We start from the raw sequence: 144,179 nt of genomic DNA, 5'->3' as shown, positions 1-144,179 counted from the left end.
CCAGGAGGATAGAATCACAAAGGTTTAACAAAAAGTCCATAGGATGGAGTTCTTCCACTAGAACCTGGTGAATCAGGTGATCGCCACCTTGAATACCTTGAACAAAAATATTAACAGCCTGGGTGTTTCACTGATTAGTGCTAGATTTGGTGGGGAAATTCTAGAGAAGTCCAACCTAGAAAATGGGCAGGCTAAGGATTACTCGAAAGAGACTAGGGACCAGGTGGATGCTCAGAACCAGGACCAAGTGGATGCTCAGAACCAAGGCCAGGAGGACACAGACAACAAGAAGACCATAGAATCTATAGAATCCCTATGGGTTCTTGAAAAATAGAATTGATAGTTAGGTTGTTGTTTTTCCTATTGTAGCTGGTTCTTTTTTGTTCTAGTTTTGCTGGTTTTTTATTCTTGGTTGTGGGCCGATCTTTATGGTTGGCTTTTGTTAAGCTATTTCGTTTATGCTGGACTTTACTAAATATTTCTATTTTTTATATGTTGTAATACTTTTAGGTTTCAAGATCCATGTAAAACCTATTTTACTTAATAAAAAACATCAGTAGTCTTCTTGCGAGGAATGAAATGTGCCGTCATTAAAAACCTGTCAACTACCACAAAAATAGAATCATGCCCACGCAATATCCTTGGTAATCTAAGAAAAAAATCCATGCTGAAATCCTCCCAAAAATTCTCTAGTATAGGTAATGGTTGATACAACCTTGTATTCTACTTCACTCCTTTTTCCATTTTACATTTTCTGCAACTTGTACAAACTTCTTCACATCTTGCTGCAACTGTGGCTAGTAATACTTCTTACCAACCAAAGATATGGTTTTATCTCTCCCAAAATGTCCAACCAATCCTCCACTATGCTTCTCCTTGATGAGATTCTCTCTCATTGAACTTCTGGGAATGCACAACTGACTTTCTTTGAACACCATACTATTTTGGATCATGAAATCCAACTAGTTTTTTGTGTCAAGTGTAACAGGTTCTGTAAAAGCCCTCCACACTTCACCAAAATTAGGATCATTTGGATACAATGTATTGAATTCCTTGAACCCAACCACCTCTATGTACATTTGTGTCAGCAAAAATTATCTTCTACTAAGAGCATTTGCAACTTTGTTAGACTCCCACTCATGCATTTCAAAACAAATGTATAACTCTGCAAAAACTCAACATACTTCAAATTCTTTTGGTTTAATTTTCTTTGACTATTTAAATATTGAAAAGCTTGATGATCAATATACAAAAAAAACTCTTTAGGAAGAAGATAGTGTCTCCACTTATTTAATGCTTGAACAATAACATAAAATTACCAATCATAAACAAAATATTTTCTTTTTGCACCATTCAATTTCTCATTGAAATAAACAACAGGTCTACCTTCTTGGCTCAAAAAACTCCTATTATATACCACTAGCATCACAATCTACTTGAAACACCTTGTTAAAATTTGGAAGTGTTAAAACATGATGCTCAGTAACTTTCTATTTCAATAGATTAAAACTCTTATTTTCTCTTATAGTCCACTTAAATTATTTCCTATCCCCTCTCATTGTTTCAGTCAAGGGTCCACAAATACTTCTAAAACCTCTTATGAACTTTCTATGAAAACTAGCTAGTCCATGAAAAGATCTTACCTTTGTCACACTTCTTGGAGTAGGCCATTGAAGGATAGACTTCACTTTCTCTGGGTTCATTTTCAGATCTTCTATTGAGACTATAAATCTCAGGTACACCAAGTCCTTCTCTACAAAACTACACTTCTTTAGGTTTATTAGAAACTTTTCTTCCCTCAACTTATCAAACACCTTGTGAATATGGATCAAATGCTCCTCCATTGTCTTACTAAAGATCAAAATATCATCTAGGTAAATAATGACAAACTTACCAAGAAACTCCTTCAGTACCTCATTCATGAGCCTCATGAAAGTGTTCGGTGCATTGGTTAGCCCAAAAGGCATGACTAACCACTCATACAGTCCTTTTTTCTTGAAAGTAGTCTTCCACACATCACCTTCTTTGATAAAAATTTGATGGTACCCACACATCATATCCATCTTTGTGAAATATTTAGCTCCACTTAAATAGTCCATAATATAATCCATCCTTGGCAATGAAAATCTATACTTGATTGTGATCTTGTTGATAGCATGAGAATCTATGCACATCCTCCATCCTCCATTCTTCTTTAGTGCTAATATGACTAGTACAAAACATAGAATTAGAATATCTCAAATCAACCCCATCTGCAACAACTCATGAACTTTTTTGTTAAACTCTTCACTTTCTATTGGTAGCATTCTATGTACTGCCTTGTTTGGAAAACTAGCTCTTGAAATCAAATCCATCTAGTGACTAATCTTCCTCATTGGGGGAAATCCATTAGGTATATTATTTGATAAAATATCAAAAAACTCTCCCAACATATCTACAACTTCTACAGGTACCTCCTCTAATTCTTCTTTACTATCTTTTGGAATTATAAAAAATCACATATTCTCATGCTTCATACCATTAAGAAACTCTTATCCATCAAAAAAACATATTCTAGTAGCACTACATACCTTTTCTTCTTTATCCTTCAATGACTTCAACTAATACTTCACTCCATCCTTGGTCAAAGTGTAGGTATTTGCTTGCCCATCATGCATAAAATGCCTGTCAAATTTCCATGGCCTACCTAACAACATATGACATATGTCCATAGGTATGATATCACATAACACCTCATCCTAGTAGCTTCCAGTCTTTAACTTCACTGAACACTACTCATTGACCATGACCTTGTGGTCATATTGTACCCAACCAATACGGTATGGACACATTTGTTTTTGTCTCCTTAGCTTCAACTTTGTGACCATCTTTTTTGACACTAGATTTTTACTACTTCCACCATCAATAATCACATCACAACACTTATCTTCATATCTACAACTTGTGTGAAACAAGCTCCTCCTTTGATCAGGTTCATTGTCTCCAATCAGCAGGACTCTCCTATTAACTAGGACTTCTCCTCTTTTAGCACCTTCAGAATGCGATGATCTGGCATCTTCATGAACATGTGCAACTTTGGCTTGACCTTCTATTCTTTGATTTTTTCTTCCTTGGTGTTGAGAACATTCAAATGCTCTATTCCCTTCTTCTCTATAGTGAAAACATTTCCCATGAAAGCCTCCTCTTCCAGATCCTTGTCCTCTGCCTCTTTCTCTCTAATCTCTATTGTTCTGATCATGGAAATGATTGGAATTATTTCCCCTTTGGTTTTGACCACTACTTCCAACCTCATCCTTGTTCTTCTGATTATCATTACAACCACCATAAGATCATCTGCTAGATCTTCCACTGTGACCTCTTCTACTATTCTTTTTGTCAAAATTCTTGCTTAGTTTCTCCTCAACTCTTAGGGAAAACTGGTATGCATCATCAAGACTTTTCATTCAAACTATAGTTAGCTCATCCTAAATTCTTGGCCTTAACCCATTAAGATAATAGGCCACTTTCTCCTTATTAGCTTCTACACAACTAGTTCTAATGAGAGCTCAATATAACTCTTTGGTATACTCTTGAACAAATTTTCTTGCTAGTTTCAAATCTTGCATTTTCTTTAATAGATCAAGATCATAATCTATGAGAATGAATTATTGGTTCAGTTTAGCTATCATCCGATCCCATTTAGTGATTTTGTCCTTTCCCTTTCTATTCTACTCCAACTGAACCTCTTGCTACTAGATCTTTGCATGTCCCTTTAGTTTCACCTTTACAAACTTGACCTTATCAGAATCCTCAATATCTTCATACTCAAAGTACTCTTCTAATTCATTGATCTAATCAATCATCTCCTCTGGGTTAAGATTTCCCAAAAATGTGGGAATCTCAAAGTTAGGTCTTTTTCCAATCTTGGAGATGGCCTTTAAAAGCCTCTCTTTGTCTTGGTTTAGAACTACGTTTGGTTCAACATTTTCTTCATCATCCCCATCGATGCTTTCATCTCTTATGACAAGATTTATTCCTTTTCACATTTGTTCTTCCAATGCTTGCATTTGTCTTTAGAGGGCTCTAAAACCCTCAGGTGTAGCACCTACAACTCTTCTGCTATGCTCTCTTTGTGGAGGCATTTTTGCAGTTTCACTAAAATCCTAGTGAAAACTACCTCACAATTGATGATTTGTCTACATGCTCATCCTAAACCATGGTCCTAGTGTGAACTACCTCATAGTAAATGATCTGTCCACACACTCAAGAACTCTAGCTCTGATATGACTTCATGAAGGGTTCTCTCCTTAATACCATACACTCATAACAGAAACAAAGAAACAACAACAAATATGAGAACAAAATATGGACTTCTTATTATCTTCTCAAATGCAAAATTACAAAATTCATAAGTACAATATTCTAACCCACATGGGTGCCTTCATTATAGTATTCTACAAGAATAAGCTACGAACTACTACTCGGAGCTGTCTTAGACAATGTTTGAGCTTTTCTTAAATAGGCAATTTTATGTCACCCGGGAAGGTTCTAGATGCTCAAACTTAATACCTAGGGCTGCAAGACCCTAAAAAAACATATAGAGTCAGCCAAATACATATTTGACATTTATTTTTGAAATTTTGAGTAGCCCAACTTCAAAATGCCATAACTCTTGAACCGTTGCTCCAATTGGCTATTATAACTACTTTTTAGAAATGCCAACTTCTGATCTAAAGGTTCAAAACTCATACTTGCCCTTGCATAGAACTCATCTATGCACTCTAAAGCCTCCAACAGTGACCCTAAAGATTTTTTTACAAACTTTTCCACCAAAAATTTGTGATAAATTCTCTGATACTTAAGTTGGAGCAATGAGATTTTTATGGTACGCTTATAATTCTGAAATGAACCTTTATGTAGAAAATGAGAACACTTTGAGCTTGTATGAAAAACTTACTTAAAATAGCAAGTTCCTAGAAATAGAAACCCCCTTGTTTACTAGTCCTTATTAAAATAGAAAAGGCTGAAAATAAAAATATTTTTGGGTGATGCAAGATTTCTCTTACACCTAGGATGCTCCTACATTAGTTTCATAGTGGTACATAATTTTCAATATGAGCAAGGGAGAATAGTTGATGGTGGTAACAAATAGTCACCTATCAATCTACAGAAAAAATATTAGTCATTAGTATAAACAATCTTAATGGTAAATATTTCACCTTTTATAGACTATAATGACATATATCACAAATGTTAGCATATGTGACATTGTTATGTTGGATAAACCATTCATAACCTTTAAATTCACCAACAGCAATACAATAGAGAGAAGAGTTGATTGGGATCCTTCATAAAGGGTAGTGTTTTCCTTCTCAAGTAGAGGTATATCATGGACAACCTCAATGTCATCCTCATCCTCATCATCATCATCTTAAATAAAAACAACACCAAAACCAAATTTTTCATGGATCAATGCATTCATACCATAATCTTCAAATGTGTTTTTTTAGCACATGGTTGTCATCTTCTATAGGATCATGATCTTCTCCTTCAATACTGACACATCCATGTTCCTTTAAGATGTGTTGGTCCATATCACGTACTATCCTAGGGAGATTGACCTATATAAAAATGATGATAGGTTCATATGTACATTAATTGTGAAAACAATATAACAAACAACTTACCAATGGATGATAATCAAACCTCCCTTCAGTGTGACCATCCCAACAATGTCTCTTAGCCATTTTGATTTTGATTCTTCTTGTCTTTAAGGTGTTACAATTCTTGCAAGGATAATAACATTTTTCATCACCTTCTTTTTGAAAGTTAGAAAACAATCGAGCAATTGTCTCCCTATTTTAATCAAAATCCCTTGTATTATCTGACATGATCCTTCTTCATGGGAATAACTTATTCATGTACCCTTATTGAGTTGGTTGTACTTAATGTTTATATCTGCACATATGGTTTTAAAAGAAACATTTGGTGTAATCAATGTGTTTGTCTGCAAAAATATTGGACATGTTGCACTTAATATTTATATATGCACATATGGTTTTGAAAGAAAAATTCACTATAATTAATGTTTATATCTAAAAAAATATTGGATATATTGTACTTAATTTTTATATCTACACATATGGTTTTGAAAGAAAAATTTGGTGCAATTAATCTATATATCTGGAAAAATATTGGACATGTACTTAATGTTTATATCTGCACATATAGTTTTGAAAGAAACATTTGGTGTAATTAATGTGTATAGCTACAAAAATATTGGACATGTTGTACTTAATGTTTATATCTGCACATATGGTTTTGAAAGAAAAATTTGGTGTATTTATGCCTCTTCATTTTGATTTTGTTCAAGGGAAGCCCATCAATGGTAATAGAAAATAATAATGCATTTTGTAAAGTTTACAATTGTTCAACAAAATGAATATTTTATAAGAAAATGCATCTAAAGAACTATTAGCTTAGAAGCAAGAACATGGTGTTGATATTAGATCTACCTTGCTAACTGGACTAATATTATTTGTCCCCATCACATTCACTTTGATAACCATGTTAGGGAGGTGATCTCACCTAGTTCATCCTCATGACTTTGACGTCCTTAATCATGGTCTTGGGTTTCATGTTGTGCATAATTACCATGCTGATGGAGACCTATCCTTGATCCTCCTCTTAAGAGCACAAGGCTTGGTTGTTTGTATTTCTTGAGTTATGAACTACTCTTTTTGTTCTTTGACCATATATACCATTGCAACGAACATTGATGTAATGTCAAAGGGAACTCTTTATTTGTCAAGAAAATTAATGAACTCCTTTCCTAGTTTTTGATAAACTACTTTAAGGACCAAAAAATATGTAGACAATGGCATTCCTTGATTGTGATTTCTACTATATGCTCATCAAATACTATTTCATACATAGGTCCATGAAGCTTAATGATAATTTCAATACTTGGACCTAATCTAAATTGATCCTATATTATACTGATATATCAATTGTATGTTATATAGATATCTAAATGTGAAACAAAACCCAAAGAATTGAAAGGTTAAAAGTGACTAAGGATTACTGTGTTTAAAGTATATAAGATAGTCCAAACTAACTTTTAAATAAAGTAAAATCATTTTCTATTAATATGGATGATTATCCAAGAATCTTAATACACACGACACCTTCATATCTAATGTAGGGCATAAAGATAAATAATCTCTATGAGAGAAGTATATTGAAGGACAAGAAGCATTCCCTTTCTAGTGTACACTGAGGGTTTTCACCCTCACGATAGACCAAAAAAGGGGAGGGTTTCTAGTCTAGGAAGAAAAAATCTCAATGTACTATCCAAATTGATCTAATATGAATGTTGATATTTTTATCATTTGGTCAATATGGTCCATGATGAAGAAAGGAAATTTCTTTAAAAATAGACTCTATATGATTAAAATAATAATAGAAAACTATCATCTAACTCTAAAAAAAATCAGACATCAAAGAGACTAAACTTAAAATCTATACTAAAAGATGAGCTAGAAATATAGAAAAAATGACTCTTAGTGAGAGAGAATACAATGAGATATAATGAGAAATATCCAAGGGCAATTATTTCTGGGGAGATAGTTATGTTTGGGAGTACTACTCTCAAATATACTACATCACTAAAAGCAATTACCCCTAACTATAATGGACAAGATTATGTTGTTTCTTCTAAATGAAGGAAAGATAATGCTTATCTTAGAAACCAAAGCCATGTGGTTTCAACCATATATAGTGAATATGATATAAATAGAAAATTAATCATATTACTATCCAAATCCTTTATCTTAGAAAATAATATTGTATATAGAAAAATCTATAGATGTAAGGAGAGGTATTCAATGAAAATCAAGAGTTTCTATAGGAACAAGTCATGAAGATAAGATTCCTAATATAATATGAAGTTTTCTCTGTCAATAATAGTATTAATCCTTTGAATTGAGAGTTTCAAATTAGAAATAATTATTTTCCAACTTGAATTAAAATAGAACCAACCCAAAATTAGATTATGTGTTAAAAATCCATAATACACATGATCTAAATTATGCCATTTATTGTTCATTTTATTGTACCTAATCCGATGATCAACAACTAGACCAATTTAATAGGCTTATGGCTTGTTTCTTTCTAAAAATATCTGCTATGATATGTTTTTGTAAAATTTCTTGTGAAGTCTATCCATTCTTCATGGTCTAAATTTTTTGTGTGCAAGATCTTAAGGTAAGTCACTTAGCACGGGTTGAGTGAGATTTATTGTTTTATTATTTAGATTTTGGAATATATATGTGACTAGATCATATATGTAATAAGAACCTTGAAAAAGATCTCTCTAAATATATACAGAGATACATGTTTAGAAGGAAAAATAAAGACATACATGTTTACAAGGAAAAGGAAAAAAATATTTACATACCTACCTATTCTCGCCCTTGAAGAAAATTGTAGAGCAAGGGCATGCAAATAACAAGGGCATGACACATAAATGAAATGATAGAGCACATGCATGACACAAAAATGAAATTGGAGAGAAAGGGCATGACATGACAATGAAATCATAGAGAAAGAGAATGACAATGAAATGAAAAGATTATGAGGGCACAAGAAACAAATGCATTGATCATAAAGGCCATGACAACATTCATAGCTCTCCACCCTTGTTCAGAGCTCTCCACCTCTTTCACGCACAACTTTCCAAAACAAAAACAAATGGAAAATAATTGTCGTATTTTCTATTTTTTGTTTTATGATCATGAGGGCATCACAATTATGATGTAAATGTTAGTATTGTGATGACATTGGGGAAATTGCGAAAAATAAAATAAAAATAACCATAAATTACACCACCATCACAAATTTTCATCACAATTTGACCCTAATTTTTGTAGTGAACTTATACCACCTTCAAAGAAAAGGCTTAAGAAGGCCACCGGTGGACTCACTACAATAAGAAAAATATTGTTAATCAATTATCCTGAGGAATTTGATGACGAAATTGAAGACAAGTTAGTTGAGCAAGCAATTGAAGAAGGAAGGACACCAACTGACAAGAAGGATTGGAAACCAAAGGTAGAAAACCTAAATATGTAGATTATTAATGATAACAATTTTGTATAATTGAATAATTATTATAGTTTTTATAACAATATGAATAGAAGATAGTTAGAGAATACTATTGTAGGGAACATGATTTTGAGGAATAAGAGATTTGATAGTATACAGAATAAGATTCTAGAAGATCTCTATAACAAATTACTTAATATAAAGAAAAGAGTGGTAGAAGAAGATACCAAACTAAGAGAAAGCATGATTAATATATTGTGTGAAGTGAACACAAAGGAAGATTTGGATAGAGTTTTGAAAGACATTGAATTCTTGCTAAGGAATAAAAAATGACCCATTCTTCTTATGGGAGGAAATTATGAAGAAGTTAGGAAAGAAACAGAGGAAGCCATAGTGAAATTTATGACTTCTATCCTTGAGGTCACCAAGGAGAGTGTGCAACCAAAATCACCAAGTCCAATGCATGTGGAGGCTAGTAATCTTACTGATGGTGAAGAAGAAGCTAAAGAGATACAACAAACATTGTCACCTCCTTGCATAGTTATTGGTGCCGAATCCATGCAAGTGGACAATACACACATAATTGTTGATGCCTAAGAGAATCCATTTACTAAATATGGAACAAAAATTATGGACAATATCATTGCCTACTCAAGCTTAGATGAAGAAGATAATGCACAAGTAGAGAAAATTCCAAAAAAAAAAAAGGTTAGAGGAAGAGAAAAGGAAGAAATAGGAAAATAGGGAAGAAGATGAGAAGAGAGAAGAAGAGGAAAGGAAGAAGAAGAAAAAAGAAGAGTTAAAGAAAGAGGAAGAAAAAAGAATGAGAAATGAGAAGGAAAAATAAAGATTAGAAGAGGAAAGAAAGAAATATGAGGAAGAAATCAAGAGAGAGGAAGAAAATGAGAAAAGGAAACAAGAGGAAGAAAAGAAGAGTACACAGATGAAAGAAGTTACACTTATTCTAGAAGAATTATTTGATGATGATGATGATTAAAATGAATTAATGAGCTCCTTGAGAAGAAAAAACTAGTTAAGTCTTTGGAAAGAACATTGACATAAGTTTTGGACAAAATGCAGAAGACAGTTCACAGAACTACTGCAAATCTAGATTTGTAGACTAAGGTGAAAGAATTGGTAAAATATTTTGATGAAGAATTCACAACCTTGTTTGAAATAAATTTAGTACAAGTGCAAGAAAAGAATGATGCATCACTATTTGATACAATATGTCAAAATGTGAGAAATAATCTAAAGACATTAGATATGTGCATCAAATAATTAAGGAAGAGAATTGATGAAGGTAAGAAGTTGTATGGACAATGCACACTGTCATAAAATTAACTATCATGTTTTGATAGTTAGATCAAAGGCCAAATGAGTGAGTTTCAAACACTCACTACTAGATTGGAGCAACTTGAGGTAAGCATTCAAAGTCTTGGAACTAAAATGGAGAAGATTCACAATGCTATCAGAGGCATTAAAACTGATAAGGAGAAGGTAATAAGAAGATTCTCTACTTTTAGAGAAGTGCTATCAACTAAAATCAATATTTTATAAAGGTAATTGGAGGAGTGTCTTGCAGCTAAGGCCTCCTATGAAAAGTTTTCCTATATTGACTTGAGTGCAGTAGAAGTGGCATCCTATGCACTTTGTGCACTCTTTAGTATATTTGACACAATCAAGGAAAACTGGAAGGACCTTGAGAGAATCCAACTAAGTTTTGTAGATTGTTTATCCAGAATGACAAGTTAATCATCAAGAGGAAATATAGTTTTGTATACAATTTTTGACACCTTTTCCATTCATGTCAAAGGGGGAGAATATAAGTAAGGAAAATTGTATATGTATGTAAACAAAAGTATGTATATGTAAGGGGGAATCTACCTATGTACCATCATATGGAGTGATAAGGAATGTAATGATCCATCAAAACATGAATAAACTATTTTATTTTTTGAAAGCAATTTTGTGTAGTTACCTTTTGTATTCATTTTTTTTATGGCATCATTTTGGGACTTAGCCAATTTTTCCACATGTTTCCATCAATGCTAAAGGGGGATGTTGTTTGCAATATGGCTAGTTAGATGTCTAAACTATTTTCATTTATGGCAACACATATTTAGTATTTCATTTATGTAATTATAGTTAAAATTTTTTTTGAGTGTTAGATAGATTGCAATAGTACATAGACATATACAACATGTACAAATGATTGAGTTTGAGTTAGGACATGCATAGTCAAGGATCTATAGATGAAAATGTGGTAATGACATATGTTAGTGCACATAATTGTATAGACAATATGACACAAATTATAGTCAAGATACTGGTTTAGGTATTTAACAAAATAGAACAAAGCATATCAGGGAATTAAATTATACAAATTAAGGAATTATTTTTGTGACAAAATAATTACTAAGTCATGATGGGCCGACATCCTAGATGTTTACCCAAGTCATTTTTATATTTGGTGAAGTGTGTGAAAGAATTAAGGATGAATACGTAAAGATTTATTAGTTTGAAAGATATAAGTAAAGATCATATCTTGCATAGATAAGATATGCTATAGGTGTAATGTAAATGATTGAGAAGAAATCTCAAATGATATGTGAGCCTTATGTGATGCAAAATATGATGTCTAACTAGAGCTACTATGAGATACAATAGTAAGGAAATACTGTATGTATACCTACTCTTGTGAAGAAAATAAATTATATAATTTCATGTTAGGGTAGTGAGCTCTTCTTGCATACATTTTATTTGTTCTACCAAATCCTAATAGGGTTGAAGAAACTCCTAATAGGGCTGAGGCTTTTAACAGGGCCTATTTCTCTAACAAGGATTCAAGACACTATATGTATTTTATAGGCTCCTAACAGGGTCAATATCCTTAACAAGGTTCTTTTATTTAGTGAAGCATCTTGTGGGTACCATCCCTACTAGGGTTTTCCCTTGGCCAAGGTTTTCCTAGTTAAAAAATAATGGTGTTATGAGTTCTATTTGTGTATGGTTGTATTTACTATTTAACATTGTTGATTTACTTTCATATGCAAGTTATAAAGTAATTAACAATATTTAGTTGTGGGAAAATTTTTGTAGTATCTATTTATAACATACCTTTGTACTTCCCTTTTCCTCTTACCATTCTCTTTGTGAAAAAAATCCTCTAGCTCTTCTTGTTCTGCCTCTTCAACATATAGGCTTTCCATCTCCTTCTTGTGTCTACATGTGCTTGGTCTCGTTTCTCCCACACTGTAGCAGATGAAGAAAATGAAGTTTTGAATGTTGTCTCAACCCTTTGTGGTTGGCTATTGTCAAAGTTGCTAAGTCCAAATGTAGTGAAATTTCCTATTAATGTATCCAATGATACATCCATCTTGTCTATTGTTCTTATCTCTTAAATGGATGATATTCTTGTGGAATATTTGAGCAACATGGTTCTTAATATCTAGCTTACACATACATCTTCTAATATTACCCCACCACGTGCTTTGATGACTACTATGACATATTTTACTCTTTTTCCATAGGATTCTATCTCTTCACCTTCCTACATTCTCATTTCATAAAAATTTCCTTGCAAACTTTTAGCTTTATCCCTCATGATATGCTTTTCTCCTCCATGGACAACCTTCAACTTCTCCCACATTTCGTAGGCTATTTCTAGTTCCTCCACATCTTTGTACTTATGAGTATGATAGGGTGCTTGCTATGACATCCATTGTGGCCATATGTATCTCTTTTTCTTTCAACTCTTTTGTAGTGAGGTGACCTTGTGGTTTGACATATTTTACCTCTACATGTGTCTAGTAAGCATCTTTAAGAGTCTTTACATGTATACCCATCTTTCTTTACCATGAAGTATAATTTTCCTTAGAAAACTTTGGTGCCTCTCTTTTGAGCATCTTGATATTTTTCCTCAAGTTGTTAAACTTTCTTCTCCTAAGGATCAAGTTGATGATACCAATTGTTGGTCCCAACCATAGGTTAGTATACTGGGGTGGGGGGCGGGGTGAATTAATAAACTTACCAATTATAGCCTTTTATTTTGAATCACTCTTTACTTCAACCAATAGGTTAGTGTAGGTTATATTTCAATTGCTTATTGGAAATAAAAAAACATACTACATGAAAACAACAACACATAACACAATATTTATCTCATGTAAAATTGACTATGGTAAAAATCATAGTGTGTGAGTTGATCCTCACAAATTTTGCACTCTTTTGAAGTGCAAACAATCAAGATCTTATCTCTTTTAGAAGATTACAATGTGTAGGACCAGAAAAATGGGTTAAAAATGCACAACACACTATGAGCAAATCAAAAACTCAATCAACATGTATTAGCACCCACTAGCCTACCATGAAAGCCAAACTAAACAAAAGAAAGCAAACATAATCAAAAACTCCCTTTTTCGTTTGTAGCTCCCATGTCCTTCTTTCTTCTCCAAATGATTGTAGCTCCAAAGTTGCCTATAGTGCACACAAGGTTGAAGCCAAAGCCTATGATGTGGATAATTCCATGAGAATACTTGAAGTGTGATTTTATGTGAGAGAGAGAATGTAACATGCAAAGAAGTAGAGACTCAAAGATTCAAAGATTTGGACTTTCAAAACTTAAGCATTCCGATCCAAGATGAGAGGAAGGGTGTCCATTTTATAATTTTCATGTAGGGTGAGAGCATTGGATTTGTCACCCACAAACATGTGATGTGGCAAGAAATTCCTATGACGCATATGAAAAAATATGCCAAAAGTAAGATTCTATGACGCATGCAAGTCAAATTTGGAAGAGAATCTATGACGCATCATAAGATTCCTCAACCCACTTAAAGCCAATAATCTATGATGAATAAGCCAAATAGGGACATGTGTAAGAGGTAATCATATTTGATTATGAAAAATCTCAGCGAAGTGTCAAAGGAGAATCCACGAGGTGTCACATCCAAGTGTCATGATGATGCAATATTTTATGGAATATTTGAATTAAAAATCCTCTTATTCCACAAAATAAGAATTAGTAGAAAATGGATTTAATGATGAAAAATGGAACTTAGGAAATTAAGAATTTCCATGGTTTGCAGATGATGAATCAATTAATTAATTAAAATTAATTAATTAAAATTAATAATTAGGAAGAATAATTAGAAAGAATAGGATTAAATTATGGGTTATTTAATCCTATAGAAAAAATTAGTAGATGATTGGCCAAATTGATTAAATGAATGCGACGGTATCCTTTGATGAAAATGTGACGATGATGGATATCGAATAAGATGATGAAAATGTAGACCAAAACCATGGTCAAATTAATTGATAGATCAAAATTGATAACATGCCAAGGACACATGACATGAATAAATTGATATGTAACATTTAACCGACATTGTAAATGCTACAGGATTGAAATTGATTGATAAGGTTTGATCATAATAACACCGACGAACATTGTAAATGTTATTAAAATGGTTGATGATGCCATGATCTGACATTGAAAGCCTCAACAACATCAAAGATTGAATGACATGAATGATATTTTGACCTAGCACTGAGAGCCATGACAGTACTAAGGTCAGATTGATAAGATTGATAAGTTGATAGGTTTCCAAGACACTGAAAGCCACAACAATGCCTAGGAGCAGATAAATGATGATTGATTTGGGATGTTTGATATGTTTTGGGTTGATTAGGACCGATTTTGAGTGATTTCGAGTTGATTTGGGGTGATTTTGAGTTGATTTGATATGATTCCGAGTTGATATGAAATTGATGTGCAAGGGGATACAAATGACAAAATATGGTCAATCTGGCCAAAAGATCGAAGTTAGTAGAATGAGAAAATGGGACAAATTAGTATGAAGAAGTGATGAGGTCATAGATGCGAACCATTTTTGAGCATCTACACAATGGAACTATAAGGTGCCACCCTGTTAGGGGATTTAGATAAGACCTATCAGGATCTTTCCATGTTAGGAATAGCCTAGTTAGAGGTATATAGAACACAAATTAATGTGTCACCTTGTTAGTGGATTTATAAAAACAACTTGCAAGGGTCCATGCTTTTCAAGATTTTATTGTTGCAAAGATAGTGAACAATATGAAAGTGATCTAACATTTTAGCTACTTAAACTAGCTTGGTGTAGATCTCTAATTGTTTCTCCTAATTAGTCTACAACTGTGCTCTACCTTCTCTTAGCTATGTAACCCTCAAAATTTGATCACTAGTGTGCTTGGCTCTTTTAGGAACTTACACATGACATCCTTGTGCTATTCTATCTTGGAGGCTTCTTCCAGGCTCCTTCTTATAACATCTCTTCAAACTTTTCTTCTTCTCCTCTTAGACATTCCTCTTAATTTAGCTCTCTCTAGCTCTATGGATAATCACTTTGAAAATATCTATCTCCTTTCATTTCAACTCCTTTTATATTCCTTTTTAACTTTATTTTGAAAACCTTAGATTATGAGTTTAGAATTTGAGTTCTCACCCTATTGCTAGATTTGCTTCCCGTTATAGTAGTGTGCTACTCTTGCTAGATGTGGTGTGTTTGTACATGTGTCACTAGTGTCATGTACCTTCAATGATTTTCTCTAGTTTTTTAAAATTAAAATTAAAATTCTTCTACTTGTTCCTCAAGTTCTAATCCCATCACCATTAAATACAACACATACTACACTCTTGGCTCTTCATGACTAGGAAGTCACAAGTCCCTTGCTTTATGCTTATCATGATGCCTAGGTTGGATCTACTTTCCTATCTATTCATTTTTTTATACCACTTGGAATCCTCTATATAAGTGGATCACCTTCGTCTTCACCTTTCTTGGGCTCCCATATCATCTCAAACTCAAACTACTTGAGTGAGTGAGAATTGTACATTATCATGACTTACCAGTTGTGCCTTACCACCAATCCAGTTTCCTTCATAAGTGTTGCTAATAATGGAAACACCTTGTTGACTATGTTTACCGATATAATTACTGACCAGTCTACAAAACTTAGGCCAACCAATAGGAAATCTTGAAAGAGATAGGGCCTAATACATTTTTAAACTTAAAAGCTCATTTCCAAAGTGAACAAAGTTCCTGTGCACTCCCTTTGGGTCTTTCCTTTTGTACCATAAAAACACCTCACCACCTTCCATAAATTTCTGAGGTCTCTCCATTTCATCAAAAATCCTTTTCACCCTTTCTTGGTTTTCTATAATTCTTTTCACATACTTCTCCCTCTCCTCCTATAATTTGGTTAAGTACATCACTTTCTTCTCCACCAAGTCTCTGAAGGATTGATCTTTAATAAAAATATATAATTTAGATGTGAATAACTGTAGACGAAGAGAAATTTTAGGTGCCACAACATAAACCAATTAAGAAAAATCCATCCCAATCAACTTCTTTGATATAATTCAATTTGGCCAAAGAGTGTTATCCAACTTGTTGTGCCAGTCTCTAACATTATCATATAGAAACTTAATACTCTTTACAATGCTACATCAAAAGGAAAATAAACTTTCTTTATACCATATACTGAAAATAATTCCTTGAGTCATCCTTGAGGCTTTCCTAATTAATTATAATAGGACTTCATTAAGATATTATAATAATTTTACAATTACACAACACTGTCGGCTCACAATCTATAGAATTTGTCACATGTGTGACCTCCAACCTTGCACACTCACTGACATCATCATCAAGCTATCTTCTATCACTATCTAACTATGGTAATCATGATTCTATCCCTCTTAAGAGATCACTTATTAGATACTCTATCTACACAATGTACTATGTAATTCTTGAATAAATCTCACATGTTTGAATCTTTGTATGTGTACTTGTCCACTTCATCAAGATATAATATAGAATATGTTCTCAAATGCACATGACCTAATCATTAGTATGCAACCCATACAACCTTGTTCTCTATCTTCTACTTTTCTAGTCTTCATATAAATAATACTCTATTGGTATCAATAACGTGCACAATCATGAATGCAACATTTCAATCATGCTAACAATCTCCCCAAGTGTCCTAGCAATTCTTAGGATACTCCTTCAAAGGAATACCATCAAAATTCATGCTAAAAATCTCCCTCTTTTGAATTTATGGAAATATAGATGAAAAAATATAGGTTCCAAAAATACCAAATCAAACTCTGTTGTTTCTCTCTTGTTTTTAAATCCTCTTCATTAATTAGATCTGAAACCCACATAAACACTAATCTATCTATGCTTCCTTACTCTTATGATTTACATCACTTGTTCACACTCTAACTCATAGGAACAAGTCTATATTCTTATCTATTATACATGGATGAAATATTAATTGTTCACAACTCCCCCCATTGATATAAACATCAATGCTTCTACCAATTGAAATCAATCACTTTCAATATTACTTCTCCCCCATACATACATGTTTCATGTACACAATATCTCCCCCATTATGTCAAAGAGTATTTTAACTCATTCTCCATATACAATACCTTTTCTCCATAAATAGGAGATATTTTTCATGCAATCTCTCTTGGAACTCTTATTGGGAAACAAGATACTAAAAGGTGGGGGGGAATCAGGATCTATAAAACTTTTTACTTCTTGAACAAAATAAAAGATTAACTGCATCCACTAATAACCCATCTTATATCTTATATTAGATATCATATACTAATAAAATGTAAAACTGAAATAAAACTATGTATAACATCCATCACCATGAAAATGTGAACTCATAACATAAATATTTTGGTATTGTAGAAACCCTACAAGGTGAAGGTAAAACTGGGGTAGGGATGACACCCAAAAATTTTTACTTCTACAACAATAAAGTATTCCTTTTAGGGCTACAACTAATCACTTCTAATGATCTACCTTGTGAGGGGTCTGGTTAGTTAAAAGCATTACAAGATTGCTAAGTCTACCTTGATTAAAGGATTTAAATTGATAATGAAGTAAGTACTCTATTAGGAGATTTAAAAGGTCTATTAAAACCACTCTGTTAAGAGATCTTCCCTGATACACTGGTTAGAATTTCTAAGTACCTGATCCTTCAATTTTCTCCATGAAGCTTATTATAGATCTCCTCTCTTCAATGTCTAAACTTGATCTCCTTATTTGATTTTCTCTATTTGATCTCTCTATCAAACTTAGCCTTCCTTGCTCTGTCCTTAGCCTCTTCACATTATTTCTTTCTCATAATGATTTAGGGTTAGATACTTTCTTAAATAGAATATTATAGAAGGTTATAGATCATAATCAATGATCTATAATACATTCTTTTTCTGTTTAACCCTTTTGATTTTTTGATTGGTTAATTTTCTTTTGTTGGGATTAATGTCTTCAAAAAAAAGTGTAATTTTCTCCCTAGCTATGTCTACAATCCATAAATGTTGTATAGAAGTCATCCAAAATGATTTACATAAGTGTTTGTGCCATTACAAACACATATACCAAAACTAGTTTACTCAGCAATTGAATATTTTGATGCTCTGTCATAACTAACATTCATGTTGTCTATCAACTTCTATAGGGTCGACATATACTAAATCACTCAAAAAAATTAACTTTACATTGCTTAGTCTCCATATGTTTTACTTGTCATATATAGTAGCTCAATCTCTACTGGGGTACTTGACAACCTTTGACTTGCTCAACATGTAGTGAAATATAAACAAGTCCATGTAGCTCGACCTTGTCTCGATGGCTTAGTCCTAGTGATGACTAACCAATGCTGCCTAAAGAATGACTAACTATTGGACACTAATAGGAAACAAGGATTAGAGATCAACAATCTCCTCCTTTGAAATTAGTGGCTAAAATACTTTGTCATGATTTAGCAATCCATTAGAATTTGAAAATATCAAAAAATAACACTCCCCTTGAGACTGTGATTCGATCTTCAAAAACTTGTGATGTAGGAGCATCTTGGGTATAAGAGAAATCTTGAATTACCCAAAGATATTTCCTTTTAGTTGTTTCAATAAGGGTTTTCTTAATGTAGAGTTGTTTTCTGTGGAGTTATATCAAATTGCTAGTGGAGTTTCATAGCCAGATTATATGTATTTGTGAAGTTATTGTAAATTTTTGGTGTGTAATTTTGGTATTAAAAATTTAGGCTTAGTTTTGAAGGCCTTAGAGGCCCTAAATGAGTGTCATGTCCCCTTTTCAAATAATTAAAAATAATAAACTTTGTTAAGGCAGGCAGGCTCCAAAAAGGTGAAGTTTCGACAAAAGGGGCTAATCTTTGGAAACCAATGGAATAATAAATAAAAATTATTATTAAATTATATTTTATTAACCCCTCTTGGACGTGAGCTAGGGTTATGCCCTCTTTTAAGGGGTTTGGAGGCATTTTGGGCTCATTCGAGAACTTGATTTTTGCTCATATCTTTGTTGTTCTTGAGAGGCTGCCAAACCTGTGGAGAAGGAGACCCAAGAATGGGAGTTTGTAGGTTTCTAGGAAGTCTAGGGATGGTATTTTGAAGCCATTCCATGTGCATTCTCATACAAAGTTTTCCTTTGTGCTGAACAGTGCAGATTTGTGGGTTTTTGAGTGTGTTTTTTTCTAAGAGTTTGGTGTTTTCAGTTGAGTATTTCATATCAGTTTAGGTTGCTTCTGTATTTCAAAATTTAAGATGTTAAAATAGATCTGAATATATCTATTGGGACTTGGTTCAACTTCTGAGATAGTTTATTAGTGTTTTTGTGGTGTTTTCGGGCATTTTTGTGTTATTTCGGGAGCTTGATGAGCATAGTTTTTGTCCTACATTTGTGAGCTGTTGTGTAGATGCTATAATGATCTGGAAATTTAATTTTGTAGGCCATTATGTTGCTGAAATTTCTTTAAAAATGTTCATTTTCAGATTGATTAATAATATGTGAAGCTGTGAAGTTTTTGGCACTATTTTCGGCATACCCAATTTGGGGTTTATTGAGAAATTGGTAGATCTTTGAAATATTGGTTGTTTGAACTTAAAGAACTGATTAGAGGTTTGAAATATCATACAAAATCAGTAAAGGGACATTTCAATGAGGCCCAAAAACTTGATAGATGGGTGCTTGCACCATTCTGGGCCTGTACATTAGGAGCTGAGGTTTCCAAAAAATGGTTATAATAGCCAATCAGAGCAATGATTCAAGAGTTATGGTCTTCCCTAGTTGGCCTACCAAAAACTTCTAAAATAAATGTCAAAAGTGTAGTTGGCTGACTTGTTATGTAATTTTAGGGTATGTTAGCTCTAGGTATTAAGTTTGAGTGTCTAGAACCTTCTCAGGTGGCATAAAATTTCCTATTTAAGAAAGGCCCAAACATTGTCTATGAAAACTCTTGGTGATTGTTCACAACTTTATCTTGCAGATTATTGTAATGAAGGCACCCGTGTGGGTTAGCATATTGTAATTTCACATTTGCGATGATAATAAGAAGCCAATATTTTTTTCTCACAATTAATTTTCTTTCTTTGTTTCTATTATGTGTTTATGTTATTAAGGGGAGTACCCTTCATCAAGTGGTATCAAAGTAGGAGTTCTTGAGTGTGTGGAAAGATCACTGATTATGAGATAGTTTGCACCAATACTGTGATTTGGGCTGAACGTGTAGATAGATCACTGATTGTGAGGCAATTTTCACTAGGATTTTAGTGGAAATGTGAAAAATGCCTCTATGAAGAGAGCATGGTGGAAGAGCTGAAGGTTTACACTTGAGGATTTTAGAACTCTCTAGAGGAAAATACAACCATTGCAAGAATAGATGCATAGAGGAATTAATCTTTCCCTAGGAGATGATGAAAGCAAGGATGGAAGAGAAGAAGAAGGAAATGTAGAGTAAGCCGTAGTAGATGAAGTTCTTAACCCAGAGGATGCAAAGCTTTTAAAGCTATTTATTGTATTGGAAAAAGACCTAAGTTTGATGTTCCTACATTTTCAGGAAATCTTAGTCTAGAGGAATTGATTGATTGGATCAATGAATTGCAAGAGTACTTTGAATATGAAGATATTGAAGATCTGGATAGGGTCAAGTTTGTGAAAGCCAATAAAGGGTCATGTAAAGATCTAGTGGTAGGAGATCTAGTTGGATCAAAATAAGAGAGGAAAGGATAAAAACACTATATAAGTGTCATGCCCAAAAACACCAACAAGTTACGTTTTAATATTTAAGAGTCATAATAGGATTAAATGTAATAAACAAGTATTCAAATAAATTCACTAAAATTCCTCACACACATGTATAATTATAAAATTTAAACACAACTCAAATGCAAATTTTCTTAACATATTTTAAACTTAAAATTGCATAGATTGATATATATCAATATGTTACCTAATTAACTTCAATCAAAAGAGTATAATTACCAAACATACAATTACTGTAAGAAGAGTGACACATCATCATTTTACCCATATAACTGAAAATTACGATCAAATCTCAAGAGAAGCAATAATACTCAACCATTATTTTATTGGTGTAATCACCTAAAAATGGTAATCTAGACTATTAGCCCCCTTCTCAGCATTTTGGCTAAATTAATTTAATCATTTACCTAGACCAAATTGCTAATAATCAATTTATTTGATTATAACCTATAGTTTGACTATGCTATCCTAAGTTCATTATTTGATTAAAAGAACATGTCCCCTTTTAATTAAATAAAAGACCCCATTCTTATAACCCACTTAAAGTGCACACATAAAGTCCTTTTTCTATTTTGCAATTAAAAGAAAAGGCTTCGTGACTTTTGTCTTATATGACAAGTCAACTTATATTCTATTGGTTGATTTGTGTGTGCACATGGATCACTCCTATTTTCGAATTCCACCGTTGATCATCCACCATCTTCATCTTGATCTCTACCGTCCATACATCTTTAAAAGGGAGAGAGCTTTCCCCCTCAATCCATATTTTGAATATTGTTATGCTGCAGGTTTTCTAACAGGTTTTTTTGGAGCTTTGTGGAGAACTTCTATTTCTTGTCTACATTCTCTCATACCATAGCATTTTAGCTTAGATTCATTTGCATGTTAGTTTAGCTTCTATTTTGCAATAATCTATCTCACATAGCTTAATATTTGGATTGTAACACTCTCATCCATGCTTAGAATAGCTGCATTTGACATTCTCATTCTAGCTTAATCTTCATTTGCATTGCATCCTTGAGGAACTCCTTGGGACATTTGCATTCTTGCATCTTGTCTTTGGAACCTCCCATTGCATGGTTTACTAGCAAGAAGAGTATCTCTAAGGCTCATCTGAGAGCCTTTTTATTCTTGAAATATACTCTCTTGCACTCCATGGATAGGGAGCTCTAAGCCGGCATCCAAGCATTCCAAACTCATGGAATCGTTTGGATAGAATGGTTTAGAGTGGGACACTTTCGAGTGTACATTTTTGGCGCCCACCGTGGGTTTGAAGACCAATTTTTGAAGGAGTTTGAATACAAAAGCTTTTTGTGGAGAACTTCTATTTTCTTGTCTCTTTCTCTCTTGCACCCATCATGGGCTTTTAGCTTAGATCTTGCATTTACAGATTAGATTTTGCTTTCATAGATTAGATCTTATTTTCATGCATATTTGAAGATCATGGAGACTAGCATTCTTGCTTTTCCTCTTTGAATCTCTCATCTCATGGTGTACTTGCATGGGCACAAAAATAGGTCAAACTGAGGGCCTCCATTGCAAACCCTTGCACTCTATGAGTAGAGAGCTATGGATCGATTTGTGAGGGCTCATTCTTGAGTTTTCTTACATGTAATGATTCATAGAAGTGTGACAACATTTTGGCACACATTTTGGCGCCCACCGTGGGGCTTGAATCAAATTTTCAGCTCCATTTGCTTTCATTTCTTATCTCTGGTTTTTTACAGCAGCATATTGGGTCTAATCAAATGCTTTTGTAGAATTTTCACTTTGGTTTTAAGGCCAAGCCATAAGTAAATTGGTTTGAAGGCCAAAAACTTAGTTGGTTTAAAGATTTGATCATATCTTTTAAACCGCTTAGAATTTGGTTCTGAAATTTTGTTTGCAGGTTTCGTATATGCTCAAAATGTCTCAGTCCAATTTTCAGAGCATTTTGACGTGATTTTCGAAAGTTATGATATTTTCTTTATTTTTCATAAAAAGCCGTTTTTGATCGCAAATCAGCGCATTTTTTGGAAAAACTTACATTTTCAGAAAGCTTTTTGAATTCTAATGGGGGTTCTTTCTTTGTGTTTTGAATTTTGAGATCGTATTAAGGATAAAAAATTTGATTTGATAAATTTGGCCTATTTTGACAAAATCAATCTCTAGGGAGCAAATGAAGAGATTTTTAAAAATTTCTTGCATTTTTGGAAAGCTCTCTGATTTTTAATAGGGGTCTCTTTTTTTCATTTTCATTTTTGGATACGAAATCATAGCAAAAAAGTCCAATCTTGTTGACTAGGTCAAAACCAAAGAGTAAAAATGAAAGCATTTGTGATTAACTTGCACTTTCTTTGCATGTACTTGGTTGGAGGATAAATTAGATTTTTGAAGCAACTCACCACTTTTTATTGCAGATTTTTATGTTATTTCACACTAACTTTTTTTGCTAACAAGTTGTGATTTTAGGTTGCCATCCTTGTGAAAAAAATTGAAACATTGCATAAAAAGAACGCATGTCAAAGCTTCAAATGCACAAGGGCTACTAACATTGTTTGCAGGGCTGCCCAAAGCATAAAAACCCAAATTTCTTACTTTTTTGTTTTCATGTGTGGCATTGAATAATTGTTCATTTTTCATAGGCACATAAAACTTGTGATTGGAGTCTTTTGGTAATAGGAGAGTATGCTCTTCACCCTTGTGGTGAATCAGAAATCTTGACTTGCCATTTGGTTTCAAAAGCAAGGGGTAACTAAATCTTCTTGGCGTGTTTGGGAGAAAATGATTGGAATAGGAGAGTATGCTCTTCACCCTTGTGGTGAACCAGAAATCTTGACTTCCAAAATTTGATCCACTTTGTGTAGTTAGAATCCTTTAGAGGGCCTGCTCTTGGACAACCTGAGAGGAACGACCCAAGTGGGGACAAGCAGATTACCTGGCTCTTCCAACCCACTATAAAATCAAGGCTACCAAAGACACAAAACTTTGGTAGACATAGTGTTTGTCTTCGCTTAGTGTGATCGCTTATGGGATTTCGACTATAAGGAGATCACTAGGCAAGAATGCTTAAGGTACTCTTGTGATCGCGAGATCGGTTACTCATCGCAAGGTGAGGTGTCCCGTAATTGGGAGCAAGAGGAACACTATGAACGGATGCCCTATCTAAACATCCTAAGTTAGTAACTACCCTTTTTAGCCGCTCAACTTCTTGGTGCAAGGATTGATCCTAGTGGATTACCCGGATCACCCCAAGATTTTACACTCACCATATGTGTTCCCTTGGTTATGCTTATGGCATTTCCATGACAAAGCCAATATCCCTTGTGGGAAACCACTTGGTGTGAGGCAAAGGAGCATCAAGCGTGGGCCAAGTTGTTGAGTAATGAACTATGTCCTTTAGGTAGATATTGCTTGATGTGTTCTTGAATGTGGTATACCTGTGGAAATCTTTGGAACATACACATGATGATAGTTATACGGCTTTCTTTTAAGACCTCACATATGCTTGTATCATGCAAGGTTGCTTTGTCCCTTGCTTGATTGTTTGAAGACTACTCCATGTGTCACTATCTTGCTTGGAAAGAAATTGTTTTTGAACATCAAATTTGCTATGCTATCAACTATTGTCAAACTTTATCAACCAAGTCAAAACATCAAATGCAAACATTTTCTTGTGTTGCTTGCTAAGAGGAGTCTCATCATTTGACTTTTCTTTTATATGTCTCTAGTGCTTGAACATGCTTAAAGTGAATCTTTGGTCTTAGTGCTCATGGTCTTCCTATCTTCATGGTCTATGTTTTCTTGCTAGTTATCCTTTTGCTAAAATGGTTACCTTGATTTCTTGACTACACTCTTGGGTTGGAGAGTTGTTCACTTGTCACCCCGCTTGCTCTATCTATTTGGCTATTTGGACATCTTTCCTAGCTATTGACTTGAGTCATTCATGTCGTAAGTTTCTTGGACATATTGTTTGACAAGTCACTTTAATCTCTCTCTAATATCTTGGCAAGTGAACACTCTACCTCCTATAGTTTCAACATCAAGTTATTTTCTAGACTATTTTATGCTTGGCTTTGCATCTAAAACTATGGGATCTAAAACTTGTGCTACCAAACTTAAACCAAATCTAGATGATCATGATATCCTCCATGTCACTAAAGAGTTTCAAGTTCTATATGCACAATACAAAGAACTAGAAGAGACAAATGATCTTTCTTACCTTCATCTTTCTAAGCGCATGATAGAAATGAAGTCTAAACTTGAGAAAAGGTTAGATGAGAAGATTGCATCATTACATGAATCTTCCTTAAGGTCTTTACATGCATGTGAGTCACCTTCTTTGAGGTCATCCTCTTCTTCTAGGTCTACATGCTCTACTTCAAGACATCAAATGTCTTCATCTTCTAGATCTAAAGACCTCCTTAGAGAGAAAAAAATTGATATGTCCTTTGAGCCTATGTTAAAATTTCATGATGGACCTATCTTTGACCAAGCTAATGATGAAGATATGCATGCATACCATTCACTTGAGAAACAACAAAAGGACTCTAGACATACTTCTAATAGAACTTTTTCTCCCTTGGAAGATTCTTATGATGACACATTGCAAAAACTTCTTGGCAATAAGATCATCATGTTACCTAAGTCTAGCTCATATGGAAATCCATTCTTGGATACCTATTGTGCCTATCATCAATCTAATGGCCATGCTACTTTTGATTGTATAGAGCTGAAACATAAAATCCAAGATCTCATTGATGATGAGATTGCTGATCTTGGAACCTCTAGTGACTCATGTGGTGAAGATACTTCTCTTGAGCAAGATTACATTGATGAACCTATGTCTAGTAGTGGCTCCATTACATCTTCCACTTCTTCCAACACTCATGCATCTCCCAAAACTTCAAAGCTTTCCAACATGCCTCTATCAAATAAAGAACCTAATGCTTTCCACATTGACTACGTGTATCCTCAAGGGCTACCTCTAAAAGAAACTCAAGCTAACCTTCACTTGGCTGCAAACCTTTTCTATGCTACTAATCCTAAACATCCTCAACCTTCATGCACTACTATACCTAATCCAAACACTACTCCATTCACTTTTCATTCTCCCTTGTCCTTAGAAGTGGCTCCATGTCAAGAGGACTCTCAAAACGAAAAAGCTATAAATGTCAAGAAAGATCAAGATCAAGCACCCTTTCATCTCTTTCAAGATTTTTCCCCTCCATATCCTATGTCTTATCCACTTCCTAAGTATGATGAAGATACCACTTCCGTTATGTCCCTTGAGCTTACTGAAAATTATGAGAAAAGTTCTCTTCATATGCTATCCAAGGCTACTTGTCAAGATCAAAGCATCCCCTCATGTTATACTTCTCCACATCCACTTCAAAATTGTGCTCAAGCTTCAAGTGCTCCTATTAAAAATGTTGCTTCTGTCAAAGCTACTCATGAGTCTATTGATGGCTTTGACCACGTTTCTCACTCTAAAGATGTTGATGTCCCTTTTCACTATCCATTTGCATCTCCTAAGTCTATCCTTGGTCCTTATCCATCAAAGCTAAAGCCTTCAAACCTTCCATCTATATTGGGACCTTATGTTCCGTCATCTCCTACATTTTCCACTCCTAGCTCATTCCCTAGCTCTCCTATAATACCTCAAGATCAACAAAGACACTCATCCTTGATGACTTTTCACCCATCTATACATCTAAACCAGTCATATCATCCTTATTCATCCACAAATCCCAAGTCCTTTGGAAGTGAGAATAAACATAAGAATCCATTGAAAAATAAAGATCACTATGTCCCATCTAATCGACATGTGAATGCTAAGAAGGAGAATGCACAAAAGAGACCGCAAAGGTCCACTATTAAAAAAGCTAAATCAAAGAAAATATGGGTTCCTAAACCCATTATTGAAGAAATGTGTTTTGAAGTATCTGAAGGAAAATCTAAAGCTATATGGATTCCCAAGTCTCTTTTAGAAGACTTGAATATTGAAAATACTTCAAAGTTGACATTCAAGCTTCCAAAGGCTTCCATTCCATCTTCTTCCAAAAATCTTCCTAAAATTATTCCAAAGCCTTCCACTCCACTTTTTTCCAAATCTCTTCTACCACCTCATAGATCTAAATCTCAAGCTATTTCATCCATGATTCCTCCATCATTCCAATACCCTTCAAGGTTTGTGTCAATGTTGATTTTGTACAATATTTCAACTACCCTCATGAAATCCTCTAAAGCTTACACTTACTTTCTATACATGAACTCTTATCCTCCATATATTCTTCCTACTACCATTTCTCTTTCATCACCCTATCAACCTCTTTGAGCATACCTTTCTATGGTTTTGGATTATCATGGCTTATCTTTCCTATAGGAGCACTATCTAAATTCAAAAAGCTTGAGCTCTTTCTAAAAATTTTTTTAAAAAAAAAAAATGAAAAAAAAAAATGAAAATGTGCCTTGGTGAAAACCACTTCTTGTGGCACCTTGGTAGCAAAAGTAAAGAGAAATAAATTTATCCTATGGTGAAAACTACTTCTTGTGGCACCTTGGATAAGTACCATGATGAAAACCTGCAAACAGGCATCAAGCATAATTCTTCCATCATCCATCTATCCCCTCTTCTCTCTTTGATCTTGACAATGTTGAGCTATCTTTGCATATTGGCTATCTTATCCACTAGATTTTCTATTGTGCTCTCCCATTCACTCATAGCCTCTATCTTAAGCTTTATTTTTATTGCTCTATCCCATCGCTATCCTATCTAGTTGACCCCTTGGTCTTGATCATAATAAATGAAACATGGTTCTCATAGGTCTCTTGACATGGCTACTCTTTTGGACTACACACTTCATGCTATCTCACTTGTTGGCTTCATTGCTTATCCTACATGCTATCTTTCTCATTGGCTTCCATTACTTATCCTACATGCTATCTTATTCATTGGCTTCCATCACTTATCTTATGTGCTATCACACTTGTTGGCTTCACCACTTATCCTATATGCTATCTTGCTCATTTCTTACATTGCTTATCCAAAACATGCTTCATATGACTATTTCACCTCGTTCCCTAGCTTGGGTACTCTTGAGGAGTCAGTTCTTGAGGATCACTTTCACTTGCTTCATATTCCTCTTATGCATCTTTGCTTATCCATCGGCTTGTTTATCCATCATGTCCTATACCTTGCTAGACATTGGGAGAAAATGATGTGATCTTGCTTGAGAACTAGTGATCTCTAAAACCTTCTAAAAAATCCAAAAAAATCATATATGATGCTGAAAAAATCCTTAAAATGAGAAAATGTCCTAAAAAAATGATCATCTTAGTGAAAACCTAGCAATAGACACTTTGATGTATCACCAAAAAAATCAAAAATACAAAAATACAAAAAAAAAAAAATCAGAAAAAGTCCTGAAAAAATTTGTCAAGTGGTGAAAACCTGGAAACAGGCACTACTTGAAACCCTCGCACCTATGTCTATCAGTCTCAATCATCCACTTCGCTACACATTTCCTGGCTTGGAATTGTTTCTTGTCCTCATCTTGGGGGCATAGCTACTTAGCCTATTGAGGTATTCTTATGCATTTGAGTTTCTTTGACAACTCACAAATTAGTGTTTCTCAACACTACCCCCACCCACTTTGACATCAAGTGTTTCTCAACACTTTTTAGATAGTTTACCTACGGTCTCCGATGTCGCGATATCTCACTATCAGAATCAAGTCTGGAAGAAATGGCCAAGTGACTTACACACACGCACTTTAACACTTAAACGACTGAGCTATGCTGACATTTATCTACTTTGTGTGTTGTCTATGATGATTTCTTTTCCATGTGTTCCCTCCCTAATAGTCTTTCAAGGATGTCATTGACTAGAAGACTGGGGGCATGGGACATATTTTCTTGATTTCTGCTTGTGGGTATACTTTTGTTTTTCTATAGTGTTGTAAGCATTTATGCTGGTCCTATTCAACACGTTGACTTACAAATGTATCATCCTTGATTGTTTTGCAAGATCGCACTCAGGGTTTATCCTGGCGCTTATGCCTTGATACAGGTGTAATCTTGCTAAATTAAACTTAGAGAATCTAATCGTGTAGTTATCTTGACTTACATGTCTCTGATGCTTAGATTGGATTTCCACATACCTATCTAATATCGATCATATTCATATCCTCATAGTTATACTAGTGATGGTTGTATGATCTCATGATGTCCCTAATAAATGCTCAATGATGAAATTAAGAGTCTAAATGTTATGCACTTCTTGCTGGTAAACCACTTTGCATGTTAGCTTGCATTTTAGGTTCATTTTCTAGCTTAGTCTTGCATTCTTGCATATGGGGAGAGCTCTCTCTTCATCTTTCTATGGACATATCGGCTAACTCCTTTCATATATTTCTTTAATTTCTTCTTGTTCATGTCTTTTCACCTTCTTAATCTTTTGCTTCATCTCTTTTCTATCTTGTCATCACATTATATAAATTTTTGACCTCTTAAATAATTTCAACGTCCTAGATTCATTTTCGGGATCGAAATCCAAATTCGAGTTCATCTTGATGGTCAAAATTGTCTTTTAAAATTCTACTTTCTTCTGAGCAGTTAGCTGACCTTTTGAGGTCTAATCTCTGAATCATCACTGGGGCATCTTCATTTATTCATGTCTTCATCATTTCCATACTTCATATCTACTTCTAGTCACCTTTTTCACATCTAAATCATCTCTCTACTAGATTTGACCTAATTTTTATGTTATATCCTTCAAGGTCAACTCTAGTCAAACTGGGGCATTTTATCAGTTTTTTTATAGTCATTCTTGGGGTTTAATCATCTATCTGTCATCTTGTACATTGCTATATTCTATTTTTCTCATTTCTAGCCAGTTTTTGCATCCCCTTACCTCATTTCAATTTCGATCCCGAGGGGGCAGAAATAATCTATCACTGCTTAGGAGCATTTGTTTGATCTTCTCACTTGTTCTCAATCTATCTACTTTGCTAAGTGTTAGCATTCTTCTTGAATTCTAACATCATCTTCCTAGTGTTTAGTACTACCGCTATCAGGCTGTACATTTAGGACTTGCTATCTTTTTCTACATTTCGTTCTTCAAAATCAGATATCTATATCTATCATCGCCTACTTGGCTTCGATTTTCTTTGACATAATGTGTTCCCAGATCGATCACGCATTAGTCAAAGAGGGGCAAATGTAATCACCTAAAAATGGTAATCTAGACTATTAGCCCCCTTCTCAGCATTTTGGCTAAATTAATTTAATCATTTACCTAGACCAAATTGCTAATAATCAATTTATTTGATTATAACCTATAGTTTGACTATGCTATCCTAAGTTCATTATTTGATTAAAAGAACATGTCCCCTTTTAATTAAATAAAAGACCCCATTCTTATAACCCACTTAAAGTGCACACATAAAGTCCTTTTTCTATTTTGCAATTAAAAGAAAAGGCTTCGTGACTTTTGTCTTATATGACAAGTCAACTTATATTCTATTGGTTGATTTGTGTGTGCACATGGATCACTCCTATTTTCGAATTCCACCGTTGATCATCCACCATCTTCATCTTGATCTCTACCGTCCATACATCTTTAAAAGGGAGAGAGCTTTCCCCCTCAATCCATATTTTGAATATTGTTATGCTGCAGGTTTTCTAACAGGTTTTTTTGGAGCTTTGTGGAGAACTTCTATTTCTTGTCTACATTCTCTCATACCATAGCATTTTAGCTTAGATTCATTTGCATGTTAGTTTAGCTTCTATTTTGCAATAATCTATCTCACATAGCTTAATATTTGGATTGTAACACTCTCATCCATGCTTAGAATAGCTGCATTTGACATTCTCATTCTAGCTTAATCTTCATTTGCATTGCATCCTTGAGGAACTCCTTGGGACATTTGCATTCTTGCATCTTGTCTTTGGAACCTCCCATTGCATGGTTTACTAGCAAGAAGAGTATCTCTAAGGCTCATCTGAGAGCCTTTTTATTCTTGAAATATACTCTCTTGCACTCCATGGATAGGGAGCTCTAAGCCGGCATCCAAGCATTCCAAACTCATGGAATCGTTTGGATAGAATGGTTTAGAGTGGGACACTTTCGAGTGTACAATTGGTAACCTGATTCAAAGGCTCAGCTGGGAAAGAACTAGGAAGAAAACCCGGCTTCGTTGCCATTACAACAAAGTTTTGAAATACAATTTACATAGGATATCAATCCCAAATTACATCAATTTAATTGAATTTTTTTCATGACCCTCATCAAGGGATTCATAACAATTTCTGCAACACATTTCTAGAACCATGGAGGGAACATAATTTTGATTAGGTGACAACAAGCATGACCAAGAACAATTCAACCATGCATATTCACACAAGGTTATCACTATATGATTCATAATGAATCAACACTAGGGAAAGGTGGATTCTTCCAACCAGGAGAAGTCAAGCACAACACCAAACAGATGCCCAATCGGGGCTATAAACCAAGAACTTCCGTTCTTCCATTTCAACATACCATAATCATACAAGGTTTGTGCTGACAGGTAGGGGCCCATAACACCCTACCCTTTCTCCCTCTTCTCATCCTGAGAAGAGACTCTACACTGATTGGAGTCTGACTAAACAGACCTTTCCCAAAATTGGTCACTTCTGCCCTCTCCAAGGGTGAGTAATACCAAAACACCCATGCAAGAAAAATCTCAAAATTGCAAACATAAACATGAAAGGAAAACATCCAAAATAACATGGTTTTCAAATCTTCCCAACATACCCACAAACATACAAACATAGAAACAACAACAAGGTAGCATAAGCATGAAACAAACATGAAAATTGAATAAGAGAGAAGAGAATTTCCTACCTTCACAAAGAGGTAATGGCAATGAACAAGTTTGAGTAGAGTTTCCACTTCCTTCCTTCAATCTTCAAAAGAAACTCCTCTCTAAATGTAGAGATTGGGTAACCCCCTCTACTACTCCAAGAAGGGCCTCTAAATAAGCCTCCAACTCAACCACCAAAAGGATCAATAACTTCTCCCCACCCACCTAAAAATCTAGAAGTTCCTAACTCAACCCATACCATGGTTAACCACTAAGTGGAGGTGAGGTGATGCAACTCATGGTAACCATAGTCAATTTTCGTACAAAGGAAAAAAGAGACTTTTTGAGTGACCTCAAAAGTCAAAAAAAGGGGCCTAGGGGTTGGAAAAGACCCCTAACCCATACCCATACCCCTTGGGTATAAATATTCCATGTTTTAAAGCCTTAGGAAAAGGTTGAGAGCCAAAGAAAAGCTAAGAATTAATTAGGACCAACTAACAACTCTAAAATGCAATTTAAGCACTAATCCGAATTAAGGGTGTCTAAACTCAATTAAGAACCAAATTAGCAAAAGACACCAACCTAATCCGACTTAGGTCCAAAAGTTATAGAGCTAACCCTAACTAGCACATTTGGAGAACATAAACAATTCACGAGTGTCAAGCGACACTAAAAGAACATAGTTACAAACATTAACATTTACTAAACATGAAAGATACTTACATACATCTCACAATTAATTTAATTACAAACAACAAGGTTTCCACAATTAACACATAGGGATCAGTTTTGTTCCTGCATCAGGTTTCTCGGCTAAAATATCCTGCACACTCATTGCACACATCAGTAGTCTTGTAAAATCACATGTACATATGTATATACATATCAAAAATTCACATAAATTCAAACATACATCAATTAGGGTTTCTTTCATCCTACTTATATCCTTAATCATAAAGATTCCAAAATCAAAGTATCAATCCTACGTTTACTAATTTCATCAACATACATATACATAACACATTAAATGATGAACATCAAATGTCTGGAAGTCACATCACACAGCATGAAATAATATAATATGTTCTAATTATCAGATAATGTCTTAACATCTCGAGTTGTGAGTATCAATAGCCCCAAAAATCACACATATATTCAAAGCTTATTTGGATCATTACATAAATCAAAATGTGAATCTCTCACATAATTAACTGTTTGATTGATTTCTACTCACATTTAATCATCAAAAATCAAATAATCAATAAAACATAACTTATTCATTTATTTAGATTAAAATGCTAGAAAATCATCGTTAGGCATGCATATACCTAACATCATAAGCATTTCCATTTAAGGAATACTGAACTATCTCGACATAAAACTTAATCGTCAGGATGTCAAAATACACACCCTTATCATTAGGTGAAAATGCCTCGTATCATCTTTACTAAAATTTTAATGTTTAAATAGTCAAGATAATGTAGTTTGTTCTTGCATTACTTAATTATTTAAAACATGAATGTATTAGGATCTCAATTCTTATTAGGACATCTAAACCATAAAACATTATTCCACTTCCATTCTAATCACCTACAACAAATTGAACAAGGAAGTTCATATTTAATAAGTACATGTGAGGAGGGGCCTTACAATAAGATCAAATGGTAGCTAAAATGAAGTGATAGTTCATTCCTATGGATTATGAGCTTGATTTTTTGAAGAAAATGCAAGGGGTTAAAAAACATGGGAAAATCTGTTCAAGAGTATGTTGAAGAGTTCTACCAAATTCTCATTAGAACCAATCATGTAGAAGTTGATAAGGAGAAAATGGCTCATTATCTTAATGGATTAAGACCAAGCATTCAAGAGGAGCTAATTCTTGTTTGAGTGACTAATATTGAGGAGGCATACTAGTTTTCTCTAAGAGTTGAGGAGAAGCTAAGAAATGTTTTTGATAACAAAATAGTGGTTGAGGTCACAGTGGAAGGTCAGGCAAATGGTCTTATGGAGGCCAAAATGATGATCAGAAGATCAAGGATGAGGCTGGAAGTAGTAGTCATAACTAGAGGGGAAATAATTCCACTCATTTCCATGGTCAAAATAATAGAGATCAAAGAGGAAGAGGCAGAGGACAAAGATCTGGAAGAGGAGGTTTCCATGGAAAATATTTTCATTGTGGAGAAGGGCATAGAGAATTTGAATGTTCTTGTTAGAAGTTGTAATCTTTCCTTGGTGTGTTTATAAACCAAGGTTAGACCTCCTTTATTTATTGTTATAATATATTCGGATATAAGCCAAGTTATCCTAATATATTTCTTTTTTGTCCTTTTTCCACTACATCTTATTTTGTCATCTAGTGGAATATGTGAGGACAAATATTTATTGTAATTTGTAATTTAGATTATTCCTCCTTAAGAGGAATCTCACACTTGGCCTCACACACTTATGAATGGTGGCATTCATAGACATGGGAGTTACATTCTAACTCCTCTCTCTCATCTCTATTTAAGAGATGACCCTCTTCTCTCATTTCTCAATGAGGTTTCTTCCTCTTCTCAATTATTGTATGAGCAATTGCTCTCTTGCTCTCTCTCTCTCTCTCTCTCTCTTTCTTCTTAGGCTTTTCATGCCTCATTCATAATGTCACAAGGGGTTTTCTTTGCTTTCCCCTTTCCAAATATCTTGTCTCATGGTGTTGGAGCTTGAAGCTTTCTCTCTCCTATTTTATGGTAATATCTTTTCATGCATTAACTCACTTAGATTCTTTCCTAGTTTTTGCTTATTTCCATATTTCTTTTTTCATTTCTAACATGGTATCAAAGCAGTTTAATCTTTTTTTTGAGTGTTTGCATGAAGGTACGATTCGAAGGAGACTCTTGAGAGAGATTTCACTAATTTTTTTAAAATCTTCTTAAGTTGGAAGAAATTGAAGTTTTTTTTGGATTTGGCTGGTTTACCGCCAAACCCGTTTAACTTCTGTTTGCTCTAATTTGTGCAGGTTACTTCTTATTTTCTATTAGTTTTCATCTAACCCTCTTTGGAAAGCTTGTTCTTTTTTTCTACAGTATCATTTTGTTACATTAATTTTTATTTGAAATGTTCAAATATATATGCTAGTTTTTGATGGGTTACAACCTTTCATAACTAAACAATGTTCAGATTTTTTTTACTAGAACAAGGATTTAGAATTTAGGGTACCATCTTGATAGGATATGAGTTTCAGAAATTAATCTTTTATAATATTGAGGAAAGTAATCCACGATGGTTCCCGCACTTCCAAAATCCTATGACCCACCAGAGGGTTTTCTTTGCATTTTGCTGCTGCCCATAACGTTCTCTGACATGGCATGCTTGGCAAGCTCGCCAGGTAGGGTTAATTTAATCGTAGTCTGCACCTCTCAAGATGAGAGAGTGTTCCTTTTGAAGTATTTGCCCAACTTTGAGGATTCTTCAACCAATTTCTCAAAAACATCGTTCATGAAGGAATTCATGATGGACATAGCCTTGCTAGAGATACCGATCTCAGGATGAACTTGCTTCAGCACCTTGGAATGTAGATCTTGTAGCTCTCCACACTCTTCTTCTTATCCCTTGCAGGCTTGGGGCCCCTTTTTCCACCCTTTGGAGGAGCCTTCTCCTTGGGCTTCTTCTCTGCAATAGCGGTGGGAGTCTTCTCCCCCACGATTTTCCTCTCGTCTGCCTTCTTCTCGATTTTCCTATTGGTAATTGCTTGAAATCGGGATTAGGAATTTGTTGTTACTGTAATTTTTGTTTGGGCTTGGCAAAGCACTGAGTGACCTTTCCGCTGCACCATGGTAGAGGAACTCGAGGTATTTACACTGGTATAACATATTATTTTTATCTGAACATTCTTACAATTTTTCCACTCAAGCCATCCAAACTGACGGACGCACATATGTTCATTTCACTCAACTCTTCCACGCTCATATTAGAGACTACCCATAAACAAGTGTTTTCATGCAATTAGATCAACAATTTTTTGCCCTACTCCAGAGCTTCTTGAACGATATTTTTTGGTCAGGTCACGCCTCGTGAAGTTTCCTCCTCAATCCTACCCACATTGCATTTTTTTTTTCAGATCGATTGAACCAGACCTAAATTGAACATTTAGCAAAATTTCTAATCATTGGACGTGTCGCTGCATTACAGAACATTATTTGTTAGTCTTAAGAAGATTAAAAAAGCTTTGTTGCTGACCCGAAATCTTTACTGGTGTCGGGCGGTTCCAATAATTAACCCCAACAACAATGGTCTTTCATTTTGCCATGGTCATCTGTACTTGGTTGAAGCCAGATGTATTTTCTCACGGCAACTCAATTGGATTGCTGTGTGCGCGAGGACCATGGAGTCTAGTCGAAACCGGCCCATCATCTGTACAATTTCTTCAAATTAATTTCGTCTGCATTGGTGATTCTGTCGTTTGAGGTTCTGAAGTTTTTTTTACTCTTTCCAGCCTCAATTCAAGGACAAGGAGACAAACATTGAGTATGTAAACGTTGCAAAATCCTTCTTCCCCTAGCTCGTTGTATTATACTTCTCGATGAAATGAGGAACACGTTTCAGATACCACTTCTGTGACTATGATAGAAGCTCTGTTATGGTTTTTATATAAAAAGCCCTCTTTCAAACCCAAAACAGGATGATATCTCCTAACAATTTTTTTGAGTTTTTTTAAAAATCATATAAGTTTTCCCCTCTCTCTATATTTAGATTCAGTTGTAACGTTTTCTTATCTTTTCATGCAAGATTCTTTTTCTTTTTTTTGAGCTCTTGACAGAGGCAACATTTGCTTTTATTATTGCCTTTTGTCAACCTATTTTTGGCATGTTCATTGCCTCTTGTCAACCTATTTTTGGCATGTAATCATTCATTGTCAGACAGCTCAAACACAAGTGCAATATTTTACTTTAAATCTCTCTTACTCCTTTATGTGGTTTTAAGTAAAAAAAGGAGAAGTTAAGGATAATTTTTTTAAAGAAGTTTTCTTAGTATTAAATATTAAAACTAATCAAAGTTTTATTATTTTTTTTTAATATAAAAATTTAAAGAGTTTTTTTAAATCAATATCCTCTTTTATAATTCTTTTTTTTTGCCATAATCTAGGAGGATTATTGTCTTTCATGGTGAGCCCATCCTTAATATCTTCTCACTTGTGTTCACCTTGCATGGAGATTTTAACTGATAACTTATGCTTATTGCTCTTTCAAATACTTCTTTTTATCTCAATTATTCAGGTTTATGAGTTATCTTACACTATTGCCTTCATTATTTAATGATTTGAGTTAATTGATCTATCTGCACATGGTTGCAGTTTTATGCTTTTATAGTATTGTTCTATGCCCATGTTGGCACTTTATGGTTTTATACCATTGATATACATGATTTATATATTTTTGTAAGTTGCATCGGGAGCCAATTTTTTATCAAGGTTAACTATGGTGGACCCGACAGTTTTAAACTGACTCGTAGTTACCTTTTCTGGCCCGTGGAGTATCCCTCCAACCTATAATTGGTGTGCACTTACTTCAATGGAGTTTCCCTCCATTTGTTCCACTTTTTTCCTCAATGCAAGGATGATATTTTATGGGGATTTCCCATTTCAATCTCTTTATCTCCTTGGTGTATGCTCCTAGTTTTGATTTAGTCATGGTATGACTTCCTACACTTTGCTCATTTTTGAGTGTATGGGTGACGAGGCTACCATATCTTGAAGCACTCCTATATTGGCGACTTTATTTGAGAAGTTGTTTTGACCCATGTTGATCTTTTTCCTCATGGCAATGATGTTGCTTGTCCATGATGGATTTCTTATTTGAAGGCAATATGTTGTTACTCCTCATAAACCCTTCCTTTGGTCCACATCGGCAATAATTCTTGGAAAAACTGTAACTTGAATTATTTGGTGCTTGAGGCACATGTTCTACTTATTTATTATTGTCTCTCTTATATTTCTTTGATAAATATACAATGTGATAATGTTCTGCATACTTTATTGCCTAGATCGTGAGTCATGTAGGTGATGGAGTCGCGACCCATTCACTTGTAGTGGGATGACTCATTAGTGGACTGTCTATATCCATGTGATTGACGCAATGTTGATGCAGGTTTCATTAGTTGGCCTTGTCTGTGGTCATTTGTGCATTAGTATGTTCCTTTCATGAGAGATTTATTGCATAAAGATTGGTCATTTTGACCCATATTATGATCATTTTGAGCTTATGACTTATTTTAGATATCATGTTAACTCCATTGCATGTTGGTGAACACATTCATTCATCCTCATTGATTAAATTATTATAACTTCATTTTTTTTACTAACTTGACCATTCAATGTAATTCTACTTGTGGATAGTTGCTTGTTTTTTGTTCTTTGTTTTTTTTTTCCAGGTGATCCATCAAAGAACCTTCTCGATTTTTCACATATGAAGATGTGTCTATGCTTCCACTTGATCACATTCAAAGGACTCTTGTAATTCTCTTGGATTTGCAAATTTACCATATGGCTTGAAGACAATCAAATCACTTCATATTGAAGATTAAGTTGTAGATTGTTGTAAATTATGGGTTTAATACCCCTTGATATAATTACCCCAAGTAAAGATTAAAGGGGGGTGTTAGAAATTGTAATCTTTCCTTGGTGTTTTTATAAACCAAGGTTAGACCTCCTTTATTTATTGTTATAGTATATTAGGCTATAAGCCAAGGTATCCTAATATATTTCTTTTTTGTCCTTTTTCCACTACATCTTATTTTGTCATCTAGTAGAATATGTGAGGACACATATTTATTGTAATTTGTAATTTAGATTATTCCTCCTTAAGAGGAATCTCACACTTGGCCTCACACACTTATGAATGGTGGCATTCATAGACATGGGAGTTACATTCTAACTCCTCTCTCTCATCTCTATTTAAGAGATGACCTTCTTCTCTCATTTCTCAATGAGGTTTCTTCCTCTTCTCAATTATTGTATGAGCAATTGCTCTTTTGCTCTCTCTCTCTCTCTCTCTCTCTTTCTTCTTAGGCTTTTCATGCCTCATTCATAATGTCACAAGGGGTTTTCTTTGCTTTCCCCTTTCCAAATATCTTGTCTCATGGTGTTGGAACTTGAAGCTTTCTCTCTCCTATTTTATGGTAATATCTTTTCATGCATTAACTCACTTAGATTCTTTCCTAGTTTTTGCTTATTTCCATATTTCTTTTTTCATTTGTAACAGTTCCCAACACCAAGGAAGGACAAATCAAAGAGTAGAAGGCTAGGCTAGAGTTTCACATGTTTTTGAAGATGTCAGATCATCAAATTCTAAAGATTCTAAAAGAGAAGAAGTCCTAGTTAATAAAAGAGTACTTATGAATGGTGAGAATGTACCTAATCAAAGAAGGAGCTTGTTTGATATAATGTGAAAATGTGAAGATAAGTATTATGATGTGATAATTAATGGTGGAAGTACTAACAATTTGGTATTAGAAATGATGGTAAAAAAGTTGAAGTTGAAGAGACAAAAACACTTGTGTCCATACTGTATTGCTTGGGTGCAAGATGACCATGATGCCCCACTTTTCATTCTCTAACCAATTGGAAAAAGTGGGTTCTTGTATTTTAATGAAAGGAGAGTAGTTTTAGTCTAGTTTGAGTCTAGGTCTAAGTCCCTTTAGGTTAGGTGAATCTCTATTAGACTTTTCCTTTTCTCCCTCTCCTCATTTCTAGCCAAGTGGTTTTTCATTTTTGTCAAGTGATCTTATAGGTAGGTTAGTGCCTAGTTTGATAGAGATTCATGTTACTCATTAAAAGATTAACTAAAAGATATATCCATTTACAACTTATCACTATTTGAAAAATTGATGCTAGCAAAATTTTTGAAATCATCTTCTCCTCAGCGAGTTTTCAACCCATGAAGTTGGTTTTTTGAAAAGGCAGTTTGGAATGAATAGGAATGTTAAGTGGTCCTTGAGAAGGTATTTTCATCTCATTTATAAATTTCCAACTTCAAGAGGGTTGTTCATCCAAAGTATGACTAAGAAAGGAAACATTAGCGAAGAAGTTGAAACCATCTTCTCCTCAACGGGTTATCAATCCATGAGGACAATTTCCCAAATTCCAAAGAAAATCAAGTTAATGATTAGATTAGATTCACAAGTTGTGTTCAGAATATCCCAGAATGATAATAGAAAAGACCTAACCATTGCAAAAAATAATAATCAGGATCTTACTTGGCGGACATTCTCCCACGGAGTACTCTAATGGTAACTTCTTGAAGATTAAAGGAAAATGGACAAGTAAGTTATGGAGATATAGAAAGTTATCATTGATCTCAATGAAATAGTGAAAAGAACTCTAGATATCCTTTAAACTCTTGCATTTACTATTCAAGGGGTATCTCCTTAAATTCATTCATGTGGCACAAATTCTGAAGATCAACAAATGAATTGAAGCTCCCATATATAGAAACATAAATAGTTGAATGAGCTACCACTCTTTCTTTGAACCATTATTTTGTCAATGTGCATAGTTTTTGAAAAGCCATTGATTGTTGGATTAGCCATTCTTTTCACTTTCTCAATTCAAATATTATTCTCAAAGTAATGGAAACTAAGTTTACGTGTTTTGATGAATTGATTGGAATCAAATCCCAATTATAGAATTTCACATATACTTCTCTTCACTTCTATGATATAGATGATTTTTAAAAGAGAGTAAAGTTTGAGAAAATTCACCCCATCACCGAGAATCTCTGAGGATGTAGGTTGGTTGAAGCTGCTATTTTTCTAGTTGTAGTTTAGGTCTCAAAACTAATCTACAAATTCATACAACATTACAAACCAGAGATAAGGAAAATTGTGTTACCCAATGATATAGTGTTGATTTCAATTGACAGGAAAACTATGGTTAATTGCCTTCATGTGCCATAATGGGAAGAATTCTCAGACTTGACCTTTAGGGGACCCATTTCTAAGTTCCACTACTACATTTGACCTTATTTTTCGCCCAAAATTTTTTACCATCAATTAAAAAGGTTTATGTTGGTCAGATTGGAGAAGGAAAAAATCCTCTTTTTAAAAATCTAAGCCCGTGTTGGTCAAAATTTTGACCAACACGGGCTTAATTTAAACATGAAAAAACATTTTTGATTTCATTGATGTTTGAGTGCATGAAGGAGTTGGAGTTGTGTAAGGGTTTTTTTCTACATTGTGGCAGGAAAAGATATGAAGTGGCGGTCCATCTTTTCAGATCTTGAATCCCATCCAATAGTTTAAGAAAGAGTTTCCCTTGCCTCTCATTCCTCCTTTCCTACTCAACAAACCATTTCAATCCCCAGCTGGTGCTTATTGTCGACAAGAAGATCGATCAGGGAAGGAGGGAGACAATGATATGATTGGCAGGTAATGCAATTTCTTGTCCCTAGCTTGACGCTGCTTGTGCATCTCCACCTGAATCTTGGAGGTGGCCATATTTTGGGAACCCAAGCATATGGATTACTTCACTCAAGATTGGTTCATTATTATTCTTGTTAAATTTTCTTTATGATTTTTTATAGTGCTTATTAATATCATTTTTCAAATATATTAAATTCCTTCATATTCGTACAATAGCCAGATCATGTATAGTATGTCAAATGAAATTTTGAATATGCCCTTGCATTTGCTTTCAGTCTACATCTTTCATTTTATTTATCTACCATGTGCAAAGCTCTTCGGATTAAGGAAAATGTAGACTTTACAGTATTTTTGTTTTTGAAGTAAACCCTCATTTTGGGTTTTATTCAAAATTCATGTATGAATCCAACCTCCAATATATATTGTGCTATGGAATGATTTTTTTTAATGCAGTTAGCATATCACCTAACGGTTCTGTCTTGTAACCAAAAAAATGATAATCCAAATTGATTTGGGAGCTATAGAGCATAAATTGTGTTATGGAATGACATTTACAATCATAGCAAGAGAATTACCTAATGGTTCAATTTTACACCCAAAAACATGGTACTCCAAACTATTTTGGTAGATTTTAGGCATAGATTTTATGTCATGGAATGGTATTTCCACTTATAGCTAGATTATCTAAGTTCCATCTTGCAACTAGAAACATGACAGTCCAAAATGTTTTGGGAGCTATCATTCGTATGTTTTGTGTTAGGGAATGACATTTCTAATTACAAAAATAGTATCACCTAAAGGCTAATAGCTCTACCTTACAACCAAAAACATGGTAGCCCAAACTGTTTTAGGAACTCACATGCATAAATTGTGCTATGGAACTCTTAACCAGTATGAAGTGGAGCACAATCTAGCTAATCAAGATTAGGCCATCAGTAGTTCACTTTTTAAAGAGCCATTGGCCTTTCTGGAAAGAAACTTAATTGCACACTTGATTCTATAATTAGCTACTAGTTTAAACCTTTATTTCATTGGATTTCATATAACAATTTGGTTGTACTTACAGTGTAAAATCCTCAAATTCACATTGTAAGAATTTGGCTTAGGCCAGAATTCACCCAAGAACTAAAGAACTCAACACAAGCACACAATAGACCAAAATAGATAGAGTATGATTAGAATGATGATATTCATTCAATAACTAGATGAGAGTACACTAGGAGTGCCTAAATATAAAGACCTCAGGAGAGCTTCTAGAATGCATAGAAGTTAGCATTATGATGTGTCATACAACTAGGCACATGTCCACCAGATATGGATTATCCTCCATTAAGCATAGGATTAAGTGTGATGATGTGAGGATAAGCCTACAATGGTGTAGCACACAAATCAGTGGTGTAGACAACATGTGCTAAATGAAGAGTGTGGATAACTGTGTTGTCATCATGACAACTCAGTGAATGATGCATACTCTTGTGTTGTAGACACCATGTGCATAATTAGAGTTGCATAACTCAATGAGAGCACACAAACTCCTAAGTGTCTCACCTAAAATAATAATAAAATAATGCAAAATAATTAAATAATGTATTAACCTAAGTAAAACTTAAGTGTAATAAGTAAATACTTATTTACACCAACACCCCCCCTTAAGTGCAACTTAGGGGAATGCCCTTAAGCTTACAAAATCTAGGATGAAATTCAGTATGGGTCTTGGCTACTAGGCCATGTTAGGTACCCACGTACATAATGATATGCAATCTACCATAAAGCGGGGAAAGAGGGAAAACCTCATGGGAAAAACCCTCCCCCAAAAAGAGAGATAAAGAAGGATGCATGGATGGATGGAGTAATCAAGACCCCCCCATTATGACATACATCTAGTATATACATAAGATAATGATGAGAAGAGGTAGAGAGATAGGATGGGCTCACCCCCCCCCCCCTAAAGAAGAATGCTGAATAGTGACTTCTCCGATGAAGAAGCTAATCCAAGATTGCAGAATGGTGTTCCTCCTTAGGAAGAAACAATGTCAAAGGTACAAATGAGACACTTTCATTGTGTGTAGAAAGAATCCCATGGATAAGTAATGTCTCTAAAACCTGCTCAACTAGCTAAAGAACCTGTCCCAAAGAACTGTCTATCTCTGCAACTGATGAAGAACCCTGCTGCAACTGCTGATCATAAGTATCCACAATCACTTCAGCCTGTGAGGATCAATCATGTAGAGAATGAGAAAGAGAGTCTGATGGAACCCTAATGACAATTGAAGAAGGAACTTCTACATCAAGAAGAGGAGGCAGATCATCAATACTGTCCCCCAAATCTGTCACTGAACCTGTATTTGGAAGACTAGAAGTACCTTGCTGTTCTGGATCTATCACTGTGGCAATGTATTCATGTAGACTAAACTGATGAAGCAAACTCTCACTATATCTATCAACATAACTCCATGTGTCTGAATCTGTTGAAGCACTATCACTGAAATCACTTTCAGTATCCACACTATATGATGTGTGAAGAGGAGTAGAGGAAAAGCTTGGTGAACTTTCCTCAAAATATACATCTTGCTCCACAAAAATCCAATGTGTCTCTGGATCTAGAAGTCTATATGCCTTCACATTGTTTTCATAACCAATGAAACTACAAGGTCAAGATGAATGTGCCTTGCATCCCCTAGAAGATCTCTTTGCCCATGCAGGACAACTAAAGACTTTGAAGTGTGTCACAATAGGTTTTCTGCTGCACCATGCCTCAAAAGGAGTTTTTCCATCAAAGGCTAGATGAGGAGAACAATTAAGAATGTGAGTGGCACTTGAGATTGCTTCGACTTCTAATGATGGATCTAGAGACTTGGCATGAATCATGCAACTTGCCATAGACTTAAGAGTGCGGATCCTCAAAGCTACAACATCTGTCTTATGTGGACTGAACGCTGGAAGAGTCTGAAGATCAATTCCCTCATGTCTACAAAAGTCCTTAAGTCTTCTATTCACATCCATGTTTCCATTGTCCATGTAGAGTACTTTGATGGCTTTCCTGGATTTTCATTCTACATGAGCCTTGAAGTCTAGAAACTTGTCCAACACTTCATTCTTACTATGTAGAAAGTAGACCCAAGTGAACCTTGAAAAGTCATCAACTAAGGTAAGTATGTAGTGACCCTGGCTGAATGTAAAAGGACCTACTAATACCATGTGAACTATTTGTAGAACACTAGTTGCTCTTGAAGACTTCCCTCTTTGTAACTTCCCCTCTGGATGCATATCCACTAAATCTGTTGAACATTCACCCTTAGAAAAGTTGATTTGAGGTAGATCTTTCACCATGTGGTATGTGCAAAGTTGCTGAAGATAGTGGAAGTCAAGATGACCATACTGCTCATGCCATAATTGCATGTTTGAATTGGATTGAGTTAATAAGGCTTTTGAAGAAGACCTGGGTACAAAATGAGAGAAAGAGTAAAACCTCTTGTGATCATTCACTTTCCCCACCGTAACCAAGGAATTATCTTTAAGACAGTGCACCTGAACTGAGTCTGGAAGGAACTCAACTCTATGTCCATCTCCAAGGTGAGTGATTTGGTAGATTGAGAGGAGATTTGAACTTAGGTTTGGAACATATAGAACCTCTTGAAACTCTCCATTTTCCATTTCCATGTTTTCTTTCCCTTCAATTTCCATTTTGCTATCATTCCCCATGAAGATGTGTGGTACCTTTGAGTGATTCAATGAAGAAAAATCCTCCTTTGAAGAACCCATATGATATGAGGCACCTGAGTCAAATATCCATTCCTTTGAAGAGTTTGCATTTTCCATGAATGCTTGCCCTTTTCCCTTAGAATTTGAAGAAGACCCTTTCTCCTTGTAAGCATTAGGCAATGGAACATTATTTTTCTTCATGATGTTGGTCAATTCATCAATGTTTTTGAGATAACACTCATGCTCTTCATGACCCGATTTCTTACAATAAGCACACTTATTCTTCTCCTTATTGTTGTTGTTGTCCCCTTTCTTGTTGTAACTAGAGGAATTGCCTTGTTGATTTGATTATGGTGTTGTATTTTCTACATCCTCAGATTTAGCTTTCTTCCACTTCTTCTTACCCTTTCCTTTGTTTGAAGATTGTACAGCTGAGTGTTGAGAACCCTCATTGTTGGCCACCAATGCTTTGGACTAAGGTGATTTGAGAATCCCCATTGATTTCAACTTCTTTTCTTCATCATCCAATAGGTTAGCATATTCATCAAAAGTGATTTTCTTTTAGGCAGACCCTAAGGTAGTCTTTGATGTGTTAAAAGAAGATACAAATGTGGAATACTTTGATGGTAGCTTGTTATGGATGAGATACATCAGTCTGTCATCTTTGATAGAACTCCCACAATCTATAACCTTTGTCCTTAATTCATTCACCTTGATGATGAAGTCCTATATTGAGTCATATTACTTAAGATCTAAGGAAACAAGCTCATCTTCAATTTTGAATACATCCTCTTTAGACACCTTACCACAAAGGCTTTCGAGGGTATCCCAAGCTTCCTTGGATGTAGTACATTTCTTGATTTGATAGATGATCTTATCATCTACCCCCAAACATATATCACCTATGGCTTTCCTATCCATTGCTACCCAATTTAAAATTTCACTTATTGATACATTATTACCTGCTGGTTTAGGAAGAGTACCATCTACATATTGTGAAACTCCATTATGCATTAAGTGATACAACATTTTGATTGACCATGAAGAATAGTTATGAGGAGTTAATTTAGGAAACTTAAAGTTTCCCATAATGCAAAAAATGAAAGAAAAGTGGAGAAAAGAGAGAACACAACACCAAGACCACCCCCCCTTTTCACTAAGTCAAGAAACCCCCCCAAAATAGATGCTTTAGGAACTTTATCAGTAGAAAGATTGCGATGGGCCACTTTCCAATTTTGGCCTTTGTGGACTTTTGATTTTTCTTGTTACAACTTCTTAATAGAGTACAAATTTGAAACTTTACAATGTGCTACAATTCTGAGGCATTACAAAGCAAAGAAAGGACCTATTTTTGAAAGTGACAATTTTGTCCACATAACACTAAAATCTGATGCTTGATTTGGAAAGTAGACAAAAAATAATGCACTTTCAAAAAAAATGGAACCTATTTTTGACTCCAGATGTGCCCGTATGGAGCATTTGAAGTTGCAAAATGCAGGATTATCTAGGTATAGTTGCCAAAAAATGCAAATTTTGAACAATCTGTGCACCAAAACCAGAAAATAACTACACCACTGAAAAATTTAGAAAGTTTTACCCAATTTCAAAAAAAAAATTGTACCTCATTTCGAGTTCAGATGTGCGAGTTATGGCCTCCTGAAGTTGGACTACAAAAATTGAAATGAATCTGGAGACAGGTTTCATTAGTGAATCAGGAGGTTAAATTTGACAATCATACGATTGTCCTAGAAGTTGTAATTTAGCTTGAAATGATGTCTAGATGGGCATCAAATTTAATCTCAGGATGATGATGATGTCAGCAACATTTTTGAGCCCACTAATGTGTTTGATCACCGTACTATACGGATCCATACGTATTGTACAAAAAAATCTGATGTGGCTAGCGACGTGGACTAGATCGTTGACTGCTCAGGCTATATAGTCAATGCTAACTAGGACAACAGTGCATGTGCTGACTGTATGTACATGTTACTATGCAAGTCCTGATGTGGTTGTAGAAGACTGTCAAATGATGATGTGGATTGTGTTTGTCCATGTGTGAGGCTCAGAAAAAATTGTGTGGCACAGGGGTGTTGTTTGCGTGGATTATTGGACTATTAGTTAAACTGCTACCGAATTTGATATTGCACTACCGGGAGTATGTTTTCCATCACTAAGGTCTACTTTATGACGTTGAAATTGGAAATGCAGTTGCGAGAGCAGTGGGCCACCGGATTGTGGTTTGTTGCCGGTGAGGACCGATGTCACCGAGATGTAAAAAACTTCTAGATTTGGTGGTTTTCTGTATTTGTAGGGGTATGGTCCTATGATTTATGATTTAGAGAATTGAATAGATCCACCGATTAAAATAATAAATACCCTGCAAATAAATAATAAAATTTGCCAAAAGATAGATAGTTCAGCCAGGGTGTCACTGTTATATCCCACATTCATGGGAGTAGCAGCTTATGTGCTACTTATTAACTGGAGGCCTGCAGAGATGTAAATGAAGTGTTCATAGTACTATGGTATAGCAGGGCCCAGATGGGTGTGCTATGGTTGTTGTTTCGGCAACCTTGTTGCCCAAAAATTTGTTGTGCCATGAAAATTGGTTGTCTCCTGAATTCATTGTTGTGGCCGGATGTGGCAGGGTGTGCAGTACGGCTCCAATTTGTAGCACTCGATTAATATAATAAAATATCTCACCCTCCAAATAAGTAAAATATATCTGCCAAATTTGTAGGCTGGGGGTTGATAGCCTAGTTCTACCAAAAAATTTCTCTAACCACGAATATACTTTCAAAAAATATTTGAATAATTTTTAAAAAAAACCCAAATAATGGCAAAGAAAAATAATAATAATTCAGATATGAAAATCAAACAATCAAATCAATGAAACGATCATACCCGAATTATAAATCAGGGCCTTCGGGTTCTGATTTGCAAATTTTTTTTGCCTCCCAATCAAATTTCACCTAATATAGGCAAATTTATAGTCGATCTTCACCAAATTGATGCTCTGGACACAATGGTGAGGTTAGATCTAGCTCTAGATGCTCCTAATTTTTGTAGATCCTTTGGATTTGTGTCGAGATGCTGAAGCATGAACGGTCTCGAATGGCTACGTGATGAGAATCTCCCTCAGCTCTGATACCATGTAAGAATTTGGCTTAGGCCAGAATTCACCCAAGAACTAAAGAACTCAACACAAGCACACAGTAGACCAAAATAGATAGAGTATGATTAGAATGATGATATTCATTCAATTACTAGATGAGAGTATACTAGCAGTGCCTGAATATAAAGGCCTCAGGAGAGCTTTTAGAATGCATAGAGGTTAGCATCATGATATCTCATACAACTAAGCACATGTCCACCAGATATGGATTATCCTCCATTGAGCATGGGATTAAGTGCGATGATGTGAGGATAAGTCGACAATGGTGTAGCACACAAATCAGTGGTGTAGACATGTGCTAAATGAGGAGTGTGGATAACTGTGTCGTCATCATGACAACTCAGTGAATGATGCATACTCCTGTGTTGTAGACACCATGTGCATAATTAGAGTTGTGTAACTCAATGAGAGTACACAAACTCCTAAGTGTCTCACCTAAAATAATAATAAAATAATGCAAAATAATTAAATAATGCATTAACCTAAGTAAAACTTAAGTAAGTGTAATAAGTAAATACTTATTTACACCAACACACATAATCAAGAATGTCAAAAACATATTTCAATTTTATTTACAAATATGTTGTCCACTAAAAATGTAGCATTATTGAAATTTCCAAATGTAGTTGTCCATACAATCTAAAATGTCAACCATAGCAGCCTTTTACTTTCATTTATATTTGGAGAAGTGATAAATATGAAAACCCTTTTCTCCAAATTTAAATTAGCATATACAGATTATAAATAAGGAATAATGTGATTATTTTCCTAGTTTAGTCCTTTGCCACAACTACTTTCCTCTGTCCCAAATTAAATTTCCCCTGCAGGCAGGACATTTGTGGTACTCAACCTAAACAACTGTAGGAGCATTACAACTTCTCAAGAATTTGGGTTATGGAAAAATTGTCATACAATAATCTTACTCTCTCAAATTCATTTTTGTTTAGAAGAAACACTTCTGAATTCTTTAGAAATGGTTCAACATTTTGTAATCTACAAAACTTTGGTAGCTTTGATAGTGCATCTCCTTGTTTTGAAATAAATTCCTATAGCATAACTCTCATCATTACTTCAAAAAGCCAAACTCATTGCACAACTACAAGTAACTAAGTGTTCTTACACACATCATGCATAGGCATTATTAATAGCAATCATAGGGTCTTTACTTACAACAACAATTTCATCATTCATTTTTCTGTTTCATTATTCCTATACAATTAGTATAAGCATTAGGCCTAGAGTCATTTCTTATCTACACACCACAACTTCCACAACTCTATCTTGTGGAGCTCTTGTTGCAACCAATTCAACATTTTTCCTTTTATTTCTTTCATTTCACTGATAATAATTAACATTCAATGTGAGAGATTCAAGATGACTTTTGTGATCATCCATATCATACATCCTTTGCTTTTAATTTTATCTTTTCTTCCAGGCGTTTCCAAACAATTTATAGAATTATTACTTTGAATTTGCAACATTACATTCTTCTAACCCTGAAAACTATCATCACTCATCCTAACATTTTACATCAAAATAGATTTAGGATATCATTGCTTCCTACTTCTTTATCCTTATGCTTGGACTCCCTACATGCAAGCCTAGGGCAAAGAATAGTAGGGGTAGAAAAGAACTGGGCCAACATAGTTGAATCTGCCCCCCACACCCTCGACTATTGAACTCAATTTGTAACTCACCGATCCCTCTGCAGTCATGCATTGAAACCTATGGAATAAGAGTTCCATTGAAATCTACAAGAGAATCTCTAGAGAGCAACCTCTAATTTGCAAAATAAGCTATTTAAAGGTATGCTTATTTTGATTCTTTCTAATTTGTTTTTCCAAAATATTCTTATGAGGGTTGATTGATCCTCATAATTCAAATATTCAAAATAGTTATTCCTCAAACTCTAACATTAAGCTCCATTACAATGCATTATAATATGTTATCCCAATGTGATCTTAGATCAATCGATATGTATCCTCATTTTATTCTTTTCTTTTTGTACATAGATGCATGTATCTGAAAGATGTAATACAAGGTTAGGGAGTTGGATCATTTGAAGAATTATTTCCCCCTTTAAATTGAAAAATTACTCTTATGAATCATTTGAAGAGGACCCTGAATTGCTTATGATCATCTAAGGTTTGAAATCGAGTCATCCAGATTATGTTTTTTGATTAAATCCTAGACTACATATTGTTATTAAATTGTCATAATGTCATGCATCCAGGTCTGAACCTTAGTGATTTTGATGATTAATCTATCAAATTATAATTTAACATTAAACTAAACCATAGCTACAATCCATGGTGATGGCTAATTTTTTTAAAAATCTCTTTACCCTTTGTAAAACACTAGTACATTTGCACTTGATTTTCTACCAAAATTTTTGACCAAAGCTATAATTCCTTCTTTTTTTTTCTTTTCATTCCTGTGTTGGTCAAAAATAAAAATTTTGTGGCCAATTTGGTCAAAATTTTGACCAACCTATGTATTCTTAAGTTGAATTTCAACCAACTCAATGTTATAACAAAAAAAAAAAGTTTCATTCATTCACGAGTTAAAAAGAAAAAATTTCATTCATTTACGGGTAATGCATTTCCTCATGCACCAATTTATGCCGATTGCTAGGATTCCTTGAGCTTTGCCACTGGCAAGGGCTTGCCATAGACCTGCTTACCACATGAGTGAGCACCTAGGTGAAGTGTAAGTTGGTTCATAGCTAGGCAGCAAGCCACGAGTCATTGCTTTCTATTTTGTTTGGCCGAGTCATGCACCGCAATGCCCTTTCTGATAATGCTTGCATTGTTGGCTACAAATGAAACCAGAAGAAGCCAATGATAGATTGGAGAAGAGGTCTAAATTTGCAACATTGCTCAGCTGGTGCCAAATTGGTATTTCTCCATTCTCCTTTTACTAGGGTTTCAACTTATGTGTAGTTGCCTACATTTTCAGACACTCTCCAAATGTAGTTGTTTTAGGAATTACCATATATTCTAATACAACTCATTTAAAAAATGCTTGTTTAAGCCATGAATATGGGATGAATTTATTGTATCCTAAGAATTTGATTTGTAATGGCTATGTGGCACCTCAAATTTTATTGCGGCTCATCAAAAAATACTATTCCAAGGAAACATTTTGGTAGAATAAGTGATAGGAAAAAGCTATGATTAAAAATGCACTTGCACATCTAATTTACTCTAACCAAAAACATTCTTAAGAAAAAATAAAGGATAAGGGATCAAGAACCTCTTCGTGAGCCAAAAAGGTTTCTATTCAAATCAATATGCATATTCGTGCTCATTTCTTTACTAGTCTGTAAATGATTTTTAATTTTTAATCTCCAAGATAACCATGAACTAAATGAAATCACCAACATCCAAATCCTTCAGGTTAATTTAAGTGTGTGGAATCCTTCATGCTCAATTAAAGCATGTGGTTTCCCTTATAGATCTATCTCTCTATATTAAAAAGAGAGAATGCTGTTTTTATTAGATATCCATATCACAAAACTACCATATTTTTCTCAATGTATATAGTCCCTCTTGGATAGTTCTACCTCATTTCAAGGAAACTATACTCAAATGTTAATTTGTTTCTTGGACCAATTTTGTGACAATTTTTAGCATGAATGTTTTGGATCATCCTATGTGATCTATCAACGTTACTCTCTCGTATCCTGATGATGGATCATGTAGTATGATCTGAAATGTTGATGCTAAAAACTGTCACACAATTTATCCCATAAACAAATCAACATTTAACATGGATTGTGAAGATCTGGTAGAGTTACCTATATTTAAGTCATGTCAATTATTCATGATACATTCTTGGACATTTATTATCGTGGAATTTGCTTCTACATAAACAAGATAGAAAAACACGGCTTCATGCCAAGAAGATCTTAATGCTAAATCTTATAGTTTAAATCTCATTGTGATGATAAAATAGAAAATGTTAGTGTACTTCAACCATGAACTTTACATTGGTTAGCATGGAGAATAAATAGAAAGCAAGCACAAATTAGTAATATATGCATACTTTTGATTTGTATATTTAGAAAATAAGAAAAGAACATAGATTAAATATGAGGGGTTCCAAGTAGGCTGGTTAATACCAGTCTCTTTCTAATTTATTCCTCTGATACAAAACTTTAGGAATACTCAAAAAATTGTTCCTTCTTGGTATCCAATTAAACATCTTCACATTAGCTCAAAAACCCTAGGTCTGAAACTGAATACATGCATGCTGAAGAAGTTATAAAAAAAATTAGATAGAACTCAACATATCTTAGGAAATTAAAATATACATCAGTTTGGTATATTTGAAATAGGATTGAAGCATTTCACAAACCTTTGTAACTACTCCTCTAAAACCTCACACTTGGTAATGGCATCTTTGCATTGCATGCACTCCTCCTGAAGCTCTAGCTTCAAAGCATCCACTTTTTCAGAAAACCCTTTCATCTCAGTTTCTATTGCCTTGAATTGAGATTTAATATCTGATTTATGTGAAATCATGGCTGCTAGTTCATTCTCTAATAACTACTTTGATTACTTAGTAGATTCAAGCTACATTTGCAAGTTTGCCAACATTTGTTCTGATTTAGTAAGTTGACTTTCTGTTTGTTCAAGTTTCTCTTTAGTTGCAGCTAGGACTACCTTTTAGATTAGCATTGTCACTCTTCAAATGTGTAAGTTATTCCTCCAACTCTGTAACTTGATGTTAGGTGTGATCAAGCTTCTCTTTTGTTACAGTGAAGACTCCTTCTAGATTAGCATCCTCACTCTTGAGACGTATGAGCTCTTCTTTTAACTCAATAATCTGATATAGTGTGTGTCCAAGATCCTCTTTGGTTGCAGCCAATACTATTTCTAGATTTGCATTCTCACTCTTGAAGCACATAAGCTCCTCTTCTAACTCTCCAATTCTGCTTACTTGGGCCTTCAACTCAGATTCCAAAGATTTTTTTTCTACTTGAATGATGTTAAGCTTCCTAATTATGTGTAAATTGCCACCAGCTAGTTGAAAGTGTAGGCTATTAGCCTTTTCTTCTCCTGAAAGATCTTAAGCACTTTCTTCTCTTCTAAAATTATCTATACTAATCGAATTATGAAGAAAACTAGACTGCATTAGGTTGGGGAATTGGTTGCCAAAATCTGTGGCTTCATTTTGGAAGATTTCATTGAAACCAAGAGTAAACATTTTTCTAAATTGAGATAACAAAGATATCAATTCAAAAATTAAATCTGTAATGTTTTCTTTGCACTACAAAAAGTAATCCACTAAGTGAGAAAAATCCTAAATTCTAAAAACTAGTTTATCAATATCTAATGATTTAAATTTTTGAGTCTTTTCAGGGTCTTGGGCTATAGATTGTAAGAAATTAACGACCCTGACAATAGCAGTTGCAAACTCTACATCAATAGAACTAATTCTAATCCTAGTATTAGAATGAGAAGTGAAGTTAGCTTTCATAGAAGACCAGATATGTTTATGAGAATCTCTAGTACTTTTAGCATCTATTGCCATGACATATTTGACCTCATCTAGTATTTTGTGCAAGTCTGCACCCTCAACATCAACAACAAGGATCATATCATTCTTTTCTTTGAGACTAACTAGGATAGATTCATTCCAATTGTTTCTAGCTTGTAGAACAATTAGATTTTCTTGTAAATGGTTCATTTTTTTTAACAACTCTGAGCAATCCTAATTGACAGTTTGAAGCTTTGATTCTTTTTGTGCAAGAGCTTCTTCTAAGAAAGCTCTATCTTCTTGATTAGATGAAATATAAAAACTTCTTGAAACATTCTTGTTAGTTATTTCATCTAAATTTCCTACTTCTGCCTGATCCAATCCAGTTGAATCCATGGAATCCAATCTCTCCATCTCAAGGAAATCATCCATCAAATCTACCTTGTACACATCATTGAGCTTCTTAGCTTTGCCAATGACCTTTTCTATTTTGATATGATCCAACTCTACAATCAGTGCTGAAGCCCATGACTTTGCACTAGGGTCACCATCATTCCTGTCCTTAGAAATGGAAGACAAGCTTGGTGGATACTTGTGCTTTCATTTCTTGATCCTTCCAAATGCAACTTAAGTGTAGGTTTTCCTTGCCTTTGCCTCAAAGATTCCAACTGTTGTTTAACAATGGAAAGTTTGGTAGCTGTTCTAGCACACATGACTCTAGAAGCCTTAAGCTCACTATTTTGCTTTGAGAGAGAATCTTTTAGCATCTTGTTCTCTTCTTCTATTGTCAACACTTTTCTTGTATGATATTTAGTTGCTTTCTGAGAATGTTCTTTGTGTCTATCATTTAATGTCTCTACTAAAGAACGTAGTGAACCGGTACCCTTACTAAGTGACTTCCTCAATTTGATATCCCCAGACTCCATTCTAGCAGTATCTACTTCAAGTTTCATTTGAGCCAGTGTAGTAGGGCCTGGTAATCATTTTTTAAGTAGACCTTTTAGTCTCTAACACTTAGCCTCTAACTTGGTAACTTTCTTAACTATTTCTATTTGCTGCTTGCTAGTAGCCTAGGCAGATTTCTTACTAATATCCCTTTCATCAATTATTATACCCAGTTCTTTGTTAAGCGCATGAAGTTTATATTTGAGGCCAACATTCTCACTTTCTAACATCTCAAGTTTATTTTGAAGAACTTTAGCCTCAGACTCAGTTTAGTTTCTGGCTTCTTGCAAATCAGATAATGCTTTTGAATTTTCCTGAAGAGATGTGGATGCTGCATTACTTCTTGCTTTTGCCTCATTTAGCAACTGCTCTAGTTCTACTATTCTAGAATCAAGCTCACATTTTGATTTTCCCCATTCTCTAGTCTTTTTCACCATATCCTCATGAAGCTTCTATTCTTGTTCCTCTCTTGAACTCCTAAGCTCTTGTGAAATTACCTGATTGAGTGTCTATATTTTTTTAAATCAAGTCATATTTGAGGGTTCATGATGAAGAAACTTTGAAATTAGTGCTCAATATTTTGATTCTATCACAACTTTTTGTTTAGCATGTTTACCAAGAGAAAATCCAAACATTATTGCATTAGGAGAGAAAGTATTTGATTTTGTAAAAGTTTGTTTACACTGTATTTATTAGTCAGAGAAAATATGGGAATTTCCTCTATACAGACTCATTAGTACTAATTCAGAGGATTTCACAACTAAAGTCTACCCCAAGCAATTCTCAAGTGCCACAATCAAGCTTTGAGACTATCAAGAGAGGTAACGGGCACCTAAACAAAAATCTTTCGGTTGTGGGAAGGATTAGTCCAGCATGGTGGATTGTTATGGAAAGGATAACCTCAAAGTGTTGAAGAAAAATTCATTGGGACCAAAGTTAAGGCATGAGCACAATTCTCCTGTAAGATCTTTCCTAAGTAAGAAAACCTGTTGATTTTTTCTTTGTCTCCAGCTCAAGAAAATCCAAACTCTAAAACCCATTAAACATAAGAGGCCTAGATTTACACTGAATGAGACTACCACTTTATGTTTTCTAGAGTCTCCAGATGGTACCATACCTATAAAAGAGTTATTTAGCCAAGGAAATCAAATAAAGATTGAAAAGATTGAAGAAGAAAAAATAACCTCACCTTCTCATGAATTCACTGTAAAATCCATGGGTGCTAGAGACTCCCCAAGACAATTCTGCATAGTACGTCCAAATAGTAGAGGATTTCCTTTGATACTGGAAAATTCCAAACACCCAAACCCCATAATCAACACTTCAATCTAAATATTAGTTATATTTTAATGCAAAAATGAATTCACATGTGAAACATAATTCCCACATAGCATAAGAGGGAAGATTGTTCGTACATGACAGTTCAAGCATGAGTCATGGGTACTGACTTAGTCAAATTGTTGTGGGACAAATCTCTAAAAATGGGGCATACGGGTTAAATACTAAAACAAAACCTAGCATAAGATGAACCCAAATGGAAAATAAAATATGGATAAAGAGTAGAGCCTTACAAAAATTCTTCAGGAAGTGGGCTTGATATTTCATTGTTCTGCAATAGCCTGCACATGTCACAAAAATTAGTGCATTTGTCTCATACTGTAATACTCATACCTTAATGCTCAGGAATTCATTTTAAAAAGTGATGTCTTGTTCTTTTCTTTAGAAATCAGTCAAAATGGATACAAAAATGTTCTTGTCACAAAATTCCCCAAAAAGACCTCAATAGAGACAAACAGATTGAAGTTTGAAGCCATTGCAACACACTTGCCTGTTGACACAAATGGATATTTTCAGGATATATTCACAATTGGCAATGCAATGAGTCCAATTATTTTAGATGAATGGCTTACAACCATGAAAATCAATTTCACTTGGGTTAAATTTCATTCTGCATATGTTGGTTTCAAGTATACATTTGATATATTTTCTAGAAATGGGTTTATTAAGTAATACGGTAACATAAATTGTCAATGTTTAGTTTCATCTGGATTACCATGGGCAGTAGGTAGATACGAACAAGATGGTTTCATAAACAAAACATTAGAAAGTACTATAATTTTTTCCTTAAGAATTGTTAGGGTTAGGTCAAGAATCATGGATACGATTGCAAAGAAGTTGCATATTCTTAGCGATTGCATATAAAAAATGGTCGTAGAATGCATGTGTAAAGCCAATTTACACACTCACTCAGCGTCTTTTTAATCGAGGAAATTTGAATGATTCACACTCATATATAAACTATTTCAAGAAAAGAAATAAACATTCTCTAAATGAGAAAATACAAACCAAAATGGTTGAGCACAGGCATTGTCATAGATTCCAAGATTTCTCCAACCCACTACTGTCTGCCTCTACTACTGTATACCTAGTTGTTGTAGGAAGCAATACAAAAGAATATCATAAGTGTATACCTAGTTGTTGTAGGTAGAAATACAAAACAATATCAAAAGGGTTATCGAGAAGCAAGAAGCATATTTAATCTGTAGCAATGCTGGAAATTTACCTAGCCTTGTTCTAATTTACAAGCTGCATACACAAACTCATGTGCTAATGGTCATCTTAGGCTTTTTCTTCATCCTTTTTTGAGAACCTAGGTTTGCTATGTTTTGGCGTGGGACTAACAATTTATTTGTTGTTTGAAGATGAGCTTCCCTCTTTCTGTGATGTTCTAACTGGATTTGAATTTTGCATTACTCTGAAGCTGCAATATTATTTTAAATAGTTTGATCATTTTATGTTGGCTCCTTGGTATTTCAATCAGCTTCTGAAAAAGATCCACCCTATTTTGTTTTGTCAAACGTCTTAAACTTTTTTGCATTATTCACTAGTTGACAGGATCATAACTCTGATACCACTGTGAATGCCTTCACTAATAACTTGCAAACTATCACTTAGAGGATAATGTTATGTCAATTTACATTGTAAAATGTTATGTACATATGTAGAGGATACTGTTTTTTAATTTAATAAGGCCATATTGTTGTTTGCATCAATCAATGGAATGCTCTAATTTCAAAGATACCCTTCCTTGTGTTTCTTTCAAAATTTAATTATATCTTTCTTGCTAGATGCACATGCCTTCAATGGAAAAATACACATAAACATTGTGTCAATTGTAAATTTGGATTGCAAATTGGATCTCAAGGCTATAGCTCTTCAACCTAGGAATACTGAGTACAATCCCAAGGTAAGTGGCTTGGATATTATTTCTATTTTATGTAAAAGTGTTATCATTTGTTCATGGTCACTTAGAATTAAATCTCTCTCCATAGAGCAACACACAAGCAAGAGTATGGAACTTGTCACTTGGGTGGTCTTCAAAGTATAGCCAAGATGCTATAATTAGTTCCTCCTCTCACTATTTTAGGTTCCTATTCTTCTTTATGAGCTTTAGGTCTTTTGTCTTAGCCTCATCATCATAGGCATCCTCAATATAATATGGATTTAATAATTGGGTTTCCATAACTCCTAGAAATTGAAGCACAATAGACTTACTTCTCAATTCAACAGTGAAATTCACATACCCTTTTATTATAGCATTAGATTCTACACTTATTTTTAAAATTAACATTGTATTGATTCAAATGAGGTGCTCCAGAAATGAATTTATTCCTTGGCTCTAAAGATTCCAGATTTAGGGACTTTTTGACTACATCTAAAATTACACAATTAAATCTTGATATTCATATGAACTGTAGATAAGTTGAAAAGTTGAGTCTTAAATTTATCAACTTAGTTTTAATCAATAGGTTTTTAATTGTGGCTATTTTAAAATCTAGATAGCTATATGTATCTTTAGAAGGAAGTAGAATGATTTTGATTAAGTGAAATTTGAATTCTTCTTTTGACCCTTAGGCTAACCCACTTAGGCCTATTTTTGAACAAATTTCAATCGCAATTATTTCATGGCTGAAATTGTAATGATCTTAGGCTCATGAGTTTTTGAGATTTACCCATATTTTGAGCTCACATGTTCTTGATTGAAGATTTCATTAATATGTTTCAATCTTTTAGGCATCTTCATTAGTTGATGCATTAATCAAATTAGTCATTGCTATCAGGATTAGTCACGGTATGCTGCTGTTAGCACCTAAGTAACTTTCAGCTTGTGACATCTCTTTGAGGCATTTTGCAAATAACTAAGATACATTGTCTATAAATCCACATTTTGCAAACATCTAGGCCTTCTAGAAATTATAGGATCATTTTAGTTACATTTGAAAATATTAATCAACAATTTCCATATTTGCAGATATAAACATTAACTACAACATATCCAATTTATTTTTAGGTATATTTTCTTGTGAAGAAAGACCACGCTTGACAATATGAACCCATAAAAAAATAATGAGACAATGGCTGCATTGTGGGCTTAGTTCCAAAGAAAACCTAATAAATGTTACTGTCCTTGCAAAAAGTGTAAGGGCTTAAAGAATCAAAGAATTCTGATCACAATAGCCCAGAGTCATTGTAGGCAATATGGTCATGTTGAAGGGGACCATGATTTTTGTCCATTGCTGAATGTGGATTTCCTACTGGAGGAACATGGAGGTGTGAATATCTAAGCTAAGGATAACACTCCCATGGAAGAAGATGATAATGTGCCAAAGGACATGATTAGAGAAGATGGTATTGGGGTAGGAGATGAAGAGGCTCACAATGATGGTACTAGAAAATTTGATAATAATGATGAAGATGGTCTTGATATACCTTTAATTGAGAAGGCACACGAACCCTTATACAAAGGCTCCCAAACAACTCTATTGTCAGCTATAGTGTTGTTGGTGAACTTAAAGGTTATGAATAGTATATCCAATATAGTAATGTCACGTATGCTAAGGTATGTCATTTTTTTCATCTTCAATGTTAGCATACAATTACTATTCATTATATTAACAATGTATATTTTTTGTTGTAGGTTAATTAGTGAGTTTTTGTTACCACCATCAAACATTTTACCTTGTTCATATCGAGAATTATCTAACATTATGGATCAGATTGGAATGAAGTATCAGACAATACATGCATGTCCCAATGATCACATTCTATATCCTAAACAACATGACTTTGCAACAAAATGCCCTAATTGTCATGTTTGTAGATATCAGTCAGGTCAAATAACAAAAAAAGTGCCTCACAAGGTTCTTCAGTACATTCCCATTATTCCATGTCTTGAATGGTAATTTAGGTGTGCTAGCATGGCACAATTTATGGACTACCATGTACGCAATAGAAGTCAGGATGACATTATGCAAATGCTTGCCGATGGTTTTGCATTTAAAGAGATAGAAGAAACATGGTCACACTTTAAAGAAGAACCTCATAATTTGAAACTTTCATTGGTGGCGGACAGTGTCAATCCATATGGAGATATGATATCTGTTTACTCAGTATGGCTTATTTTTTTTATTAAGAATAAAATTCCTCCTTGGATGTCCATAAAGAGGGAGCACATAATGTTGTCAATGATTGTGCTAGGTTTTTTTTAATTTTATAGTTATCTAAATTAATTTATAAATTGTTCATGAAAATGGTTATAATAATTATGTAATTTTTATGTTCATTCAATTGCTAGGTAAATACCAAGTTAAAGATATGAACGTGTATATTGAGCCCCTAATTGACAAGTTGTTGAAGTTATGGAATGGCATCACTATGTATGACATCTCTAGACTGATAGGACATCAAAAATTTCAATTCCATGCAATGCTTGTATGGACAATACATGATGCCCCTGGGCTAACTCATTTTTGTGGTATGTTATATTGTTAAGATCACATATTTTTGGTCTGTTATAGTGCTTACACATTACTATCGAATGCTTAAGTTGTGCATGATAATTGTACATGATCCAATTATACATGATCTTTTAGGTCTTTAGACAAAGGGAAAATTTGCATGTCCAGTTTGTGGTTTGAAGATGAAATGTCATCATTCGAGAAGTTTAAGAAAGTAGGTGTTTGATGAGTTTAGATGCTTTCTCCACAATAATCATAGGTATCAAATTGCCAAAAAACATCTTTTCAATGGGAAAGAAGAGACATCATCAAGGCCACAAAGAATGACACCTCATTTATGGAAGTTGGAATATGATCGACTAAATTGTCGAGGTAATGTCCAATTTGTCATCTGAAGTTTACAATTTGTATTTTGATATTGTCTTATATTTACTAATGCTATAATTGATGCTTGCAAAGGTCGTCAAGGCATTAATGACCAACTTCCTAGAGGAATGAAAAGTTATCCTACTCAATTTAGTAGGTTACCATACTACAAAGATCTCCCAATTGTGCATTTGTTTGATGCTATGCACATCAGAAAGAATGTAACAGAGACACTATGGAAAATGTTGGATGGAAGGCGTGATAGAGAATAAATTGCTAAAATTTGTACTGACATTCATGAATCCAATCATGCACTAAAAGTTTTCATTGAATCAAATAGGAATGGAGACCACATAAATACAAGTGCCCTTCCTTGGTTATTAATAGAGCAACAAAGTGATGCATTAAAAGAAGTCATAAAAAAACAAAATTTTCAATAGGATTTGTTGCAAATATAAGCACTCATATTTGCATCTTCTAACTAGATTTTCTTTAGCTTTGTGAATAAAGTGTCATATGGCAACCTCATTTGTTGCAGATATAAGTGCCCTCTTTAGTTGCTCTATAATTATCTTGATAGGTTCACTAGATAAACCATTCTTCAAGGGCAAAAATCATGTCTTGACCTCTGGAAGTTTTGATGATAATTGCACTAGCTATGTTTAGTTCTTTTTCATGGTACAAATATGAGGTGGATTATTGTAGCACTGTTGGCTCTTGATGGTGATCACACCACCTAATGTTACACACATTTGTTTCCATTTACAACCTATGGAGATATATGTTGACGATGAGGCAAAATTGACACTTCATGGTTTAGTTTAGGTATTGAATTTATTTGAGTTTAATAATGTTTGATAAAATAGTAAAAATTCTCTCTTTTATTGTGTTTGGTATTTATGTCTTGAGATTCTTCCAGCACTACATCAAACTAAACGAGCTGGAGAAGAACTGAAAGCTGAATGATCTACTTGATGCACTGGACTTCAATCAAGTTGTGATATTTGTCAAGAGTGTTAACAGAGTTGCAAAGCTGAACAAGCTTCCTGTGGAGTGCAACCTTCCATCAATCTGCATTCATTCTGGAATGCCATAAGAAGAAAGGTATGTTTGATTTTGTTTTTCTTTTTGAATCTACCATGGTACTTTATGTAACAATTCCCTTTTCTCAGCTGTTTTGCCTCTTGATGTTGCAAAAAATTTTATTTGAATAGCTCCAAATATTAATGCTAGCAAAAATCCTATACACACAATCAGGATGGTAGGACATAAAATTTCATTTTTACATGGACTCTACTCTAGAAAAAATGTTTTTATATTAATTTTTAATAAAGATTTTGATTAGGCTTTTACAAGGCTATTGGATTCTTATGACAACAATTAGGATATCTGTTAGGATTGACGGTTGGATTATTGAATTGGATTAAAAGATTAAAATTTAAATATTCAAATACCATGGGACTTAGCTTTTGCCTTTTCATCTAGGATCTATTCTACTAAGTAGTCTTAGATAACCAATAGATGAATTTAAAAGCAAGAAGTGCTCATATTAATGAACATGAAACAATTTCCCAATTCTATGTTTGACAGATTTATAGAGAACTTAGTTTTAGAGGATTATATGCTGGCTTGGGGCCTACATTGGTGAGAGCTTTCCCTACTAATGCTACAACTATCATCACTTGGGAACTTACAACAAATTTATTGGGGGTGAAACAATAGTAAGAGCATTACCTTCAGAGATGAATGGGTTTATACCTGTGTGAATTTGAAAAAAGTGGTCTTTTCTTTTTTTAGTAGATTGTCCTTTATCTGTAAGAAAATGATATACCTGGATAAGTAGGCATATTGATGTACCTAGGAACTGGCATTATGTCATGGGACTTAGCCAACAATATATTTGTACCAAGTATAGTGCACTGTAATGGTATTGTTCATACAATGTTGATATTTACTCAAGAGGACTATTTTTATTTAATTTTATTTGCCAAGTTTCCTTTTCAGTTTGATTTTGTGCTGGTGACGCTTTAGACTCAAATGCCTACAAATGCTTCATGCAGTGTCTAGTCTCAAGCCCTAATCACTAGGCAAGCTCCTAGCTCTTATTATAGTTTTCTTACTGCAATGTCATATCCAATTTGCATGTGATTCTACTAACCTAAAGGATCCTTAACCATAAACAACAGTAGTCTCCTCTGTCCAAGATAATACAACTTTTTTTGGATTTAAACAAGAAAATTGTAGCAACATTATTAGTGAGGATTTGTGTTTGCTCAAAAACTTCTTATCTAAGAAAGCCTTCCTGAGGGTTGTGAGCTTGTCTATTTCTCTTTTACATCAAAGGTTCAATGTGAGCATGTTGCTAAGAGCCTGCCCAAGGTTATAAATGCAAAGTGAACTAGTTTTTGATTACCTCTTTTATTAGAGTAGATTTACTTGTGGGGTGTAGAGCACATGGAGAGCTTGCCCGCTTATTTAGAGTTTTGTTTCTCATCCTTTTCTTGAATATCATATCAAAGAAAATAGAAAGAGCTCACACAAGGTTGTATGATTCTCTCTCTAATTTTGGCAGATAGAAAACTATTATGGCTTGAGACTATGTTCAACATAATTTACAACCTCAACAAGAGTTGGAATTCCAATTTTATACATATGTGGCATTGGTTGCAATAACAAGAATGTCACTACATCATCTAGATATATTCAAAAAATCAATATGCATATCCTGCAATATTGGCTTTCCATTAGACGACATTTCATGGAGGTAGTCAATAAAATAGTTCAAATGCCTTACCTATGATTCCACATTTTGTATGCATGTCTACCAGGGTAGTTGCAACTTAAATAAATATATTCTCTCAATATATCTATTTTGTGCATATCCAAAAACCATGGCTTTTCATGACCACATTACGTTCAGGCATCTTGTCAAATAGTTCACATGACTTATCTATGCTTCCATTTTGCAAGCATGTCTCCCAAGGCAAATGCTACTACTTCATCTACATCATCTAAGAAAATTATTTATGCTTTGATGGATGCCTATAGCTTATCACAAAGCTCTCATTCAATAGTTATGAGATGATCAATCAAGAGGAAACAATTGAGAGCTTAGAGTGACACAATTTTTAGATGATCATATGAAATGAAATGGGTGTGTGAGTAGAAAGAAACTAGAAAGACATTGTGTATAGATGAAGGCATGAAATGGATCATTTTGGAGCACTCAGAATAGACACTTAGCATTCAGTACATATCATCATTTGAGATCAAATGGGTGTGTGGGATTATATACATAGTGAATAATAAATGAGGGAATTGAACCCTCCCTGAGGCTCACACTTGTTGAGGTCCACTTTAGCAATGGCCTTTCCTATGAAATTGTTGTGTAAAACCTTTCTAATGAGATAATTTATTATGAGCTCTTCATCGGTGGGATGGAACGTGAATCTAGGAGGCAGTTGTGCATCACCCATATCATGACTGTAAGTAAAGTTAAGAGAATTCAATAATAGAGGCTCTTAACTTTAGTTACAGTCATGATATGGGTTATGCACAACTGCCTCCTGGATTCACGTTCCATCCCACTAATGAAGAGCTCATAACACATTATCTCATTAGAAAGGTTTTATAGAACAATTTCACAAAAAGGGCCATTGCTGAAGTGGACCTCAACAAGTGTGAGCCTCAAAATTTTTTTGACCTAGGGTAGTTTTCGACCAAGCATTGGTCAAAATTTCAACCAATGCTTGGTAGAACTTGTGCCAACATGTTTGAAAGTTTTCAACCAACGTATTGGTCAAAATTTCGACCAACCAGTAGGTTGGTCAAAATTTTGACCAAATTTTTTTTCACCAATGGGTTGGTTGAACTTGGTCGAGATTTGGTCAAAAATTGGGTCAAAATTGTGACCAATAATGGTCAAAAAATGACTTCAAATGTACTAGTGTTCTCCACAAAGAAGATGATTTGGAGGAAAGAAATCATGCAAACATGGTTCCAGAAAGTGTAGAGTGCTAAGAGTAAAGTTCCTAAAAATTTGTTTGGAACCAACCTCAAACTGAAGATTATTGATATTTTGGTTCTCCTACATAGGTTGAAAGGTGAGGTAGAAGCTTTGAATTTTGTTGAGCAATATTTCTTTTAGTGCAATTCATTTTCTCTGACACTTAATACATTGATTGGGCTCAAAAGGTAAGCAAAATTCTATCTAATTCTCTCTATGCAACAAAATACTATAATACATTCTATATGTCCTCTTTATTGATCTATATGTTGGACTCATTGCAACTATGGCCAGGCCTCCCAAGAGTAGATAAGTTTCTTGATGATGTGAAATCTTATGAGTTTTATCCATGCTTATAGTTGAGGAATAGTTATGTAGAGTATGTGAAAGTAAATGATGCATTCACTATGAGGATTTGTAGGGAGCTATAAGGATATCTAGAAAGGAGATTCAATCTTATAGCCATGGTTGCCATCAACCAGTTTGGGAGTTATTTCATTTAGTCCTCATCTTTCTCTTATTTGTGTCTTGTAGCTTTCGATGGATTTCCCTTGAAGCTACCAAAGTATCCTAGTGACATGCTTGTGCTAATCAAGATTTTGTGGAAAGCCATTCAAGTGAACATATTGAGTGAGAGGTTGAAGAATAAAGGATATAAATTCCCCATGAAGATGAGGGATTTTAGTTGGGACACTTGCTAAATATGTTGAAGATATTTGAGATGAAGTATAAGATGAACATGTACAAAGTCCTAAGGTGCATGTTAATTCTAAATGGGTATGCCAAGGATGTTTTGTAGATAGGAAGTGTAATAAAGTATATCAACACCATTGAGGATTACTAGGCTAACTACAAGGATGAGTTCAAGAGTCATGATCGAGCCTTCACTAGATTAAAAATTGATCAGTTGAAGATGTACCAAGTTAATATTGATGTAGAAGGGGTTGAAGATGATGGCCAAAATATGTATAGCAATACATATCTAACTACTCAAAGCCTTACAAAAACACTAGAGAAGAGCTAGATAAAATGATGGCTCTAATCTACAAGAGGACCAAAAAATGGGTTGAGTGGACCAAAACTAAGATAAATCAAAGCAAAAGCACATTTTCTTAGGCTTGCCCAAAAGTTGTACCAGCTTTCTCTTATGATGTGGATTCTAATCAAACTTAGAGGTTTATTTGATGTGGTTTTATCCCCATATTATTTCTAGTAGGATTTGGAGGTAGTGCCCCCAAGATGGTGTCAAGGGTAGCACCCCTGTAGGGTCCTCAGGCAACACCCCATTTGTGCTCCTTGTTGTAGTATAGGGTGGGGTCAAGTGGTAATGCCCCTATGGGGGATTTTTGGGGTAGTGCCCTTGAAGCCAAAAATGACCTTATATTGTAAAAGATGTTGACTACTATTTTTCCCATTGGTTGACATATTCTAGCCTTAATTTTGTAAGTGACAAATGCTTGTATAAAAAGGATTAGGGTTAGGGATTTCATAATGTAATGGTGATATTGTAGCTTCTTGTGATGGTATTGAGTTGTAAGGGATTGTGGATTGTAATCACTAGATAATAATAATATTAGACTTGCTATTGGTGGACTTAGCCCAGGGATTGGGTGAACCACATTAAATCTTTGTGTCTTGTGCTCTCTTTTGTGTGATCTATTATTTTTTGATATTGGTTATATTTGCATGTAATTGTTATTTCTATCTGAGGTTAATCCTAACAAGTGGTATCAGAGCTAGACTGACATATTTTTTTTTAAGCCAGATTGTCATCTTTTTTATTTATTTGTTTAGCGATCCTCTATAGGAAGGTCTCATGGTTAAGTGGGAGTCTCATGATTGAGTGGGAGCAATGGTAGATGAGGGTAAGCTAAAGGAAAAGAAGTTTAATGGGCAGAACTTTCAGTTATGGAAGATACAAATGGAAGACTATCTTTATTAGAAGGATTTATTGAAGCCATTGGAAAGAAAATCCAAGAAACAAGGAGCTATGTCAAATTAGGACTGGGAGATTTTAGATAGAAAGGCACTTGGAAGCATTCGATTATGCTTGGTATCATTAGTGATATTTAATATTACAAAAGAAAAGACAACGAAAGAGTTGATGCAAACCCTTACAAAATTGTATGGAAAGAACTCTGCCATCTATTATAGATCATTTAAATAAGTTTAATACTATTACTAGTCAGTTATCTTCTATGGGAATTAATTTTGATGAAGAAATTTGGGCTCTCTTGATTTTGTGTTCTTTTCCTAAAAGTTGGAATGACTTGGTAATGACTATGAGCAATTCTATTTTTGGATGTAGTACCCTAAAATATGATGATGTGATCGGTGTTATTTTGAGAGAGGAAAATTGTAGTAAAATGTCAGGTGGATCTACATCAGGATGTTATTTGAACACATAGAGCAAAGGCAGAATTATTGAGTGAGGAAATAAATCTTGAAATCATGGGAAATCAAGAGGAAAGTCTAAGGGGAAGTGGTCTCAATCTAGATGACCATGAGATTGTTGGTACTATGATAAACTGGAGCATAAGAAGAAAGATTGTTTTTCTTGAAAGAAAAATGAAGGAGATAAACCAAAAGGGAAAAAGGATGAAAATGTGGTAAGTAATAAATCTAAAGAGGATGCTTTACTTCTATCTTTAGAAAGTGTTGATGATTCATGGGTCTTAGATTTTGGTGCTTCATTTCATGCTACACCTCATAAAGGTTATTTCATTGATTATTTCCAAGGGGATTTTGGGCTTGTTTATTTGGGGGATAATGAACCCTGTCAGATTGTTGGAAAGGGAAAAGTTAAGATTAAGTTGTAGAATGGGAATCATTGGCTACTACATGAGGTAAGACATGTTCCAAGGCTAAGTAGGAATTTAATTTCAGTAGGGCAACTCGGTGATGAGGGTTGTGTAGTTACTTTTAATGATAAAAATTAGAAGGTTTCAAAATGTTCCCTTGTAGTAGCAAAAGGTGTGAAAGTAGGCATCTTATATCCTTGTATAGGTCATATTATTTTTTCTACTTTGATTGTTTTAGAGAAAAATGAATGTTTAGGAACAATTGTTGCAATTGAGCAGGGAGAACTAATGACTATTGCAGATTCTGATACAACACTATGAAACCACAGACTTGGGCACATAAGTGAGAAAGGTATGAAAGTACTTCATTCAAAGAAAGTTTTACTAGGTCTAAAATGTGTTAATATGGATTTCTATGAAAGTTGTGTGTATGGAAAACAAAAGAGATTGAGTTTTGTGAAGATTGGGAAGGAAAAGAAAAATGAGAGATTAGAGTTTGTGCATACATATGTATGGGGAAAAACTTAGGTATCTTCCATTGGTGGCTTTCATTATTATGTTATATTTATTTATGATGCAATTAAAAAAGTATTGGTTTATTTTCTTAGACAAAAATCTGATGTATTTCAAACTTTGAAGAAATGGAAATGATTGCTTGAAAATGAGAATGGTAAGAAATTAAAATATCTCAGATTTGATAATGGTGGTGAGTATTGTAGTCATGAATTTGAAGATTATTACTCCACTAATGGTATTCATAGACAAAAAATTGTTCCAAGAACTCCACAATAAAATGGAGTGGCTGAATGCATGAACATGACTATAATGGAGCATGCAAGGAGCATGAGGTTTCATGCTGGGTTTCCCTTAAACATGTGAGTAGAGACTATTAATACTACTATATATTTGATTAATAGAGGTCCCTCTACTCCTTTAGGTTGTGGTATTCTAGAGGAAGCATGGACTGGTAAGAAGGTAAGTTATTCTTTTGTCAAAACTTTTGGTTGTGAAGCATTTGCTCATATAGATTTTGAAAATAGAACCAAGCTGGAAGCTAAGTCAAAGAAATGTGTATTTCTTGGATATGGCATTAATGAATTTGGTTAAAGGATTTGGGATTTTGAAAATCATAAATTTGAAGAAGTGGGTTTATAGGTTGAAGGTATTTACAAAATAAGTGGGTTTACAGGTTGAATGAAGAGGATGGAGGTAAGAAAAGATGTATAGCTAGGTTAGTGGTAAAAGGATTTGCATAAAAAAAGGGCATTGATTTTGATGAGCATGGATATAGTAGGTGTCATTTAGATCATTGTGTTTACTTTAAGAGGTTGGATGATGACAATTATATTATTTTATGTTTATATGTTGTTGATATGCTTGTAGCTAGGTCTATCATGGATCACATTAAGGGGCTTAAAGGAATAGTTAGCACATGAATTTTCTTTGAAGGATTTGGGGGCAACAAATAAATCCTTGGTATGGAGAGTTGTAGAGATAGGAAGAACATAAAATTGACTTCACCTCAGGTTGATTATATTAAGAAGGTGTTGCAACATTTCTCTATGGATAATGCTAAAGCCATCAACACACATTTACCTAGTCATTTGAAGTTGACAAAGGAGATGTGTCCAAAGACACATGAAGAGGAGGATAAGATGTCCAAGGTACCCTATGCTTCAGTTGTAGGAAGCTTGATGTATGCTATGGTATGTACAAGGCCAGATATTGCACATGTAGTGGGAGTTAGCAAGTATATGAGTCATCCAAGAATCGAGCATTAGATTGTAGTTATATGGATTCTTAGATATTTGAATGGAACATCTAGTAAGAGTTTACACTTTGGGGGCTATAGTACTGATTTACAAGGATATGTTGACTCAGATTTGGCAGGTGATATTGATACTAGGTGAAGTACTACAAGTTATGTATTTACTATTGGTGGGACAACAGTAAGTTGGGTTTCTCATTTGTAGAAGGTTAATGATTTATCCACTACAGACGTAGAGTATGTTGCTACGACAAAGGTAGCCAAGGAGATGATATGGATTTAGTTCTTCTTGGAAGAATTGGGACACCCACAAAGGGATAATTATTTTTTATAGATAGTCAGAGTGTTATTCATCTTGCAAAGAATTGTGCTCTATATTCAAAGACAAAACACATACAGCTATGGTACCATTTTATTTGATCAATTTTGGATGATGGAAAATTAAAGATAGGGAAGATACATAAAAATGATAATCTAGCAGATATGTTTACCAAGGTAGTAACCAAGGAGAAGTTGAACTCCTCTTCAACTTTAGTTGGTCTTCTAGATTAAACAAATTAAAATAACAATAGAGTCTAGGGAGGTCTGATATTCTAGTGGGAGCTACATTTTTAGCAGTGCTATGACTAGTCTCCAAGTGGGAGGTTATTGTTGTAGAGCCTGATTAGTCTCCAAGTGAGAGATTTTTGTGATGTGGAGCCTAATTAGACTCAAAGGTTTATTCAACACCATTTTCTCCCCATATTATTTCTTGGGGGGTTTGGGGGTAGCACCCCTAAAATGGGGTCAAGGGGCAATGCCCTTGTAGGCTCTTGGGGTAGTGCCCCAAGTGCACTCCCTATCATAGTACAGAGTGGGGTTGAGGTGCAACACCCTCATGGGGATTTTTAGGGGTAGTCCCCCTGAAGCCAAAAATGACCTTATATTGTAAAAGGCATCGGCTACTATTTTTCCAATTGGATGACTTATTCTAGCACTAATTCTATAAGAGGAAAAAGCTTATATAAAAAGGCTTAAGGTTAGAGATTTCATAATGTAATGGTGATATTGTAGCTTCTTGCAGCATTATTGATCTATAAGGGATTGTGGATTGTAATCACTTGATAATAATAATATTGGACTTGCAGTTGGTGGATGTAGCCTAGGGATTGGGTGAACTACATTAAATCTTGGTGTCTTGTGTTCTCTTTTGTGTGATCTATAATGTTTTGATATTGGTTATATTTTTTTGGTAAATAGATTGTTCCTTTGATTTAACTCTTAGATGCCCAAATTGATGAACAATATCTGGTTACAACAGTTGGAAAGTTACTTCTAAAAAGGCTAACCTTCCTTTGAATTCTTAGGTACAACTTCCTATTGTAGTATGATTTGCAATGAATTATGTTTGTTTCTAAATTTAAAACATGGTGTGTTCTTAACCTAAGAACATGAGAGGTAAATTGAGCTAGGCCTAAATAGGAACTAACTCAGGCAAGAAATGATATATATATATATATATATATATATATATAAATAAAATTTAAGAGGGGTAAACACTTTGACCTAGAGCTATGAACTAGTGAAGCCACAAACAAGGGACCTCATCCCCATTAGATTTGAACCTTGATGGAAAGGATAAAAACTCAACAACTTAACCATCACAACATACCACTATTGGCCAAGAAATTATATTTAAAGATGAATTAATTTTATGAATTCTCATGTCTTAGGAACCCACAAGGCTTTATACATCAATAATGCATACTAACTAATACTAAACTGATTCCACAATAAAATAACTATAGAGAAAGAAAGATTAACTTGAAGGAAAACACAAAAGGGATTTCTCTTGATCCCATGATGATAATACTATCATCTTCAATTTTCTATCTCAAAATAGGGGAGTGAAGCTCTATTCATTCCTTGATTTAATTCAGATGAAAATATGAAAGGGGTAGAATATGAATCACTTCACCTTCTTTCCCTTTTCTATTTTTGTCTTATAGGCCTTAGTAGTCATTCCTATGTACATGTACATTAGTGTATCTCAAGAGCCATTTATAATTCTCTCTAGACAAGTCTTTGACAACACTCAACTAGTCTTATATTTCCTCCATGGCTATGTGTACACATCTACCAAGTTTTTGGAGCTTAGAAACTCTGTTTTGGTGACTAGAGGATATTCTCGTCAAACTATCTATGAAGTTGGAGAAGGTTTTCTGCATGATATTTATTCCAATGATTCCTTTCCCTTACATACTATTTTGTGAATCTATATGTAAACTTATTAGGAGTTCATAGTATCTATCCTAATCCTTCTTCACTTTAGCTTTTGTTTCCTTAAGACCTTGCTCTACCGCCATAATCATCTCAGACTTGAACTGTATGCTCAAAAGCCACTCAAATAAAGACTCATCTCCTTTAGGAAATATATTCACTTTGACATCCTCCTTAGCCTTCATTTGGATAATCATCTTCACTAAGGAGACACAATCTTCACTTTTAACCTTTTCTGCTACTAGGGTAGCTCTATTAGCTGAAATGTTGTCCTTTTCTATCTCTAGCCTCAGTATGGCATTTCCAATCTATTATATAATTATGAGTCCCTCCCACTTGAGTTTCTTGCTCCATTCTTTACCAATTTTCCCAAAGTGTTTATCTTCTTGGAGTTGGGAGTTGAGTGCTTGGACATCGACAACAGTAGGATCACTAGTGATAGGCATTCCAGAGATGCTTGCCAATGGGGTGACCAATTTCATGATGAAACCATTTAGTTCTTGGATCTCTACCTTCTTTATGACCTTCAATAATTTACAAATTTCAAGCTATCACTCTATTACTTCATTTGTTGACTTCCACAAGCCAACCTTAGTGTCATGCCTAGCCTCCATGAGATCCACAAAGTGTAGGGGAAAATCATCTGTAGACATATCTTCGATTCTTCCTTCTTTGGTATGCTTTGCAATCTCCATTATTAGATGCCCTATTTTAGGATCTTTTCTAGGGATGGACAAGGTCTTCTACTTTTTAATCTTAATGAGTGTTGATCCAGAGCAGATAGCAAGAGATAAAGTATCTTCATTGGGAGCTCCTTCATCTCTCCCCTTTTTCTTTTTGTCTAGGGTGTCTTCTATCCATCAATCTATTCCAATCACCTTAGAGGAAGTCCTAAGAGAGTCTATGCTAAACATCTTTCTCTTGACTAGAGTGATTTATTTCACAACTAAATAGAAAGGATTCTTTGGGGCTTGTGAAATAAGCTTTGAAGAATCTTGGCCTTTCTCCACTTATGAGGTCTTCTTTGTTTCCTCATTAGATTCAGTCAACTCACTCTCATTTCTCCCACCATCTTTGAGATCTATTACTTCCACTTGGGGACTACTCGAAAGGAGAATTGCAATGCTTACAGATGGGATTGGACTACGATGAGGTGACAAGGAAAGAGTAACTAAACCATCTTTTGGTTCCTCCACCTTCTTCTTTTCAACTTCTGATGGGGTTCCAATCTGGGCAAGTCTTAGCCAAAGGAACACTTCTATTAGGAGGTTTATCACTTGTACCTAATGGCTATGATTGTCCTTACATAATGGCCAACATTGCACTTGATGTGCCACCTTGAGAGGAGGAAGCCACTGCAGCTATTGGAGAAGCTTAAGTGATTGTACTTTTATTTTGAATCCTTTTGGCTATGGTCCATTTGAGCCATTTTCTAATCCTTTTGATAATCTAAACCATCATTATATCTATCTCTTCACCTATATCATCATAAGGTTTTAAGCTTATTGGAGTGCCTCTTAGCTTGGTTAGGTAATTATTACTGTACATGTTCTAATCATCATCTTCTATTCCTTATACATCAATATTGATTTTATACATTCTTACTTGATCAACTATCAATCTAGCAAAAGCATGATCATGGCTCTCAAAATTGTCCTTGCAATCAGCCTAGTAGTCTACAATGGTAGTGATGTGCTTGATAACACTTCCAATGTGCAAAACCTATCATGTATACCCATTAGGATTGAACATGGGCCTCAAGAATTCATACATCTCTAATTTATGCTTCATTTCAAACACCTTTAGCATACTCTTGGCATTCAAATGGGTTTCACAACTAAAATCTCCCACCTTCATGGGAAACTCATACCCTTTCTTCTTCAGATTCCCACTCAACACATTTACTTGAGTTCTTTGTTGCATGATCTCGATCAACATGATCATATCATTGGGATATCTCAACAACTTCAAGGGGAAACCATCAAAATTTTCAAGACACAACCAAGAAAAGGATGAGAATTGGATAAAATAACTCCCAAATTGGTTGATGGCTTCCCTAGATTCAAGACTAAATCTCCTTTTTGGACATCCTTGAATCTCCTTCTGAATTCTCATAGTAAATACATAATTACCTTTCACATACTTTGCATAAATGTTTTTCAATTGTAAGCACGGGTAAAAATCATGAGAGTTCACATCATTAGGAAAATTTTCCACTCTTGGGAGGCCTGGCCATAGTTGCAAAGAACCCAACATATAAATGAGGAAAGATGACATATAGAATGTATTGTAGAACTTTGCAGCACAGAGAGCATTGGATAGAATCTTGCTTACCTCATGAACCCAATCAATATATTGGGTGTTAAAGTAGATGACTTGCATTATAAAGAAATATTTCTCAAAAAAAATCAAAGCTTCTACCTCACCTTTCAATCTATATAAGAGGAACAAGATTTCAATTATCTCTGATTTGAGATTAGTCCCAAATAGAGTCTTAGGAACCTTACTCTTGGTGCTTTGTGGTTTCTAGAACCATGTACACATGATTTCCTTCCCCTAGGTCATCTTCTTTGTGGAGAACTAAAAAATGGCTCCTCTGAATGTCAAATCTAAGAATTCCTCCCATTTCATAACTCAAGTAAATTCACCACCATTTTCCTATCAATTGAAATCAGCACCGTGTCATCTAATAGTACAATTTTCCTTGTGTCTAGGTTGTAATGATTTATACATTCATAAATCAACTCTGAGGCTTGAACTGCTATTGGAAAATCAGCTACCTCTACCAATCTACATCCTCAAAGATTCTTAGTAATGGGATGAATCTACTTATACCTCACTCTCTTTTCAAAATCTTGCATGTTGTAGAAATAGAGAGAGGTATCCATGAAGTTCTGCGATTGAGACTTGATTCCATTCAACCTATCAAAACTTGCAAATCTAGTTGCCATTTTTTTGAAAATAAATTTTGAATTAAGAAAATGATAAAAATAGATAATGTAATAGATTTTTTTTTTCAAAAAGTTATGTACATTAATAGAATAACAATTCAAGAAAGAGTGGTAGTTTGTTCAACTGTTCATGTTTCCAGATATACGAGAGTCTCGGTTCATTTGTTGATCTTCAAAATTCGTGCCAAACAAATGAATTGAAGGAGGGATCCATTGAAATAGTAATCTCGAGGTCTTTTCACTATTCCATTGGTCCAATGGTAACTTTCTATCTCCCCATACTTACTTTCCCATTTTCCTTTAAGTTTTGGGAAGTTAACAATAGAGTACTCTGTGGGAAAATATCTATTGGGTTGAATTCTTCTCATTAAATCTTTCTTACAATGGTTAGATTCTTTTTATTATCATCTTGAGATGTTTTGTATACAAATTGTAGGTCCAATCTACTTACTAGCTTGATATTCTTTGAAATCTAGGAAATTGCCTTCATGGGTTAAAAAGTCACTGAGGAGAAGACAATTTGTATTTTCCTGCCAATGCTTCCCTTTTAATTGACCTTTAGACCATTATTCTTTTTGGGATTAGAAATGTCTAAGTTAGGTGTGAAAATTCTATAGTGGCACAATTATTATTTCTTTCCCTTCAAAATTGCTTTTTATGGACAAACAACTTCATGGGTTGAAAACCTATCGAGGAGAAGATGAATTCCAAGTTTCCACAAGTTTCTATTTCTGTGGAGAATTTGATAATCCAAAAGTGGATATAACTTGTAGATGATCACTGTATGGGCAAAAAATCTCCATTAGACTAGGAACTAACCTACCCATATGATCACTTTGACAAAATGGAGAATCACCTAGCTACAAGATGTGGAGAAAGGGAAAAGAGGAAATCTGATGGAGACCTGTTCCACCTAAGAAGGCTTAGACTTAGACTCAAACACAAATAGGAACTCACTATAGCAGAAGTTTTCATGTTTACTAATTTGATAAAGGATGAAAAGTAGGAAAACAACTGGCTCTATCTAAGGACTTAGATGATCCATGTCCAAGTGAGGAATCCAAAATCTCTAGTTTTGCAAAAATAAAAGGGGCTACACAACAAAAAAAAAGTAAGGAAAAACAAAGTAAACCTAACTAGGAAAACAAGAAAGGGGACTAAACATAACTATAGTATAGTATAGTGGTTACTTGTTTTCAATTTGAAATTTAATAGAGCTTCAAATCCTGACCATTGTATGTCAGGGGTAGCACCTCACCATCTAGATATGACAATTTAAATTATTTGTTCTTGAATGCATGATGAATAGTAAATGGGCCTTTCCATAGAGTGTCAAATTTATTGTGCATATCTTTTGGCACTCTTCACTTATCCCATAGTAGTACACTATCTCCTACCATGAACTTCCATGGTCTTTCCCTTTTATCAAATTAGTTCTTCACATGCATCTGGTGTCATGTGATATGATCCACAATTTCTTCTCTTTCCTCTTTGAGTTTGCTCAAGTATAAATTCTCTTCTCTAGTCCATCTCTATAGATGTCATCTTTAATTATTGTTCTTAGTTTCTTGTAGCCAATTCTAGGGGTAATGGGAGATTATATTTAGTCCCATAGACCAATTCAAAGGGAGAGATGCCGATTTCCCTCTTAGGGGTTACCCTATCTGCCCAAAGTGCCTTGTGAATCTTCTTGCAACAAGTTTTTTGATTGTCTAACACCAATTTCTTAAAAATATTCATTAAATTATTATTACTAATGTATGCTTTCATAATTGGTCAAGATAATCACACCACTATTCCTCTATCAAGGATACTATATCCATTTTAAGAACTATCTATTCCATTATGAAAATACATTTGAATTGTCAACCTAGGGATGTAGGAATTGAAATGGGTCAGCACAGTATGTGCACTAAGTTCCTTTAAGAGTCTTAACACCTATGTTGTAGGAAAGTAAAATGCATGAAAGGAATCTATACTATTGACACAGAATAGTGAACACACTTGGACTATCAATAAAGAACTACAAAAACTATAGAAAGGAAATTCTAAACTAGTTAACAATTCAAACATACACTATGATCATTTTCACAATTCCTGTAGGAACTTTCATAGTAACTATGCTGTAGGACTAATACAATAAATCTATCTTAAATAGGGAATTGCAAGAAATGAATCTAATCTACCTAAATCCATTCCTCCTCCCAAGTGGGCTCCCTTGGTTGGCTTCAACTAACTAAGAACTCAATAGGTAGTCCAAAATCACTCTCTCATTAGAATTCTTCTTTTGTTACATGACTAAATAATTTGTAGAGAATAGAAAAAAAAACTTTAGAATCCTTCCAACTAACTCTAACTTTTCCCTTTCCTTCCATATATATAGAGGATTGGAACTTATTACAAACATAACATAAAATGCATGAGAAAATATTGTCAGAAGAAAAAGGTGTAATGTCAACCATGACTTTAGAACATTGATTGAGTAATAGATTAATAGTTTGCAGATAATGTAATAAGTCGGGTCTCCTGGAATAACTACTCTCACAAACGTGGCTTATCACCTAGAAATGACTCGTGCTTCTCATGCTATGACTAGTCTTCATTACTCATTTAATATGGTGCTCAGCACTCTTTGTGCCACTTCTCCATTTCCAAAAAATTAGAAACATTCAAACACATATGCACACCATTTCTACTCTTATTCAAATATTAGAACATAGATTAAAATATTTATATGAAATACTATACTTTATAAATAATATTAAGCAAGGCATGTCATATCCACTATCCATAGGTTTAACAGGTTCTAGCTACATTCAACATAAATTCACAAGACATTTAAAATGAATATATTGAATATATTTTTCACAAGGCTCAAAGAGTAAGTTCAGACTATATAAAAACTATATCAAATTTGAGACATTAATATGCCTCATCATTTGCCCCCCACTATGCAAATTCTTGTCCTCTAGCATTGTACTTCTTTGCCATTGCTCTGAAATCTCCTACTATTGTCTTCCCCTATTTCCCACTTCTAAAGGTGTAGAAATATCCTCTGGTTTGTCTCCAATGCTCACCTAAGTTTTCTTAAACTAATGGGTCTAACCTAGTAGCATTGCTTTCATACAGGGGCCAGAGAAGGGTAGGAGGTTGGAAAGTTAGTGGCATCCATAAGTCTTTCCTAATTTGCCTTCCCAATTGCATACATTCAGCCACTCTATTCACTGCTACCTCAAAATTAATAGGGCTATGTGGTTCAACCTTCTTGAAAGATTCTGGCAGTCAACTCCATCTATTTTTAAACCCTATAATTGCTCTTTGTTGTGTGAAATTAGGAAGTTTCTGATACTCTCTGTAAAATTTTTCCCTTTCTTCAAACACTTTCTCTCTGATTTTTGGTTTTGGCCTTCCACAAGTTAATGTAAACCAATCTCTCAAGAAATCATAAGGCTTATGGGATTCAATCCAGAGTGGCAGTGGTTCAAACTTTTCAAGATCTCTATAGGTATCCAACTATCTATCATATTTTTTTTCATTGTGCATCCATGACATTAGAGCTCTTAATTGAACATCCCTTATGTAAAGTAGGGGATTCCACTCTATTTCTTGTGGAATTATAAAATTATGCAAATAGAGCTCACGCAACAAGTTCTTTTTCTATGAGGGTAAAGTTTGATACACATTATAAAAATCTTGAGTTTTCTTAAATTCACAATCAATATTTCTCATTGTCATCATCAATTGGAATAACTAAAACTATTCTTTCAAACACATAGCATACACCCTTAGGGGTGGTTTACAAGCCATAGCCTGATCAGCTAACTTCAAAGCTTTATTCATTTGTTGATTCTATTTTTCTAGTTGCTCCTTTAATGATTCAATTTCCTCATCTTTGTCAAATATTTCCTTTTGCATCTAGTCTCTCTCTTGCTTCCACAAGGCTTTCTGAAACATAAATTGATTATATAGTCTAAACAATATTGATTGAATTATTGATGATGAAAATTCTTGAGTTTTAGATTTCATTTTTTTCTCTTTGGCAACTTGTTGGAAATGCTGGGTGTACTAGGAAAATTTATAAGGTATAAGAGAAACATTGGAATATTCAGGGACTAATGGCATGGCAGGTTGATCATTGCTAGGTGCTTTTTCTAGAACAACAATAGAATTTGATTTGCACATTTTCTAATTCCCTTGTAGTATCTCCTTGATAGGCTCATTTTCATGTGTTTCTATGTTTTGGGCTCCAACTGCATAGGAGAATCATCTATGACATTTTCAACTACTAACTCTTTATGAGACTTTGAAATTGGGGCATATGGTTTTTTAATAGAAGTTTAAGATACTCAACCTTGCATATGAGGGCTTCTACACACAATAACCTCTTCAACTTCAACCACTTTGCGGGTCCATTTTGGTTTAGGCATGACTGGAGTAGATGCCGTAGGATCAATTGCTTCAAGAACATACCTGTTTCTTTTTGTTACCTTAACAAAGGGATTTTGTACTTCCTTTTCAAGGTTAGGGCTAACCTTATGCTTGACTTTACTGCTAGAAGAGCTCAACATATCATTCTCTAAATTAGGCTTAGAAAACTTTTTCGGAGAGGGTTCTTTTTCCATCTCAGCTAGATTTTGAATTGGTTCTGTGGTTTCTCCCTCATTTCCTAAGTTTTGAGGAATAGGGTTGGCTTGTGGCTACAAGGTCTTGGATTCAACAAATTCTACCCATGAAATAAGGGAGGAATCCCTAAGAGATCTTTCAACTAGAACCTTAATGAGGGCATGATGGGAAATATAATTTACCTTTCCTTTATGAGCTTTCACAACACTTACACACAACATATTATAGAGGAAGCTGGGGACATTAACTTGCATGTTATGCCTTATGAAACTAAGAAATTTAAAATGATGAGCATGCAATTTAAAAAACCTACCTTCATAGGTTAAATACCTAATAATGTGGGTTGCTAACTCTAGATATGGAGGTGGAAGAGAAAGTCTCTTACATCCTTGTTTTGTAATGTCCAATTGTGGGTCACCTTGCTGAGTGAAGTGTGCCCTTGAGGACCTGACATCATGTTCATTTGGATAATGTTCCCCAATTGCTAGTAATCTTGTGACTTTCTACTATCCTTTCCTCAGTAAAAACCACTCTTAATCCCAAAACTAAGGCTTCCCCTTCATCAAATGTCATCATGAACTCCATTGCCACTTCTTCATTGAATTATGTTAATTGTAAGAAGTAACTGAGCCATCCATAAGCATGAAATTGCCAAACTACTTCAATGTCTATGAGTAAACATTATGAACGACTGGATCATACCTCTTTAGCTATCCCTCCATCTTCAAAATGTCTGGCTTCCACACTTGCTACTGCAATAATTTTTTCCCCCTCTTACCTCTTCAAATTCCCTCTTTCTTTGAACTTCAAAACTAATCTTTATGAAAAATAAAAAATTTCGTATACCGTTACGATTACAATAAAAAGGTACGATAGATACAAAAAGATTTAAAAAATAAATGAAATGAAAAGTATCAGACTACTACCAAAGTACATCTTTTAATGTAGAAATGACTAGGATAACATGGAGATGACATTTGGAAATTACTACACTTTCCTGGCCCCCACTAAAATTTGACAAGTATCCTCAGTTTAAAAATTTTGGCATGGGAAGGAGAAACTAGCTTAAGTCTTATATGATATATATAATGCAATATTAGATATAAATATCAAAACCTATATGCTAAAAATGAATAAATAGTAAAAGAAATTGTTATACCTAAAAATATAAGAGTGTACATCCACATGCAAGTTGATGAGGTGGCAAAGTTTGATGACTGCAAAAAAGGTGATGATGGATTTGTTTATTGAAAGTAGGAAAAATAGAATGTGTGGGTGATGTGTAGTGTGGGTGGATGGTAGATAGAGAAATGACATGGGTTGATATGAAGAAAGAGAAAATGAATGAAAGAATGGACCTCATATTAAATGAGGTTTAATTATGAGGGCTCCTAAAATTCTATCATGGTATGGCTGCAGGAAAAAGGTTTTAACTTTCAGCTACAAGAACTATATTCATACAAGTTGGTGAACTGGTTGGTTGGAATTGCTATAGGAAATATTCTTTAGTCTATGGATTATAATAGAGACACAACCTATGACCATTTACAAGTAACTTAAACTGAATAGGATCAATGGTTGTTTTTTGCACTCCACCATTGTCAAATACATGCTAAATTTCAGAAGGCCCTAACCATGAAGTCTACAATTTCCCTAGATTCTCTTTCAAGTGAGAATCATAGAGGAGATCCTAGTCTCCTACATGGAATTGTTTATTCCTGATGTGTGCATCATGCCACTACTTTCACTATTGTTGAATACTTTCTATTCTTTCCAAATCTATCTTTTGTATTTCATCCAACAAATTCAAGTGGAGGAGTCTCTCTTGTTGTGCTTCAGGAAGATTGATGTTCAACTCTAAAGTAGTGCACATTGTTTTATGTTCAAATTCAATGGGAAATATTGCTGCTTTACCATAAACAAGCTCAAATGGAGTGAATCTAGTCATTGTCTTCCATGTGGTCTAGTATGCCCAAACCACTTCAGTTAATCTACTGGTCCAATATTTCTTGTGTACGTGCATTATTTTAGTCAGAATGGCTTCAAGTTCTCTATTAGTAACCTCTTCTTGTCCATTTTCTTAAGGGTGATAAGAACTAGATTTATGGTGCCTTATGCTGTACTCCTTCATAACCTTAGTGATCAAGTTTAATGTAAATTTATCTCTTTGATCTATGAGAAGTCCTCTAGGCACTCCATAACAGGTGAATATTTCTTCATATAGGAAATTAGCTACTTTCTCATCTCTTGCATTTTTCATTGCTCTAACTTCCACCCATTTAGTTACATAATTCATTCATACTAAGATGTAGAATTTTCCACTTGATGGTGGATCAATTGGACCTATGAAATCCATGCCCCACTTATCAAAAGGTGTAACTGCAATCTGTGGAGTGAGTGGCATCTCATCAATTTTGGTTGGTCGGCCCATCCTCTAGAATTTGTCATAATTAGTTGTATAAGTCACTACATCCTTATGTAAGATTGGCCAATAATATCTAGTTTTAACTATCTTCAATGCTATTCTTTTCCCTACAAAATGGGCTCTGCATGATTCATCATGACAAGCATGTAGTATATCAAATATCTTATCTTCCCTGACACATCTCCTCATGACTTGATCTGGTCCTACATACAAGAGATTATTATCTATCCAAGAATATTGAAATTTTTTTGTTGCTATCTTTCTCCTTTCTTTATGAGAGAAGTGTGGGGGTAGTCTATTTGCAACGAGATAATTTGCACTGTCTTCATACCATGGTGTATGAGTTGCTATATGGAACAAGTGCTCATCTGGAAAGGTGTCTTCAATTGGAGTTGGATCTTCATCAAAAAAGGTCAATCTAGACAAATAATTTGCAACTATGTTGGATTTTTCTGGCTTATCAATAATAGTAATATCTAGCTCTTGTAAAAACAAGAAGCATCTTTCCAGTCTACTTATGATAGTTGGTTTGTTCATTAAGTACCTTATAGTTGAGTGATCAGTGTGAACAAAAATAGGATATCCAGTCACATAATGTCTGAATTTTTTCAATACATAGACTACATCTAAAAGTTTTTTTTTAAATTACTGTGTAATTCAACATAGGTCCATGAAGGATTTTACTAATATAGTAGATGGCATTCTCAAGATTAGTGGGCTTTTGTCCTAATACAACTCCTATGACATAGTTTGATGCATTAGTATGAATATGAAATAGAATTGACCAATTTGGTCCCTTTAAAATTGGTGTCATGATGAGGAGTTTCTTAAGCTACAGGAAGGCTTCATTACATTCGAGTGTCCAAATAAATTCAGCTTCCTTAGTCAACAATGTGTACAAAGGACTAGCTATTTTGCTGGAGTCTTTTATGAAATGCCTATAATATCTAGCATGACCTAAAAAAGACCTTATATCATTTGTTTTTGTAGGTATGGGCAGTGTTAGAATTACCTCTATCTTAGTTGGATCCACTTGTATTCTTGTAGCTGATATGAAATGACCAAGTACCACTCCTTCCTACATGAGTATGAAACATTTTTCACTATTAAGTGCTAGATTATATTCTTTATAGTAGATAAGAACTTTTTCAAGATTCATCATGGCTCCTTCAAAGGTGACTCCAAATATTGTCAAATCATCCATGTATATTTCCATACAATCATATGATATATCAACAAAAATGCTGATCACAACTCATTGGAATGTTGTAGAGGCATTACACAGGTCAAATGGCAAAAAAAATATGAAAAAGTACCCCAAGGGCATGTAAATATAGTTTTATATTGATCTTTGGGAGCAATACTTATTTGATTATAACTACTATACCCATCTAGAAAAGAAAAATACTTCTTTCTAGCTAGAGTGTCTAGAACTTGATCAATGAATGGTAAAGAAAAGTGATCCTTTTTGGTTGCGTTATTCAATTCTCTATAATCTATAGAAATGTGCCATTTCCCTCCCTTTTTAGGCATTATGACTAGGGGTGACACCCATCTACTATTGGATATAGGATAGATAAAACCAACACCAAGTAATTTTTGCAATTTAGTTTTAACTATCTCTAAGGGTTGGATTAATCCTTCTCTGGGGTTGTTAGAGTGGTAGGCACCCTTCATTGATGTATATTATATGAGTACATAATGTGGGACTCAACCCTTTCATATCACCATAGTCCCATGCAAAAGCCTTTTCATGTTTTTGAAGAAGCTCTGTTAACTATTTCATTTGTGTGGAAGATAATTTGGGATTGATGTCGAGATTATGACCTTTTGATAACTCAACAGTAGTTGTAGACTCAATTATAGAAGCTTCAGAGATTGGACTTGTATCTAATTCACATGGTAAGAGTTAATGAATAATTTCTAGCTCCTTGAGTAGAATACAACTCTCATTACATTCCTCATATGTGGTTAATTCTAACATGGATCTATTAGATACATCTTTTTCTACCACACAAGTGTTAGTAAGAATACTCCAAATTACTAAATCCTCTTCTTGTAGCTTTAGAAAATATTGTCTATGTAACATCATAAGATGTGCTATAGAGTTTAACTCTTCTTCTCCATCCTCTAAATTTGGCCATATAGATGTGCTTAAATCTAGTTGTGGTTGTGTTGGAGGATATAAATCAAATTTATTTGTTGCTTAACCATTAGATATGGTCATATTCCATGACCTAAAACTTATATTTGCATCAATTGCAGCTAACCATGGTCATCCTAGAATGACAAGGTAACCAGATAAATTGAATTTGGGAGACATAATCATGAAATCTATAGGGTACTCTAAAGAGTCTAGGGTTACAACTATGTCTTCTATCATCCCATTAGGATTGACAATAGAACTATCTACAAGTTGAAAATTGTTGGGGTAGCCCTTAATCCTTCTATTTTCAACTTCTTCATAGTATCCTTAGTCAGGATATTTATAGTAGCACCAAGATCAATTAAAACATTTTTAATAGACTAAGCATTTATAATCACATTCACAACTAGACTTCCTAGATCAAAATATTTAGGAATGATCAATTTTCCTAAAATAATGTCAGCCAATTGTCCTACAACATAGACTATAGTTGGGTCTTTTTCTTCCTCCCAGGCTTTTTCAGATAGGCTTCTCTGATGGCTTTTCCATAGATAGGAACATATTTAGTAGCTTGGAATAGGGGTATTTGGACATGCATGCTCTTTAACTAATCAATAATATCAAAAGACTATTCCTCTATTTGCACTAGTTTATATTGTATGAGCTTCTTTGGAAAAGGAGGTTCATCTACTGGCTGGGCTTGAGCTGAGCTAGTAACATTAGTTAGGTCAACCTCTTTAGAAACTATGGGTCCTGATGCTGTAGGAGTATCTGGTATTTCAGTTATAAGAGGTAGTTTAGGTACTGGTAGGGTTGTACCAGATGTCAAATGTATATTTGCAACATTCAAAGTGTAAGCAGGATATTGCTAAGCATCACTGGAGAACATGGGTTGTTGTGACTGTTGGTTATTTGGATTTGGCTAAGGTTGTGTAGGTAACTAGGTCTACTTTTGAGGTCTAGGACTTGAAGGTGGTGGAATTAGTGTAGGTTTTTGGATTGGAGGTGGTAATTATGGTAATTGTGTATTACTAGTATTTTGCTTAGGCCATTGTTGAGGTCCTTTCCATTGATTTGTAGACTGCCAATTCCTTTAGGCAAGATCTTCACTTTGACAACCTCCTTAGCCTTCATTTGGATAATAATCTTTAGTAAAGAGACACAATCTTAACTTTTAACCTTTTCTACTGCTAGGGTTTCTCTATTAGCTAAATTTTTTTCCTTTTCTGTCTCTAGCCTTAGTTTGGCATTGCCAATCTATTATATAATTGCGAGACCCTTTGACTTGAGTTTACCGCTCTACTCTTTATTGATTTGCCAAAAGTGTTTATCTTCTTGGAGTTGGAAGATGAGTGCTTGGACATTGGTAGTAGTAGGATCACTAGTGATAGGCATTCCAGAGAGTCTTGCCAATGGGGTGACCAATTGCTTGATGAAGCCATTTAGCTCTTGGATCTCTACCTTCATTTTGACCTTTGATAATTTAATACTTTCAAGCTATCCCTCTATTACTTTGTTTTTTGACTTCCACAAGCCAACCTTAGTGTCATGTCTAGCCTCCTAGAGATCCATAGAGTGTAAGGAAAAATCATCTATAGACATATCTTTGATTCTTCCTTCTTTGGTAGGCTTTGCAATCTCCATTGTCAGATGCACTATTTCAGGATCTTGTCTGAGGATGGACAAGGTCTTCTACTATTTGACCTTGCTCAATGATGATTTGGAGAAAATAATAAGAGATAAAGTATCTTTGTTGGGAGCTCCTTCATCTCTCTTCTTTCTCTTTCTTTCTAGGGTGTCTTCTAGCCATGAATCTATGCTGATCACCTTAGAGGTAGTCCTGAGAGAGTCTATGCTAAACATCTTTCTCTTTATTAGAGTGATTAATTCTCCAACTAAAGAGAAAGGATTCTTTGGGGCCTAAAAAACAAGCTTTGAAGAATCTTGGCCTTTCTTCACCTTTGAGGCCTTCTTCATTGCCTCATCAAATTTAGTTGACTCACTCTCACCACTCCCACCATCTCTTAGATCTACTACTTGCACTTGGGGACTACTCAAAAGGAGAAGTGAAATGCTTAAAAATTGGATTGGACTACTATGAGGTGAGAAGGCAAGAGTAACTACACCATCTTTTAGTTCCTCCATCTTCTTCTTCTCAACTTCTGATGGGTTTCCAATCACCAGGAGGGAGCTGTCCTAGCAAGTCTTAGCTAAAGGAAAACTTTTGTCAGGAGGTTGATCACCTCCACCTAATGATTGTGATGGTCCTTATGTAATGGACAAGGTTGCACCTAATGTACCACCTTGAGAGGAGGAAGCCATTGCAACTATTGGAGAAGCTTGAGTAGTTGCACTTTTACGTTGACTCCTTTTAGTTGTGGCCCATTCGACCCATTTTTTAGACCTTTTGATAATTTGAGCCACCATTATCTAGCTCTTCACCTATATCCTCATAAAGTTTTGAGCTTATTAGAGTTCGTCTTAGCTTGCTTAGGTAAGTATTACTATACATGTTATGACCATTATCTTCTATTCCTTCTACATCAAAATTGTTTTTATATATTCTCACTTGATCAACTATCAATCTTGAAAAAGCATGATCACAACTCTCAAACTTGTCCTTGCAATTGGCCCAGTAGTCTTCAATGGTAGTGATGTTCTTGATAATACTTGCAATCTATAAAAGCTATCTTGCATACTCGTTCAAATCAAACATGGGCCTCAAGACTTCATACATCTCCAATTTATACTTCATTTCAAACACCTTCAACATATTCTTGGCATTCAAATGAGTTTCATAACTGAAGGCTCCCACCTTCATGGGAAACTTATACCCTTTCTTCTTTAGACTCATGCTCAATAGGTTCACTTTAGTTTCTTCTTGCACAATCTCGATCAACATGATCATATCATTGTGATATCTCAATAGCTTCAAGGGAAACCATCAAAAGCTGCAAGACACAAATAAGAAAAAGATGAGAATTGGATGAAATAACTTCCAAATTGGCTGATGGTTACAATGGCTTCAAGACTAAATCTCCTTTCTAGACATCCTTGAAGTTCCTTGAAAATTGTTATAGTGAATCCATCATTAACTTTTAAATATTTTGCATAACTATTCCAATTCTAAGCATGGGTAAAACTCATAAGACTTCACATCATCATGAAAATTTTCAACTCTTGGGAAGCCTAGCCATAGTTGCAAAGAACCCAACATATAAATGAGGAAAGATGATATATATAATGTATTGTAGAACTTTGGTACATAGAGAGCATTAGACAAAGTCTTGCTTACCTCATGAGCCCAATCAATTTATTGGGTGTTAGAGAAAATGACTTGCACTACACAAAAATATTGCTCAATGAAATTTAAAGATTCTACCTCACCTTTCAATGTGTGTAATAGGACCAAGATTTTGATAATCTTTGGTTTGAGATTAGTCCCAAATAGAGTCTTAGCAACCTTATTCTTGGTGCTCTGTGGTTTCAGGAACCATGGCTACATGATTTCCTTCCTCTAGATGATCTTCTTTGTGGAGAACTCAAAAATGGATCCATTGAATGTCAAATCTAATAATTCCTCCCATTTTGAAACTCACAAGCAATTTTCCATCATTTTCCTATCGATTGAAATCAGGCCTGTGTCATCTAGCAGTGCAATTTTCCTTTTGTTTGAGTTGTAATGATTTATACATTCATAAATCAACTATGGGGCCTGAATTGTAGCTAGAAAACTAGTTGCCTCTACCAATGTGTATCCTCAAAGCTTCTTAGTGATGGGATGAATCTATTCAAACCTCACTCTCTTTTGAAAATCTTGCATGTCGTAGAAATGGAGGGAGATATCTGTGAAGTTTTGCAATTGATATTTGATTCAATTCAACCCATCGAAACTCACAAATTTGGTTGCCATTCTTTTTTGCAAATGAATTTTGAATTAAAAAAATGAGAAAAATAGCTAATGAAATAGATACTGGCTTTTTGAAAAAGTTATGCACATTAATAGAATAATAGTTCAAGAAAGAGTAGTAGTTTGTTCAACTATTCTTGTTTCCATAAATATGGGAGTCTTAATTCATCTATTGATCTTTATAATTTGCACCACATGAAAGAATTGAAGGATAAATCCATTGAAATAGTAAATGCATAGTTTTAACAGATATGTTGGGGTCTTTTCACTATTCTGTTGGCCCAACAGTAACTTTCTATCTCCCCATACTTACTTTCCCATTTTCCTTTAAGTTTTAAGAAGTTAACAATAGAGTATTCCATGGTAAAATATCCACTAGGTTGAGTTCTACTCATTAAATCTTTCTCATAATGGTTAGATTCTTTTTATTATCATCTTGAGAGATTTTGTGTACAAATTGCGGGTCCAATTTGCTTGCTAGCTTGATATTATTTGAAATCTAGGAAATTGTCTTCATTGGTTCAAAGCCCACTAAGGAGAAGACAATTTGTATTTTTTTGCCAAAATTTCCCTTTTAATTTACCTTTAAACCATTGTCCTTTTTGGGTTTGGAATTTTTAAAGTAAGGTGCTAAAATTCTATAGGGGCCCACTTATTGTTTCTTTCCCTTTAGAATTGCCTTTTACGAAAACCAACTTTATGGGTTGAAAACTCACCAAGGAGAGGAAAAATTTTGAGTTTCCACAAGTTTCTATTTCTATGGAGAAAGTGATAAATATAAAGTGGATATAACTTGTAGATGATCACTGTATGAGAAAAAAATCTCTATTAAACTAGGCACTAACCTACTCATATGATCACTTTGACAAAATGGACAACCACCTGACTATGAGATGCTGAGAAAGGGAAAAGGGGAAATTTGATGGAGACTCGTTCCACCTAAGAAGGCTTAGACCTAGAATTAAACACAACTAGGAACTCAATATAGCATATTTTTTCACTTTTACTAATCTGTAAGAGGATAAAAATTGGGGCAACATATTTGCATGTAACTATTATTTTTGTTTGAGGTTAATCCTAACAATTCCTCTTCCTAGGGTGGTACATCAGGTGTGACCTTTTCTATTACTCAAGGGCCAACACAACCATTAGGTGGAGGTGATCAACCTCCTGATAAGAGAATTCCTCTTGCCAAAACTTGTTAGGAGGGTTCTCTACTAGTAATCAAAATTGTAACAGAAGCTACAAGAATTGAAAGATAGTGCAGTCATAGTAGCTCTCTCACCTTGTAGTAGTCCCATCCCATCTGTGAGTGTTGCACTACTCCTATGAAGTAGTCCTCAAGTACAAGTGGTGGATCTTGGAGATGGTGGAAGTAATGTAACTAATTCTACTAAGTCCAATGAAGTAGTAAAGAAGATTATAAAAGTAGAGAAAGTCCTGAATCTTCAAAGCTCATTTCACAAATACTGAAGAATCTTTTCTCCGTAGGGATGAAGGAATTAACCCTAGTCAAAAGAAAGATGTTTAGTATAGACACACTCAACACTCCATCCAAGGTGATTGACACAAAATCATGGTTAGAAGGTACCTTGAACAAGAAGAGAAAAAGGAAAGAAGGTGAAGCGATTCTTATCTTGCCCTTTCACGTTCTGATGTAATGATTGTAATTGACAATTGGGTTCTTGCCATTTATCAATTTTGAGGAGATGAATTGATTTAAATCCCATTTTGTAATGGTCATATCAAAATATTATATGTACTAAATTGAAAGATTAGAAAAAGGTCAACTAATTTTTGGTGTGAAATACCTGATGTTGTAGAGAAAATTTGGGGGTATTCTATGTCAATCATTTTTTGTTCCATTCATTTCTATATTAATTTTATATTTTCTCTTTTGGTCTAAATTGAGTCAAGGAAAAAATAGAGATTTATTCCCCTATTTCAAAATAGTGAGTTGAAGATAATAATATTGTTATTGGAAGTTCAAGGGAAATCCATTTCATGTTTTTCTTGCAAGTTAGTCTTTTCCATTTGTAGAGTTAGAATATTGTTGATATCAGTTTAGTTGTAGATAGCATTCATTGTAGAATTGTTTAACTCTGTGGGTTCATAAGATGTGTGAATCCCTAAACTTGACTAATTCTAAAATTCAAACCCTCACCTAAGTTAGTTCCTATTTAGGCCTAACTTGGTTCACCTTTCCTATTTTAGTTTAAGAACATACCCCATTTTAGAGTTAGGAATAAAACATAATTCATTGCAAATTACAAATACAAGAGGGAGTTGTACCTAAGAATTTAAAGGGAAGTTAGTCACTTAGCAAAAACTTTCCAACTATTGTGATTAGTTTTTTTTTACAAACATTGGGCATCCAAAGAGTAAAAGGAAAGAACAATCTATTTATAAATAGATTTTTGGCAACTTTGCTAGGGAGACAAACAATCACTAGATTATTGAACCTATGATATGAAGAAAAATGGTGTTACCTCATGAGAACATAGTCCCAATAGTCCAACATGATCTTGGATTTGAAGATGACCAGGAAGATATAATCTCATCTCTTAACATATTTGTTTGGATGAATCAAAAGAATGCAGAGCACTATAGAAATGCTAGCTAGGTGTTAAAAGAAGAGGAAGCTAGAGTAGAAGCATTAGAAAGAGCAGTTGAAAGGAGAGAAATATAAAGAGTATAAAGACAAGTAGAATGTGAAGCCCATAGGAAAAATTAATTCAAAATCCTAGACCAAGCAAGGTTTCTCAAAAGCAGCAAAGAGCAAGGTGGGCAAGACCCTATTTTTGAAAATCTTACAAAACTTGGTTTCCCCATCCTAAAAGTACCTCAATGAAAGGGTGATAAGAAAAGTCATAGTAGGCCACCTTCACCCCCTAGAAATCAAAGATCTTTACATACTACTTTCTAGGTATTGTCCTTACATAGGGTAGCTTCCCCTCTAGTTGTCAATTTTCCACCATACATTGCTAGGACAATCATGGTTGCTCCTTGGGCTACAACAATAGATCCATTAGCACTTACAACATATCACCCACTCCATTCGGTTTGAGAAAAAAATTCCCTAAGTTTTTAGATGATAGGAAAGTTACTATTGATGAATATATCAAAGCCTAAAATCTCATCCCATAGATTACCTAAAATCTCATCCCATAGATTACCTAAAATCTCATCCCACCGAGTTAAAAAGATTAGTGGATCACTATAAAAGAGATGACCTAAATTTAAATCATAAGGTTACCACTAAAGAAGAAGATGAAGCTCTAACATCTAATCTTTTTGATTAAGATGAACACATAGTCTTAGAGATCTTCCCTAGAAAAAAACCTGATCCATTCTACATATCACTATACATGAATTGGTGCAAATTAAGTAATTGTATAATCGATTTAGGTGCATTAGACAATGTGATGCCTTATCCCATAGCTAAAGCTCTAGGCCTCATTCTCACCAAAGTTCATGGCATATGTTATTCTATGGATGCCAAACAAGTCTCATTACTCAAACAAATTAAAGATGCCTAGGTAGTACTAGCCTCTCATTTGGAGAAGAAACTATTGTTAACTATCCTAGTTGTGGATATCCTTGCAAGCTATTACTTGATCTTAAGAGGAAGTTTTTGTAGGGATCTGGGAGGGGAAATAAAATTAGATTAGTCTCAAGAAATCATACCCATATGAAGCAAGAAGGTTAAGTTGGATCTTGAAGAGAAAGCTAATTTTACAGTTCTAAAGTAAGATGATCCCAAAGCCTAGATTCTCTATAAAGAATTGGAGTTTGGTAACTACATGTTGTTTACTGAAGATGTTTTAAATAATCAAGAAATCAAAGACCTAGGAAGTCAAATCCTTAGTGGAAAGGAAGAATCATCGTATATATGGACATTGGAGTTTGATGGAAGTTACTCCTCATTAGGGTCTAGTGCAGGTGTAGTGTTGATACCTCTTGAAGGAAAACCTAAACCCATGGCTTTCAAATTAGAATTTGGGAATACAAATAACATGATAGAATATGAAGTTCTGTTACTTGAGATAATATTTGTGAAAGAAAAGGGGATTAAGATCCTGAAAGCTCAGGGTGATGTAGAGCTCACTATGTGATAGATCAAAGGACAATATCAAAGGACAATACTCTATGAAGAACCATAAATTAAAAAAATATAGAAATAGGGCCTAGGATGAAATAGAGGGGTTAGATGCATTCACAATTAAGTTAGTGCCTAGAGAGATGAATTCTAACGAAGATTCACTGGCTATTTCTACCTCCTTGTTTCTCCCTCATCTTGAATTCAAGGACAAAACATACTTGGTAGAAATTGTGTACAAAATCCCTGATCTTGACAATATAGAATCCTGGTAAGTTTTCAAGGATGATAAAAGTCTATAGCTATTTTTAGAAAATGCCAAAACTACTCATGAGGATCAACCCAGTGAAAGAAATTGAGAAGACCTTCACTAGAAGAAAAAAGAAGATCAAACTGATGAAGTTCAATTGCAAGGTTACATCATCCCCCCATACTTTGTATCATTGAATTTTTTTTTAATGGGCATGCTACCTATATAAAGTGAAAGAGGATAGAAAAAGGGCCTACCACTAGTGAGCAAATATTGGAGACATAAAAAGTCCCAACATGATCAATATTGGAAAGTGTTGCTAACTTGAGGAGAAGGAAGCTGCCAAACAACTTTTCATACAATATCAAGATGTTTTTGCTTGGAGTTATGAAGATTTGAAAAGATATAGGGGAAAGAAAATGAAACCTCAGAATCCCTTGAAACCTAATGTAACTCCTTTCAAATAGAAGTAGAGAAATTGTAATCCAAAAGTAGTAGATGCTATATTTTGGGAAGTTGACAAGATGCTCAAGGCAAGAACTATTTATCCTATTAATCACTCTACTTGGGTAGTGAATATAGTACCAGTTAGAAAGAAAAATGGAGAAATAAGGATCTATGTAGATTTTAGAAATCTAAACTAGGCATCTTTGAAAGATAAATATGCTCTTCCTAACATGGATTATCTACTGTAAATAGTGGCTAAGCTAAAATGATGTCTATGCTTGACAGATTCTCAAGATACAATTAGGTAGAAGTGGAACAGAAAGATCAACACAAGACAACTTTCACTACACCATGGGGTATGTTTTCATATCATATGTTAGGATAAAACCATAGACATAAATAAAAAAAACTACATGCAAATATAACCAATAACAAAAAATAATAGATCACACAAAAATGAACACAAGGCACCAAGATTTAATGTGGTTCACCCAATCCCTAGGCTACGTCCACCAAACTGCAAGTCCAATATTATTACAATCTAGTGATTACAACCTGATTACAATCCGTAATCCCTTACAGCTCAATACCACCACGAGAAGAAATTTCACATCACAAAATAATGAAAATACCTAACCCTAAACCCTTTTATACAAGTATTCTATGCTATTTTAGGATTACAACATGTTGGCCATATGTTAGCTACAACGTTGGCCACGACCCAAATTTTTTTCCACTCCGATGGCCTGATCCCCAAAGAATTTATGAAGTATGTATAGTACTTTCCTAATCAATCACCACAATCTAACAATCTCCCACTTGGGGACTAATTAGGCTCTACACTAAACCACAATCTCCCACTTGGAGACTGATCCTGTAGCAATACCGCTACAACATGGGGCTCCCACTGGATCAAACCACCCTGAACTTTGCTATTCTTTTATTCATATGCAATATAGAAGACCAATAAAAGCTAAAGAGGAGTTAAACTTCTCTCTTGTTACTACCTTTGTCAACATATCTACTAGATTGTCATTTGCATGTATCTTCTCTAGCTTTAACTACCCATCCTCCAAAACTAACTGAATGAAATGGTACTGCAACTGTATGTGTTTGGTCTTAGAATGCAGAATTGAACTCTTTGCAAGATGAATAGCACTCTGACTATCTATGAAAAAATAATTATCCTTTTAAGGATGTCCCAATTCTTCCAAGAAGAAATAAAGCCATATCATCTCCTTGGCTACCTCTGTAGCAGCAACATACTCTGCCTCTATAGTGGATAGAGCATTAATATTTTGTAACCTAGAAACCTAGCTCACAACTACCCCACCAACAATAAAGACTTAACCTATAGTACTTTGCCTGGTATCAATATCCCTTGCCAAATCTGAGTCAACATAGCCCTATAAATTAGTAGTAGAGCCCCCAAACTATAAACACTTATTGGATGTTCCTCTCAAATATCTGAGAATCCATTTGACTACATTCCAATGCTCAATTCCTAGATGACTCATATAACTGCTAACAACTCCCACTACATGTGCAATATCTGGCCTAGTACATAATGTAGCATACATCAAGCTTCCTATAGCTGAAGCATAGGGTACCTTGGACATCTTATCCTCCTCTTCTTGTATCTTGGGACACATCTCCTTAGTTAACTTCAAATGACTAGGCAAAGGTGTGCTGACAACTTTAGCATTCTCCATAGAGAAACATTGCAACACCTTCTCAACATAATTAGCCTGAGATAGCATCAATGTTCTGTTCTTCCTATCTCTACAAATCTTCATACCAAGGATTTGTTTTGCTGCCCCCAAATCTTTCATAGCAAATGCATGTGCTAACTGGCATTTTAGCACCTTAATATGATCCATGTTAGTCCTAGCTACAAGCATATCATCAACATATCAGCATAAAATAATGTAGCTATCATCATCCAACCTCTTAAAATAATCACAATAATTTGAATGGCACCTATTATATCCATGCTCATGCATAAAACTGTCAAATTTTAGATACCATTGCCGAGGTATTTTCTTCAAGCCATATAAACTTTTCTTTAGTTTGCACACTAAGTTCTCCTTACCTTTGACCTCAAAACCTTCTAGCTAAGCCATATATATTTCTTCATCCAAATCACCATGAAGGAAAGCTATTTTAATGTCAAGCTGCTCTAAATGAAAATCTTCAGTAGCCACAAGACTTAAAACAATATGGATAGAAGTCATTTTAACAACATGAGAAAATATCTCATCAAAATCAATTCCCTTTTCCTGTGCAAATCCTTTTACAACTAATCTAGCTTTAAATCTTTTCTTACCTCCTTCCTCTTCTTTCAACCTATAAATCCACTTATTTTGTAAAGATTTTTTACCTACAGGCAACTTGCTAAAATCCCATGTCTTATTCTTCAGCAAAGAGTCCATTTCATCTTTCATTGTAGACTCCCACTAAATCTTAGTATCCACCTACACAGCTTCATCATAACTTTTAGGTTCACTAGCATCAGTAAGTAAAATAGAATACAAAAAGGGAGAAAATCTTTGTGGAGGTCTAACTTTCCTCGTTGACCATCTAACATTCATTGGTGTGTGTGGTATTTGTTGTTGTGGTTGTTACAGATCATGAGGAATGACTAGAACATTAGCTTTTGGAGTATCATTCAATACTACATAATCATCTTCTTTCTTCTCATGTTGCTGCAATAGATCTTTGTACAACACTTTCTCATTGAATATGACATCCCTGCTTCTTACAATTTTATGATTTTCAAGATCCCAAAGCCTATAACCAAACTCATTAACACCATACCCAAAAAATACACATTTCTTTGACTTAGCTTCTAGCTTGGTTCTATTTTTAGAATCTATGTGAGAAAATGCTTCACAACTGAAGGTTATGAGAAAAGAATAACTCACCTTCTTACCAGTCCATGCCTCCTCTGGAATACCATAGCCCAAAAGAGTAGACAGACCTTTATTAATCAAATATACATTAGTATTGATAGTCTCCACTCACATGTGTAAGGGAAACCTAGCATGCAACCTCATGCTCCTTGTGTTCTCCATTATAGTCCTAGTCATGCGTTCAACCACTCCATTTTCCTATGGAGTCCTTGGAATAGTTTTCTATCTACAAATACCATTAGTGGAACAATAATCTTCAAATTCATGACTGCAATACTTACCACCATTATCAAATCTGAGATATTTTAATTTCTTACCAGTCTCATTTTCAACCAAGCATTTCCATTTCTTAAAAATTTGAAATACATTAGATTTCTATCTAAGGAAATAAATCCATACTTTTCTAGTTGCGTCATCAATAAATGTAACATAATAATGAGAGCCACTAAGGGAAGATACCTGAGCTAGTCCCCATAAATCTATATGCACAAGCTCTAATTTCTCCTTTTTGTTTTCCTTCCCAGTCTTTACAAAACTCACTCTCTTTTGTTTTCTATACACACAACTTTCACACAAATCCATATTAACACATTTTAGACCTGGTAAAACATTCTTTGAATGAAGTACTTTCATACCTTTTTCACTCATGTGCCCAAGTCTATTGTGCCACATCACTATATTAGAATCTACAATAGCTATTTGTTCTCCCTGTTGAACTGTAGCAAGTGTTCCTGAACATTCATTTTTCTCTAAAACAATCAAAGTAGAAGGAACAATATGACCTATACAAAGATATAAGGTGCCTACTTTCACACTTTTTGCTACTACAAGGGAACCTTTTGAAACCTTCCAATTTTTATCATTAAAAGTAACTACACAACCCTCATCACTGAGTTTTCTTGCTGAAATTAAATTCCTACTCAGCCTTGGAACATGTCTTACCTCATGTAGCAGCCAATGATTCCCATTCTACAAATTAATCTTAATTTCTTCCTTTCCAACAATTTGATAGGGTTCATTATCCCTCAAATAAACAAGCCCAAAATCCCCTTGGACATAATCAATGAAATAACCTCTATGAGGTGTAGCATGAAATGAAGCACTAGAATCTAAAACCCATGAATCATCAACACTTTCTAAAGACAAAACCAAAACATCCTCTTTGGATTTTTTACTTACCACATTTTTCTCCTTGTCTCCATATGATTTATCTCCTTCATTTTTCTTTCGATTCCAGCAATCTTTCTTTTTATGACCTGATTTCCCACAGTATTAGCAGTTGTTCGATCCTCTCGATTGAGACCTCTTCCCCTTTGACTTTCCTCTTGATTTCCCATGATTTCTATAGTTACTTCCTCTCTTAGTCATTCTACCCCTTCTTTGTGCATTCAAAGCACTTCCTAATGTAGATCCACTTAAGGATTTCCTACGAGTTTCCTCACTCAAAGCAACATCAATCACATCATCATATTTTAGGGTACTAGATCCAGGAACATAATTACTCACAACCATTACCAAGCCATTCCAGCTTTTAGGCAAAGAACACAAAATCAAGAGAGCCCTAATTTCTTTTTCAAAATTGATACCCACAGAAGATAACTAACTAGTAATAGTATTAAACTCATTTAAATAATTTTCAATAGATTCACCTTCTACCATTTTCATATTAAATAAATGCTTCATGAGAAATACCTTGTTTGAAGTGGAGGGCTTTTCATATAGTGTCGCTAGGGTTTTCATCAACTCTTCTGTCATCTTTTCTTTTGTAATATTAAATGCCACTGGTGGTGCCAGGCATAACTGAATGCTTCCAAGTACCTTTCTATCCAAAAGATCCCATTCATCATTTGACATAGATCCCTAATTCTTGGCTTTGCCTTCCAACAACTTCCATAAATCCTTCTGATAAAGATAGTCTTCCATTTGTATCTTCCATAACTGGAAGTTTTGCCCATTAAACCTATAAACCCTTAGCTTACCCTCATCTGCCATTTCTCCCACTCAACTGTGAGGCTTCCACTTAACCGTGAGACTTTCCTATAGACGATAATTGAAAGACAACCTTGCTCTGATACCACTTGTTAGGATAAAACCACAAAAAAAAAAAACTACATCCAAATATAACCAATAACAAAAAATAATAGATCACATAGAAATGAACACAAGGCACCAAGATTTAACTTAGTTCACCCGATCCCTAGGCTATGTCCACCAAACTGCAAGTCCGATATTATTACAATCCAGTGATTACAACCTGATTACAATTCGTAATGCCTTACAGCTCAATATCACTGCAAGAAGCAATTTTGCATCACAACATAATGAAAATACCTAACCCTAAACCCTTTTATACAAGTATTTTATGCCATTTTAGGGTTACAACATGTCATCCATATGTTGGCCATATATCAGCTACAACGTCAGCCTTGACCCAAAACCCCAAAGAATTTATGAAGTATGTACAATACTTTCCTGATCAGTCACCACAATCTAACATCATAGAATTCCCTTTGGCCTCATCAATGTTGGTGCTACATTTTAGAAATTCAACAACAACCCAATTCTATTTCATCGATTTACTAGGCATTTCATTCAAGTGTCAAGTTACGTAGTTTGAAAAGTTTGTTTAAATAGTAAACCTTAGTTAGTTAGAAATGGCATCTGGTTCTAAGTTTGCAAAAGGAAAGGAAGATTTGGAGATTCAATTAGTTAGCAACAAAGTTAAACAACCTGAGTTCAAGCCAATCCCAGAGGTTGCCTACAAAAATGATCTCGCTGGTGGTGCCCTATTCGTGATTCTTGATAAAGTAGTAATGGTTTAGGATGTACGCAAATATTACAACTATAAAATTGGAGCCATAGGAGACTTGGAGATTTTAATTGCATTTGATAAACTTTGTGAAAATGGGAAACTTAAAGACAAATTCTCCATAGTTGAGAAGAAGGGTTTAACCAAAACCCTAGTTTTCCCTATTGTCTTTAAAATAGAATGGATACACATTGTGTTGAGCAGAATCCATGATGGAGCTTTTTGGTTAGAAATAGGGCCAGTAAAGTTCATAAAGAATACTGTACATATGATTACTCGTATTCCAACCCTAGATCAGCCCAAGACCCTAAGGAGTGATAAGAGGGAGGCAATTGAGAAAAACACTAGTGCCAAGTGGAACAACAAGGGTATGAAAATTGACACCATCAAAGACCTTGCACTATATTTTTTTGTAAAGATTATATATCACAAATTTTACCAATCCAACAGGTTAAACAGTGTACCCTACATAGCAGTGGATGTTACTTATAAGCTAGTGAAAAAGGATCATACTTATGATCTTGCAAAGTTGATGATGCAACAAATCAATGAAAACTTGGGAGCCATAAGGAAATCAAAAGGGGCTCAATGCAAGTTTGGCTCAGTTTTGATTTGCATGTTTTTCTACATTATGAAAGAATTCCCCTTAGTAGGGAAGGTGAAATGGGATTCAAATAAGACTATTGTTGACCAAATAAATGGATTCATTGATCAAATGGGGGAAAATTTTGATGCCCAAATGACCAGTTATTTTGAGTACTTCAAACAATCCATGAAATAGAGAATGAGAATTCTAGTTTCATTGGTGGAGCAACATGAAAAAGACATTTTTTTTCTAGTGGAAATTGATTATACTTACATACAAGTAGTCATCCCTAGAGTTAGATGGCTTAGACCACTAGGTTATGAGCTTGATGTGGATCAGGCTTCAATAGCTATTACAACATTGCTTGTAGAGGAAACTAATAAAACTACAAAGCACTTTGGGACATATGATGTTGTCAAATCAAGGGTGGTCACAGACCTCAAGATGACAACAATAGTCAAGAAGAAGGACAAGATTGTAAAGAAACTTAAGAATAAATTTGGGCTAGATATTGGAGAGGCAAGCATTGTAGAAGAAGTAGAGGAAATAAGTGATGATGAAGAAGATGATGACAATGAGAAAGATGAGGATGAGCTAGAGCAAGGGCCACTTCAGTTAACTCAAGGTCTAAGTGAAGATGAGGATGAGAGTGAAAAGGAAGAACAAGCCAAGGAAATATCCATCCAAACTAAGGTCAACAAAAGAAAGGCAAAAGCACCACTTGCTCCTCAACCCAAGTCAAAGAAAGTGGCAAAGCCTACACCTAAGAAGCATACTACTAGAGCTACTACACAAAAGGAAAAGGAAGAGACAAAAAAGAGGAAGGAATCTACTAAGAAGACTGAAGAAGAGCCCAAGAAAAGAAGAAAATTTGTGGCTCAACCTGATTCAGATGAAGAAAGGATAGAATCAGAAGACCATAGCCAGTTTAAAGTGGTAAGTCATCCACCTAAGTCTTCTATTGAAAAATTATGTGCTAAGATTAAGAATGGTGACATGAATGACTTGAAGAATGTAGATTTTAATAAGCTCACAAAGGATGAGTAGAATAAAATAGAAAAATCTATATATAATATGATGGCATAATATAAACATACACCTCTTGAATTGAATGGCTCATTGCCAAAGGAACTATATAATATTGTAGAGGATAAATGACATTTTTGTCTACAAACTAAGAAGGAAATAAGGGAGTCTACCTTAGCAAGGATGTTGCCTGATTTGACTAAAAGTCAAATAAAAAATGTAGTCAAAAGGTACAATAGTAGCTTTACTCCCAAATACAGGGCATTTAGAATTTTACAAAATAAAATTGAAGAGGTTGTGAGAAAAACCACAAAAGTATGGAAGATTACTTACAAGAAAATTGATGATGTATTTGATAAAGAATACAAGGTAGAAGAAAATGCCAAAACAAAGGAAATAAAAGAAGTAAGAAGAAATAAAGTGGAGGAGAAGAAGCTAGAAGAGAAGAAAGTGGAGGAAGAAGAGAAGAAGGATGAAATGAGTAAAGAAGAAGAAAAGGGGATAGATGAGCAACAAGAATAGAGTGTGCAGGACACACAATTGCCACCTCCTAGCCCTCCTCATTCTACCATTACACTTGCAGAAATAATCAAGATAAAGGATATTGTTGATACTTCTAGTCAAAACATATGATGTTTTCAAATCACTTTGGGACATATGATGTTGTCAAATCAAGGGTGGTCACAGACCTCAAGACAACAATAGTATTCAAGAAGAAGGACAAGATTGTAAAGAAACTTAAGAAGAAATTTGGGCTAGATATTGGAGAGGTAGGCATTGTAGAAGAAGTAGAGGAAATAAGTGATGATGAAGAAGAGGATGACAATGAGAAAGATGAGGATGAGCTAGAGAAAGTACCACTTCAGTTAACTCAAGGTCTAAGTGAAGATGAGGATGAGAGTGACAAGGAAGAACAAGCCAAGGAAATATCCATCCAAACTAAGGTCAACAAAAGAAAGGAAAAAGCACCACTTTCTCCTTAGCCCAAGCCAAAGAAAGTGGAAAAGCCTACACCTAAGAAGCCTACTACTAGAGCTACTACACAAAAGGCAAGGGAAGAGACAAAAAAGAGGAAGGAATCTACTAAGAAGACTGAAGAAGAGCCCAAGAAAAGAAGAAAATTTGTGGCTCAACCTGATTCAGATGAAGAAAGGATAGAATCAGAAGACCATAGTCAGTTTAAAGTGGTAAGTCATCCACCTAAGTCTTCTATTGACAAATTATGTGCTAAGATTAGGAATAATGACATGAATGAATTGAAGAATGTAGATTTTAATAAGCTCACAAAGGATGACCAGAATAAAATAGAAAAATCTGTATATAATATGATGGCAAAATATAAACATACACCTCTTGAATTGAATGGCTCATTGCCAAAGGAACTATATAAGATTGTAGAGGATAAATGACATTTTTGTCTACAAACTAAGAAGGAAATAATGGAGTCTACCTTAGCAAGGATGTTGCCTGATTTGACTAAAAGTCAAATAAAAAATGTAGTCAAAAGGCACAATAGTAGCTTTACTCCCAAATACAGGGCATTTAGCATTTTACAAAATAAAATTGAAGAGGTTGTGAGAAAAACCACAAAAGTATGGAAGATTATTTACAAGAAAACTGATGATGTATTTGATAAAGAATACAAGGTAGAAGAAAATGCCAAAACAAAGGAAATAAAAGAAGTAAGAAGAAATAAAGTGGAGGAGAAGAAGCTAGAAGAGAAGAAAGTGGAGGAAGAAAAGAAGGATGAAGAAGAGAAGGAGGATGAAATGAGTAAAGAAGAAGAAAAGAGGATAGATGAGAAACAAGAACAGAGTGTGCAGGACACATAACTACCACCTCCTAGCCCTCCTCATTCTACCATTACACCTGCAAAAATAATCAAGATAAAGGATGTTGTTGATACTTCTAGTCAAAACATCAATCCATTAACTATAGAGGATCTAGAAAAGATCCTTGACCAATTGACACAAGTAGCTAGACTATGCTCAAGCCCAATATTGGTTAGTGTTGATGAGTTGCAAAAGGTAATAGTGAAATTAAAGGAAGTCAAGGTGCAAACACAAGAACCACCTATGAACACACAATCTACTAGACTTCTACTCCTTCCACCTCCATCTCCACCAAAAGCAATCATTCAAGCACTTCAGGAGCTGAGTGCAGCAATAGGGGATGATAAATACAAATCAATAAAATCATCAGGTACACCCCTAGCCAGACTGACAAAAAAATAGAAACAAACTAAAGAGAAAGAAGAGACAAAAGATAAGGAGGAATATGCAATACAAACTTTGGTTGAACTACCCAAAATAGGTACTACAAAAACTGTTCAGCAGTCGAGCACTGGAATGCTATAATTGCAAATTAGAACACTAGGCTCGAGCTCAACTAGGGTAGCCAAGACACTTCATTATGGAATTCCTGAGCTTGATGAAGAAATAAAGATACCCTACTATGAATCCAACACTTTCACAAAAGAAAAGATGAATGATATACAATGTGCATTGGATAGAAGAAGGAGACAAGAGGCACTTAGAAAGGATTATAAATATAGGAAAGAATTAAATTAAATCAAGGACATATTTATGGATGCCGTTAGCCTATAGTCTCTAGATGAATCAAGACCAATTATAGAGCAACTATCAGATATAGTTGATCAGGTAACAAATGAGGACCATGACACTAACACTAAACTAATGGAATGGTTAGAGAAGAAATTCCAAGGTAAGGTCAATAAGAAGATATCAAATGATGTCATTTTGGGACAAGTTGATCTAGCTAAGAAATTAGATAGAGTCAAAATTGTACTTGGAAATATATTCTCCCTTTACAATAAATTGTGTGATTTTTCCAATTTCACACAAGAGATTAGCTAGAAGATATTGAGCTTGGAAAGAAATCTGAAGATTTCTAGCATGCAACTTCCTACCAATCTAGCTCAAAGTGAGAAGCATTTTGCTTAGATGCTTCACACTCAAAGGGAACTAGCTATATTAATAGCAGAGGAGGCTAATATAAAAGCCAAGTTAATGCAAATTCAATCCTCCATCACCCCTCACTTGAAAGCACTTCACAAGGAGCAGATGTATGCAGAGATAGTCCTAAAGAAAGATCCCAATCTTTCAACACATGAAGGACTTGTAGACCTAGCAGCAAAGCTTTCACTCCAACACAAGTCATTGGATATTGCATTAAACAACTAAGATGTAGCTCTAAAGATACTCCTGGAGGTTAATAGCTCTTTTTTGGCTAATCATGGTATTACTCCATAGGACCCTTTGACATCAGTGTCAAAAAGGGGGAGCCATATTATAGGGGGAGTAAGCAAAGGAGGAGATATGTAGATACTATGGGTAATTACCACATTTTGAAAACTTTTGATCATTTTGATTACATTATTTCACTCCACTCTTTCATTCATTTAGAGAATAAAGTGGAATGATTGTAATTAGCCAAAAAGAGGGAGACAAGGAATAAAGGAGTGAAGCAAAGATGTAAACTTTTGGTAATCACATGGAATACAGGGACATCACATAGATCAGATATAACATACATGCTCATAATGTAGAAATAGGTCAAAGGACAAGGAGGATCAGGCACATTGGTACATAATTTCAATTTCAAAGGCATAATCAACTCAAGGGGAGTCATAAAGTATATTGCTACTCACAATTTTTTTTTTTTGAAATTTTGCATGTAAGTTGAGTAAGTGAAGAATGTACTCAATAAGGATAGGATTACTAATTCTTAGTTAAGTGTTTTTGACACTCATGTCAAAGGGGGAGATTGTTGGTCAAATAAATAGTATTCACAAATGAGTGTCAACACACTTAACCATTTCTCACTATGTATGCCGAGTACACAATAGATGCCAAGACAAAATTTCAATAGGTGTCCAATCACAGTTAGTACCGAGTAGATCCAAATATAGTATGTGCCGAGTAAAAAAATCGTTCAGATGTTGAGCAATTTAGAACAGCATATGCTGAGCAATACAGGATATAACAGGTGTCAAGAAAACTAGAAAATATAGTTGATGCTCGAACAATCCAAAAATAGTATGTGTCAAGCATCAGTAATACTTCATGTGCTGGGCAATGCAAAATTAGCATATGAGTTTGTGCCCTCACAAACTCAAGTGTAAACCATTTTTGGAGCCGACATAAATAGATTTTGAAAATGAAAAAGGACAAGAATGAATCATTTACATTCCCTATGTGATCTGCATGCAGTCAATCAGAAAAATGGTGAAGGCATGCAACCAATAAGGAAAATGCAAAGTATGAGTAAGAATTTGAGATTCAATATGGATCCTAGATCCATACCTAACCCTAAATCTTCACACTTTTTATAAGGAGAATGAATGCACCATTGAAAAATGCATAAGGGGAGATTATAGCGAAATTTCAGTGTGAAGAGAAAAATACTTAGTGAAAAGGACAACATTTATACATCCAATTAATTAGAACAGAATAGGGGACATATGTAGAGATTAGATCAAGAAAGGATTAGAAGAGGAAGTGTAGATCTAGTGCCTAAATTAAGCAATTTGAGATTGCATTCAATCAGGTCAAATATTCTAATATTCTCTCACAATTGTATTAGAGGTTGAAATCCTATGATAGGTTAGCTTAACAGCTAGGAGGAGAGCCTTTGGAAGAGGTCAAGAAAATCATATGTATTAGGTGGGTTTAATAGCCTTGTGTAAATCCTTTAACAGGGTGATACTTCATGTAAAGTGTTGTAAATCCTTTCAATAGGTCACATTTAATAGCATGTTGTAGCCTTTAATAGGGCAGGCCTTTAACAGGGAAAACCATCAGAAGTGGTTGAACTCATTGCTATAGTGATTTTTGTGGGTGTCATCCCCACCCCAGTTTTACCTTCTTATTCCTGGAGGGTTTCTGGGTTACCAAATCCTTGTGTTATGTGTTGATGCATGTTTTCATTTCATGTTTGTTTATATATTTACATGCATGCAAATTGTTTTTCAATTATATGTTTTAGATTACGGTAAAAATAGGTTTTGAAGGGACCCCAAAACCCTTTTACAACCTCAAAAAAGGAAAAAACATGCTAACCAAAAGGAAAGAGTCCGAAAACCTACTAAAAAGTAGTATCAAAATCAAGTTTTACATGGACCTGAAACCACTAATAAAGTCTAGATAATAAACCCATATTTTACAAGGACCTAGAACCGACAGTATGTATAAAAAACTAAAATCTAGAAACCAGGAGCAAACACAGGAACTAGAAGAACCAGCTAGCAAATAGGACCTGCATAGGAACCCAACTAGAAAAGAAGACCCAAGAAACTATTGCAATTCTATAATCATCTTCACAACCTCCTTACCAATCTTAGCCATTTCCTGGATGGAGTTAGCAGTCGAAGAAGCACCATCAATCAAAGCTTTTTTCCTCAAAATCTTCGAAGATATGGTTCCTTCATTAACTCTTTTACCCAGAGTTGCCGCAACTGCACAGATGCTTGAAGTAACTTGCTCCATTTTTGTTCCACTTTCCCTAATGAGCAGTCTAAGATTTTGCTCGTATTCCTTTAGTTTTTTGGGATATCTCCCATTTGCACCTCCATGTGTTGAATAATAGCCCAGTCAACCTCTTGGTTATGATGCAATGTATCCACTTTCTTCTTCAGCCCCATTATTTCATTATATAACCAGCAGTCAACTTGAAGGAAAGAGTCAACTTTTTGTTTAGCAGAGTGGAGGAAGGAAAGACTGGTTTCCCTCTCTGTGGAGTCACCTGCATCATCAACAATGGTGTGTGGAATAGGGCCATCTTTATCAATATGAATCCCCCCATCCAACGGTTCCATCTCACTAGGCTCCTCTTGAGTATGGTGGCTCTGTCCCACCTTATCATGTCCCTCAGTCTTCTTCAGAGGAGTGGAAGCTTTCCCTGTGTTTTCCTCCTCACTCAAAATGGCTAAATCATTATTTTGTTTCTCTTTGTCACCTCCCCCAGACTCGAGATGAGTGTCCTCATTTTCAGACTTGCTTTGTTCCAAATTCACCTCCGTAGTATCTTCCTCTCTCACCTCCATTTTTCAATTATATGTCATTAAGGGTTTGAAAGGATAAAAATTGTGTACTTTTGATTCACCCCCCCTCTCAGAAGTACTCCTCCCATTGAACATTCCAACACTAAATACTTTTCGAAAGGAAATGGTCAAGCCAAATCTAGTAACAAGAATTTGATAAACATTGTTAAAAAATTGGTGTTAGACAATCAAAAAACTTGGCACAAAAGGATTCATGAAGTGCTTTGGGCAGATAGATTGACCCTAAAGAGGGCAATCAACATCTCTCCTTTTGAGCTAGTCTATGGAATAGAAGCCAATCTTCCTTTACCTTTGGAATTGGATAGAAGCAGACTAAGGACAATTATTGAAGATGACATCTATAAAGATGGATTAGAGAAGAGAATCCTATACCTAAGAAAAATTGAAGAAGAAAGAGAAGAAATTGTGGATCAGATGCATGTAAAGAACTTGTTAAAAAAATTCAAGGCCATGAAAGTTCATGGTAGGAGATAGTGTACTGCTATGGGAGAAGTGAAGGGTACCAAGAGACATGCACAAGAAATTTGATAATTTGTGTAAAGGTCCATTCAATATTCATCATGCCTTTGAAAACAACTCATTCAAATTAGCATATCCAAATGGTGAAGTACTACCCCTAACCTACAATGGTCAAGATTTGAAGCTTTATCAAATTTCAAATTGGAAATAGGTAACCCTTGTATTGTACTATAGTTACATTTAGTTCTCCTTTATGTTTTCCTAGTTAGGTTTCCCTCACTTTTCTTGCTTTAGTTTTATTGTGTAGCCACCTTTTAATTTTGTGAAACTAGAGATCTTGGATTCCTTGCTTGGATATAGATTGCCCAAGTCTCCAGATAGAGCCAATTGTTGCCCCACTTTTCATTCTCTAACTGATTGGCAAAAGTGAGTTCTTGTATTTTAATGAAAGGAGAGTAGTTCCAATTTGGTTTGAGTCTAGGTATAAGTTCCTTTAGGTTAGGCAAATCTCTATCAGACTTTTCCTACTCTCCCTCTCCTCATTCCTAGCCAGGTGGTTTTCCATTTTGTCAAGTGATCTTATGGGTAGGTTAGTGCACACTGGGTGAACCCACAATAATGGGTTACACTTTTTTGCCTAAACTAACACTGAACTGTGAATTTTCACGAAAATTTTTATTTTTAGATGCAAATTTCCATTTAACAGTTAGGAATTTGAAGATGAAGTAAATTAGAGTCTTTTAGGATTTTCTTTGTAGAATCTAAATATATTTTTTATTTTTAAATTGATTTGATTGAACTATTTTTTCTCCCATGAAAATTGGTATGTTATCAAAAACCTAATTTTAAAAAAGTGACATTGTTTTTGACACACATAACCTTTTTTCTACAATAGATATCAATGTGATTCTTTCAAATTTAGTTTGTTAACATCCATACCAAAAAGATGGAGGTTATATGATATCTTTATCCTTAATATTTTATATTTTATCAGAGTTTAGAGTTGACCTAACATGAAAGTGGACATACATGGCTTTTAACACATGTAACTTATTATATATTTACCTAATTTCAAGTTTTTTTTGATTGAAAGAGGACTCAAATATGAAGAACATAGTTATTTTTCAATTCTTTTTATCTCTTAGTTAATATTTTTCCATGAGCATCCAATATATAGGTTTATTTTTTATTACAAAACCTCTATTCATTTCATGTGCAAAAATGTATATCTAAAAAAATCAAAATGTAGCAAATTCATAGTAATTAGAAATTTCATTCAAAGTACTTCTATCATGCAAAAGGACATGCCTTTAATGCTCCATATAAACCTAGTAATGGAGCTTGGAAGCTATGAAAACATTGTAAATATTCTCCCACTTAGAAACTAGTAATTTTCTAGTTTTGATAGAATATAAGTTTATATAGAAACTAAAAACATTAGTTTCGATAGAAACTAATGTTTCTTGTTTCTATTGAAACTAGGAAACTAATCCATGTGGTCTAATGGGGCTGGTTCTAGTTTCAATCGAAACTAGAGTCAGTCCTTAGGACTTAAAAAAAAAGAAAATAAATTGTCATATAATTTTATTTTTTTCTTTCAATTCTAAGATTCAAATCCAATGAAATAATTCACACTTCAATTAGGAGGGAGGAAATATTTTGCACTTGTCTATTTTTGAATTTTGGAAAAATAATTTGTGACATGGGCAATAAAGGTAAAAGGGCAAGTAAATATTCATGAAGAAGAACTAATGAACAACAAGAAGAAAATTGTCAAAAAACTCTAGCAGGAGATTATAGGAGGCAAGGTATGTACATGTGCAATATATTTTTTCCAATGCATATTTAGTTCATATAGTATGCAATTGTATTGTAGATTTTTTTTCTGTATATAGTTTGGATTAGGGTTTATCCAATTAGGAATATGGTAAATATAAACTTAGGGTTACTATTAACTTAATATTAAGGGTTTATTGAATTATGAATATTTAGCATTAGGTTTTATTAAATTATGAATATTTAGTCCTATTAGGGTTTATTACATTATGGTTTTTAAATTACAAATATTTAGAATTAGGGCTTATTACATTATGGTTTTTAAATTATGAATATTTAGAATTAACGTTTATTACATTATGGTTTTTAAATTATGAATATATAGAATTAGGGTTTATTAAATTATGATTTTTAAATTATGAGTATTTAGAATTGGGGTTTATTACATTATGGTTTTTGAATTATGAATATTTAGAATTTGGGTACATTTTAATTATGGTGTTTTAAATTATGAATTTATTTAGGATGTAGTGAAATAGGACAACCTATTGGGGTTGGAGAAGGTTCATCCCAAGTTCAAAAATGTATGTATGCACACATCTCTCACAAGTATAATCTCTTTCTAGATTTCTATTGGTGTAGAGGAAAACTTTATATCTTTGATTTTTAATTTTAGAGAAAAATCCCCAAGTACAAAAATGCTTGATTTTATTTGTTATATCATGCATGTGAAATAGTAGATTATGAAAATTTTGGACATGAAATTGAAGATGAAGCAATAGATATTGAAGGACCATCTAAAGGTTAGATAAAATTGTATTTAATAGTTCATTTTTTATGTGTATACACATATGTGGACACTAAAGAAAAGTTGTATCTTAAGTTTTTATTTTAACTTTTCTTGCAACCTGAGATCAAACAACAAATGAGAATGTTAAACTAGCTCAAAGTTTGAAGAGAAAATAAATCATAGAAACATAGATCATTTAATTGAAATGGATGTAGAAAAATTGAGAGAATATGCTATTCAACCTACACATACTATGAAGAGGAAATTGAATAAAAGTCTAAAGAAATAATTGCACAATTTGACAATCTTGATATAGTGGAGAAAACTCAACTATTATCAATTTCACTTCTTAAAGATGAATTAAAAGAGCCATTGAAACTATTGGATATAGATATAAGTGTAAAAAATAAGAAGACTTCTAAACTACAAAAAGATATAGTTGAATGTGTTAAGGAAGGGTTACACTCCAATGGGAAAAAATCTAGATCTATAGATAAATCCATTGCAAGAAGAGTGATACTAACATCTATTTTAAATAAGAAATTATGGAAAAAAAGAAAAATCTCTTTACTGTCATCTCATATTGGATATATTCGAAAGACTATATTACATTATCTAAAAAGGAGAAACAATTTGGATGATACTATGTTAGAAGGAAATTGGGAAATAATGTGCAGAGTTCCTTGATATGATAGGATTTTGGAAACAATTAAGAATTTAGTCATTCAATTTTGGATTGATAATATTCATCCTTCACCAAATAGAAGATATATCATCAAGTAAAGGATTCGGCCTAAGGAGTATCTTTGACACACAAAACATTGGTTGGATGTCACACAACATGAATTGTATCTCTCTTTTTGTAATTTAAATCCTGACACAAAGATTAGATAGATAGTGTTTGAAAGATTGAAACCCTATTTTGTGAAGATAAATAGATCTTTTGAAACATGTTGATGTTGATATCATGTTGAATTTTTTTTTGTACTATCAAGGGTTTAGAAAGATGATAGAAGAGAGTGGTGGTTCTCAATTTTTTTTTCATAAATGACTGAGCCAATTCATAACATCAATCTTATGTGACAAACCAAATGATTGTGCAATAGGTGAAATAGATTGCATAAGAGGAATTTGTGAAACATGTGGTAACCTAACCAAATTTCCTTTGAAAGATGAAGATACTAATATGATGAGGATAGTAAAATGTAAGAGATATAAGTACATAAAGTTAGAAACAAAAGTTGGAAAAGAATCAACAAGGTTGGAATATGTAGAGGATGACATACCTACTGGAGAATTTATGTCAAATTTTTGTAAATTGATTCAACCATATATACATCATGCTTTTTTTTTAAAGTGGCAAGTAGAACAATTTCAAACACTAAGAGAAACTTTCCCACTTGAGACAATTTTATCTATTGTACTTTACAGACAATTACTCATTCATTTTTCAAAAACAACTTCAAGCAGAATACTACTATATAGAGTAGGTTACTATTATGGTTCAAGTGTCTTATCAACATGCACAAATTGATTTGGATGGTATGGAAAGTACAGATCAAGCACAAGTCATTAAAAAAGAGTATTACTTTTAAATTAGTGATGACAAAGAACATGACACACATTTTGTGAAACATTTTTTAAAGATATTTTTTGATTATTTGAAAAATAAAGGCATAAAAATGGAAAAAAAATTGTATGGTCAGATGGATGTGTAGCACAATTTAAATTAGCTAGACCATTTTATGCATTGTTTAGATATCATCAATACCTTAATATACCACACATTTGGAGATTTTTCAAGAGTGGACATGGAAAGGGTGAGCATGATGGTGCAGGAGATTGTATCAAATATTCTTTAAGAAAGTATCAAATGGACTATAACAGATATCACATTAATAATGTTCATGATGTGGTTGAGTGGTACAAAACAAATTTTATGGTGCCAACAAATATAGATAAAATGTTATCATAAGCGGAGCAAGTCATACCATTCAAAGTGTTTTGGGAGGTATCAGGTATAAATTAATTCTTAAATATTATAATTGAATCAATTGTATATTTAATATGTAATGTCATAACTAAATTATGATACACACATTTTTAAAACTCATTTTTTATATGTATGTATGGGCCTTACATTTAGGTGTCGATAGAATATCAATGCATGCATGCAAGAGGGTAGAGAAGACATGATCATTGCATTTAGTTATGAGTACAGATAGTAATGTGTGGTCATTGTACACAAGAGAATACTCATGTTTTTGTCTTGATTGCATTGATGAAAACTATTATGGTTGCATTAATCAAGGACGTGGATATGTGGGTGAATGGACTTTGGTGCCACTAGATGTTATCAATACGAATGAGTTTGAGGATGAAAACTATGATGATATTCCATTGATTTCTAGTGATTATGACCATATTTTAGGATTGATTAGAGTTGGTATGTATTTTATAATTTTCATTAATTTATTACACACACATAGACACACACACACACACACACACACACACACACACACACACACACACACACACACACACACACACACACACACACACACACACACACACACACACACACACACACACACACACACACACACACACACACGTAACTGACACATGGAATTTATATACATATACTTTGTGTAGGCAATGTTTTTGTAGTCATGGCAAAATTTGAAAATGTAGAAGGTGTTAGCTATTATTTATTGCGTTGCACCATACAAAGAGAGAAGCTAACAAAGAATAAAATAAGTGATGGAATTATGTTTCCCATAGCTCAGTATTTAGTTGAATCATGTATGTGTATGTACATCTATGGTTTTTCATGAATTCAAATTTATTGACTTATTTGATTGACTTGTATGCAGGTTCTATTGTTGTGAAAGAAACATATTTGAAGCAAAATAAAGTACTTAAGAATTGGATTCATTTCACTGATTATCAACCTAACAATAAGGTATATCAATATAGTAACCATGTTATTACCACTAGTCTAACTCTTCATCCAGTCAAAGTACCTAAAATACATAAGTGGAGGCTTGATATTGATGATCATGGGGAAATATTAAATGTTATCTAGAAACAAGATGACCCACTTGATACGAGATAGAAACAACTTGTTGAACTATTTGAAATCTGAAATTTGGTTGAACTATTTGAAATCTGAAATTTGGCTAAAGTATTTGAAATCTGAACTTTGGTTCAAAAATTTGAAATTTGGCTGAAATTAGGACTTGTGTCTTAAGGGGATGAAATTAGGACTTGTAACTAATTATATATTACTTTTACTCTTTCATTTAACTTGTGAAGCTTAAATTGTGATTCATAACTAACTATAGTTTAATTAGGAACTTGTATGAAACTAATTAGGATGTGTGCCTCGAGGGGAAGAAATTCAAAAAATTGTCTTAAGGGGATCAAATTAGGACTTGTGTCTTAAGGAGATGAAATTAGAACTTGTAACTAATTATATATTACTTTTACTCTTTCATTTGACTTGTGAAGTTTAAATTGTGATTCATACAACTAATTATAGTTCAAATAGTTACTTGTATGCAACTAATTAGGTCATGTGCCTCGAGGGGAAGAAATTCAAACACTTTTCTTAAGGAGAACAAATTAGGACTTGTGTCTTAAGGGGATGAAATTAGGAATTGTAACTAATTATATATTACTTTTACTCTTTCATTTAACTTGTGAAGTTTAAATTGTGATTCGTACAACTAATCATAGTTCAATTAGGTACTTGTATGCAACTAATTAGGACGTGTGCCTCGAGGGGAAGAAATTTGGGCACTTGTCGTAAGGGGATCAAATTAGGACTTGTGTCTTAAGGGGATGAAATTAGGACTTGTAACTAATTATATATTACTTTTACTCTTTAATTTAACTTGTGAAGTTATAAATTATGATTTGTTAATTAGGAATAATGTAACTAATTAGGAATTATGTAAAGTTTATTACCTAATCGTAACCCTAACATAATCATAATCTAACATAATCCAACACAATCTATCATAATCTAACATAATTTCCAAGGTAATACAATATTATCCTTGACATAATCTAACTTGTCAAAGAACATAATCCAACATAATCCTTCTAATCTAACATAATTTCCAACATAACTAGAACATTATCCAACATAATCTAACATTTAATCTAACATAATATCTAACATAATAGAACAATATCCAACATAATCTAACATGTAAAAGAACATAGTCTAATGTATAATCCAATATAATATAACATATAAGAACATAACTAGATCTGTATGTCAATCATCAAACATGTAAAATTTGGATGAAAGTCTACATCAAATAACAATTTAAAAAAACATGTATAATTTGGATGAAAATCTAGATCAAATAATCTATAATATTAAAAAATTATGGATCGTCAGTTGTAGGACTATCATTATGACATTTCCTCATGATGCAGTCTGAAGACTGACTATTAGGATGCTCACTAGGATCTGTTGACCCCTATATATTAAAAAGAAAGTGAAATCAATGTACATAATTTCATATTTAATTAAATCTCTTTTAAATTTATAAATTGCATGCAATTTAAATATTACATTTAAAACTCACATGTGTCTAATTCAAAAAAATTAAAACTCACTTGTCCACTATTGACATCATCAAATGAGTCTCGATGATGTACATGATCAGACATCAAAGATGTAGTAAAAAGAGGAATGTCCCCCTACAATACATACATATATGTGTACAACAAATCATATTAAAACATGTGCATGCACAAATTATTAGTTGAACAAATGTTTGAAATTGAAATTTTAACATGAATGTAAAAACTATAGTTTTACCTATGTAGATGCTGGCATCTGATAATACTTAGACTGGCTAGCATCAATCATGTCCACCAATATATCTAGATTTTTTTGGGCCTCATCTAGCTCCATTGCTACATCTACGCTAGCATGACTGGTGGCTGGAACATGTCCTAATAATGATGATCCAAAAGGACTGACTAGATGAGATGGCATAGAAGTAGAATCATCATGTGTCAACAAGTCCATCCATCCTGTGGTCAACAAGCTGAAGTCAACATCATCAAGGTGTGCATCTGAACTTTGACCATGCCTTGCACTGGTTGAAGGGTTTGTATTACTATGTATATGTCCCTTTGCAACAAAAGAATGGCCAATAGGTGGATCATGATGTGTACTACCACCATGAGCACTACCTGATTGATGAGAGGAATGTGGCTAAGGATGTGTCCCAATACCACCATGGACATGATGTTGAACATCTGATATGTGTATGCCAAGATGCTCCGATATGAATCTATATGAATATAATAGATCCTTAGCAAGACTACTCATAGTATCTCGTGCCAACACTCCAACAAGACCCTCTAAGCTAGTTAGTGAAGGGATGCCTACTACACCATGCAAGTGTCTTGAACATGAAGCACTAGGTGATGATTTGGAATGCCAATGTGACATCAAATATTGGCCAACCTCATCACTAGAAATAGATTTGACAATTGCAGTAATGTCTCTAACTCCCTTAATCACTCCCTGCAATTGCATGCTATGCATGGCCTCATCAGTTGACAGACCTAATATAGGGGAAATAATAGGTGCCCTCTCTTTGATAGTCGACCTATGTGTCAGTGGTGGATGACACGATTGCCTTCAACTAGTCTACCATGCCCCTATCCTAAACATGATGGTAAATCAATGTAGTTCACTACCCTGCATAAGGGTGAACCCACAATATAGTGTACCACTTTTGGGGTACGAAGGAAATCACGAAATGATGAAAAATTCCCATATTGAATTTTATGTATGTTTTCACGAATGTACTAACTATGTTCCTGTGAACATAGTAGAATTATATGTTCATGCAAACATAAAACAATTATATGTTTATGTGAACATAAAAAAATTATATGTTTGCATGAACATATTGAGTTTAAATGAGGTATGTTCATGCGAACATACCTTATTAATATGTTCGCACAAACATATTTTAACGATGATTTTGAGATTAAAACCCCATTTTTTTGTTTTTACAGTTCATTTTTACGGCGAGTTGAATTTGATCTGGACATTGGAATGAACAGATCGGATTGGTAAGTAGGTTGTGTCACTTTGCATCATTCTCCTCCAGATTTTGGTTTTTGCACTATTTCAAGTATGTTTATATGTTATTATTTGAATGTTGTTTTATGTTTTCAAAGCATATTTTCATGTTTATTTAATATTTTTATTGTTTATTTATGTTAATTCTATTAATTTATCGTTTATAATTTTTTTTGTATTTATTAGTTATATATGAGTGTTATTAGAAAATACATTAGAAATTATTAAAAGACATTAGTGTTGAATAAAAGAAAAATATTAATTTACCATTAGAAAAAAAATTTAGAAAAAAATTAGTGTTAAATTAGATAAATATTAGAAAAACAATAGTCTAGAATATTAAAAAAATATTATAAAATATTTTAAAAATGTTAATTTAGAATATCAAAAAAATATTAGTATAACATTATGAAACAAATTTAGAAAAATATTAGTTTTATTAGAAAAACATTACATTTATATTAGAAAAATATTGGAAAAAGAAATATTTGATTGGTAAATGACCGAAGCCTAGATTAATTATTGTTATATTTTTTAATGTATTATTACTATGTGTTAACTGAATTTGAACCCAAGACCTCCCACGTGAGAGGCTCACAAGTTACCATTGTGTTGTAAGCTCTTGCCTAAGATTAGAAAATATTTTTAAAAACATTAGTCTAGAAAATATTAGAAAAATATTACAATATATTAGAAAAATATTACAAAATTTTAAAAAAACAATAGAGTAGAATATTAGAAAACAAATTTAGAAAAATATTAGTTTTATTAGAAAAATATTAGAAAAAGCAAATTTAGAAAAAGATAGGTTTTATTAGAAAAAAATTATTTTAATTAGAAACAAATTTAGAAAAATATTAGTTTAATTAGAAACAAATTTAGAAAAATATTACATTAGAAAAACATTAGAATTTTTTAAAAGAAAAATATTAGTTTTATTAGAAAACCATTACATTTAAATATAAGATAAACATTAGAAAATAGATTTAAAAATATTAGTGTAGAAAATATTAGAAAAAAATTAGGAAATATTAGAAAAAATATTAGAAAATATTTTAAAAAATATTAGTCTAGAAAATTAGAAAATATTAGAAAAATATTACAAAATATTAAAGAAAAACATTAGAAAATATTAAAAAAATTAGTATAACATTAGGAAACAAATTTTGAAAAATATTAGTTTTATTAGAAAAACATTAGAAAAAATATTAGTGTTAAATTAGATAAATATTAGAAAAATAATAGTCTAGAATATTAGAAAAATATTAGAAAATATTAAAACATTAGAATATTAGGAAATTAAATTAGTATAATATTAGAAAATATTAGTATTTAACATTAAAGAAAATAAATTAGTATATAATATTACAAAATATTAGGAAAAAAATTATAAAATATTACAAAAACATTATAAAGTATTTGAAAAAAATCACAAAATATTAGAAAAAACATTAAACAAAATATTATAAAAACATTAGAAAAACCAAAAAAAAATTAGTGTATAAAATTAGAAAATATTAGAACTCTATCTCTATCCCGTTAACCCTAACCCTAACCCTAACCCTAATTTCTAACTCTAACTCAAACTCTAACCCTAATCTAACCCTAGAGTTTCGTAACTAAAACCCTAATCTAACTCTAGAACCATAAACCTAATCTTACTAGATAACCCCAACCTAACCCTAACCATAACTAAAACCCTGATCTAACCCTAGAACTCAAACCCTAATCTAACTCTGACTCAAACTCAAACCCTAATTTAACACTAACCTTAGCTAAAATTATCCTAATCTAACCCTAGAACTGTAACTATAATCTAACCCTAACTTGAAAACTCTAGTTCCAAGTAGAATCTAACCCTAACCATAATCTAACCCTAACTAAAACCCTAATCTAACCATAACCCTAGAATTCAAACCTTAACCAAACCCTAATCCTAAATCAAACCTTAATCATATACCCTAATATAATCTATACCCTAATTTAAATCAAATTGTAATCTAACTCAAATTTTAACTCAAACCCTAATCTAATCCTAACTAAAAATTGAAACCCTAATCTAACTCAAACCCTAATCTAAATCAAATCTTAGTCTAACTCAAACCCTAAATTAATCACAACCCTAGAAATTAAACCCTAATCAAACCCTAGAATCTAACTCAAGCCCTAATCTAACTATAACCCTATAAATCAAACCCTAACCAAACCCTAATCTAAATCAAGCCCTAATCTAACTGAAACCCTAATCTAATTGTAATCCTAGAAATCAAACCCTAACCAAACCCTAATCTAAATGAGACCCTAATCAAACCCTAATCTAAATCAAACACTAATCATGCACCCTAATCTAATCATAACCTCAAAAATTAAACCCTAACCAAACCCTAATCTAACTCAAATTCTAATCTAAATGAAACCCTTAGATCAAACACTATAATCTAACTGAAAACCTAATCTAACCATAACCCTAGAAATCAAACCCTAAACAAACCTTAACTAGTCCCTAACTCAAACCTAATCTAATCATAACTAAAAATTGAAACCATAATCTAATCCTAATTGAAAACTCAAACCCTAATCTAACTCAAACCCTAATCTAAATCAAACCCTTATCATGAACCCTAATCTAATTGTAACCCTAGAAATCAAACCCTAACCAAACCCTAATCTAAATGAGACCCTAATCAAACCCTAATCTAAATCAAACACTAATCATGCACCCTAATCTAATCATAACCTTAGAAATCAAACCCTAACCAAACCCTAATCTAACTCAAACCCTAATCTAAATGAAACCCTTAGATCAAACCCTACAATCTAACTCAAAACCTAATCTAACCATAACCCTAGAAATCAAACCCTAAACAAACCTTAATGAGTCCCTAACTCAAACCTAATCTAATCATAACTAAAAATTGAAACCGTAATCTAATCCTAACTGAAAACTCAAACCCTAATCTAACTCAAACCCTAATCTAAATGAAACCCTAAGAAAACCCTATAGTCTAACTCAAACCCTAATCTAGCCATAACCCTAGAAATCAAACCCTAACCAAACCTTACCCAAACCCTAACTCAAACCCTAACCAAACCATTTAATCTAATCAAACCTTAATCTAACTCAAACCCTAAGTCAAACCCTAATCTAATCCTAGTTGAAAACTCAAACCCAAACTCTAACTCTAACTCTTGTGTATGATATAATATTGATGTGTTATAGATTAGATGATGTACAAAATTACATATCTTTTAAAATAAAAATTTGTGTACTAGACTACATGTATATGTATATGTGTATTTACAATATATATTAGCTCCATCATTGTAGATATGACTTCACATGATTAGCCTACTCATCATCCAGAGGGCGATGAGGCTATTGTTGTGATTCCTCGTATTGCGGCTCCTACTTTGGGTCTTGCTGTGATTCTTGTTGTAGCTCCTAATGTAGTTTGTGTTGCTACTCATGGTGGGGCTCATGTTGTGGCTCATCATAGGGATCGTGGTGGGGCTGCTCGTGTTGCGGCTCCTAATGTAGCTCTTGTTGTAGCTCTTAGTGTGGCTCCTGGTGTAGGTCATGATGTGGCTCCTAGTGCAGCTCTTGTTAGAGGTCTTGGTGCGGCTCCTATTGTGCCACCTCCACGCATTGATATTGATGTATTATTTGCATTTCTAGAGCAAGAGGTTATTAGATTAGAGCAATCTATATTGTCCTTCGATGATGGTTTATATAGAGACATGTGTACAACCATATGTAGGAGTTTACATGATCTCATTGCTAGATTTAGAGCTCATCATTCATTTACCCCTAATGTATTATTTGCCATATCTAGGGAGCTTAGAGCTAAGATTTCAAGAGATGCATCTTTTGATGACATCAAGAGGGTGGCCCCCAAAGACACCATCAAACAAGATCTGTTTCCATCATATGAGGGTATACAAGGTAGGTTGAGAGGCTATCGAGTGACATGGTGTAGAGATCCTATTATCACCAGTATGATCTATCCTTGATTTTTAGCTATACATGGTCATTATCCTAATAATGATAAGATACCTCTTTAATTTGCACAATAGTTGTATGCTAAATTCTGCATGGGGCTCAATGTCAACTATTTAGACATTCCATATTATTGCAAATAGGGGTGAGGTTAGATCGTAGACCATGACCAGTATTGCAATACATAGAATTTTCCACCTCTAGATGTGAGACAATTCATTGGATAAAGACTTCCTCTAGTTACTCCAGCACTAGCACTTATTGTAGATAGAGTTGTCATTACTTCCCAGAGAGGAGCAATTGACAGTATTGGATACATTGCATCTGCGACTGCTAGTATCACATCTAATTCTCTTGGTCACTATATTCACACTTGATAGAGTTTTCTAGGTTGACCATCTTCAAAGGCATCTAGTAGTACTTCATGCACCTCCCCTAATGAGGCATATAGAGCTATTGGACTACTAGTGCCAGGTGATGTTTGTGCTCTTTTAGGACAACACACACATATGGATTTAGTGATGTACTTTTTGGAGGATCTGTTTCAAAGTATCAGCTATATTTTTTATACATAGGGGATACCAGTTCACTTGATGATGGATGCCATTAGACACCATCAGAGCCTCATAGTTCCATAGGCACAGACCACACCAGTGATAGTCACCACACAACAAGCTCACAACATTTTGCACTAGGCTCACGAAAATCTATAGATGACTTGGGCATATGAGTTGGAGATGTTAGGATCACAATTGAGGGCCTTGATGATTTTAGTGAGTAGTTATGAGGGCTATCTAAGATTGATACTAGTCCAAGCATGGGATTTTCATCATACATGCACATGTTATTATGACCCAACACTGATTCTAGACCATTAACCAACCAGTTACACACTTCACTTTACTCATCATTACTAGTAGTTGGAGATTGTGGCACCAAGGGTGGTTCAGTACATGTTGGAGTTTCAGGAGATGATGCTGGTGCATTAGGATGGGATGTTGATAGTAGAGGTGCCTTGAAAGATGATACGATAGAGTCTAATGATCCATCCTCCACCTCCTTAGACCTAGGTACATATATAATATTTTTAAATTTTATTCTATGAAATTAAAAAAATTAGTTCAAATAGATATTTAAAAGTTATAATAAATTGTGCAAGCATAGGTCATCGAGCACATTATTACATCTAGTGTTGGGTCAAGGCATGTACGTTAGAGAGATGATTCTATTGAGACACCTAGTAGTGCTCAGGTACAAGTTTTAAATAGTTTATAAAGTTATTTATGTTTCAAACTATATGCACTCATATTTGTGTACACATGTATATATGTTTAGATAGTTCTAATGCATATATATTTGTAGGGCTCAATTGTTGCGCCTCAACCATAGGATGTATAGGAGACTCGATTAGAGGGTCATTCTATTTGTATACATCTTGAGGGGTCCCTCTAGTAGTAGATTTATATATATATATTGATGCTTTATATATTGGAGACTTTGTATATTCTAGAGACTTACATACAGATGTGTATTTTAGGTACTTGATGACATGTACATTTCACTATTTATTTGACTATTTAGTACTTCAGTAGTTGGATGACATGTATATGACTTTTTATATTTTACAACATACCTATTTGTTCGAGACTTACAGTTTGCATATGTATGCATTTCAATAGAGATATTAGATGTAGATATTTATTCTTGCGACATACATGTATGTGTATTTTTTTGTATTTTAGTAGAACAATCTTCATGAATTAGATTATAGATTTTAAACTTTAGATTTGTTTGTGATCATTATAAAATAATCAAATTAACTTCTCTTAACCTACTTCAATAGTTAAATATGAAGAAGTTCCAAATTGATCTATGAACCTAATTTATAATCTTGAAAAATAATAATAATATAGGGTGATTGAATTGAATTAATATAGGTGCTTAAAACTACTAAAATAACCCAAATGATTTAGACTACAAATTTAAAACATTATATTTATTTGTAATCATTTTAAAATAATCAATTAGCAGGACTAAAGATACATATTTGATAAATCAATTAGTAGGACTGAAGATACAAATTTGTTAAATCAATTAGTAGGACTAAAGATACATATTTGTTAAATCAATTAGTAGGGCTAAAGATAAATACTTGTATTGCCTATTTAGATCAAGTTGTTATTATTATTCATCCATGGTAATTAATATTATTATAATGTATACATTTAAAAATACATTAATAAACTAACATTAATATATGGTTTTTTAATAAACTAATGATAACTAAGAGTATGATCTTGCAATTAAAAACACATAATGAGATGAAATTCAATAGTTTGAAAAGAAGTTGATAAAAGAATTCTAACAAATTAAATTATCTTTGATACATATCTATCTAATGATTGTGTAAGTTCCAACTAACTTGTATTGCCTATATAGATCAAGTTGTTATTATTATTCATCCATGGTAATTAATATTATTGAAATGTATACATTTAAAAACACATTAATAAACTAATAAACTAAGAGTATGACCCTACAATAAACTAACATTAATATATAGTTTTTTCATAAACTAATGATAACATTTAGTTTAGAATGGTAATTAATATTATTAAAATGACACATTTATAAATTCTAATTATTCATTAGTACAACTAAAGATACATATTTTTTTAATGTGGATAAAAATATGCTAGTAGGTAAGCCAATACACTATTTTGAAAATAAAATAAAATATTCTTAATAACCATGGTAATTAATATTATTAAAATGTATACATTTAAAGGTCCTAAAATTTGATATATCAAGGCAAACAACTTAAAATTAATTCAGATTATTACAAAATAAATCTTAAGAAGAAGTAATATATCTAGAACCTTTAAGATAATATTAATAAATTAATATAACATCCATTCCTTCTAATTGTCTACATTTAAAGGTCTTAAAATTTGATTTAAATTAAATTATCTACCATCTCAAAGGTTAGTTTAACAATGATGTACACTTATAACATGTAATATCTTCTCATAATCTTCACTGTCTAGTCTCCACTTGTGACATACACACTTAAATTTGACTGGATGTAGACAAAGTCCTATAGCAATGACTAGGTGGCTGTATTGTAAAATCTTGTTTTCAGGTTTATAATCAACAAAGCAGATTCCATGTTGGACTATTTTGTCCTGCTTCAAATATGTTCCTTGTATCACAATAGAACCTGCAACACAAATTTAAATATTTTAAAATTTGATAGATATAAAGTTAGCTAGATATATATAAATTCATATATGTATGTGCACATGTATTTATAATACCTATGGGGAACAACATATCATCACTTTCTTTAGAATCATATAATTTTGTCCTCTCCATAGTACATTGCAATAAATAATAATTGACACCTTCATGATTTCTAGGCTCATCCATCATTGCAAAGACATCTCTTGTAGAACAAGTATACATACATGTGTATAGTATATATAAGATAGTTCATTGATAATTAAATAACAAGTTGAGATTAATTTTTCATGATACTTACCCACTTTTACCAATCTAGAGATATGATTATAATCATCAAGAATCAATGGAATATCATCAAAATTTTCATCATCTTTATCAAATGTATTGGTAACGTCAAGTGGTGCCGAAATCCATGCACCTATATATCCACATGTTTGATTGATGCATTCTTGATAATCTTCATCAATGCAACTGTCACAAAAACATGAGTATTATCTTGTCTTCAATGTCTAATTGCAATTATCTATACTCATGACTAAATGTAAGGAACATGTCTTTTCTATCCTCTTGAACCATGCATTTTTTTTTTACTAACACCTGAAAGTTCATTTCATTGAAAATATGAACTGTAAATTAAATTTAAATTCCAATGAATTGAAAGATAAAACTTAAAAATAAAATTTTAAAACTTAATTGCATAAAATTTAGACAAATGTACACATCCATACCTATTATCTCCCAAAAGACTCTATATGGTACTTGTTGACTCGTTGTTGATGATGTCCCGACCTCGTCTGATGCAAAATGTGTCTTAAAACATTCAACAAGATCATGTGCATCATTTATATGAGCTCCATGATAATTAATTTGATACTTTCGTAGAGCACATTTGATGTAAGCTCCAATACCATCATGTTCACTTTTTCCATGCCCACTCTCAAAGAAAATCCATATGTGTTTTATGTTCTCATTGCGATGATATCTACATAATGCATAAAATAGTCTAGATGATTTGAACTGTATGGCACATCCATCAGACCAAACATAATTTTATCAACATTTATGTCTCTTTCTTTCAAATAAGAAAAGAACATATTGAATCAATATTCTACATAGTGAATGTCATGTTCTTTATCATCACTTATATAAAAGTGATATTCCTTTTTAATGACCCATGCTTCAACTGTACTTTGAACACCATCCAAATCTAACTATGCATGTCTATAATAAACATGTACCATAATAGTGACTTACTTAGAAAAGAAATGATCTAATTGAATTACTTTCAGATGAACAAAGGAATAGTTCTTTGCAAAATCAATGATTGATACAATCGTTCCAAGTAGGAAATTATCTCTCAAGGTTTAAAACTGTTGTGCTTGCCAATTTGTAAAAAATGTGTGATGAATATAAGGTTGAATCAAATTATTAAATCTTCCCATAAATGTTACAATAGGTAACTCATCTTCAATATATTCCAACCTTTTTGTCTCTTTCCCCAACTTTGTTTCATTCTTCACATACTTGTAACTTTTGCAATTCAATTTTTTTGTTACATCAATATTTTTAATTTCCAAAGGAAATAGAGCCAATTCACCACATGTTTCACATAATCCTTTGATGCAATTTATTTGACTAGTTGGATCATCTATTTTGTCACATAGAATGGATGACATAAACTCACCTCTCCTACTAGGAGGAGCAACATGAAAACCATATGTGTCTTCTACAAACTTTCAAAATAACTAATAGTGGAGATCAAACTCAATATTTTGACGATAACAACATGTTTCAAATACTTTTTTTGACCTCACAAAGTATGGCTTCAATTTTTCAAACAATGTTTGCCCAATTTTTACATTAGGATGTTCACTACAAAATGACACATATAACTCATGTTGTGTTGTGTCCAATCAATGTTTTGTATGATGTTCATATTGACCAAATGCAATCCTTTGCCTGATAATATCTCTACTATTTGATGAAGGATGAGTATTATCAATCCAAAATGATATGACTAAGTTTTTTAATCCTTCACCAATCCTATCAGAATGAGGTGCTCTACACATGATTTCCCAATTGCCTTCCATAGTACTATCATCTGGAATTAATATTTTCTTTACAAATTCTCTTATAGTTTTCCTACTAAAACCCATTTAAGATGAAATTGAAGATATTTGTCTATTTTGGGTCATATTCTTATTTACAATAGACATCAACATCACTTTTCTTGCCATGGACTTATCTTTAGTTTGAGACTATTTTGCTATGTTTCTCAAACCTTGTTTAACATTTTCAATCACATCAATTTGCATGTTAGAAAATCTTCTCTTCTTTGATGTTTTGTCTACACCTAACAATTTCAATGCCTCTTGCAACTACTTTTGTGTAAGCAAAAGTGAAAGTGATTGAGCTTGTTCAAGTGTTTTAATGTTATCAAATCTAGTCATTATTTCTTTGATCTTCTTATTCATTGACATTTTCTTAGACAAACTTAAGGGTTGACCAATAGATGAAAGTGTTCTCAATTTATCCACATCCATTTTAAGTAAATGATCTAAATTTTTATGAGAAATTACATTCTTTATAGATTGGCAATATTTATGAGTTTGTCTATACCAGTTTCTACACTTGATCCTGACCCTTCTCTAACTTCTATTATTGGAATTTCTATAGGGAGTGATCTTGAGCCTTCACCAACACTCATTGTTTGAGATTCTACATGGAAAGATTCTAACCCTTCTCTAAATTCTATTATTTGAACCTCTGTACAAAGTGATCTTGAACCTTCTTCAACATTCATTGTTTGAGATTTCATAGGTATTGTTCCTAACCCTTCTCCCATATGTACTTCTTCTACTTTTGTTGAGCCTTCTTCAACATTTCCTTCACCTTGTTGATTGTCCACAACAAATTTATAAATAAATCAAATTAGTTAAAAAATAAGATTGATCCATAATTAAATTCAAGACCACAAAAACAAATAAATTACATATATATATATATATATATATATATATATATATATATATATAATATATATATATATATATATATATATATATATATATATATATATATATATATATATATATATATATATATATATATATATATATATATATATATATATATATATATATATATATATATATATATATAGACCTTTTTTAATTCGATGATAATGTGCTATAGTCTTCTAATGATTTCTTTGTTCTGCTTCATTAGATTTCTTCCTTGCATATTTGTTTTTCCTTCCTTTCTTGTTTCCAATCAAATAATCATTAAACAAATTTGTTTTTCCCTCGTCTTAATAAATTCATAGTAACTTTATAAATTTTTTGGAGTAACTATAAAAAATTTGACTTCACTATGAATTTTTTGTCCTCATTGTAGGTGATGTCATGCTTTTTGCTTTTTTGTATGTTTGCACGAACACAAATTATTTTACATGTTCGCGTGAACATGTTAAATTAAATTTCTAACCACTAGATTATTTTTGCTCCTACATTTACACAAACATGTCTAATATGTTCATGCAAACATAGTGTTCACATGAACATGTCAATTTATAGATTTTTGGTGCTATTTTTTATTTTTTTGGGGCTCTTTTGACCCCAAAAATTGAGATTAAATGATCTCCTATTGTAAAATAAAAAAATCCAATTTGTACTTCTTAGAGCAAGCTTTCCAATGACTATAATTGTAATACATATTATATTCATTAAGACTTTCAAATATGAGTTTAACTCATTATAAGTTCATTAACGGTTGAACATCAATTGACTTTGACACTTTGGAAAAATTTGTAAATCAAGTCAATTTTCTTTTGAAAAATATCTAGGAAATAGGTTGCTAAGATAGATTTCTATTTTGAAAAAAAAAGATTTGTGATAATTGAGTTCAAGTTATCTGTGTCAAAATGAACGTATGTCTGAATTAGATTGATGTCACTTCAAAACTTCATAAACTATACAATATTCAACCAAATTGAATCAAACCAAATGCATCATCTAGATATTGATGTTACAAATCCAACATTGAAATAACTACTTCATTATCATTTCTAGAAAAAAAAAAGTTATGCATGTCAAACTGATTGTCACTCTTTAAAAATATTGATTTTTCATATCTACCACTTTTTTAAGGAGAAGAAAAATTTGACTTGAATAATTATTTTTTAAAAATTAAAAAATATGGTTACAAAGTAGGAATAGAGTACTAGAAATCACTAGTTTACATCATCTTGAAATTATTCATGGTTTTAGAGATATAGTTACTCGAATGTGAGGTTTATTTCAAAAAATATTGATTTCAGCATCAAAATTGGTCAAAAAGTGAAACCCATTACTGTGGGATCACCCAAAAGTAAACCTCAACAAAAAGCTATCATGCAAAATAGAGTGGAATTTAGTCATTATTTGGATAATGAGCATGAGCAACAAGGAAGCATGGGTATATAAGTGAAGCCATTTGTGGATCTGTACACTTAAGGGAAGAATACCCCTTCACATACTTTAGTGGAAGAAATGAGGAAAACATTCCCTCTTCAGTGTCTCTTTGGACACTAAGCCCTGTACCTACTATAGTGAGAGCCTTGAAGAGACCTTTGTCTCTTACTATCAAGGAAAATCTGTATAGTATGTGTAGAATATGGAGTAGCACCATGAATCTCATCTCTAATATATGTGAGACTTCGTAAGATGCTCTAACATGTACTACTATACATACTAGAGCATGTGCCACTAGCCAAGGATTCATGAAGTCTATGAATATCTTGGTTAGTGTGATCATAGAGCATGTCAGGTGGGATAGGTTGCTGATATAGGTGAATAACATGTTGCTGGGGGGGACATATTGTTTCTTGGGGGGGATAGGAGATTGTTGCTACTCAGGGGGGATAGGAGGCTACTGCTTGGGCGGATATGAGGCTGCTAATATGCCATGTGAAGGTCAATGTATGTAGGATGCTTGTGTGTATATAATGTGTAAACCTAAAATTTAAATTAAATAATGAAATTTTTAATAAACTTGAAATTTATCAAGTACAATGACAATTAAGAAACTAATATAATATGTGAAAACATGAAATAAACATAACATATACATACAGTACTAGACATGTGTGAACTTGTATGCATCCTAAATTAAAATATATGACATTTAATAAACTAGAATTTTGCAAACACATGAAATTAAATAATACTTGTTTTTAAAGTTAAAACGTTACTTGGTTAGGTTAAATTAATTTGATTAAGGTTGACATTCTTGAGGTTAACGTTTTATCATGATTATGAAACTTCTATTATAGTTCTAGGGTTAATTTTAGGGTTGGTAAATTTTCATTAAGTTAGGGTTAGAAAAATATTTAGGGCTAGGGTTAAAGTCTGAGCGTGTGTTCAAAATAGTGTTCTATGTCAAGAGTAAGCTATTATGACCTTAGAGTTAGGGTTAGTGTTATAAAATTGTTAGAACTTTATCTAGTTAGTGTTAAGAACTGAGAGTTAATTTTAGGGTTATGCTTAAAGTTAAAACATTACTTGGTTAGGTTAAATTAATTTGATTAGGGTTGACATTCTTAAGCATAATGTTTTATCATGAATATGGAACTTATATATTATGGAACCTAGGGTTAATTTTAGGGTTACATGGTTTAGTATTAGGATTGAGTTTAGCAAACCATTATTCTAGGGTTTAATCATGGTAAATTTTCATTAAGTTAGCCCATGAGGAAAATATTTACTTGGCTAGGGTTAAAGAAGTGTGTGTTTTTAGAATAGTGTTCTATGTTGATGTAGAATACAATCTATTATGGTTAGAGTTACCTAGTGTTATAAAATTGTACATAACTTATATAGTAAGATCATAATTAGTGTTTAATATTAGTGTGAGACTTACGTTAGCATTACGGGTAGAATTATGATTCTAGGTAAATACCTAATTTAGTAACATTAAATGTTGAGTAAGTTAATATAATTAGCCCGTTACTTGGTTTAGTATTACCTAGGATTAAAAGGTAAATATGTTACATTCACTATAGTTGTACATGGTTACATAGTTATATTATTAGAATCATGATTAAAATGTTACCTAGAAAGTTAATATAATGTTTAGGGTTAGTGTACAAATCTCTAGATTAAATTTTTTAGTTAGGAAATTCATGAATTAGCCTATTTTTTTAGGTTAAGAAGTAAGGATCGTATTGTAAAAATTTAAAGTTAGAAAATTAATATTCACATGGTTAGGTTTAGTGATAAATTTTGGGTTAAAATGATATAACTTTATGTTTCTAGGGTAACTTAGATTTTATGGTTACATGATTAGAATCAACCTATCTTCATTCTAGGGTAAATATATAAAATTAACATTAGAGTTAAGATTAGGATTAAAATTACATGAGGGTTAGCATTGTGTTACAATGTGACATTTCTAGGGTTAGGTTTGCACGATTATATTTATTTAAATTATAGATTAGGTTAAATCTAGTCAAGGTTTAATTAGACTTTCAAGATTAGGGTGAGGAGGTCAAGGTGAAGTTTATATAATTGATGTCTATATATATATATTTGATAGGTAACCTATTGGAACTAATGTTAAAGGCTTAATTCATTGAAATTAAATTATTGGAGGTAAGGTGAAGATATAAAAACACAAACACATACATACACATGTACATATATGAACTCAAATTTTAATATATTACATTGTTTGAACATGTGTACATTAAAAATTTAAATGTATGTGTACATATCCATTATATGTTCATGCATACAACATGTTACATGTGTGTGTATATATATAATGTTATACATGTATGTATATACATATGTGCATGCATGTATATATACATGTACATGATATGTATATATCTTGTACATATATGCATATATCATGTATATATGCACATATATATGCTATATATACATGATATATGAAACATACATGTATACATATATACACATATACATGGCAAATATGCATATATATACATGACATATATGCATATATATATATAATGTATTCATATATATTGCATAAATACATGACATATATATGCATATATATATGTGCATATATGCATAGATATATGCATACATACATGACATATATGCATATACATGATATATTTGTACATATATGCAAAAAACATATATAAATTGAATCAAAAAGCATATAAAATGAAGTAAAAAGCATATAAAATATAACTAAAATCATACAAAAATAAACAAAAACCATATAAAACCATACCTTTTTTGAAGGTTGATAAATTTGGATGCCCTTTCACTACTTGCACTTTTGATCAAAACTCACCATAGTTGAAAATGACATATGGGGTCAAGTCATGCTGGGCCTAGCATTTTTCAATCTTTCATACTTTCGATCAAAACTATATTAAGTAGTTTCAATCGAAACTACTTAATATAGTTTTGATTGAAAGTAGGAGCCCGATTATGGGTTTAATAAACCACAGTTGAGCCTCTTTTTTTTTATCAAACTCCAAACTTTTAAGGTAGTTTTGATCGAAACTTGAAAACATTGATAATTCTATCAAAACTTTGTGCTTTATTCGTTTTGATAGAAAATAATAGTTTCTATTGAAACTATTTTCTAAAGTTTATATCGAAAATATGATGTGAATTTCTGTGGTTGCACAATTTTGGAGGATTTTCTTCTTTCAAAAAAGTGTAACCCACTATTGTGGGTTCACTTGCCTATTCTCATGGAGATTCATGCTACTCATTCAAAGATCAAATACAAGCTATATCTGTTTATTGTACTTGTGGAATGTGGCCTCTGTTAACTCACAAACACTTCAACATGGTCTTTGTATGTGGATTCACCTTGGAATGAACATGAGATTGTTCACCCAAGATTAGCCCTGCAAGTTGACTTGTTGCCTTCTATCTAAAGGGATTTTCCTATTAATATCCTCAGAATTGAGGTGCAGGCAACCAGACCCTCTAAGAACAAAGGATTTGATATGCAACTAATCTATGTGAGAATGCAATGTAGTCTATGATGAGATATGCATTTAATCTAAGAACAATTAAGGAAACTAGATTAATCATATGCATATTATACTAAACAAAATTAAACTAAGGATGAAAATATATGCAAAATGTGAGAAAATGTGAGCAAATGTGAGTATGAATTTGAACAACACTTTGATAGCAATTCAATTCATCCCCCAAAATGAAGAATGAGGGTCTCTTAAATAGATTTTCTTGAAATACTCCAATGGTTAAGATCAATTTCAATCAATGGTTAGGATTGAAGATGAGGTTTAGTTAAGGTGGAAGATTCCCAAATTAGAGGGAGTTAACTAGCTTAGATCTGAGTGTAAGAGCCAGTCAGCTCAGATAAACTTTAGTGTGAGAGTAAGTGATCTGGGTCACTTCTAATTTGATCAGCAGTGAACTAGGAATTTCCATTTTTGAACTAAAGAGAAAATTAGGAGAGATTTAATTTAATAAAATTAGATATGCTCTCATAAATATATTTTCTAGTTAATTAAATAATTTGATTTAATTAATTAGAAATACCTTCCCCATTTAATTAAATGTTCCTTTTAATTAATTGAGATAGGCGTATTTATTAAATTAAATAAATTTAATCCTGTAGTACATTAGCCCAAGGAGATAATTTAATTTAATAAAGTATGAATAATTTAGATTAAATTAAATTGAAATCAAATAGGTTTAATGTGGCTAATATGAGTGTGTACTACAGGGATTAAATAATGAGTATGATTAAATGCAGATTAGGGTTTTCTGCATTTGACAATTAAGTCAAGTAGCGAGTAGCAGAATGAGAATTGCCTATTAGAATAGGTCTTAGAATTGGTCAAATAGACCAGAATTGGTGATCATGGAAATGAGCCAATTTTGGGGTATTACATTTAAAACTTATCACTATTTGAAAAATTGATGTTGGTGGAAATTTTGAAATTGTCTTCTCCTCGGCAGGTTTTCATTCCATGAAGTTGGTTTTTCAAAAAGGTAGTTTGGAATGAAAAAGAATGTTAAGGGTTCCTCGAGAAGGTCTTCGCATCTCATTTAGACATTTTTGACTTCAAGAGGGGCATTTGTCCAAATTCTATCTAAGAAAGGACACATTAATGGAGAAGTAGAACCGGTCTTCTCCTTGGTGGGTTTTCAACCCATGAGGATAGTTTCCCTAATTCCAAAGAAAATCAAGTTAATTATTAGATTGGATTTACAAGTCATGTTTAGAATATATTATAATGATAATAAAGAAAACCTAACCATTATGAAAAATAAATAATAATTAGGATGTAACTTGGCGGACATTCTCCCACGGAGTACTCTAATGGTAACTTCCCAAAACATAAAGGAAAATGGGAAAGCATGATATGGAGATATAGAAAGTTACCATTAAGATGAATGGAATAGTGAAAAGATCTCTAGATGTCAATTAAAATCTCACATTTACTATGCAATAGTTATCTCCTTAAATTCATTTGTGTAGCATGAATTCTAAAGATCAATAGATGAATTGAAGCTCCCATATATAGAAACATAAATAGTTGAATGAGCTATCACTCTTTCTTTGAATTGTTATTCTATCAACGTGCATAGCTTTTGAAAAGTTAGTGATTATTGCATTAGCCATTATTTTCAGTTTCTCAATTCAAACATTATTCAAAGTAATGGAAACCAAGTTTGCGGGTTTCAATGGATTGACTAGAATCAAATCCCAATTGTAGAATTTCATAGATACTTCTCTTCGCTTCTACAACATAGATGATTTTCAAAAGAGAGTAAAGTATAATTGAATTCATACAATTATTAAGAAACTTTGAGGATGCAGGTTGGTCCAAGCTACTAGTTTTCTAGCTGTAGTTCAGGTCTCAAATCTAATCTACGAATGCATACATCATTACAACTTGGAGACAAGGCAAATTGTGCTACCTAATGACATAGTGTTGATTTTAATTGACAAGAAAATTGTGGCAAATTTCCTTCATGTGATGGAATGGGAAGAATTCTTAGAATTGACCTTTAGGGGAGCCATTTTTGAGTTCTTCACAAAGAAGATGATGTGGACGAAAGAAACCATGCAAACATGGTTCTAGAAACCACAAAGTGCTAAGAGTAAAGTTCCTAAAACTTTGTTTGGAACCAACCTCAAAATAGAGATTATTTATATTTTGGTTCTCCTATATAGGTTGAAAGGTGAGGTAGAAAATCTAATCTACGAATGCATACATCATTACAACTTGGAGACAAGGCAAATTGTGCTACCTAATGACATAGTGTTGATTTTAATTGACAAGAAAATTGTGGCAAATTTCCTTCATGTGATGGAATGGGAAGAATTCTTAGAATTGACCTTTAGGGGAGCCATTTTTGAGTTCTTCACAAAGAAGATGATGTGGACGAAAGAAACCATGCAAACATGGTTCTAGAAACCACAAAGTGCTAAGAGTAAAGTTCCTAAAACTTTGTTTGGAACCAACCTCAAAATAGAGATTATTTATATTTTGGTTCTCCTATATAGGTTGAAAGGTGAGGTAGAAAATTTGAATTTTGTTGAGCAATATTTCTTTTTAGTGCAATTCATGTGTTCTGATACTCAATACATCGATTGGGCTCAAGAGGTAAGCAAAATTCTATCTAATGCTCTTCGTGCAACCAAATTTTATAATACCTTATATATGTCCTTTTTACTCATCCATATGTTGGCCTCATTGCAACTATGGCCAAGCCTTCCAAGAGTAGAGAATTTTCTTGATGATGTGAAATCTTATGAGTTTTATCCATGCTTATAGTTATAGAATAGTTATGTAGAGTATGTGAAAGTAAATGATGCATTCACTATGAGTATTTGTAGGGAGCTATAGGGATGTCCAAAAAGGATATTCAATCCTAAAGCCATGGCCACCATCAGCTAGTTTGGGAGTTATTTCATTCAATTCTCATCTTTCTCTCATTTACATCTTGCAGCTTTCAATGGATTCCCCTTGACGCTACCAAGGTATCCTAGTGACATGCTCGTGCTGATCAAGATTATGTGGTAAACCATTCAAGTGAACATATTGAGTGGGAGATTGAAGAAGAAAGGATATGAATTCACCATGAAGGTGGGAGCTTTCAATTGCAACACTTGCTCTAACACCAAGAATATGTTGAAGGTATTTGAGATGAAGTATAAGATGGACATGTACAAAATCTTGAGGCCCATGTTCAACCCAAATGGGTATGCTAGGGATGTTTTGTAGAGAGGAAGTGTAATAAAGCATATCACCACCATTGAGGATTATTGGGCCAACTTCAAGGATGAGTTCAAGAGTCATGATCGAGCCTTCACCAGATTAACAATTGATTAAGTGAAGATGTACCAAGTTAACATTAATGTAGAAGGGGTGGAAGATGATGGGAAAAATATGTATAGAAACACATACATAACCAAGCTTAGTGGCACCCCCATATGCTCAGAGCCTTACAAATACATTGGAGAAGAGCTAGATATAATGATGGCTCAAATCTACAAGTGGACTAAAAAATGGGTCAAGTGGACCATAACTTAGAGAAGTCAGAGCAAAGGCACATCTGCTCAGGCTTCCCTAAAAGTTGCAATGACTTCCTCTTCCTAAGGTGGTACATCAGGTGTAACCTTTTATATTACTCAAGGGCTAACACAACCATCAAGTAGAGGTGGTCAACCTCTCGACAAGAGCATTTTCTTATCAAAACTTGTCAAGAGGGTTCTCTGCCAGTAATTAGAACTGTAACAGAAGTTGAGAAGAAGAAGGTAGATGAATTGAAATATAGTGCAGTCATAGTAGCTCTCTCACCCCATAGTAGTCCCATCCCATCCATGAGTGCTACACTACTCCTACCAAGTAGTTCCTAAGTACAAGTGATGAATCTTGGAGATGGTGGAAATAGTGAAAGTGACTCTACTGAGTTTGATGAAGAAAAAAGAAGACTACAAAAGAAAAGAAAGGTCTTGAATCTTCAATGCTCATTTCATAGATCTTGAAGAATCATTTCTCTTTAGGGATGAAGACATTGAACCTGGTCAAAAGAAATATGTTTAGTATAGACACACTCAAGACTGCATCCAAGGTGATTGGCATAGAATCATGGTTGGAAGGCACCTTGGAAAAGAAGAGAAAAAGGAAAGAAGGCAAAGTGATTCTTATCCCACCCTTTGACATTCTAATGTAATAATTGTAACTAACAATTGGCTCCTTTCCATTTTTTTAATTTTGAGGAGATGAACTGATTTGAAAATCCCATTTTATAATAGTCATCTTAAAATCCTATATGTATTGAATCGATAGATTAATAAAAAGTTAGCTAATTTTTGGTGTGAAATACTTGATGTTGCAAAGACAATTTGAGGGCATTTTGTGTTAATAATTTCTTGTTCCATTCATTTCTATGTTAATATTATGTTTTCTCTTTTGGTCTAAATTAAATCAAGGAATAAACAAAGTATTTTTTCCCCCTATTTTGAAATAGTGAGCTAAAGATAATAGTATTGTTAATGGAAGTTCAAGAGAAATCCATTTCATGCTTTTCATTCAAGTTATTCTTTTCCATTCCTAGAGTTAGAATATTGCTGATATCAATTTAATTGTAGATAGCATTTTCTGAAAAATTGTTAAACTTTGTGGGTTCATAAGATGTGTGAATCCCTAAACTTGACTAATTCTAAAATTCAAATCCTTGCCTAAGTTAGTTCTTGTTTAGGCCTAACTTGGTTCACATTTCCTATTCTCATTTAAGAACATACCCCATTTTAGAGTTAGGAATAAAAAATAATTCACTACAAATTAAAAATACAAGAGGGAGCTATACCTAAGAATTCAAAGTGAAGTTAGTCACTTAGTAACCGCTTTCCAACTATTTTAATAAGTTGTTGTTCACAAACATTGGGCATCCAAAGAGTAAAAGGAAAGAACAAATTGTTTACCAACAGACCACAATTTCATGGTCACAGAGCCATGATTAGTGATGTTCAAGATTGAAAGCTACCTGGATGAGGTGCTTTGTGATATCATACCTATGGACATATGTCATATGTTGTTGGGTAGGTCATGGTAGTTTAACAGACATGTTGTATATGATGGGCAAGCAAATACCTACACTTTGACCAAGGATGGATTGAAGCATAAGTTGAAGCCATTGAACGAGAAAGAAGAAAGGGAATTCAATGTTACTAAAATATGTTTTGTGGATGGAAAAGAGTTCCTCAATGGTATGAAGCATGAGCATATGTGTTTTTCTATAATTCCAAAAGTTGGTAAAGAAGAAGTAGAGGAGGCACCTATAGAAGTTGCAGACATGTTGGGAGTGGTTTTTGATATTGTGTTAGATAATGAACCTCATGGGCTATGCCTAGTGAGGAAGATTAGAAACTAGATGGATTTGATTCCAAGAGAAAATTTTCCAAACAAGGTAGAACATAGAATGACATCAATAGAAAGTGAAGAGTTGAATAGAAAAGTTCATGATTTATTATAGAAGGGCAATCAAGAGAGTCTAAGTCCACATGCTGTACCAGAAGTATTATCACCAAAGAATAATGTAGAATAGAGGATGTGCATAGTTTCTCATGCTATTAAGAAGATCACAATCAAGTATAGATTTCCATTACCAAGGACGAATGATATTATGGACTATTTGAGTAGAGCTAAGTATTTCACAAAGACAGATCTAAAGAGTGGATACCATTAGATTCACATCAGAGAAGGTGATGAATGGAAGACTACTTTCAAGAAAGGGGAAGGATTGTTTGAGTGGTTAGTCATGCCTTTTGATATAACCAATGCACTAAGTACTTTCATGTGGCTTAAGAATGAAGCACTTAAGGAGTTTCTAGGTATTTTTTCCATTATTTACCTAGATGATATTTTGATCTTTAGTAAGACATTGGAGGAGCATTTGATACATATTCAAAATGTGTTTGATAATTTGAGATAAGAGAAGTTGTTGATAAACTTAAAGCAATACAATTTTTTGAAGGAGTTGGTGTACCTGGGATTTGTAGTCTTAGTAGAAGGTCTAAAAATGGACCTGGAGAAAGTGAAGGCTATCCTTGAATGTCCTACTCCAAAGAGTGCTACTGAGGTAAGATCTTTTCAAGGATTGGCTAGTTTTTACAGAAAGTTCATTAGATATTTTAGGAGTATTTATGGACTCTTGATTGAAACAATAAGAGGGGATATGAAATAATTTAAGTGAACTATAGGAGTAGATAAGAGTTTTAATATGTTGAAATAGAAAGTTATAGTGTAACCTATTTTAGTACTTCCATATTTTAACAAGGTGTTGCAGGTAGATTGTAATGCTAGTGGTACTATAATAGGAGCTATTTTGAGCCAAGAAGGTAGACTTGTTGCTTACTTTAGTGAGAAATGGAATTATGCTAAATGAATTTTTTTTTTTTGTTTATGATTAGGAATTTTATGCTATAGTTTAAGAATTGAAGATGTGGAGACACTATCTTCTTCCTAAGGAGTTTTTTTTATATACTGATCATCAAGCTTTGCAATCTTTGAATAGTCAAGGAAAATTGAACCAAAGGCATTTGAAGTGGGTTGAGTTTTTTTAGAGTTATACATTTTTTTTGAAACATAGGAGTGAGAAGTATAATAGAGTTATAGATTCTCTTAGTAGAAGTGTAAGAATTTGCCTTAGGGAAAAATTCACCCAAGAACTAAGAACAAAAACACAAGCACAAGTGTATATGAGAAAGACTATGATTAGAATAACAATGTATTCAATTCCATATGCATCAAAGTACACTAGGAGTGGCTATATATAAAGGCCTTTGAGATGCATCTAGAATGCCTAGGAATTAGCTACATGATAAGTCATACAACTAGGCACATGTCCATCAGAAATGGGTTATCCTCCATTAAGCATGAAAGTAAGTGCGATGATGAAAGGATAAGACTATAAAGGTGTATCACACAAATTAATGTTGTAGACAAAATGTGCTAAAAAGAGAGTGTGAATAACTATGTTGTCAACATGAAAACTCAAAAAGGTACACAAACTCCTAAGTGTCTCAAAAAATAAAATAATAAAATAATGTAATATAATAAAATAATGCATTAACCTAAGTAAAATTAAGAAAGTGTAAATAGTAAATACATATTTACACCAACAAGAAGATAAATTTTTTCTAACAAAGATGCAAATTGTGGTGGTTGGGTTCAAGGAACTCAAGAATTTGTATCCAAAGGATCTTGATTTTGGTAAAGTATGGAAGGCTTGTACATAACATGTTACACTTAACAGGACAAAGTAGTTGGATTTCATAATCCAAGATGTTATGTTATTCAATAGAAGCTATTTGTGCACTCTTAGAAGCTTAATGAGAGAGAATCCCATCAAGGAGAAGCATAGTAGAGGATTGACTAGATACTTTAGGAGAGATAAGACCATTAATTTAGTTGCTAAGAACTATTATTGGCCATAATTGTAGCAAGATGTGAAGAAGTTTGTATAGAGTTGTAGAGCATGTTAAGTAGAATATAGGGTTGTATAAAACATTACCTATACTAGAGAAGCAGTGAGAGGATGTTAGCATGGATTTTATTCTTGGACTACTAAGGAATAAAAAATGACATGATTCTATTATTGTTTTGGTTGATAGGTTTTCAAAGATGGTATATTTCATTCCTTGCAAGAAGATTAGTGATGTCATTCATGTGGTAGAGTTATTTTCAAAGAAGTGGTGAGACTACATGGTTTGCCAAAGAGTATAGTTTCAGATCAAGACACCAAGTTTGTTTGGTATATTTGGCATACATTATGAAAGAAATTGAAGACATATTTGAAGTTTAGTTCATCACATCATCCACAAACTAATGGGTAGATAGAAGTTGTGAATCATAGCTTGGGAAATTTTCTAATATGTTTGGTTGGAGACAAGCCAATAGGCTAGGATTTGATTTTACCATAGACAAAATTTGCATATAATAATTCTATCAATAGGATTACCTATAAATCACCATTCCAGATTGTATATGGGATTAGTCCTGGAAATGCTTTTGAGTTGAAGTAGTTGGATAAAGGAGAGATAAGTAGTGTTGAAGTAGAAGAATTTTCTATACATTTGAAGAATATCCACAAGGAGGTGACGAAACACATTATCAAAATGAAGAGACAGTATAAGGCTAAGGAAAACATGAAAAGGAGGTATAAGAAATTTTAGATTGGAGATGACATCATGGTTCATTTGTGAAAGGAGCATTTTCTAATGGGTATATATAATAAGCTAAAAATGAAGAAGTTTGAACTGTACAAGATAGTGAAAATGCATGATTTTGGAAATGCCTATAATAGCCAATCAGAGAAATGATTCAAGAATTATGGTCTTCCAAAGTTGGGGTACCTAAAACTTTTAAAACAAATGTCAAAAGTGTATTTGGTTGACTTGATATGTATTGTTAGGGTCTTTTACCCTTGGATATTAAGTTTGAGTGTCTATAACCTTCTCAGGAAACATAAAATTGCCTATTTAAGAAAGGCCCAAACATTGTCAAGGACAACTCTAGGTGATATTTCATGGCTTTGTCTTGTAGATTATTGTAATGAAGGCACCCATGTGGGTTACCATATTATAATTCTGAATTTTGTAATTTTGTATTTGTGGTGATAATAAGAAGCCCATATTTTGTTCTCATAATTACTATTGTTTTTTTTTTGTTGGGATTACCCTTCATCACATTGATTCTGCTATATGATATATACATGTCTATGATTTCTAATGCTTACTCATATAATTTTCCTTTCTATGATCATGATCATTCTAATCTAATTTCACCTGTGTGTGATGTCATGAATGATTTCCCCCTTGTTTTTGACACTCTATGGCTTGGGGTTTTTAGGGGTCAACTTATACTTGTCCAAAATTGTTTTGTGATTTTCTAAAATCACCTCCAATCCTTTATTCCATCTGGTGTGTGTTGATTCCAAAACCTAAACCTAGATTTCTAGCTAGGTTGCTAGATCAATTAAGCTATCTACACTTGAAAGATGCAAATCTCCCTTAACTAGATTTTGTGCAACTAATAGCTCTATCTGAATTATTTCAAAATGAGGTAGCAATATGAGTTGGATTGAAATCAATTGATTTCTATTGCTGCTATCTCTATCCATCAACTTAGCTAATCTCCCTTGATCAAATGTCAATTTATTCTATGAATGTGAGATTGAACTTGTATTCTTGCCCATGAAATAGTAGAAGCCTTCAAATTTGCTTGGATTTGATCAATAGAGTATTGATTCTCCATAGTGAAGAAGTCAACATCATGAACTTTCATATACAACGAGTGAATGATTGTCAAAATTCCTCCCAAACTAGTGGTAAGGTTAGAAAGCTCAACTCACCTTATTGTAAGTTCTATTGAGACTATCTCCAAAACTTTATGCTCAAATATTTTCTCAGACCATCTCTTCATTTTATCATTGGTCTCTATGTCAATTGGATGTTTCTCATTTACATTATGAATATCAAAAGAATCAACAAAAATACCCTTAATATCATGGAGTTCCTAATTTTTCTTAAACTCACTCCTTAGTTTCTCTTTATTTATCTTGCCACTCAACAAAGCCTACAATTTTGTGTTTGTTCTAGGGTCATGTTGTCAAGGTCATATTCTGGTAGAGTGATGACCTCATCTAAACTAATTGTAGTCTTTGGTGTATCAACCTTTTGTCCCAATGATTATGATTGAGGGGTACTATTACTAGTTAGTCATATCTACAATTATTTCCCCTTTGTACTTGGTCCATGTATAGCTAGTGTCACCTTTTGAATAGGTGTAATAGTTAATGTATCAGTAGTAATGACGCTCAATAGTTGAATAAGAGTTTGGATAACTTCTTTCTCTTTAGGTTTCTCAGGCTCTACTAAATCTATCTTCTTTTCTTCCTCTTTGACACCTTGTATAGATTGATCTGCTTCACTGTTATCATCAATTTTCTCACAAATAGCATATGTGGACCATGTGAGTAGAATAATTTCTTTACCCTATTTCTTAACACTCATGTTTGAAACAAATGTGAAAGATAGAGTTTGTGTAGTATTAGTTGTTGCACTGTCAATCCATGGATACTCCTATTTTTGCAACAAAATTGGACTGGTGCATAGAAGAGAGGCGTCTAAGGTATTTGATTCAAAAATTTTCAAATCTTCCTCAGTTAATATATTCTAGTTCTGTGGTGATGAATCAAGAATGTCCTCTATTGTGACAAAACCCTATTATTCACTCCCCTCTACCAACTTTTTCACATCTTCTTCTAGTTTGTCAAGTTCATCATCATCTTGAATCTCCAATTCTATACCATCTCTATGTTCTTCCTCTTTTTCTTCTTCTTTTAATGGAACTAGAAAGCTAAGTGCTTTCTTCCATATCATAATACTCTCCTCCTCAACTTCATCAGCTTTGTTTTTCAAAATTTTGTATACCCTTTATTTTGGCACAAATTTCTTGGTAAAATATTTTAGGGGTATAGACATATGTGTCTTCCCTAAGTCAGGCATTGTTTGTGCTAATTTTGTCTCTCTGATTTGTCTCTCAATAGATAATACCCACTTCCATTTAGCATCTAATTTTCTATACAAATCTTTAGGAATACCTTCTCCAAATTCTATAGGTGTGTATTTTAATTTTATCATCATATAAATCATAGCTTTTTCAATATTTTCTTGATCATCTTTATTCAAAGAATCATACTTAATATTCTTAAAACCTTCTATGCTAGCTAAATTCCTAATCTTTTCACATACCCAATCAATGGTCATGGGAGGTAGTTTGGGTAGAATTTGAAGTTTTCTCAAATCGTTAGACTTGATTTCCTTTTCATTTTCCTCCTCCTCATCAGGTGTAACAACCAATTTTCTTTTTGGCCTCTTTGGTAGGCTCTACTCAGCTCCTTTTGTCCTTTTCCTATTTGCTGGGCTTCTTTTAGTCTTTGTAGCTATGGAGTGAGCTTCCTTGGATCTAGTAATTATCCTCCTCTTTGGCTTAGGTTCATGAGGTGTGACATCCTTCTACACATTTCTCTTTAGATCCTCCTTCACCTTAAGGATCAATAATGATTATTCTCTTTTGTTTTGTTTCCTTGGGCTCAACAATAACTAACTCTTTTCATTTTGATTCTTTGTCTTCTTTTTCTTCATTAGATTCTTCATCCTCAACTTTCCCCTCTATTATCTAGAGTTGTCCTATGTCATGATTTCCCTTAAGACTCTCTATCATATTATTTCTTTTTTCTATCCATTTTGGGCAATTTTGTTTGCATTAGCATTCTAACCTTGGTTCACTCGTAATTGCTAAAGGGCTCAACATTCTTGTCAATTTCCTCAAATAATAGTGCTATCACTACTATTGTGACTTCATCTACATTGAATTCATATTGCATTGGCCTTAACCATACAACCCTTGGTAACACTGCTTGGGCATAAGTATAATTTGTGTCTACCATGAGACATATATCATCAAAATAGTGATTTACAACTAATTTTGGAATTCTCATCATGTTCTTCATAATTTTTTCAATTCATCAAAATATTTGTCCATAATAGCTTCAAAATTTTCTCCTAATTATTCAATAAGATCATTTATCTTCTTAGTAACATGTCTATTCCTATCCCATGCAACTGTAACAACAATAGGGATTGAATACTATACATAGAAAAATATACAAACCGACAATGATCTAAACTTACAAGATGTATTCTTTTTCTTCCAAATTTCTCCAATATATTTTGACTATTGTTGTAGGTACAACTCAACTAGGTCATAACTATGATCTTTCTTCATTATCTTGTAAACCAGGTTGATTGCCACACAAGATACACTATTTAGTCAACTTGACTGATATAGTTTGTGTGAAATTACATGCAAAACAAGCTCAATAACTAGATATTCAATTCCATCAATTAACATTCCTCAACCATTCCACTTGGCCTTTGTCTATTATTCAACAACATCATTCATGGCACATCTCATTGTCTTCATTCTATCTAAGGTCAGATAACTAGTAACTTGGTGAATGATTACTTTTTTTTATCTTTACTGATCCACCTTCCAACCACAATTTCATGTCATATACATGGCTAAGTATAATCTTGATCCATTCTGCTTTGAAATATTTTCAAAATGCTAGGGCATGAGTAAGCCCTTTCTCGAAAACAATCTTATTTTCATCTTTTAGAACTCCATTGTTACACAACTTATCATAAGCTACTCATAATTTTTAATCTCCATTTTTTTTAATCTCATACATATAAAATGATCAAACATTGTGAACTATCAATACTCTTGGTGAAATTGATGAAAGGGTAGCTGTTGCATATCTAGTAACAAAAATGTTAGGGCATGCTATAAATTTGGGTGGAGGACATTGATCATTCCTCACAATCTGTGCATTACTCCCTTTCAACATTTCCTTCCAAGATACAGTGGATGCCATTTTCAAAACTAGGGTTTAATCAAACTCACTTCAACCCTTCAAAAATTAACTTAAATTGACACTAAAACCTTACTTAATTATTGAAATCTTTCCAATGGCACACAAAAATTGTCTTGTTCTTTTGTTGAAATCACTTTGATCACCTTTGAATCACCTATGTGCACAGTGTGCGGCCTCACCTGACTAATTGTAGCATAGTAATACTTTATTATTTTGATACTCATTACTCGATATGCTGAGACACTATTAGATACACTGAACATTATTATGTTATTTTATGTTGTGTGATGTTTTACTTTTAGATATTTGATTTTTTCATTTAATGCTTAATGAACATGTATACTGATGAAGTAAGTGAATGAAAAATTAACACTTTGATTATGCAATTTTAATGATTGAAAATATGAGTTGAATGAGATAAACAACTGATTAATTGAAAGATGGATGTTCTAATTTATGTGATTTCCCTGATACTTTATATACATATATGCATGTGATTTTCTTGTGCTACTAATGTGTGCAATGAGTGTGTAGGATATTTTAGCCGAGAAATCTAACGAAGAAACAAAACTGAACCCTATATATCAGTTGTGGAAACTAGGGTTAAATTTGATGAAAGATGCAATCCTATTGTTCATATTTTATTTGTATCATGGTTTGAATGAATGTATCTTTTTGTAATGAGTAAATGTTAATGTTTTGTAATAGTGTTTTTAATAGTGTCACTTAACACTTGTGAATTGAATATGCATTTCAGCATGATAGCTAGGGTTAACAGAGTAACCTTAAGATCTAAGTTAGAGTAGGTTAGTGACCTTTTTGCTAATTAGTTAGTAATTGAGATTAATTACCTCTAATTTAGGTCCCTAATTAATCCCTGAGGCCTAAATCATGAAATCTAAGTACCCAAGGGGTATGGGTATGGATTGGGAGCATTTTCCACGCCCCTAGCCCCTTTTGTTGACTTTTATGGTCACTCAAAAACCCAATTTTTGCTTTATTGCGAAAATTGATAGTTTTCATCATCAGTTGAATGACTTTAACTCCACCTTGAGGTAAGCCTAAGGTCTAGTTGTGTTAGAAGCCTCTAGAACTTTTGGGCAAGTGGGGGAGTTACTATATTTTAAAGGTGGTTGAGTTTAGGATCTTGTTTAGAGGCAATTTTGAGAGGGTTTTGAGTGTTCACCCAACCTCTAGTTTTAGAGTGGAATTCAAAATTGAAGAAGGAGAGGAAAGCAAGCTCATCTCAAACTTGTTCATTTTCCATAACCTAATTTTTTAAGGTAGGAATACTTCACCTCCTTTT

At 33.6% G+C, this 144,179-nt stretch overlaps 1 pseudogene; it reads right to left on the bottom strand.

Moving 5' to 3' along the window:
* Positions 1 to 35,585: 35,585 nt before the first annotated feature.
* Positions 35,586 to 105,998, bottom strand: LOC149535208 (uncharacterized; annotated as a pseudogene).
* Between the last annotated feature and the right edge of the window lie 38,181 nt (positions 105,999 to 144,179).

Source organism: Cupressus sempervirens, chromosome 10, assembly GCF_028749045.1.
Source record: "Cupressus sempervirens isolate cs-2001-9-10 chromosome 10, ASM2874904v1, whole genome shotgun sequence".
NCBI lineage: Eukaryota > Viridiplantae > Streptophyta > Pinopsida > Cupressales > Cupressaceae > Cupressus > Cupressus sempervirens.
This window is presented reverse-complemented; position numbering and strand designations above follow the sequence as displayed.